A 141903-nucleotide genomic window follows, 5' to 3' on the forward strand; every position below is an offset into this window, starting at 1 on the left:
TCTCCGGCAATCCACAAATAGACCACAAAATCCCAGAGGTGCGTTGGCAGCCGTTGAGGCCAGCCCATAACCCTCCGATTCCGAGTGGGACCTGCGGTAACCAAAGGGTCCTGTGGCTCCTTCTCCACCTCCTGCCCGTCCAGCGCTCTGACGAGAGGCTGATATGGTGCCAGGCAGTCACGGTGGAGAACCACTGTGCGGCATCGGCTCGGCATCTGTACCTTGTACACCACCTTGAGAGTCAGGGTTGGCCAAAACAGGGGCAGTTCTGGGACTTGAAAACGTAGCCTCAAGTGTGTCGTCCCATGCCAATGGCTGCCCTTTGTGAGTCAGCCGGTGTAGGGGACTGGCGATGGTTGCAAAATCCTTCACAAACCGTCGATAGTAGGAGGCCAGACCGAGGAAGCCCTGCAGTTCCCTGATGTCCTGTGGTACCGGCCAGTCCTTCACCGTGGCCACCTTTGATGGATCAGTTGCTACCCCGTCAGCCCAACAACATGGCCCAGAAATATAGTTTCCCCCCTCAGGAGGTGGAGACGGCAGATGGCCAGGAAAACCTCTTGGAGGCTTTTCAGTACACCACCAAAGTCCACTGCATGGGCCAGCAGGTCATCTAAGTACATCACGTACCGCCTGCGGGGAATGAACTTCAAAACCCACTCCATCAACCGCTCAAAAGTGGCCAGTGCGTTGCAAAGCCCAAACGGCATCCACCCAAACTGGTAGAGTCCCTGGCAAATGCTGAATGCGGTCTTGGGTGTTGCCTCGGGTGCCAGCTCCACCTGCCAGTAGCCAATACATAACTCCGAAGAGCTGAACCAGCTAGAGCCCAAAATGTAGTCCAGGTCATCATCAATGCAGGGCATGAGTCCTTTTTGGTGACAGCGTTCAGTCGCCTATAGTCCACGCAAAACCGCCAAGAACTGTTCTTTTTTCGGACGGGGACCACTGGAGCCCGGGGCTGTTGGACGGATTGAAGATCCAAGCCACCAATATTTCTTGGAGCTTTGCTTCAGCCAACTGCCGCTTAGCAAAGGCCAGGCGATGAGATTCAAGATTCAAGAGATTCAAGAGGTTTATTCATCACATACATATACATACTTTCACACAAATATGCAGTGAAATGCCTTTACAACACACCCGGAGATTATACACAATTGTTACTAAACCCAGCATAATAGCGAACCTTATTCCTACCTGGCAACTAACTGAAACTGACCGATTCCTAAAACGTAATGCAGTTAGTGAATAGAATAATATAAATTAAATTAAATAAGACTCAAAAAGATAATACAAAGCGGGGGTACAAAATAGAAGGGAATAAAGTTATGTATGTGGGATAGACTATTTATATATACAGATAGTAGTAAAATATTTACAGTATAGTAAACAACAGTATGACACAGCAATACAGTAACACCGAACAGAACAGCAATACAGCACAGTATGCAGTGACCCAGAAAAGTGATACAGTATGCAGTACAGTATGCTATATACAGTACAGTAAGAGAGTGGGAGTGACTCAGTGCTTTTTGTTCGGACCCATGGTGAGTTCAGCATTGACAGTCCTTATGGCTTGCGGGAAGAAACTCTGTCTCAGTCTCTCTGTCCTCGCTTTCCCGACCGCAGCAGCTAGAACAGTCTGTTGTTGGGGTGGTGTGGATCCTTTGATCCTGTGGGGTCTGCTACTACACCTCCTGGTGTATAAGTCTTGAAGGGAGGGGAGGGTAGGACACAACAGTTTCTCATATCCCGTTGGAATGTAATCCTCGCTCGAAGGTCATCCATCTTGTTCTCCAGGGACTGGACTTTAGCAAGAATGATGCTTGGCAGAGGTGAACGGGAAGGTTGCATCCTCTTTATGACCCGAATGCCGTCTTGTGTAGCACGGTGCCTTGGAACAGCGGCTCTATTATTGATGTTGCTGTTGAGAACGCTGGTACATAAAATCTCCGGGGGCCACCCTGGGTCTGCAGATAAAAAGTCCCAAAGTTGATCTTCCAGGGAAATTTTAATATCAACAAGTGCATCACGGCCGTAGGAGATCACTGCGATAAGGTTTTTTTAAGGGCTTCCTGTGTTGACCTTGGGCCGTACGAAATTGGTCTGCATACAGTTCCTGTCATTAGCCTCAGAAATATCCATTTACTGGTCTAGTAACAGCTTTAGGCGTTGGCACTGGCTGGAGTGGAACCCCTCACAGCTGCCGTGCCACAACTCACCGACGGCTGTTGAGTCTCTGCCAAAGGCTATTGTGGGGGAGCAGGCGAGACAGGCGTTGATGGGTGGCCCTGGTGGAAGATTGACCTGGCGGGTTGCAGACCATGGTGAAGGGCGTTGCTGGTCCGCTGACTGACTGGCTGTGGAAAGCTGGGCTGGCTGGATGGGGACTATGATGACTGGTGGTGTTAGTAGGTCCAGTGGTGGGTCTGTCTCAAACACCACCGCCCGAACGGGGGTTGTATTCTTTGTTTGCGGCCCGGTGACACCCCTGGGGAGGTAGCCTGGTAAGCCAGCTGTGTTGTGGAGAATCATTTTTAATTTCTTTATCAAAAAGGCAGCAGTCGAGGTAGATTGAGTTACAGCTAAACTTAATTACAGAGTAACAAGCCGAGTTGTTTCTGCAGAACTCCCTTTTCAGTTTATTCAAACACAATACATTGAATATTTTTCTTTTTTTTTTTTTAAACCTGTGCTGTCAGCATGCTATGCATACAACACAGAGTATTTGTATGCTATTGCATCTAGGACAGAGTTAGTGTGCAAGTGTAGTTCAACTTCTCAACCTGCAATGCAACTATTTACCAATTCTTAAGTCATCAAGAACTGCTGCAATAACTCTGTCCTGTTGACGACGATATAGAATCTTTTTTCTAACTCCTCCTGCATTCCTTTCTCTAGGTGATTGATAGGGGGGGGGCTTCTAGGGGGCCCCTTTCCTGACTGCCTTCCACATCTGCTTTTAATTGTGGCACACTCAATGCAAAAACATGTTTACTTATCTGGTTGATTGTCCTTAAATATAAGGTTAAATTTATACTACAGCTGAAGGTCAGCAAAGATATGGTAGGCCTGGACTGTGATGGTCTGGAAGGCCGATCTGTCGGACAAGCATTTGGAAGAGGTGAGGCGGGCAGGGTGTGGGTCCCTCTCACTCTCTTCCTCTGACACGAGGAAAGCGAGCGGTAGCTTCGCCGAAGGGTCAGGATCTCTGTGCCAAGTTGGATGGTGGCACTTGACACGTCAATCTTGGCCCGCCCGCGAGTGATTAGGTCCAGCCCCAGGATGCAGGGGTCCTGGATCTCCGCCAGCCAGAACTCCTGCCGGATCTCGCAGCTTCCAACGGCCACCTGGAGGGGCTTTCCCCCCTTAATCAGGGCCTGTTTTCCGGGGACGGTCCTTTTTCCCGGATGGTGGTCGGTGTCCAACTGGGGAGGTGTAAGCCAACAGTCTCTGGAAGAACCATTGGCCGGATAAAGGAGATGGTGGCTCAGTGTCCACTAGAGCACAACAGCTGTGCTCACTGAGATAACGGTCCAGATATGATCCTTGCATCTGGCCCACCCACCCAACCTTGAATGGTCCATTCTGGAGGGGAGTAAATGTTCCTCCGAGCTCCCTCCTCTGGGCCACCCACGTCTAATCTGCCAACATCCCTCCATGGTTGTAGCGGGGTGCCGGTGCCGAGCAACTGCGAGTCACGTGGCCCATCTCCCCACAGTGGAAGTGTGTGGGGATGCAGTGTGCATTACAATAACACGGTCAAACAAATGGAAGCTAACAAAAATGCATCATCGCATATTCGCATTGAACAGTCTAATCCAATTAGATTGCAAAAATTCTGAGTCGAGTACAGCAAATAATTAAGAATACTCGGACACACACAGAATGCAGAAACTCCTTCAGGATGGGGTACAGGACCCTCCATCGGTCGTTGATCTCCCAGGGGAATTGATCGTTCATACCCAGCCTGGTTCCTTTCAGTTCCCATCCTTTGCTTTTAACCAGCTCCTTGTCCTTGAAGTGTTCAAATTTAGCAATGATGAAGCAGGGACGGTTCTCCACGGTCCCAGTCGGTGAACCCGGTGGAAGGTGGTCTGCTTCAAGGTGTCAGTGGGGAGTTTCAGGGCGGCGTGGAGGAAGTCTTTCACCATTTTTTTGAGGTCTCGTGTTGCCCTCGGGGATCCCGAGCACAGATTAAGTTTTCCCGCATACTTCTGGATTGGATATCCAGGATAGTTGCTTTCATTATTTTTGTCTTTTTGCATCTTGGCGACCGTGCGGCGCAGGAAATCAAGGCTGGCTTTAATCTCGATGTCTTGGAGAAGCGGACCAAGCATGTCCAGCTTCTCGTTAATCTCTATCACGACACTAACCTCTACAGCGCTGGGGATTTGATCTGCTTCAGTAGCTGAATCTGCCTTCTTCCTCTTTGCCGGGATGCTACGGTCCTGGTCCTCCTCCCATCACGTACTCGTTATAATAATAATCGATATAATCCTCAAGGTACTTTGCGTAGTGGGTTTTCTTTCTTTTTTTTCTTGCAATTCTCTTTATTGGTCTGAGTTGGAACAGACTGTCAGTGTTTTAGTTTGTGCAGCTGGGCGCCGCCATGGCTGGATCTGTACTCACGTCCGTGTTTCTCACGAGATCACAGCACGCTCCTCCTCCTTCGATCCCACTTCTGACAGCAATGTGGCGAGAAAGGGTTAAAAGGTTTCAATGAAGACAGCGAGGCTTTGTGTTTCAGTACAACAGACACAATTTATTAACAAAGCAACCCCCCACACACACACACACATACACAACAATAAAGGAAGGGGGGTCGTAAATACGGAGATCCTTTTCAGTCCCTCTGCACAGGTGTCAGAACACTGGCCCTGTTGCGGTCTGGGATCTTTGTGGGCATGCCACGGGACACCACGATATATTATTTTTCATGTGTGGCCTCCCACTGATATACGTATCTTATGTACCATTGTAGAGTCAAATGAAAAAGTTAAAAAAAAAAGAAAAAAAGAATAAAAGTAGAAATTGTTAATCCTGAGATGTGTGCATTGCATAAATACTTTCAGTGATCAGCCCTTCACCCAATAACCAATAAAAATTTCCAAAATTATAACTGGCCATTACGTCCAGAAAGAAACTGTTCAAGAATCTCATCAATGACATCACAATTGTAATTGATTTGACCCAGGTCCAAAGCAGGAACATGAGACACCAGAAGGCGACCCACATTTTGCCGCAGCTCCAACAAACTAGGAAGGTTCAGGAGAGACAGCGATAAACAATTAAAATTGCTTCAGTATTAGGTTAACATATTTGAATCAAACAGAAATATGTACATTCATAAGGGAAGGGCAAATATCTGAAGTGGCCATACCTTCTGAATGTTTCTTCATGTGAAGTCACCGTTCCTTCTGCCTCCTCCGGCTCTTTTTTGACACTGGAATTCGCAGTCTGAGAGGTGGAATCGGCAGCCTTCAACTGCTCCACGATTAACTTGAGCTGTTCACATTGAGCAGACATGGTGTCCCTGTCTCCCTCCAACTGAAACACCTGATGCAAAAACAGACAGTGTGTCAACATGCATGAATGTGTGTGAGTGTGTGTACAAGCAAGCGAGGGGGAAGAGACTAAGATCCAACCAGTATTCTGTAAGGACACATACTCTTCATGGTACTGAGATATCAGATACCTCAGATATTGTCTATATACACGAGAGATACATTTTAACAATAAAAGTTAATAATACATATCAATAATAAAGTTAAAAATTATGAATAGTATTACAAATAATTCATAATTTATCTTTTAAAGTGTAAGTAGCGTCAGAGGAACGCACACATCAGATACAAAGGGACTTTTAAAAATTGCAAACCCATCGATGGGTTTGACTGTTCTAATAATCCGATCATTGTCTGGACCAATAATCGGTCAACCTCTATGAGATAACACAAAGATACCATTGAAGGCGTTTCAATTTTTCCATTTTCTTAATAAATATGGTTGCCTTAACTCCCTCACCTGTAAACGCAATACACTGCTCTCCTTGTTGCTTTGCTCCAATAGCTGCATTAAGGCATCCAATTTTCCCCCGTCCTGTTGGGGAGAGCTGGGTTTGGGATTGGTCAGCATTGCTTCCAATAAAGCCTTTTTCTCCTCTGCCAACTCATCTATTCTTTGTCTGGCTTGATCATAAAGACTTTGGTAGTCCTCTCCTAGTTCCTCTGTTTGGCTCGATTGCGGAGTGCACTCTTTCTTCCCCAAATTGTCCAAACTTCCAGACAGTCCCTGCGTTCTGGTCTCCATGTCTTTTAGGCTTAACGTCAGATGATGGACCTGCTCTTTGTAGTGGTCTCTCTCCTCGGATGCAGCCTGCAGCCGCTCCAGGAGATGATCTTGCTGTTCCCGCGCCTTGCTCCCACTGATTTGCTGCTCCGTCACAGATTCTCCAACTTTTTGGTCCCTTGTGTCACTCATACTCCCCTCCTCCATCACTTCATCTTTCACTCTGGGCGTTTTGGTCTGGGTGGCGGTGCTGGTCTGCTCTGGAGGGGGTAGCGCGAAGGGACCTGTCCCTATCGCCGGGGTCTCTGTGCCGCAGCTTCCCACAGCACTCATTTCCAAGGCGGTATCTGACGCGGTATAGTTACGCTCTCTCGCAAAACTGAGCTCTTGAGATTCAGGCTCTAACTTGACTTTGGCCGGGTCAGTGGGCTTGGGAGTACTGACGGCCTCCATGACGCAAATCTCGTCATCGGTTGTGTCATTGTCGTCATGACTCTCATAAAACTTGAGAACTAGGCTCGTGTCCACTGTTGACGCCGCCGTGTCTGGGGTACTACTCTTGGGCTCATTTAGTCTTGATCTTTTGGACACACTGTCTGGAGTCTCGGCCAACAACCTCTTCATCCCACTGCGTACAAATTCAGAGAGTCAAGTGACTAGATAGTGTCAAACTGAGGTGTTTTCAACAAACTGATCCTTTGAAACAACATCAAAAAGAAAGTTAAGGACAGAGAGAGAGAGAGAGAGAGAGAGAGAGAGAGAGAGAGAGAGAGAGAGAGAGAGAAAGTTATACCTTGGTGGTGTTGCTTCAGAGTACACATTAGCTATTACTGGAAGACTGCTGCTACAGGAGGGGGTGCATGCTGTAGAAACAGACATTTTGTCATTTACAGACAAAACCCCCACAGAAAAACCTGAAAATATCGCACTCCAAAATTGGACAAGAGAACCACATCTTACGATCTTGTGAGAGATTTGAGGAGCCAAGAAGAGAAGCTTCATCCCTTGCAGCACCCACCACTGACATCCCAATGCTTGACCTGCTCTTATGGGTGTAAGGAGTAGATGGCGAGTGGACAGCTGGCTGGAAGCTCTATGGACATGACGTTAGGAACAAACAGAGACGTTAACAAAAATCACTGTGGGCGACTTATTTTATTATTTCTGTTCATTATCTGATTATTATCACTGTCCATTCCTTGTTGTAACGTTCCTCTGATTTTTTCCTAATATTATTTATTTAATAAAAAAAACCCCGAAAAATATGGTCTGTCAACTGAATTGACAGCACCAGTTCATTACAATGAGAGGATATTATCATGTATCGCACTCACCAATCCAGGCAGCTTCTTTTTCATTTTCTTAGCCTCAGCAGAACGCCGCTTTGCCAGCCGCTTTGCCTGCCGCTTTTCCTCTTCCTTGCGCTGTATGAATAAAGTGGAAATGCCACCTGTAAGTCAGCCACATATTCCAATCTGTTGGAAATCCTGATCCAATGGATACTAATTTCCATTTGTATTTAACTAGAAGACTTGATATTGGTTTTCTTCGCAACTATTTTCAAGGTATTCTCTCCGACCAGTTTAACCATCATGACAAACATCTTGGCAAATATTTTATTGTCAGCATACTTGATTATACAACACAAGTGCAAACGCATGGAAAACTATTGCTTTTAACACACACAAAAGCATAAAGTATAATCAGCAGCAGCACTGACAGAAATAACAGCATTCTTTACCATCCTTTTTTCTATTTCTTGTTTCCGTTTGTCCTCCCTCTCCCTGTAAGAAAAGACAACAGGGATATCATTAATTTCCATTATCTATTTTGACTGTAATATTACAGGTAAGTTAGCTGGATCACCTTCAATATGGACAGAAATTATATTTTCAGGTTTAATTGCGAATCCACTTGAAGACTCAAGTGGATTGAGTCACATTGACGCAATAAGCCTCGGAATGAATTTAAAGTTATAATCTGTGAGATTATTTTGTTAAAAATGCTATACAGTAGTACCTTGATTTACGAGTGCACTAACATACGAGTTTTCCCAGTTACGAGCCGTCGTTCCGTCGATTTTTTTGTATTGATTTGCGAGAAAAAATGTGAGTTATGAGCAGCGAGCTTCAGGTGCGCCGCCGCTAGTTGGCGTGGCGAGCGAATCCGGCCAGCATCCCGCGTCTCACTCGTTCTCGTCACGTGGTTAGCTGACCGTGGAAGCATCTCTTTTGTGTTTTGTGCTCGCGTTTTGTTTCCTTCTGAGAGAAGAAGAAGCGGATGATGTCGATTGAATTAAAGCATGAAATCATAGAAAAAAAAAAAAAGTTGATTTCTTAAATTCTCTTTCATTATGTTTTTATACAATAATTGTTATTTATAAATAAAATTTGTTATTAAAAAACACGTAACAAAAGAAATTGGGGTGGTTTTTTGGGGGCTGGAACAGATTAATGGCATTTCAAATAATTTCAATGGGGAAATTTGATTTGCTATACGAGCGGATTGAATTACGAGCTCTGTCACATATTTCGAGAAAAAAAAGTGAGCGCCTGGGAGTGAAGACGATGGTAAACACGGATGTTGAAAAAACAAAAACAAAATACGTTGCAGTTTAGAATGGAATTCACCCAACAGGAGATGATTTTTGTGGATTTCCACTTCAAATAATCCATGAGGCTTACTTTTGGGATTTAATATTGCTAAAAATGGCACCAACTGTTTTTTGTAGGTCTTCTTGTTAGTAGGCTGTTCAGAGTCCGAGTCCTCTAGCTCCTCTCTTATCGCGCAGCTCCTGGAAGGGACGAGTCCATAAAGAATACAAATGTCACACACGCACAAACTATCCTCCTCCTTACTGGTGTGTGTTTCCTCCAGGATTTGTTTCATAGTTTCATTCGTGTTTCACAAAATACCAATTTTATCACCGTTACAGGATATTTTCAAAACTGTTCCCGGTTGTATTAGATGTATTACACGAGGGGTGTAATTTTAGTAGTCACTTCTGCTTCCTTCCTTCACTTCTGAGGATTTTTACAATTTTTGATGGTTTTCGGACACCTGGACACATTAAATGGTTGTAGGCTGTTCGTAATGGGACAGCCAGCAGTCTCTATTCATTGTGTTGTGATAACAAGGGAGTCATGAATCGAGTGATCTTAAATGAAATTAGAATGGACACTTTCACTTATAATAATCTCTACTGGCAAGTATATGAAAAAAGGTTAAACCAAAAGCACAGAGAAACATAATTCTACTTGGTATCCATCCTCTTCTTTCTGTGCTCATTTTGCTTGTAATCTCTCACGTCTGTTAATATTTCACCTGTAGGTGAGTCAGTCCGTTAAGTTCAGTCCTATAAATCACAGCTTTGCATCTATTGTTTTTCGATGGTATTATGAGAGGTGATGAATAGAGTTCTCAATATCTTACTTTTGACCCTCAGCACGACATGTTTTTCCAATTTCGGTTTACACTCTGACTCTCATGTAATTAATTAAGCATGAGGGAACAGTGCACACTCAAACACTCAATGAGAACTTGCTGAATTCCGCTGCCGATGAACGTTAAATTTGTCAGAAGCATGTGGGACTCCAATCCAAGGCAGTAAATGCACCAATCTCTGCAGTGATTTCTGTTGCCCTCTTTGAATCAGGGCTATAGAAAAGGCTGTCTAAATAATGCGGTGAGTTTTTGTTGCATGTGTGTTCTTGTCTGTTTTTGCCGGGTTCCGCCAGTTAATGTTTACATTGACAGCATTGAGAATATGTAACATAAGTCACTCACATTACACCCCTAATGTATAACAATAACATATTATGCCTTGTGTGAGCTGTATGACAGAAATGTAGTTATTTATTTACCTGAAGGAAGGGTTAGGATTCATATTGCAGAACCAGTGTGGAATCTTTTCACAGTCCATCCCATCAGGGACTTTCCTCCATTTCAAACAGTCGTCACACTGAACCCAGTTTTGATCTGGCTTCTTCCTGAGGATACCAACACAAAGACAAAGGGGATGTTTTGCTACCATTATGGGAATGAAAAGCGCAGAGAGAAAACAACACAGAAATAATACATGCAGGACAATGGAAACTGTGATGGACTAACTCTATATCCTCAAGCCTTGCTCCCACTGATTTGCTGCTCCGTCACAGATTCTCCAACTTTTTGGTCCCTTGTGTCACTCATACTCCCCTCCTCCATCACTTCATCTTTCACTCTGGGCGTTTTGGTCTGGGTGGCGGTGCTGGTCTGCTCTGGAGGGGGTAGCGCGAAGGGACCTGTCCCTATCGCCGGGGTCTCTGTGCCGCAGCTTCCCACAGCACTCATTTCCAAGGCGGTATCTGACGCGGTATAGTTACGCTCTCTCGCAAAACTGAGCTCTTGAGATTCAGGCTCTAACTTGACTTTGGCCGGGTCAGTGGGCTTGGGAGTACTGACGGCCTCCATGACGCAAATCTCGTCATCGGTTGTGTCATTGTCGTCATGACTCTCATAAAACTTGAGAACTAGGCTCGTGTCCACTGTTGACGCCGCCGTGTCTGGGGTACTACTCTTGGGCTCATTTAGTCTTGATCTTTTGGACACACTGTCTGGAGTCTCGGCCAACAACCTCTTCATCCCACTGCGTACAAATTCAGAGAGTCAAGTGACTAGATAGTGTCAAACTGAGGTGTTTTCAACAAACTGATCCTTTGAAACAACATCAAAAAGAAAGTTAAGGACAGAGAGAGAGAGAGAGAGAGAGAGAGAGAGAGAGAGAGAGAGAGAGAGAGAGAGAGAGAAGTTATACCTTGGTGGTGTTGCTTCAGAGTACACATTAGCTATTACTGGAAGACTGCTGCTACAGGAGGGGGTGCATGCTGTAGAAACAGACATTTTGTCATTTACAGACAAAACCCCCACAGAAAAACCTGAAAATATCGCACTCCAAAATTGGACAAGAGAACCACATCTTACGATCTTGTGAGAGATTTGAGGAGCCAAGAAGAGAAGCTTCATCCCTTGCAGCACCCACCACTGACATCCCAATGCTTGACCTGCTCTTATGGGTGTAAGGAGTAGATGGCGAGTGGACAGCTGGCTGGAAGCTCTATGGACATGACGTTAGGAACAAACAGAGACGTTAACAAAAATCACTGTGGGCGACTTATTTTATTATTTCTGTTCATTATCTGATTATTATCACTGTCCATTCCTTGTTGTAACGTTCCTCTGATTTTTTCCTAATATTATTTATTTAATAAAAAAAACCCCGAAAAATATGGTCTGTCAACTGAATTGACAGCACCAGTTCATTACAATGAGAGGATATTATCATGTATCGCACTCACCAATCCAGGCAGCTTCTTTTTCATTTTCTTAGCCTCAGCAGAACGCCGCTTTGCCAGCCGCTTTGCCTGCCGCTTTTCCTCTTCCTTGCGCTGTATGAATAAAGTGGAAATGCCACCTGTAAGTCAGCCACATATTCCAATCTGTTGGAAATCCTGATCCAATGGATACTAATTTCCATTTGTATTTAACTAGAAGACTTGATATTGGTTTTCTTCGCAACTATTTTCAAGGTATTCTCTCCGACCAGTTTAACCATCATGACAAACATCTTGGCAAATATTTTATTGTCAGCATACTTGATTATACAACACAAGTGCAAACGCATGGAAAACTATTGCTTTTAACACACACAAAAGCATAAAGTATAATCAGCAGCAGCACTGACAGAAATAACAGCATTCTTTACCATCCTTTTTTCTATTTCTTGTTTCCGTTTGTCCTCCCTCTCCCTGTAAGAAAAGACAACAGGGATATCATTAATTTCCATTATCTATTTTGACTGTAATATTACAGGTAAGTTAGCTGGATCACCTTCAATATGGACAGAAATTATATTTTCAGGTTTAATTGCGAATCCACTTGAAGACTCAAGTGGATTGAGTCACATTGACGCAATAAGCCTCGGAATGAATTTAAAGTTATAATCTGTGAGATTATTTTGTTAAAAATGCTATACAGTAGTACCTTGATTTACGAGTGCACTAACATACGAGTTTTCCCAGTTACGAGCCGTCGTTCCGTCGATTTTTTTGTATTGATTTGCGAGAAAAAATGTGAGTTATGAGCAGCGAGCTTCAGGTGCGCCGCCGCTAGTTGGCGTGGCGAGCGAATCCGGCCAGCATCCCGCGTCTCACTCGTTCTCGTCACGTGGTTAGCTGACCGTGGAAGCATCTCTTTTGTGTTTTGTGCTCGCGTTTTGTTTCCTTCTGAGAGAAGAAGAAGCGGATGATGTCGATTGAATTAAAGCATGAAATCATAGAAAAAAAAAAAAAAGTTGATTTCTTAAATTCTCTTTCATTATGTTTTTATACAATAATTGTTATTTATAAATAAAATTTGTTATTAAAAAACACGTAACAAAAGAAATTGGGGTGGTTTTTTGGGGGCTGGAACAGATTAATGGCATTTCAAATAATTTCAATGGGGAAATTTGATTTGCTATACGAGCGGATTGAATTACGAGCTCTGTCACATATTTCGAGAAAAGTAAGTGAGCGCCTGGGAGTGAAGACGATGGTAAACACGGATGTTGAAAAAACAAAAACAAAATACGTTGCAGTTTAGAATGGAATTCACCCAACAGGAGATGATTTTTGTGGATTTCCACTTCAAATAATCCATGAGGCTTACTTTTGGGATTTAATATTGCTAAAAATGGCACCAACTGTTTTTTGTAGGTCTTCTTGTTAGTAGGCTGTTCAGAGTCCGAGTCCTCTAGCTCCTCTCTTATCGCGCAGCTCCTGGAAGGGACGAGTCCATAAAGAATACAAATGTCACACACGCACAAACTATCCTCCTCCTTACTGGTGTGTGTTTCCTCCAGGATTTGTTTCATAGTTTCATTCGTGTTTCACAAAATACCAATTTTATCACCGTTACAGGATATTTTCAAAACTGTTCCCGGTTGTATTAGATGTATTACACGAGGGGTGTAATTTTAGTAGTCACTTCTGCTTCCTTCCTTCACTTCTGAGGATTTTTACAATTTTTGATGGTTTTCGGACACCTGGACACATTAAATGGTTGTAGGCTGTTCGTAATGGGACAGCCAGCAGTCTCTATTCATTGTGTTGTGATAACAAGGGAGTCATGAATCGAGTGATCTTAAATGAAATTAGAATGGACACTTTCACTTATAATAATCTCTACTGGCAAGTATATGAAAAAAGGTTAAACCAAAAGCACAGAGAAACATAATTCTACTTGGTATCCATCCTCTTCTTTCTGTGCTCATTTTGCTTGTAATCTCTCACGTCTGTTAATATTTCACCTGTAGGTGAGTCAGTCCGTTAAGTTCAGTCCTATAAATCACAGCTTTGCATCTATTGTTTTTCGATGGTATTATGAGAGGTGATGAATAGAGTTCTCAATATCTTACTTTTGACCCTCAGCACGACATGTTTTTCCAATTTCGGTTTACACTCTGACTCTCATGTAATTAATTAAGCATGAGGGAACAGTGCACACTCAAACACTCAATGAGAACTTGCTGAATTCCGCTGCCGATGAACGTTAAATTTGTCAGAAGCATGTGGGACTCCAATCCAAGGCAGTAAATGCACCAATCTCTGCAGTGATTTCTGTTGCCCTCTTTGAATCAGGGCTATAGAAAAGGCTGTCTAAATAATGCGGTGAGTTTTTGTTGCATGTGTGTTCTTGTCTGTTTTTGCCGGGTTCCGCCAGTTAATGTTTACATTGACAGCATTGAGAATATGTAACATAAGTCACTCACATTACACCCCTAATGTATAACAATAACATATTATGCCTTGTGTGAGCTGTATGACAGAAATGTAGTTATTTATTTACCTGAAGGAAGGGTTAGGATTCATATTGCAGAGCCAGTGTGGAATCTCTTCACACTCCATCCCATCAGGGACTTTCCTCCATTTCAAACAGTCGTCACACTGAACCCAGTTTTGATCTGGCTTCTTCCTGAGGATACCAACACAAAGACAAAGGGGATGTTTTGCTACCATTATGGGAATGAAAAGCGCAGAGAGAAAACAACACAGAAATAATACATGCAGGACAATGGAAACTGTGATGGACTAACTCTATATCCTCCACTGGTGCGCTGTTTTTATTCTTGTGGGCGATTTCCTTCCAGTAGTCCTCCAGCTTAATTGCCAAATTGTTGATAGTTTTCCTGGACCGAAAAAAAACAAGTGTTTTTTTCTTGTCAATAATGACAGAAGCAGGTAAAGACTCTTGTCTAGTAATTTCAATATAAATTTTAGAAAAAAAAAAAAAATCATAATCACGATTGTTGCCCAAACCTGTATTTGTCAGTGTTGTCAAAATCCTGCTTGTTGTGGGTAGGTTCCAGAAAATCACACTCTATGACCCCAATGACCCCAACACCTTTGGTGTTGGTGGCCTGTAGGAAGCAAAGTCACATGATTGCTAAGTAAAAAAAAAGGCTTCAAAAGACATTCTACCACTGTATAAAATCATAAACTCACCCTTAGTTGACAGCCCACGCGTTCATAGGATTTGATGAGGCGGTTTTTGTGATACATCATAATGCCGTACTGGTCTTTGCTATTTGTGTTGTATCCAAAAGTGATTGTGATACATTTTTTCTACAGCAAGACTTAAGGTAGACTACAAGTACAATCTGAAGCAGGCGTGTAGATATTCTCTTTCTGTGCAATTCCAGAAGTATATATAAAATACAAGGTTTCAACAAGAGCTACAGTATGTGAAAAGGATACTATGAAAGTGGGCTTGTAATTGTCCTTGGCAATCAAGGCAAGGTTTTTGGAGATGAGCTGCATCTTCACCACTTCCCCACGAATGTTGATCTTCATTCTGGGCTTCAGGTAGAGAATCCTGCAGTATGCCTAGGTCGATTAAAAACATGCTTGTTCAGATTTCTGAAATCTTAATATGAATTCAGAGCTTATGTTATGGCTATATTGTATCAAGATCAGGAAATACATGACCAATATTTTTCTACAAACTATGTGTGGGGTGGGGTTGGTGTGGTTTGAGCAGCCGCAGCCACACCTGACCTGGATCTAGGTGATTGGGATCAGCGTGGCTGCATGCCTGTTGCTCGTTGGTTTATCTAATGAGCAACAGGTTAAAACCTCCATCCCCGCACTCACTCAGGAGAGGAGCCTGTGTCAAGACATGTTCTATCTGCTCCTGGGTTAATTCCAGCGAACCCACTCTCTACATTAAACTGGTGTTAACAACCCCCGTCGTCTGTGTCTCTGTGCCGGAGGGCCCTGAACACGCCACTTGGGTGGTATGCGAAACTGCCACACTATGCCTCTCTTCTCTTTCTTGTATTGTAGTCATATGTAAGACCCATTTGGTTTTATTTTAAAATGAATGAGTAGAAATGAATAACATGAATAAAAAATAAATGTTCAATGGCCTTGGAATTTGTTTTTTCCAACAGTGGTATGGGTGGCGTTGTCAGGGGATCTGGTGGTATGAATAAATTCCACTGAAGACTTTCTCAGACAATTTTTCATGTCAGCTAAATCAAAGACCATTCTTTTTTACATGTGCAATAAACTTAAGAATCATATTTTGATTGAATATAAACAATATTAAGCAAAATTAAATCTCTTTTTTGGGGAAAGTTAACCAAATTTTAGTTAGTGCCGAACCCATAACATTTCTAGGAGTCTATCAACACAACTTAACACTGACAATGTCATCTAGTAACTTTTTATTCCTTATTGTGTTGTCACTTTTTGGTCTAAGTTGTATTTATATATTAATTGATAGAAAATAATTAACCAATGTATAAATAGATTATACAAGTACTTCACAGCCATAATTTGAAGCGGCAATGACAGCTTATGGTGTCTTCGTCACTACGTACACGTAAAGAATAGTCACTCTCAGGAATGGACGATGTTTGTCTCTCTGGGCGTTTGTATTCCTTGGTAATTCCTTCGTGGACATCAGATGGGATGCGGATATCATAAAGGTCCTGTTGAAAATCTAATTCCGTTGTCCCTTCAGATGTCCTATTCAAAAATAATTTGGGAAAAATGCAGTGATACAAGTTATTTATTGGTCCGGTTCTTGCAATAGCCTAATACAGTACACAGCATCCTTCATTTCACTATCAGTGTCTTTATATTTTTCACTTCAGCGAAGCAATATAAATAAAGACAGTTGATCTATTATATATGAAAAAGAACAAAAATGCGTAGTATTTGTTAATGATAACAAATTATAATAACTTCTAATGCATAATGGGTAGGGGATAATCAAGAGTTTACATTTTGTTGCATTAGTCTGGTAATAAGACTCCAAGAAAAGGTTATTTATCAAAAAAATAAATAAAAAGTGTGTGTATATATATATATATATATATATATATATATATATATATATATATATATATATATATATATGTATATATATTTATTTATTTATTTATATGCATATAAGCCTGGTATTTAAATTTAATTTAGAATGATTGAATTAAATGTATTTTTAATACAACACAGACAGTTAATACTATTATATAATTATAGAACGCAGAATCGCAATTGTGGCGCCGCCCATTGCGGTCCCCTGCGCGAGCGTTTCCGTGTCGATTACGCACATTTGAGTATTTTTAGAGCTTATTGTGCATTATCTCCCGGGGTGTTGCATTGACGTTTCACTGCATATACGTATATGTATGAACGTATGTATACTTATGTGACAAATAAACCTCTTGAATCTCGGTGAGTATAACTTCAAAAATTATCAAATAAAACACAGACCTACGGAGGTTCCAGATGATGATTCGCGTCCCCGTGGTTGACCGAGAACAAGAGGAGGTGATGGCTCTGATCTCAGTGAGCAGCTCTGCCTGAGTCTTGAAGGGGGAGTGGCGGAGGATGTCCCGCAGACTGGCTCTGTGCTTCTCCGCCACACAGAGTTCACCAGCAGGTCAAGGATGACTAGAAGAACCAGTGTTCTATCCGTGTTTCAGTAAATTCACATGATGTGCGCTCTTTTGATGAACTGGGGATATGTTTTATCTTTAATCTATATGGAATGCATAAGAGCTGCACAAGAATTGCGGCCTGAAAATGAGCTTGGAACCCTGCTTCATGGCCCCAGCAGTGGCTTGCTCTCGAGATCATGGTAGTGTTCAGATCTTTAGAGACCGCTATTGATATCTATACTTTTTTTTATAACCCAAAAAACTGGTTTTGAATAAAAACATCCCTGCCGAGCCTTAAAAAAATATTTGAACAAAAGCCAAATCACAAGACAAATTTACTCACTTGATGTCAAGGTGGACATTTGTTGTTTTTCCAATGAGACAGTGACAGGAAGCTCTGTCTCAACGTGCTGGAATACCACACAGGGCATCTATACACGACTTATTTTAATTGAATCACATGATAATACACTAATACATGTAACGGAGTTTAGCGACTTAACCAAAAGGAAAGACGCATGGGGAAGGAATGGTGCTGAACGTAATATACCGGGGATTTTTTTTTCTTCCCTCCAAGTATATCTGAAGAACAGTCAGCACGGTCGGAGTTGGGACAGCTTACTGTATGAACCGTCCAAAATCACCATGGCGACGCTGAAATGATGTGTTTCAACTGTCAAAATGTGAATGTGCTGACAAGGAAAAACCTTTGAAACTCTCATCTTCTATTATAAGTGTAAATTTCAAACCATGCTGCATTACATTTACATTTCTCTGGTATAATCTATGTTGTAAAAGCCATCCTGTAAAAATGTTATGTTAGGATATGAATAACAAAACTGGTGGGAATTACAAGTTTTCAATGACCATGTTTTTTTCAAGGACTTTTCGAGCACTTCCGCACAAAAGGGGCTATTTTCCAGGTATTCCAGTACATTTCTGAAGACAAAATTCAAGCACTTCAAGCACCTCAAGGACCTGGTAAGAACCACGTACATTGTATGGCTGGTCCTGTGAACAGCACAGACCTTTGCCCATTCCCATGCTGATAAGTATGAAACACAAAATATTTCAAGAAATTTTTCCAACTGCTTATGCACAGAAATTTGTCACTGAATGACGCGAGCCATAGGCAATAATACACTTTACAACATGACTTGACTTATACTGTTGAGGGCTTCAAATTCAACTCAGGGCTGTTGCAAAGGATATGCTCATGTGTTGTTGATTCCTCAAAGCTGATAATGGGCACAATTATCTGCTTGGCTGCAATCGCTTTCAGGTAATTTTGGGACAGCATGCCGACACACAAGCTGCTCTTTGACTTGGAGAACACAATGGCATCTTTGCCGAGGCGCATGGAGCCAGACTTGAAACCATTGCCATACATTCCAATTGGATATTTCCCATTTACAGGTACCTTTTCGCTATATCCAAAACTTGAAGGGAAATGAGAAAATAGGTTCATGAAGATATTAGAAATGCATGGCGACAACATCGTTATCAAATCCAGGGCTATGATTCATTAAGAGAAGAGTTAAATTAGCAATGAATGGAGGGAGCATGTTTACCTGAGCATCTTGTGCATCCCTTCATAACTGAGACCATTTCCGTTGTCCATGAACATGAGGCATTCTTTGTCTTTGATCTGCATCTTATCGATCCACATTTGTTTTGCACTGACATCGGGGTCGTAGGCATTGTCTAGGGAACAAATAAAGGATAAAAATCAGAAAAAAAAAATGCAAAATAATTAACCCCTTTGTATACCATAATTATTATTACTACACACTGCATTCATAATAAATACACACATTTTAATCATATAATCATGACTCATGGGTGTTGTCCCATGCGCCACATAGCTTTTTTGGACGAATTCCAACAGTACATAGGTTTACCAAAAACATGCTTCAAAACATTTTAGTGGGCACACTCATAAGGCACTCACTCCACCTTTCACAAGTATTTAGTTGGCGATCCTGTTTCACATCTCGGCAATGACTTCAGTGGAAATTTATAAAAGCCTTTCAAGTGAATGTGAAACTAACAATAATAAGCGATCAACGCACAACTGTGTCAGATGACTCACCGATGAGTTCCGCAATAGCGCTGAATGGCCAGGTGTGGCTGGTAGAATTGGTATGGAGGAACTTGGGACAAAGCTGCAAGCAGGTCAAACATTACAAAACACGTTTAAAAGTACACATGCCACTAGAAGAAGGCACAAGCATAATTGGGCGTTGCCGTGTCGACGCCGTGGCAATATTCCCCTGAAAGACAGGGGGCGCTGTACACAAACCACCAGGGGGGGAAAAACAGTAAAATTAAAATAGAAAGTATGAATGTATGTATATTTATTGTAGGCCCTGCAGGGTGTAGTTGTGAACGTGTGCAAATTCTCAGTGTAAACACTACGAAGAAGTCCCGAGGTATTAAAATAGTCTCCTTCCATGAATTCAACGGCATCTGGTGGTTTTTGTGGTCACGCATGGATGGACGGTGCAGATTGAACCAGCCTCTTCGCACAACCTCCCTGAATCCTTCACAACGTCATTTAGGGCGCGCGCACTAAACGTCACACCGGCGACTATAAAGGAGTCTTTGGTCAGGTACCAAGCTGTAACCACCTATATTGTGCCAAGGTGACTGTTTCGCTGACGTTATTAAGTGGGCGCCGTGACATTCCCACATCTAATGGTTATAATGTGAAATATACTTCCAAAAGACTATATGTTCATAGAGATCTATGTGGAATACATATTCTATAAAGAACATAACCTTTCCTGGTGATCACTGAAGAAATCTCTTATTACTCGCTCTACCCATGTATCCCAAAATTACCTGTTTCGCTTCACTACACTATAATGAAGGCAAAATTCCCCCCCCCATAAAAACACATATAATCAATGAATCCATGAATTTGACTGTGTTGGATGGATTACACTACAGTACAAGCCGTGGTGGAAAAACTTCTGTAAAAGAAGAAATAACTTGATAAAAAACGACTCCGTTAAAAGTGAAAGTAACTTATTGGAATACTGCTCGAGTAAAAGTCCTAAAGTAGATTGCATTAAATGTACTTAAGTCGCAAAAGCAAAAGTAAATGCTGTGGAGGAAAAAGCCTGACTTTTTTCCTTTTTGCTGTGAGCTCTGTTCTGCTCAGATTTTACTAAGGTTGCCAATATTTCCGTATTTTTCACGAAGCACAAGCATAAGAGGCACTTCCTTCGTAACGACACGGACACAGTTCACGACTTTAAAGTCTTCAGGACAACTGTAATTGGCTCAAAGCCTTACCTTGATATGCTCTCTATTTTCTGCTGTCCCCTTTTTGCTGCTGGAACAATGTAAATTTCCCCGGTGTGGGACTGATAAAGATTTATCTTATCTTATCTTAAAACGGGATTTTGATTACTCTGACACAAAAGAAGGCTGGATAAGCAAATAAATAGGGCTTCTCCGCGACTATAAGATATGAGATGAAAGGGATGTAAGACCGGTCGGTTTTGCGAAGCCCACTCCGAGTTTGTTTTTTGTGTTTGTTTTTCCGATACGCAATAAAACTTGTACGCATCAGATTTTGTTCTGTTCCAGTGATTTCTTCCAAATTTTGAAGGTCAGGATAAGATCAGAGACCCGGGCCGAGACCCCAGCCTGAATCTTTTGGACCACGATGTTTCGCACTACATGACTGATCGGTGACCACAAGACCTTTCACCAGGAGGAATCCCCGACCAGTCTGGTTTTGTCGCGAAAACACACGTGAGAAGGGACACCGAATATGATGCGATACCGCACGCGGGACAGGATCATTTATTTTTTCATACGTTTCTTGGCACGCACCAGGAGAGAGGAGGGGAGTTCTGCATCGTCGCTCTGCGGGAAGGAAGCCCGTCGGCTCTACCCTGACTTTCTGACGTGTGACTTTGCCCTGATGTCGTGATGTGTGACTCTTTTTAAATTATTTTATATTTGTCATATTTAGGTTGTTTAGGTGGTGTACCATGATTGTAAAATAGCTCATATTTGCATTACAAAATGATATCAGAGGAATTTCAAGTCCCTACTAAGCACTTGTCTCATTGGCTAATATTTATATTAGTATATCTGTCATTAATCTCATTATCTATTTTAAGTATCAATTTCCAACCATGCTGGAGTCAAATTAAATTTATTACATTTTCTTGGCAGAATCTGTCCTCAAAACGATTCTGGAAATGATGTGTTAACGCGAGGAAAAAAATGTACTGATCACTTGTTTGTTTTTAAACGATTTTCGTTAACTGATTTAGGCAACATTTAATAATTTCTGATTTGAAATTTCAACAGCAGCCTTTGTATTTCTTTTGTGGTCGGCAAAAAGACCGTTTCTGTACTTGTTCAGGCAAATAGACTTTTTTCAAATTTCCCAGAGAAGACATGTGAGGAGTGATTGCCTCTGCAGAGCTGTAATTTAATAATCAAAACTCTGTATTTAGCATTTTATTCAGCGTAATGCACATTGCATGGAATGAAATAAAGTGATTACTGATGTATCAAATATGATCCATTTTGGCTGTTCTGTACGGTTGTGTCGTCTGTCGTTGGGGTAGTGTCTTCTGTTAATGCGTTGCGTTTTTCGTAATTTGCTTGTGTTTTGTCTATCAGCATGTGTTTTAAGTTGCAGTGCGCTGAGCTCTCAGGGCCATCGTAATTCTGGCTTTAAGTGTCAGTCTTTAACTCTGCATTAACAGGGTGAATACATAATTTCCAAATTACCGTCCTTCCCAATACATAACCATCTCTAACCAGACATTTTTCGAAATAATAAGCAGTCCCTCCCACCTTAGCGCGGGTGTAGACGTCATTTGCGGCGCGCTCCCCAACAACGTCAACGGCAAATTGGAGGAACATAGGCATAACTCAAATACAGTGAATGTCGGTCTCATTACAAAGAGCCAGAAAAAGTAAGTGTCAAATGTGGTATTTTTCTAACAAAATCATCTAACTGATTATCACTTTAAAAGACCGACTGGTATAAAAGAGATGCCTGTGGTAGGAGAAATAGAAGGGCAGCTGTCAGCGCGTCTTTAAGGTCGGCTACCTCAGGAACAGAGACAAACTTGCTGATAAGGACATGAATTTCTGAGCGCCATAACAAATAACACCCACCGTACTCAACGGGACTCCACGATCCGTCGGTGTTGCTGCCGCTGCCATCGCTGCCCGCGACAGTGAAACGAAACCTTCAAACCGCAAAGTAGGCTCGACCGTAGAGACGTGGGTACTGCGTGTGCGTTTTGACGTGCGTCTGCGTGGTCGCCATATTGGAGCGGTGAAGCTCCGCTGGTAAAAACAAATGCAATGTGTATTGGGCGATGCAGACCGAACTACAAAATCGACTAACACGCCTGATTTACAACCGATTCCCATGACATTGGGTTTATTATACACGTAAGAAATCGAACATGATACTGATTACTTATTGGGATTAAATAGGCAACAAGTGTAAATATGTAGAATTTCTGATTTTGTGAGTGTCTCCAAAAATGTGTTATCATATTATAAAGCCGCCTGGTTGCTTGTTATTGTATTGATAATTAAACAAGCAAGGCTATAAATACTATATATATGGGCTGTCAACCGATTAAGATATTTAATAGCATGATTGTCCATAGGTTATTACAAATGAATCGCACATTTTTAAGCTGTTCAAAATACCCTGAAATATTTTGTGTTTAATACTTATCAACATGGGAATGGGCAAATATCCTTTCTTTATGCAAATGTATGTTTCTTGGAAACCAATCAACAACCCAAAACAATGATAAATATTGACCAGAAACCTCCAAACGTAATGCATTCAGCATAAAGAGATCATAACATGGCAAACTCAAGCCCAACAAATATCCGTCAAACACCAAAACGTCGGGGTTGTCAACACCCACGACCAAATTGTCCGGGTTTTCCCCCCCACAGTTAAAATAATACTACTATACTTGTCTCCCGCGCTTACATAGACGTTTATCATGTTCTGTCCCACTCGTTTCCTAAACCCATCCAACAACATAAACAATGCACCACGCGTATGACTTCGATCGAGCAACGAGCCCGCGAGCCGCCCCTGTGACGCGTGTGGCTCTGTCTGACACGATCTGTCCGTCAAAGCCTTCCGTTTCCCCCGGGATTCTCCCTGGTCTTACGCCCAGCTGCTCGAACCAGAGGAAAGGGGGCGGAGGCTCCACTCCGCATTGTATTTGTTTACCAGCGGATCTTGACCGCCCCAAAACGGCGGACCCGCAGACGCAAAGCGGCGACGCGGCAGCGCCCAATCAGGTCTCCGCGGTTCTGTATCCACGGTTCAGAAGCGCGCAACCGTCATGGCGAACGAGTTCCTCGACCGCCTCGCCTGCAATCTAGAAGAAGAAGAAGAAGAATCCTTGAACTATCACACAACGCGCCCAATCTCAAATACCGTCAATGTTCTAATAATGTTGTGCTGATATGCTTTCCGCAGCTTTCGAACACATTTGCCCCACCGAACAGAGGCAATGGAACACATTTAGCTCAAAAGTGGGTGCACCGAGTTGGCGACGCCCGTTTCATCAATACCTCATTTATCAGTTTCGTTTTCCTAGAATAATCACGTCACAATCACGCGTCTGTTTCGCGCGTACAAGGAAGTATCGGGTGGAAGTCAAATGATAAACAGTGAAACTTAACCGTCATTTAAGTTACGAGGTGTCGTCACCGTTGGAGAATGTACAATAATGACTATTTTGATCACAGATTCGCTGCTATAGTATAGCGATGTATGGAGATTTGAACTCCATCATATCTAATGATACAAATCTTCTCATATTGAAGCGACAGACCCGTATCAAACAGGGTGCTTGTGAAAACTTAAAAAACAAACAAAACAAAACAAAAACAAAACAAACAAACAAAAAAAAAAAAACAATGGGCTGAAAGTCGCTAAAATTGTCTCAGGACACTTTATTTAATTTGATCTTACATGAATCAAACCTCAACACAGTCATTCTAAGTTCCCACATTAAATTACTTTCAAATTAAACTAACATTCATCAATGCGAGACATGGTGAAAGCATATCCACGGACAACTAAGAGTACCATCAAAATTCATTGTAAAATGGCATGCAGGAATTGTATGTATTCGCTATAATTTAAAAACAAATTTCCAGTGTGGAGAAATCACATTTAGTACGAGGAAGGTCAAACATTTCTTTCCCAATTACAGAGCATCAGGAAAAAACAGAATGTGTCTCGCTAACTTGTAGGTGTGCAATTCCATTTTGGGAGTAAGGAAGGAGCCATGTAAAATACATTTTGGGAAGCTATAAGGAGACATGAGCAATCAGTATGTTTTTTCATTGTTATAATGTCAGGAATTTGGCTTATTAATGCTAGTGTTGACCGTAAATTGCGTCACAACAATTGGTACTAGAAGGCATCCGATTTAAATATTTGACTATTAATTACCATCTCATTTTCTTCCCAGTGGTGAAAATAATTACCTTGACCCAAAGAAGAAAAAAAAAAAAAGTAAGAAAAATAAATATACTGTATATGTCCCAATGAAATGTGAAGAGCATACAACCAGAGAAGCAACCATTTAAAAGGATTTTCACTTTAACTTTCCCTAATATTTCTCTCAAAGAAAAAAACAACATTACTCAAACGATACCGCTGCATGTTCCGACGGACCTTCGAATACAGAGTCAGATCGAGAGCACATCGGAGGTAAAATGGAGAAACGTAAAGACTAGACCAGGTAAGACGTGACGACAGCTCTTAAAACATTTCCATTTTCTTCCTTGTTTCACAGGGTGTAAAAGCTCAATTTAAAAAGACCCTTCAAGATCGAAGTTCTAACTCTCCATGGAATCTAGGAATTCCTCTTCTGTGATGTGCTCCAGCCTCCTCAGGACTCTATTGCCGCTGGCGGCGGGGTATTCCGTCAGCGGGGGCGCCGGGAGGCCCGGATGGGGGCTGTGGAAGGAGGGACCTTGGAAGGAGCAGCAAATGATGCGTAGGAAGGGCGCCAGATGGGTGATGGATGTCAGGGAGCGTTGGGTGAGGATGGGGAACTCCAGCGAGTCCGTAGACGACTCCTCGCTCAGCCCATTAACTGCCTGAATCATCACGGGAGCAGCCAAAGAGACAAATCAGACTTTCAAGTGTATTTAAGTTGGCTCACATTGTAGTCATTATGGTTCCCCCACTCCTAGACATACCCCGTATCTCTGCTGTATTCCTTCCAGTATTCTGACCACATGCGGTTTGCACTCCTGCTCTCCCTCTAAAAGTGCGTTGTCTGGGCCGGAGTAGCGGTTGACGTCCACCTCTGGAACAAAGGCCCAACGATACCTGCGCAAAGACAATTCAATCAGAAATGCTGAAGCGCAGCGTCAGTATAATGACCAAGACCTTAGCCCTGGAGGGGTCTTACATCTGGAACAGAGGCATCTTTTCTGGAGGGAAAGCCAGGGACATGTCCAGGAACTTGCAGGCAGACAGGTACATGTCCAACTCCTGCTGGGGGATGTGCAGTGGGCAATTCCTGTCCAGGGCTCCACGCACCACTTTGGCAAGCCTTCGTAGAACAAATAAAAGGACAGTATCAACGTTTATTCGGAAGAAAAAAAAAGAGGGGCTGATTCGCCAAAGGATCGCGGCTTTTGCAGCCGCTAAACCGGAGCAAATAACCCTGAAAGCAAGGGTCTAATTCACACACGCGCACCTGCAAATGGTGAAATGCACCTCTAACTGCTCTGCCATGCAAATAGTGTCTTGGTGTGCCGGTGCTGTTTGCATGTATTTTTTTAAAATTTTATTTATTTATTTTATCCTATGCTGTCAGCATGCTGGACATACAACAAAGAGTATTAGTATGCCATTGCATCTATGACAGAGTTAGTCTGCAAATGGAGTTCAAGTTCTCAAGCTGCAATGCAACTCTTTCTTCTCTTCTCGTTCTTAAATCCTTTAAAACTGCTGCAAAAACTCTTGTCCTGTGCACAACCTGTGGGATGACAAGTGCACAGCTTTTTGTTACACAGAACCACCATCAAACCCCATCTTCGGTGAAGGCACGGACCCCGGGCCGCGGGCGCCAGGCACGGACCAAAAGCCCGTCCGTGACTTTCCAGTGATCCGTAAATAATATTTTGACATTATTATTATTAGTAGTATTATTATTATTAAAATGACTGTGGCGGCATTGCAAGGTAGCAAGGCCTTGAACGATAGCAGTTTGTGGTGGTTCTCAAAACACACCCCAAAAGCAACTTGACACTTTGAATCATTTATTGTACAAAAAGGCATTATAAACAAACAAAAACGGTTTCATGATTCGCACTAAACTGAAAAAATATCGAAAAAAAAAACAACTAAAAGTTGTAGGGAATAGCGATTAAGTGGTCAAAATTGGCATTTAACCAAAGATGGCATCGAACCTCATAGGACCATGGATAGCTCCGTGGCGGCGGAACGGTGTCTGCGTGATCAGACACCTCATATCTGATTCATGGTGCTACTAGCGGCTGCAATCCATTCTTTGTAAATTCGCCTCAGCGATGTAGTTAAAAATATCACGATTAAACAGTGTTAATTTGGCAGCTTAAATAACTCATAGCATAACTTACTTTGAGACTTCTTTGTCCACTTGCAGGGCTTTTTCGAGACGTGAGAATATTCGGATCTGAGAAACAAGAGTATGAAATGCTGTAGATACTACATGTGTTGTTGGACAAAGCAAGGCAGCGGGATTGTGGCATAGTAGGTCCTACCAGTTCTGTGACCATAATTGGCCAAAGGGAGATTAGGTGCTGCGGTGAGATACGCAGCAGGAGAACACGGAACATCAGAAACATCTGAGCTGAGACGGCTGGGGTCTGGTTGATCCGCAAAGACTCGGTAAGACGCTCTGAGAAGAAAACAGAGCAACTCAGAGGGCTTTAATACGGGTCTTACCAACCTTTTCTTTTTTCCTCAGAGACGCCTTGGATCAAACCAGATTCGATCTGAGAGGCCCCCGCCTCGCACAAAGCACCGCCCTCATACCTTGGATCAGGGGCAGATAGAGATGGTACTGGTCGATCTCTCCGCTGAACATGGCAAAGGCCTGTCGCTTTATCAGCATGGGTTTCTGATCTGCACTAATGAACAGCTTGAGTGAGCTGCTCTGCATGCCTGCAGGACACAAGAGTATAAGCCAGTACAGTATGATCTTTTAACACTTCAATATACTAAAGACATTGCTACAAAAATATTTTCTGGCCATTTGTTTGTATCTCACTGAAGCAATGGAAATCCTAAACCCAGAAGCACAGGTTTTACTCACTCATCAGGTCTTTGAACATGGTCTTCTCATGGGTAAGTAGGTGGTCAATGATGGATCTCCAGCTATGGACAATCCCAGGCAATCGAGAAGGAGTCATTAGACATATTCTTTATTTAAAACATAAAGTACGGTATCATCAGTGTGTGACCGCTAACTAGTAGAGTAAGGCACGTGGCTCTCCTTTTCTTACTGGGGAGCACAGGAGGCATCCATGGTGAAGAAGAGGGGATCCATAAAAAGTTCAAAGGCCTCTTTCCTCCAGGCCCTTTTAGTGTAAGCATACCCACTGAGGCTGCTCAGCAGCTGAGCCCCGGCTCCAAAGCTGGGCAGGTTGTAGGCACTGAAAGATAGAAAGACAATGCCATTCGAGTCAAAATAGTGTTATCGAGCGTACAGAGTCCCGCATAGTGTACATAATGTAACATGAGAGCTACCTGTGGTTCTTCAGGTAAGGGAAAACATAGTACATAAGGCGAGAGATGAGAGGAACCGCCTTTTCCTTCTCATCGCTACGGTACACCATGTCCAAGAGTGGGGCCAGAATCTACGGCAGGAGAAAGTGCCTTTCCATGATATTATCACTTGTAAAAAATGTGCACACACGCAATACAAACAGAATACAAGTAAAACCTACCTCGGCCAAAAGTGCGAGGGCCTGCACACTGTAAGCTGAAGGGGCCGAGGAGGAGACCATAGTGTTGGCCTGAGCCTCGACATCTAAAAAGGGGACAAAAGTTCACAGTTATGGTGATAATTTGCTTCATATTTGATAGTTTTATCACCAGGCAATTCATTATTAATACTCTTGTTACTGTTAGAAATAATAGGTATCGATTAAACATCTTTTCAGATATTGATTTGTCATAGCTTTCATAAAGGCACCGACCCAATGAATGTCTCAGCAGCTTTCAGGAAGTGCACTTAGGTATTTTGAAATCAAAACTGCCACTTTGGGGACCATTACATTATTTTCCTCAAACATGAATAACCTCACAAATAAGTTAGTTCTTAACTTGGAACATCAACAACTCTCCTCAGGATGATTATTCTGTGGGGGTCTTGGGGTTGAACTGGCCAAGACCAATACACAACGAACATGTCTCCAGTCAAGTTAATAAACATCAAATAATGCATCCACTTTTGTCAACAGACTGACAAATCCTCATCCGCGTGGCGCGTGTCTCGTCCGTATTCACCACAAAGATCGCCCTCGGTTTCTGCGTCATCGGGCTCCTCGGTCTCAGGACACACTTGGGGTTGGTTTTTCACCTCCAGGTTGCGGCTGAGCCAGCTGGTCTGCTCCAAAGACGAGCCCGCAACCCCACCCACGGCTTCCAGAATCTTCTGGGTCACCTCCTGCACAACCATGATATAATATAATCAACACCATAACTCCAGTTCCACAGATATTCACTTTTATTTAATTCTACACAAATTGAAGCGAATTGGGTTTTCCGCGTGTTTTCAATCGTACCTGCAGATCTCGAGTGTCCTTTTTATTGTCCAAGTTGGGGAGCCGGTTCACAAAGTCGTTAAGGATGCTGTAAGACATGTTTTTTTTTTGTTTTTGTTTTTTCATCGGTTACAGTAAATCCCCTTCATTAAATCAGAGGTATTTAATTTATTTTTATAAATCAGCAGTTCATAATTCAAAGGCTGAGACAGACCCCAGCAGTAGGAAATGTCCAGGCGGCGCCAGGTTGAGCTGAACCGACTCTCTGAGGAGACTGAGGAGAGGAGCGACGTTTTCCTGCAGCGTCTGAGCAGCTAAACTGCACGCGGGGAAGAGCAACGCGGGTGACATCGGGGAAAAGTAAGCACATGGCATGGCTCAACGTGTCGAGCGAAAGCAGGACGCGGACGGCTTCTGTCGCATGTTCCTACATACCTCTGGATATAGGCGTAGCTGAACTGTAACATGGGAATGTCTACGAGGGTGGACTTCTGGTTGAATGGAGAAAACAGAACAAGAAAGATGATCCAAAAATCAGAAATGATCAGCAGGGGCCAAGGCGTGTGTGTGTGTGTGTGTGTGTGTGTGTGTGTACCTGGTCTCCTTTGATTTGATGTGGCTTCTTCACCACCTCCTTGACCAGGTGCAGTATGGTGTCGGTACGCATGGAGTTGAATGATTTCACCAGATCCACGATGGCCATGCGAGACTCACCGGGCACAGGCAGAACCTGGAAGCAGAAGAGGAGAGAATGACCGGGGGCGACCAGGGGCTGCAGACGATTTCCATGTTTCGGCTTTTCAAACCACTTCACGGCCCTTGCCTTATAAGAAGATATCCTTCACTGTTCTTAGTCACATTAGGTTTATGTGAAGAGATAAGATTCTTCCGCTAGTGAGGGTTGTATCACACTTCCTATCTGTCCACAGCATTTTAATTGAGACGAGAGCCAGGTGCACTTCACTTCATCCCGTTCCCAGTTACTCCCACACACTGCTTCTAAAGAGACAGCCAGAGTAGTAGAAACCCCCTCTGCACTGTGAACGCACCTGAAAGCGCCCAGACTGTACACTGCTTATCATTTCTAAAAAAAAAAAATCTATCATGTTTTGTATTCCTGTATTATTGTAGGGCCGTAGTCAGAACATGACACCCAACCCTTGGCCTATGAATATTTCTGTTCATGCCACAGACTTTCGCCACTTTTCTGGTGACTGGTCACAAGACGATGCTCAGCGGAGGCCTAATCCAAAGAGAAACTTCCGTACCTTGTTCTTGTTCCTCTTCTTGCTCTTCCTGTGACTCCAGACTGCTCCTACTGAGGCCATGATCTGAACGCCGTACTGGCCCGTTAGAGGGATCAGGAAGTCCAGTATGCGCTGTCGCAGGATCTACATGCACATCATGCAACACACACACACACACACACACGCAACTAAACTGAATGTCGGCCTTTCGCGTTGAAGGGGTGAAAACCAGATATGCTGACGGATACTATGATCACAAATAAGGGTTTCATTTTTTTTAAGAGAAGAATGATTTTATTCATCTCACTGGTGCGAATGCACCACACACACCCACACACACACACACAAACACACACACACACACACACACACACACACACACACACACACACGTGGCTGGAGAAACACCCACAATAATCCAAGTTCTTGTAGCACGCACATAGAATTAATACAAATTTGTTGATTAAACCTTTAAGTTTATTTTACATACACTATTTAGAACAGGGGTTCCTATATTGGGGTCTGCAGCTCCCTAGGGGTCTGTGAAGAAATAGCATAGCTGTCTGCGGCAATGTTATTATTTTTTCACCACACACACACACACACACACACCTTTGTGCTTCTGAAGTACACAGAGGTGGAGGTGTGTTTGCAGCTCTGCGCGGAGTCGGAGCTCCTCCTCTGAGTCTCTTCCCGCCTGAGCACGGCCCATAAAAGCGTCATGCTACTGAGCATGTGCGGTAGCTCCTCAATGACAGCATTGCGTGCGTTGCGGACATCAGCAGGATCACAGGCGATTAGCGACTGTACAAATAAAACAGAATACAAAGAAGAAATCACACTTTCAGCAAGAAATTTTAGCCCTTCATTAAACACTATACATGTAAAAGGGCACTGATAGAGTGCATATTTGTATGTTTTCTTACCCTCTTGTGGTCCAGTAGACAGTGGTGTGTGATAGTGGTCAGGCCTTCGAGTAAAGTCATAGGGTAGTCTGGAGCGATGTTCTCTTTCCTGGCATTTATGCTGATAAACAAAACAGCAACAATTAAAAACACCTATACTGTCCTATATGTAAAGATAAGTTTCCCATCACTTTTATAGTGATGAACAACTGCGTTTAGTCAACTTTTCCATGAGGATCAGAAAAATGTAACATTTATGACATAGTTGTAAAACCGTCAAAGGGGTAAAGACTTGGGTGTGCCATTCTTACGCCGCGTAGTGTATACGTGTAAAAGTGCATAAATGTCCAAAGTGTGGAGTGCACTGTTATTGTAAGGGTTGTGATTCCAACCTCTGATTTGCCTTTCCCCCGTCATGCTCATACAGTTTGACCAGCTCGTCCAAGTTCCCGCAGATCTGACTGATGATTGGAGCGACGATGATGCCCAGCGAGCGGCCCAGGTAGGGCAGAGAGGAGCACAGCAGCGACACCCAGTGGGGGTGCATGGCATAGCCGTACTGGGGCTGCAGGGCCCTGGCTGCCGCAGACACAAACATGCCCTGGGCCGTTATAGGCTGGTTCTGCACGTACTGGGCCGCCTTGATGGACTGCTGGAATAAGACTGCCGTCTGCCACTCCTTGGTGAGGGGGGTGCTGACCGCCGAAGTCTCCCGGGCCTCCTCGGGGTGTCCAGACAGCCCTCCTGGCCCTGCTCCAGGGACAGTGCCACTGGGCGACACGTTGTACTCCAGAATTATAAGAGCCTGGATGAGTTTGAGCAGTTCCACTTGTAAGGGATACTGTTCCTGTCCACCTCCTCCGCCCAGATGGACCAGACTCTCCTCTGACAGGCCACCCTGCTCCTCCAGGAGGTCCACGCCCCTCGGAGCGGCCTTGTCCGGCCCCTTCTGACTGATGTACATCGAGGCAGACAGGGTGAGCAGTGTGTACTGCTGAACTTGGTACCCGGAGAGGAGTCTACGGATGGGCTCCAGTCTGGTCCCGTTGCCCTCCTGCCCCTGTGCCACAGAGCCCAGATGGTTCACCATCCGTGTGAGCACCTCCACACTCTTCACCTGCACCTCCCGGTTCCCCTGGAGGTCATGTGGACCCAGGCTGAGGTACGACGGGTAGTGGGAACGCAAAAAGCGTAGGCACAGCGACACCAGGAGCTCAATCAGCACGGATGGGGGCACGGAGGTAGAAGAGGAAGGGGACAGCAGGTGGCCATAGAAGCCCCTCCCATCCTGGGCCTGCTGGTGGCGTTGCAGGAGGTTGGAGACCAGGTTAAGATGGGCTGCAGAGCTGGTGTCCAGACAGGTTGTGGAGAGAGCATCCACTAGAGGGCGCTGACCACTGCTCCGCAGCAGACTATCCAACAGGGCCAGGCCTTGGAGCAGACGATGCCAGCCACCAGCCACAGGATACAGCAGCACGTGGCGGAATAGAGAGTCAATGGCCTCCCTCTTCTCGCGCTCCTGTTTCAAGAGGCGAGATTTTGCCATGGCCTCCAGCTCCAGATCCTCCTCGTCCTCGCTGGACAGCGAATCCGACACCTGTGTGTGCTCAGACTCGACCCTGCGCAGGCCGTTGACAATGGCTCCTTCCTCCACACTGCTGCGGTAAGGGCCGGAGCCTGAGCTGGAGTACTCCATGGACACCTGGGCACCGCTAGTATCGGCCGACTCTGTGTGCTCGCTCTCTGCCTCCTCTGCTTCCTCGCCAATGTCCTCCTCCTCCCCCGTCTCTTCGCTCTCGCTCCTTGACAGCGATATGGCGTCGGACCCTTTGGCCAACTCTGGGTCATTGTCTAGCTCCCTCCAAAGGGATTCTCGATCCACCAGGTTCATATAATTCAAGGTAGCGTCATCTGTTGCCACTGCCTCTCCCAACGTCCCTGAACTCTTGGTGGAACATCGACTTCTGTTGCTTAGAACCTTTAAGTTTCCTTGAGCGTGGGGGGGAAAAAACAGAACATCTTACAAAGATGTTTTTTTCTTTCTCACGATTACGTATTTCTGTAATTGTTTATTAACTACTTACCTGCGGTGAGGTTTTGTTTGATGTTCTGGATAGAGCAGCACTGGGTGGAAGGGTGAAGGAACAGCAGCAGGATGGGCTCCAGAACTCGGACCACGTCGTTGAGGGATAGAGCCCGTACCAGCCAGCACTGAGCAGTGGCGCTGACCGAACCATCAGAGCCTCCCAGGCTGTCCACCACAACACACAGGGACCTGGGGGGCAGTTACACATTTTGATTATTTCAAGGAGGTTATTATTATCATCATTTTAGACAGTGGGAAGGCGTCTCTGAGAAGATTTGAATTTTAGGCAACCATCAGGAGCCATATTCTTTTCCTGATGCATGTGGCAAGCAACAATACTAAACTGAATGTCGGCCTGTCACGTTGGGGGGATGAAAACCAGATAGACCGACAGATACTATGATCACGAATAAGGGTTTCATTTTTTTAAGAAGAATGATTTTATTCGTCTCACAGGTGCGAATGCACTTAACACACAACGAACACGCAGGGAATGGTGACGACCACGAATACACACACACGCAGAGAGTGGTGGCTGGACACACACACACACTCTGCCTTTCTCCCATCCCATCCATCCTTCCTCCAGGGGCAGCCGGGAGCAGTGGGCAGCCCTAACTTCGATGGCGCCCAGGGACCAATTCCAGTTGGGGCCAGGGACAGGACAGGAAAGTGTTCTGCATGTTTTTGATTGGGGTCCGTTTTTGTTTTTTCATATTGGAGGAGACCCATCTGAGCAGGGGAGAGCATGCAAACGCCAACCAGGAAGGCCCCTAAATGAGTTAACCCATCTGAGCAGCGCCCCAGGAGGGAATCCAACCCAGGACCTTCCCGCTGTGAAGCAGCAGTGCAAGCACCGCACCACCGTGCTACCGGTTCTGTGATATTTGCGCTATTTCCTCAGAAAGGTTCAGGCTAAATTATGTATAAGTGTAGCTTCATTTTACATTCTCTACAAACTACAGCAAACGCTTAATCTGGCAATTCTGCCTTGCCATAAAAAACATTTTGGGAGCCGCTGCACTAACCTGTCGAAGGACCGGTTGAGGGACATGGTCCAGTTGTTCTGGATCTCACGGGTCAGGTGCCATAGAACTGAGAATCGGTGAAGCGCCTCCAGCCTCACGGCCTGTGGGAGACAAACACAAGGGTTTTTAGGTTTTTCCTTGTCAGACCTAGGGCTTATTTATTTAGCTTACTGAAGTAGTTAGGTATATTTGCTTGTCCCGGTTGAACGGAAAAAAAAAATGTAAGCATGTCTATTTAAATATGTGACTCCTTTGCCTTTTCGATGTGAACTCACCTTGTCTTTGTGTAATAAGGCCTGGCAGATGATGTCTTCGCAGATGGACGCAGACGGAGCCAGGCAGTGGAGTCGGTAGAAGAGTTCTACACAGGAAATGTGCTGGTCTCTCCATTCAGTGTCCAGTTGGCCCCACAGTACCTGGGCCATCCGCTGGGGTTGTGGTTAACAAAAATTTAAAATAAAAAAACGCAGGAAAGAAAAAGGAACAAAAAATAACACCAACGAAGATGATAAAAAGGTGTTGATGGAGTAAAAAGTATTCAAGGGTCATTCTACTTTCACAATCAGGCTTAATTGACCTAGTATGCTTACAAACATAAAGAAAATTAGATGCTATATTATATATATATATATTAGTGATATAGTAAAATAAGAAAAATGGTTATAATACAGTATGTAGAATGAATGCAATGTGCAAGCAGCAATTTCCAAATAAGAAGATAAAGATAAAATAAAGTGAGTGTGCATGACAACGATAAATAAAAATGTAATATTAACAGTGGGTGAATGGATAGACAGTATGTGAATGAATATACAGTAATGTATGTTTTTTGGAGAAATTATCAGGCTCATACATACTTTACTTAACCAGATTCAGACAAGGAGGTGAACACAAACAGACTAAACTAACTGTGTTCAACGTTTGAAGGGTGCAAGGGGAAATTTGGGAAATAGGCCTTCCGGCATCTGAAAAAGCTGAATTATTGAAGCGATACATATTGCAGGATTATTACTTTTAGACAACGCTACTGAAACTATTGTACACAAAAATGAGAGAACCACAGCATTTCTGAAATGAATGACATAATTTTAACCTGGTAAAAATGAGTGCCTTCCTCTATGGCACTGAGCGTGGCGGGGAAGATGGGCGGCACCGTGACCATCTGCAGCCGCCCACTCAGGGGGTTGGAGTTGGAGCTCTGGTAGCGCTTGTGCTTGTCCTGGATGACGAGTGCCAGCGTCTGGGAATGGTTGATGAGCTCCAGCAGGGAAGCCATCGCAGTGTGCTGAATGCTGTAGTCTCTGCATGAGCAGCACAGAATCATCAAGGACCTCAGCCAAATAGGAAGGCTGTCCACATCACCGCCTGTTAGGAATACAAAAACCCCCCCCGAAAAAAACGATTACAGCAGGTGGACGAGAATGTTTACTACATCTGTGTAATAATCTGTGTTGTGGTGAAATTGCAGACGTTCATTGCGGTGTTCTGCGGACCTGCGTGGTTGAACATGTCGGTGTGGAGGGCCAGACTCTCCTCTTCAGTCAGGTAGACGGGAAAGGTGGTGCACTCCAGCAGCAGGTGGCAGGTCGCAGTGAAGGCCCGGCGGTAGGGCTCTGAGATCTCCGCCCTGCCGCGGGGCATGTAGCCGGCCCCCCAGTCTAGACACCTGACGCGGCCCTTGTTTTTTTTCCTTTCGGAGCCGGTCGCTGAAAGCTGAACCTCGCACGCAGCGTGGGCTTTCGGTTTGTTGGGGGTAAACAGCTCAGCAAGTTTGTCTTTGATGTCCCTTCCGCCCAGGGAACCAAAGGTGGGCTTCTGGTCCAAGGGGAGAGAGGTTTTGTCAGGCTGCGGCCTTTCTTCCGGCTCCGCCACATCCTCCACCTGAACCAGCAGATATCTGAAAGGCGGAAGGCAGGAGAAACATTTAGAGGCTGCCCTGAGAGAATCAGCCTTTCAGCTCGCTTGTCGCAGCTCACCTTGTCGTGATGAAAGCCAGGATGTCCAGCAGATGCTGAGTCATGGTGTCCACGCTGCCTCCCTTCCTCCACACCCCCTCACTGTCTCCGCACATTCTCGTCGTTTCCGGTTCTGGACCTATTCCCGGTAGCAGGTGCTGCTCTGACGGCGAGGCGCTGATGCCCAGTCCGCTGTCTTCAGAGCGGAGATATGAGAGGACGCCTTCCTCCGTTTCAGCCTCTCCTTCCGCATAACCGTCTGGCTCGTGGGTACCGTTTACCTGACTGCTGTCGGGGTCCTTCTCTGTCTCCTTCTCAACGTCCTACAGGAGGGAATATGGAAGATGATATAAAGGCATCATCAAATATCATCCGACAGCTTTTTTCCCCAGGATTAAGCGCCTGACCTGAACCCGCTCTCCTGCCACTTCCTGTGCCTGAGCCAGGACTGTATCCTGTGTGTTTGTCCCCGTCTCCGTCTCCATGTAGGCCACGGGCATCTGGATCTTACTCAGCACCTTGAAGCAGGCCTGCAGGCCATCGGTGAGCTCTGCCAGATCCACTGTGGCCACGTGCGTATGCAGGGCCTGCAACATGGTGCCCAGCATCTCGGGAAGAAACTGGGACTGGATGTCTGCATGGAGCTCCTGTCAGAAGAAACACCCGGCTAAATCCCTTTTACCTGTGTGTCGCGTGTTTGTTGTTCATGTGGCTCAATTACCATTTTCCGACTATTCCCGAATATTGGTCTGATACCTACAACTCATCCATCACAGATTTAGACAATTCATTTGAGGTCAGAATGATATAATTATGAACATATAATCTAGTTTTCGGCATCAAACTTCTGTGTGACAAAAAGAAAAAAATTAAAAAGCAGAAAAAAGTTGCTTTGACATCTGGCTTGTTGGTTATGGATCTTTGCATGCGATATTTCTCTTATCAATACATGCCTATTCATTTGCCTGTTTTCCATAGCATTGATTCTGTTCATTTGTGGAAAATTTGTTTGTTTCAATAATGGAATTGTGTGTGTGCTGTTTACCAGAGGTAAGACATTGAGCAGGAATATGATCAGCGTGGACATCTCTGTGAGAGTGGGAACAGGCTGGCCCGAGTGTTCCGGGTCGTTTTGGCCGCTGTGGATGGAAGCCGGGAGACCGGGTTACCGTTAGAGTGGATGGAAATATGGATGCTAGTGAAAGGAAAGGGGCTACAGGGTTTCCCTGCAATGGCTACGCGTCATACCTGAGTGAGGCACAGAAGCACTGAGTCATGTATTCCCACAGGTACACGCTGTTCATGGAGCTCACCAACATGTTCATGGTCTTAATGATCTCAGAGGCATTCTTATTCTCTTTCACCTTGCTGGTGAAGAAAACATGACAAGACACTTATAAACTCTCTGAGGCCCATTTCACTGAACACATAAGCCTTGTTGGTAACAGAATGTACCCCTCCCTCCCTCCCATCTAACCACCTGGCCAGCTGGCTGCCAGAGAGCCCAGAGCTGGACATGGCTTCCCCGCCCAGCATCTCCCGGCAGTAGCTGTAGAAGGCTCGCACCACCTCCAACAGCAGCCTGCTCAGAACCACAGGACCTGTGGAGAAAAACAGCAGCACACCCCTTTATGACATACAATATTCAGGTAACAAAATAAAGCCTATGGGAGATATTGAATAAGGCAAAGAGACTTCCAGGTAAAAACATTAAAATATCGGAATCAGGTATATAAAAAAAAAAGGGGGGAGAGAATTTGCGTAGACCAGTACTTCACGTCATGTGCTTACAGTATTATGAAAATTCACTATTTACCTATCTCCGGTTTATCCAGTAGGCTGATGATGATGCGGAAGGGCCTGAGGTAAACTACTAGGTTCTCTGGGTCAGTCTCAACGTCCTTTTGCTTCAGGATGTTGATCAGAGCCTGAGGTCAGACCGTCAGATGAGACACACACACACACACACACACACACACACACACACACTAAGCGTAATCCCAGAAAATGACAAAGCACATTGTAGGAATGTGCATTGCACAGTGTAAGAGCTCACATGTCTCAGTTGTATATAACCTTATGTATTATGAATGTGTCATTAATGTGTCACAAATATATTTATCATGTGTGTTTACGCTTGTGGTTTTGGTGTGTGTGTGTGTGTGTGTGTGTGTGTGTGTGTGTGTGTGTGTGTGTGTGTGTGTGTGTGTGTGTGTGTGTGTGTGTGTGTGTGTGTGTGTGTGTGTGTGTGTTTTACCTGGATAAGCAAATCTCTGGAGTAAAGCTTAAAGTACAAGCTTGTGTGTTCTTCCATGTTTGTGGAGAGCTTTTGCTCGGGAATCAACATTTCTTGTTTTCTGTCAGTCCCTAGAAAGAGAGCGCATAATCAATTTATTTTAGGTTGGGAAGACAAGTATAATTTGCTTTTTATACAAATAGAATTACCCGTGATATCCTTGTATTACTTTGGTTTATATAGCGGTAAATTTATGATGAGGCTAGTCCTTACCTAGGAGCCAGGCATAGAGACGCCTGTTGAGGGACATGTCCCTGCGGAGCAGAGTGAGAGCAGCAGCAGAAACCACTGTGACCATGTCCTCACTGCTCATAGGGATGGTGGCCTCCTCTGAGTCCTGCACATGATAGTGCGCGTGATAGTTAAGTTAGAACAAGACAATATGAACTACATATCATATCATGATAGAACATGAGTTATATGATATATGTTTACATACACATGCATATGATACATCTATGATACATGATATATACATAACATAACATGATAGAATTTACAGTTTGACGGTATACAACTGTACTTTGGTTTTCAAATACTTAAGGAGGTGGGTCCGGGATAAAATGTAATTTTTCTTTCCTCAAAATGTTCGTAGTGAGTCCTTATTGATACAGCTGCAATATGCAATTCTTCAATCATTTTATATAAATGAAGAAAACACACACACACACACACACACACACACCAGGCAGTTGGCAAAGGGGAAAAAGTGAAGGACGATCTCCAACATGTTCCTTTGCACCAAGGCGTTGGAGTCTTGCAGGGCGAGGCACACAGATTTCACCTGGAGACACATAGAGAAACAATTATGGAGCAGCAGAGTTCCAGTTTAGCAAGTTCAAGGGTTAATCGTCGCCAAGGGGGACAAAAACTTGGTTCAACTCAAAGTCAGAGCAAACAACAGCACAGTTAACACACACATACACACACATACACACACACACACACACACATACACACACACACACACACACACCACAACAACAACAACAACAAACGCTCACCACAAGTCGATGGTCATAGCCAAGCATTTGCCTTTGCTTGCATGGGGGAGCCATGTGGTCAAAGTGGGTGACAACAAAGAGAGTGGCAGGAAGCCTCACCAGGGGAGTGACCAACACACTGCCCCACAGAGCCCCATAGAATACCTGCTGGCCCACCAGCAGAGAGAGACGCAACAGCAAGGTATCAGTCCTGTAGAGATAAGCGGAAAAGCGGGAGAGGGAGAATGAGCTCAATGCACATTACGAGATTGTGTGAAACATTTTGAAGGAAAGAGAAGGAGCAAAATAGATACCTATCGTAGATCTCCAGTCCCTCTTCCATGCCCGGCAGCAGTCCTGTGATAAAGGCCTGGAGGCTGGGCAGTAAAGCCCTCTGCAGGGGGAGGTAGTAGCGCTCGTACAGTGTCAGCAGGACGGGCTTGACTGCCATGGCAGCGTGGCCCAATAGCGGGAACAACCCAGAGCTAAAACACACACAAACGCACAAAAAGTCATGCACTATATACTTCACCAGCCCTTTACAGTCAGATCAAATACACATTTTGCAGTGTAGAGTGACGCTTTCTTTTTCACCTGTAAATAAAGAGATCCTTCGCCAGCCATTTTGTCCCGATGATCTTGAAAATAACTTCGTATGTCTCCAGGGCCTTAAGGTGCACTCCGCTGGGCAAGGCTGGGTGCAGGCACTGGGCCAGACGCTTCCCGATGATCAGCCTCTTGGGCAGGAGGGAGTAGCGCAAGTTACTCTGCAGGGCCTGATGGAGTGAGGGAAAGAGAGCGAGATAGGAAGAGGAGAGGAAGGTTAAAGGGGAGAACAAACCAGCGCACTGTGACAGCTTACTGGGCACAAACCGAAAACGCTTTGTGTGTACAGGTACCGTACCTTGTTGAGCTTGCCCAGGGACGAGATGAGATCGGCCCATTCGCTAGAGGACTCAAAGCTTCGAAGGGCCTTCTCGATGACCGCCGCGTAACTACGGTAACGGTAGTCATTCTGCAGTTCTAGCTCCTCTGGATCCATGATGCATCAGTGTTGTCCCAGCATGCTCAGCATATTATGTCTACAGGGGGTTGAGACGAGCGTCTTGGTTCAGATTGGAAGTAAGGGGATTGTGGATAAGAGGATTTATCAAACTTACATTCAACAGCTCTTGTGACAGTATTTGTCTTTCTCTGTCTTGATGGCCATCTCCCTGCTCTCTGAGGTCTGTCGCTACCACACTAATTTAGCCAATTATTCCAATTCACTGACACAAACCCATGGGAAGCGGGAACAAATGCTGTCATTCATGGCTTGGTCAGTGCTTGTCTGGCTGACTTGTCCCTCAATCTAAGGGGGCAGGACGCCTTCAAACTCAAACACAGATATTGTGTGGCACACTTTAACCTCTTGGACGAAAACAAGTTTTGGACCAAAAACAAAAACAAAAACAAAAAAAAATGGTGACACATGATCTCGGATTCCATGTTGGAATTGAGAGAGAGAAATAATCATATGATGGGTGTTAAAGCCCTACTTGGTAGAGCTTTGCTGTGTATAAAGGCCATAAAAGCTTGCATGAGAATCAGTAAATGCCTAGATTTTCTGCACATGGCAAAGGCTGTTGTGTGGTGTGCCTCTCTGAACGCGACCAAGCGGAGAGGTGGGCGGGGGAGTGGAAGCCAGGATTAGAGCAACACAGACATCTGGACATCAGGACTCCCCGTGGCTGAGCCGAGAGCAGCTTTATTGCGATGGGCAAGCCTGAAAACACGTGCCGGGGGAACTACTGAACACATTAGACCTCTAGAGCTACAGTGAATTACAGCGACATAAAAATAAGGTAAATCCAGATCACGATGCACTTGGATAAAAGCGGGGCCGGCGAGAATTTATTGAGAGGAGGACGAGAGGCTGACTGTCTGCATGACTATATGTCTGACGCCAAACAAGACAGTCTGTGGTTTACTTACTCATAGCAAAACACACTCCTAGTTATGTTTAAAATACTCTCAAAAATTGTAGTATTTTAACATCGTAGAGGGAAAAAAAAACCAAAAACAACTGTTAATGACGATGCATACGTGCATCTCTGGAAAATGCTCTGATGCTGAAGATGCCAACAGCTGTGGGTGAGGGACTTAAAGTAGGAAAATCTCAGGTTTGTCAATTACCATCACAAACATTTTGCCAAGTGTTTGTATGGTAGTGGTAGGGGTAGGGTGTTTGTTGCAGAAATGTACACTGATATTTGCATCCTGTATGCAAATAAAGGATGGTGTGTGCTTTAAGGGTACACAAACTGTAAACAGTTGGTTAAACAAACCCCTACAGTAGTATAGAACAGTATTTGTCGACCTGACAGCGCCACCAAATGTGATAGGCTCTCTCTCACACACACACACACGCACGCACACGCACGCACACGCACACACACACACACACACACACACACACAGTCCGTTTGGTCTGAGACTGAAACTCTAAGGCACAATGGATTGCAGAGTGCATTATGTAAGTGCATGATCATTGCACACCGGCAGGATGAATCTGTCAGTCTCAGTGTATGGGAGTATATCGACTGTGTGTGTGTGTGTGAGTGTGTGTGTGTGCGCGCGCGCGCGTGCATTCTTGCTAAAATACACGCTCAAATACACGTAAATACACAATCATGTGTTAACAATGCACACGGGACTTTGTCATATAAGCGCACAGAGATGTTGTTCGCGAATCCCCCAAAACGGTAAATTCCCACACACAACGGGACCGTAAACACATCAGCATTAGGACGCATCCGTGACTCACCGGCTGCAAAACAAGCGCCCAAAGACGCACCCGCTGCTCGGCGTTCCGGCTCAAATGTTCAATGGCCAGGTCTTCATCCCTGCGTCCTCTGCGTGCGTAGAGAAGGAGACTGCTACCCAGCCCGAGAGAACTCTCTCCATCCCTGAAGGGAGCGCTTTAAAGCAGCAGGGGAGGAATCCTTCGGCTCAGCTGATGCGGCACTGGGACGGAAGAGACCGCTTCCTGAAAGCGGAGGGGCGGGGGTGTGGATGTTCGTCCCGATAGAATATCATTCCTCGGGGTGAGTGAGTGATACGTGCAACGTTCGCCGCTGTAACTATAGTTTAAAATTAAGTTAGAAATGTGTAGACAACGAAAGGGATGTTTGTTATCGCGTAGGATTCATCGATAGACCGGGCAGTTTGATCAATAACCCCCCCCCCCCCCCCACCACCACCACCCTTCTCGCAGTGGTACAGTCCAGGATGTGCCGTGTTTACAAACCTCTCGCTTCACTGTTGAGTGTTTGGTGCAAAACAGGGAGTGAGCTCAACCATAACCAACAGTTTCTCTTTGGGCCCATTTACATATTGCTCAAAATGTAAAGTACATGCGAAGATGAAGATGAAGATGAAGAAGAAGAAGAAGAAGAAGAAGAAGAAGAGGATGATGATGATGATGATGATGACGATGATGATGATGATGACGACAACGACGACGACGACGACGACGATATGATAATAACAATAATAATAATAATAATACAAACACCTTAGTTATTTATCGTTTTAAATAGGTATTATTTTTTATTTTTATTTTATTATTATCATATGTGATGTGTCTGCATATTTAACAAAGTATCTTGAATCTCATTACACTACCCATATTACACTGCTATTAGTTACTATTATGTCATTGACATGTAGGCCTTGTGTTTATTTATGCATTATTACTTGATTATGCATAATGACTTGTAAAAAAAATTTTTTTTTTCATGTTTGGAATGCATATTATTCATTCAAACACCCAATGCACATGACATCACCTAATATTGCTCAGGCTTGCGTGCTCTGTCAGCTCAGGAGTCAGATCTCCCCCCCCCCCCCAACTGTGGGAATAGAAACGCATCCGACTGGGTCAACTTCGTACTCAATGCTTCAGATTGTAAATCTATGTATCTTCAAAATGTTCCCATCTTTTAATTTACGCCTTCATTTCTCAAGTTCAGGTTTTGTATATGTGTTTGACAAAAAGGAGGCAATATTTTTTCTTTTCAACTGATCCAATCCCGCTGAATCTCCCTCCACACTGTGCAGCACAATTCAATCATTTCTTCTCAATATCATGAGTATTTTGTGTTTTTATAGAGAACCTGCCTCACTATTAGTTTCAGTCGAACGCTAAGTTGTAGATATTGGCAGGACGGTGTGGATGTTTTTATAATTACAAGATGCTACAGGGATCGATTGATGATATATTCCCAATAGAACATTAGGTATTTAAAAAAAAAAAGACTGAATCTTTGACCATATTCTAATGAACTCAAACCAAGAGCTTCAGTTTACAATGTTAAGTTTGAAAAATTGATTTGATTTGGCATACTGTATCAGCCATCACTTGACATTTAGGATTCAGAATAAGGACCTGTCTTCCTTGAAAAGGTCATTTTGGTCCAGGTCTACACAGTCCACTGTCATTGTTTTCTGAGGTCCTGTTTTCCTTGTTTTGAAAAGCATCGATGTAGTGCCTTTTAATGCACGTATCCAATGTCTCTGTACCAACCCGAGACCAAATCAGTCTTTAATTCTGGTTGGCCTACAACAGAATTCAAATCGTGGAGTGAACAGGTTCATCTAGTCTTGAGATCTGTGTAAATACTGGAGCTAGGTTAAACACCTTGTTGGTTTTCAGTGCATAGCTGAAACAAAGAATTAACTTCTCAATTAAACAATTGAAAAAGGAAGATACAACTTGAATGAGTACAAAATACAGCACAATTGGAACTCAGAGTACTTTATACCTGGTATTTATTATTTATATACACTATAGGGATCGTTTTAAATTAAAATTTACAAAAATCAAATTAATATTCAATTTAAATGGTATTAACCTCATACCTGATATTGCCTACATCCTAATTTTTTTTTTAATATTTTATATGCATTTATATGAATATGCTTCTATCAGCACATGAACGATCAGGGAACCAAGTATGTAAGATAGAAGTACTTGCTTTGCGCACACAAAACAGCACTAAACCTCCTGATGGTGCTGCAGTACAGTACAGAAACTCAAATTTCTCAGATTTTGGTTTGCATTGTTAAAAATAGCCATAAAGAAAAAAAAATCAAGATATTAATCTGCATATGCAAGGGAAGCTTCCGAAAAACAAACACACAGTCAATGCATGTTTTTGAATATTTTATTAAGAAGTCTTTAACCGTCTCTGATGATCTTTGTCAGTTTTTGGATCTTGGTCTTCGTGGACATGTCCACATACTTGTCCCCGATGCTTACGATCATCCCTCCCAGGATGGACGTATCCGTCTAATGCACAGGAGAAGAGAGAACATAGCGGTCAAACCCACACTTGCTTATCATACTTACCATGAACAATAAACTTTAAATGCACCCCCTATTTGGGGGTAACTCCGTTACATTGCAATTATCAGACATTTATACAAAATAATTGTGGAACCTAAAAAGGAAACTGGATTTTGCTTAAACACAGTAGTAACAGCAGTAGTTTGGCATTTTCTGTGATGGTCACATTTCCTGCTCCATTGCAGCTTGAGGCAAGGAGCTATGATATAATTGAGGAGAAAGGAAAGTATGGCGGACTCTGGTGTAATTTCAGTTAACAGATATATTATGCTGTGTTCGATTTTGGAGGAAAGCATTGGACGTTTATAATCATTGCAGAGAGAGTGCCCATCTTATCGCTGATGGTCTCATGTTCTTATGGTGGCTGTATAGCTGCATCAGAAAATAAAAACATGGATACAGACAGGCAAATGGAGGCAAACTCTTTAGGAGTTTGCCTCCATTTGCCTGTCTGTATCCATGTTTTTATTTTCTGCTTTTAGGATTGTTTGTGAGATGTTAACTATTGAAATGTACTGACCTTGGTCTCTAATTTGAGTGTCTCTCCCTTTGCCAGGAAGCCGTTAAGTGCAAGCTTTAGATCTGACAGGTTAGCTGCATCCAGGGGCTGAGGGATACAAACGTTCCGGAATTAATTCAATGACAATATACAAATAGCTAACTATTACAAACATGAAAATCAACATGGAAAAATAAACTTAACAGATCCGGTCATGATCACGTTGCTGGTAAAAGGAATATTTGGAAAGAACTTGCAGTAGTAGCAGGAGCAAATTAGGTTGACGCATAATGTGAAATACCTCTATCCTCTAAATTATAAAGGGTGGGTTTGCTTGCTAGAATGTGCTGTGGCTTTGGGCGATATCTTAGTGGACTCATGATATGTAATAAGTACTGATGTGAGAAATAAAGCTTTCAGAAGTATTTTGAAGTAATTGTGCTGGTGTATGTATGTGACAAATAATCTCTTGAACTTGAACTTAAAAAGGATCGCCGTTTCAAAGGGTTCAATACTGTTAAAACAGTGGCGCCTGCTGGCCACCACGGGGTATTACAACTATAGGGAAGGATTTGAGACCTTGTTCCACCCATCACTGTCATCTTTGTTATTGTGTTCAATAAATGTCATGTGGGGAAAAAAAAACAAAAAAAAAAAAAACTGTCAATCTCTACATATCCGAAAATATGTGGCGATATATTTGACTAGATAAATGGCCTACAGGGATGTTTAGTTCTTTCATCCATGTGAGACATGCAGACAGACAAAGAAGAGATGCACAAGTTATTGTGTAATTCTTCAAGTGCTTGTGCAACTTATCTTTGACTGTGTTGCAATAGTGAAATTGTTGGAAACATGCTTGCACAGCTGGGCGTAGGCTATTGTAAATAACATAATCGACGTCGGTAGCAAAAAAGTACCTGTGTTCATGGTAATCGTGTCATTTTTCGGCGATACTTGGCTTTGAGAGGTTAACACTGTCTAGTGGTCTGCTATGAGCGGAAGTAACACCGCCAAGTAGTGAGTTAGATTTGAGCTCATTTTCATCCGTAGGCCAGAAGCTCTTCATGTAGAGGAGCATCCCTCCAATAAACATCACTGTAAATAATAATTACGATTCTTTACCTCAGCAGTGGTGACCGAGCAGATGACCTCTCCCCGGTGAGCACTCATCATCTTGCCAAATGCAGCGATGACATCAGGGGTCAACGTCAGACGGCCGTTCTGTGACAGTACATCTGAGGGAGACATTTTAGAATGAGGAAAGGCGCACAGAGAATGTTCTCGATGTGACATTTCTAGAAGCAAAATGAAATCAATTCCATATTTCGAGACATATCTGGTATATGCATCGTAATAGCTGTCCCATGGTAAAAAGATGGATGTAAATGTTTTGAGGCAGGACAAGAAACAAAAACAGACTTACAGTATATCGGACATTTCACGAGATGCACAAAAATGAAACATTTTAAAGCTGAATCAGGAAATACTAACTACTAAACAGCTATACCAGGTATCATTTATTTTTGCCAAATGATTTCATCGCTATAAATAAAATGTGTTTTTAAATCAGTCTGTCCTTTGTGTGCATAAACATGTCTTTCGAGGTGTAAAGACGGCCAGTTGCTGGTGGTGTTTGAGCACTTCATCGACAAGTGTAGCAAAACACAGCCACTTTATCGCCTGTGTTTACACTTGAGCGCAGATAAAGTTACTGGCAGCAAGGGAATGGATTCAGGGAGGAACTCACTGATAAGGTTTATGGTGATGGGGGAGAGTTTGGCTCTGCTCAGGACATCAGTGAAGGTCTTCTGCTTGAGGCTGCGTTTGACATGAGGGTTCATCACGATGCTGGACAGCTTGGGGTCTTTGATCAGAGTCTTGAAGGGAAGGGAGAACATTACATTTACATTTACATTTACATGAAGGCAGAGGTTTACAGAAGGCAGAGGTTTAATAGAAGGGAGGAAAACAACAACACATTTGCATAACTGGATTGTGCGCAATGTTGAAATAGTTCTTACGAAACATTACAATGGAAGTGGTTGTTGTTCTGATGATGTCTTTGCTCTGCATGGTCGATCGTTAAGTTGCTTAGTTGTTTGAGAAACCCCTGAACTGTCTTATCACACACTTTATCTGTAAAAACAGGATGTGCCTTAACATTCTCTGCCTCCCCATATTTTGGTTAGCTGCCTACTCGTGTCCCTTCAAATTCCAGTATTTATCCAGGCCCGTGGTCCTCGAGGAAGTGCTTCCTTAAGCAAAGTTGTTTTCTCACCGGTGGAAGTTAAACGTCGTACAGGGTTCGAAATGCATTTTCCTTTTGCAAAAATGCCTGGATGCGTTGCCACCCAAGCCATAGGTGGAAGATTCTACACCACCGTCTAACCCTACAAGCTTTACACAAATATTTGCAGATGTCTGATTTAATCAATTTCATCTGAAATACAAACAAATTCAATTAATACATTCATTATTTGATTTAATTTTTAAAATAAAAAAAAAATTAAAATCCCAAACCAGGGACAGTCAGGCCCTGCAGAGGGCGGTGCATTCAGCAGAATGTACAACTGGAACTACCCTCCCCTCCCTGCAGGACTTATACACCAGGAGGTGTAGTAGCGCCTAGGCAGTCACACAGCGAGGACAGCGAGACTGAGAAAGAGTTTCTTCACGCAAGCCATAAGGACTGTCAACGCTGAACTCACCAGGGGTCCGAACAAACAGCACTGAGACACTCACACAGGCCCCACTGCCTTACTGTACTGTGCTGCATACTGTATCACTGTTGGGTTACGTCATACTGCCCTGTATTGCTGTTCTGTGTTACTGTGTTGTACTGTTGTATATTGTACTGTATATCTTCATTCACAATTTATTCACATATGTGTATATACACAAATAGCCTATCCTAAATACGTAGCTCTGTTCCCTTCACTTCACTTCTCTTTTGTACCCCCACTCTGTATTACATTTGAGTCTTATTTTATTTAATTTATATTATTCTATTCGCTAACTGCATTTTATTTCAGGAATCAGTTAGTTTCAGTTAGTTAGCTAGGTAGGAATTAGGTTTGCTATTGTGTTCGGTTTAGTCACTATTGTGCATAATCTCCGGGTGCGTTGCAAAGACATTTCACTGCATATATGTATGAACGTATGTATGTGACAAATAAACCTCTTGAATCTTGAAATTTACTGGGTGCATGGGAAATTGCTGTAAAAGGTGCAGTAGATTTTTTTTTTTTTTTTTAAAGACCAACATTTTGAAAATAATCTTTAATTATAACAAATACGCATTGTGTAGTAGTTGTATAAAATGTATACAAATAGCATCACTACATCATTCCAAAAGTTGTAATTATGACTACTTCTAATTATTTATGTAGTGACCACTAACTCTGTGGCCACTGCACGCAATGATAATCAGGAACTTGTTTGCAGGAACGAAACACTTCCTGCAATAAAACAACTTTCTGGACTGAAATTGCGGCCCCATTATACACTTAACTATTCCGATATATATAGAAATAATTTTGGATAATAATATATGCTCATTTATTAAAGTACTTTATTTAATATTTTGGCTTTCCAAAGGCTGTACATGAAATCCTACTCTTAACTTCTTACTGCTTGTGTGTTTTTACAGTTATAATTCACTCACAGACACTTGGGTCAGCTCCCTCTCCACCTGATCCAACTTTTTCTGTTTGCTCGCAGCAGAGAAGAGGGCTGTGGCATAGCGGCCTTCCACACCATAGACCTGGATAGGAGGCTGGAATAAATGATAATTAAATAGTACAAATTAAAAAAAAAAAAAAAACAGGAAACCTTGAACAAGGAACACAGTTTATAGCAATGGTGTGAATACATGTAGATTGCTATTGATGGATTCCACTGAGAACATGTACTTGACAGATACTTCACTTCATTAAGGGCCAAGGCCTACAGCAAACAGATAATGAATCGACTGTAAGACTAAGTAATCTTACCCCAAATATATCAGTAAAGGCACTCAAGACAAATGATCACCTCCACAGCTATGGCCGGTACCCTACGCTAGGGGGTCGAATGTTTTACCTTGACAAGCTTGGAGGCTGGCCGGGTGACCGACGAGCTGAAGTGACGCACCTGGAAAACATTTCACATCAATCAACATGGCCCACAGCGAACCATCTCAATCTTCTGAATGTAATCAGGCCTTTTCTGAGCTTTTCCAATCAGCTATTTCTTCCCTATTCTCAAAAGGGAACGGATCACCTTTCCTTTTGATTATGTCAGTATAAGATAAGAAGAAAACAGAATGGAAGAGAGATATATATATATATTTATAGATAGATAGAAGAGCTGCTTAAATACATTTAAAAGTCAGTTGTTTAACAATAAGGCGGCTGTGGGAGTGCAATTGATTAACAGAAATCGCATTGCTAAAGTAACATTGATATCAATTTGACGCTATTTTGGGGTTGACTATTGGTAGTTTCATAAGATACCCACACACAACAATTATCGGAGAAACAATCATTAGCAATACACATTATAACGAAGCAGGTACAGGCTTGATTCGAGTGATTAGCTATTATTATTATTATTATTATTATTATTGTTGATGATCAGTGACAGACCACGAAGTTCAGTATCACGCCACTGTATGCAGCCTCAAAGGCACAATCGCAGACGAGAAATAGTCTGACGTCGAGATTCTGACGACATAGCGCGCAGCCCTTGTCCCCAGGGCTGCAGAAGCCAACGCCATCGCATTGCGGACGTGCACCGAATCTCAAGTATTCGGGGCGACGGTGCGGGGTGACAGACAGCGCCCGTTCAGAGGCACGGGTAATGTGAACGACCACTCAGCTGCCGAAGCCAAAACGGTCAATAAACTGCAGTGTTTGGTGTCAGGTCCACGGGGGACAATCCCATGAACACAAATCACGAGTGACCTGGCCACGACACGTTGGTAGGGGAAGGATCCCGACAGACGGTTAACGCACATGTCAAAGCGAAAACAAACGCACGCATTTGAATTGAGCTGAGAGCGAGCGACCCCATACTTTCAATCCCAGCCGCAGCGCCGCCATCTTCTTCGACGCGCCAGCGTGTAAGGTCAGGGGGGGTCAACGCGTCGCACAAGCACTACGTCACGCGGAAGCCGCGCACACTGGGATATGGCGTTGTCTTTTTTTTCTTTTTTTTTTTTTTTTAAAAGCGGCATTTCCAAGTTCAAGTTCAAGAGATTATTTGTCACCTACATATACACACGGTCGTACGTGTATGCAGTGAAATGTCGTGACACTCGGTGATTACGCGCGATAAGCTCTACAAGCTGTAAAAAATACGAAAAATGCTAAAATGTGCGTAATCGACACGAGGGGCCCGCGCAGCCGGCCGCACAATCCGTGCACAATCGCGATTCTGGGTTTCTGTTCCGTAACTATACAACAGAGTTGAGTGTTTGTGTAAGTGAAACTTACCTTAACTCACCTCCAGTACTTACCTCACGGAGTAGCGCATTCGTCACCTCAATTTCCGCTTTTAAACACAGAATTAGAGACCGCTCTCAATATGAATACTCGATATGAATGGTTTTTTTTTTAGTACTGTGGCTGTTTTCTTTCTCCATTACCCTGCAATCATTCAAGATTCGAGATTCAAGATTCAAGAGATTATTTGTCACATACATATACATGCGGCCATCCATATATGCAGTGAAATGCCATGACACCCAGTCATTACGCACAATAAGCTCTAAAAATACTAAAAATACTAAAAAAAAATACTACCGACACGAGGTGCTCGCGCAGGGGGCGGCGCCACAACCGCAATTCTGGGTCCTATAATTATATATCAAACTTGTTATTTTTATTATTCTTAATAGTATATTTATATTGGCATGGTAGCAGCACTAGTGGTAGTAGTAGTAGTAGTAACAGTGTAATTTACCACTTATTCTCAAGCGATTTTATTTCTTAATATTTTAGATATTAATAGAATGTAATAACTTCATCATACACACACACGCACACATGCACACACACACACACACACACACACAGGAGTATTTATTATGCACTCCATTGATGTTTATATGTTAATTGTAGATATGCATCCCTCCTTGAGTTGAAAGTCCCTTTCCTTCATGCAGCAGGATTAGTGCCGCTGCTGAAAACTCCAGCGAGAACCAGCTACAAACCTCAACTGGTCATGAGTTGGGTTTATCTGGTCAGCCAGCTTGGTATGTCTGGTATGTCGCTGGTTTAGAGGTGAGCAGCCAAGGTTGGTAGAGCTGGTATAACTGGTCAGTTGAAAGCAGACCGGCACTGGCCTTCTGGGGAACTGTACCGAGGCCGATGGTTTCAGACCAACGTGGCCACGCTGGTGTACCTGGTCACACGGTTTCGGGTCTGAGACGATAGCTGGTGGTGATGGAAGAAGAGTACTTGATAGCGCTTAAGTGCATTTTTTTGGTTGTCGCTCTCGACACAAACCTGGTCAAACATGCCATTCTGCTGGTGCAACAATTCCCTGAAGCTTCCGTCTTGTAGCCCCTTTCACCTACATTTTTTTGTTTTTGTTTCGTTCAATAAGGTAACGGAGAGGCACGGGGACGCGCAGCGGAGTCGCTTATAGGAAGCGCCGGCCCTACACACACACGCACGCGCACACGCACACCCCTGAAAGCCAATGATACGCAGCGAGCGAGTGGGTGTGTCGATGACCACGCCCACTTCTATGGTGGGATCCGTGCATGCTCTTTTCTGCAAGATTAGAGATTATGGGATTATGGGACACAGACACCACACCGGTACTCTCGGGCGCTGCGATTTTTAGTTTCATGCAGTTTCTTCACGGATAGTTGGTATTAATTCCTCTCCCTTTCGAAATAATTGCTTGTTGAGTTACTCAGGTGGAGGGTGTTCCTAATTACTTTTCGTTTTTTTTATATTTCTGTATTTCTATAACTTGTTCTCGTTTTTTTATATTTTGTTCATTTGTCTGCGTTGCCATTTCAGGACAAAGGAGGGCAAGTGTTGAGATTATACTGTTTGTTTCATTCCATTTCAAATGTGTGACCTGGCATAGACTCCAGCCAGTATTTTAACACCGTGTACAAGGTCATTTCCATTATCTCTTTAGACGTGCGTCAAAACCAGTCTAGTCCATCAGAAACATCCAATTGTTTGTTTGACCTCCTTCCGCGTTTTGCATATCACCCCTTAGTCATTAAAGATAATTAGACATTTTCTTGACACACCCTGGTCTCCAGCTCTGTACTCCAGCCAGTTGCCAATCATGTGACGATTAAAGATTCTTAAAAGTTGTCCGTCCTCTTCCAGATACTCCTCGGTCCTAACCACTTCAGCCGAATGGAAAAAAGATTCAAGATTTATTTTCATACCCTCACACACATATGCAGTGAGATGTCATCGCAGCGCACAGCGGCGCTCAATCGCGATTCTGGGTTCTATAATCATACGCCAGCCTAATAGAGAAAGATCCGAGCACTCGTTCTTTTAAAATATTTGTTTGTTGAGTTCCTCTGATGGGGGACGGTTCTAATTCTACCGCGGGCCCTGTGACATAGGAAGGGATCAACAGTCTGCTCGGCTCGTTTCAGAACATGTCTTCTGAGCTAGAACGCTCACAACAAACGGACTGGGTTGTCTTGTCTCCCAGTTTGTGTGCTGGTGTTAGGAGGCCCATCAGAGGGCTAAGGGGGTGTGCACAAGCACTGGAAACGGGAGTTTTGAATAATAGTTAGCTGGTAACTGGTGAGAATCTGAGATGGTAACTGGTAATATAAACTGGTAACTGGTAATATCAGCTGGTAACTGGTAATATAAACTGGAAACTGGTAATATCAGCTGGTAACTGGTAATATAAGCTGGTAACTTGTAATATTAACTGGTAACTGGTAATATGAACTGGTAACTGGTGAGAATCTGAGATGGTAACAGATAATATAAACTGGGAACTGGTAATATAAACTGGTAACTGCTGATAACCTGAGATGGTACCTAGTAATATAAACTGGTAAGTGGTGAGAACCTGGAATGGTAACTGGTAATATAAATTGGTAACTGGTGAGAATCTGAGATGGAAACTGGTAATATAAGCTGGTAACTGGTGAGAATCTGAGATGGTAACTTGTAATTTAAACTGGTAACTGGTAATATTACATAGTAACTGGTAATGTAAACTCGTTACTGGTGAGAACCTGAGATTGTAACTGGTAATATAAACTGGTAACTGGTGAGAATCTGAGATGGTAAGTGGTAAAATAAACTGGCAAATGGTAATATAAACTGGTAACTGGTGATAACCTGAGATGGTACCTAGTAATATAAACTGGTAAGTGGTGAGAACCTGGAATGGTAACTGGTAATATAAATTGGTAACTGGTGAGAATCTGAGATGGAAACTGGTAATATAAGCTGGTAACTGGTGGGAATCTGAGATGGTAACTTGTAATATAAACTGGTAACTGGTAATATTACATAGTAACTGGTAATGTAAACTCGTTACTGGTGAGAACCTGAGATTGTAACTGGTAATATAAACTGGTAACTGGTGATAACCTGAGATGGTATCTGGTAATATGAACTGGTAACTGGTGAGAATCTGAGATGGTAATTGGTAATATAAGCAGGTAACTGGTAATATAGGCTGGTAACTGGTGAGAAAAATGAGATGGTCACTGGTAATATGAACTGGTAACTGGTGAGAATCTGAGATGGTAATTGGTAATATAAGCAGGTAACTGGTAATATAGGCAAGTAACTGGTGAGAACATGAGATGGTATCTGGTAATATGAACTGGTAACTGGTGAGAATCTGAGATGGTAATTGGTAATATAAGCAGGTAACTGGTAATATAGGCTGGTAACTGGTGAGAACCTGAGATGGTATCTGGTAATATGAACTGGTAACTGGTGAGAATCTGAGATGGTAATTGGTAATATAAGCAGGTAACTGGTAATATAGGCTGGTAACTGGTGAGAAAAATGAGATGGTCACTGGTAATATGAACTGGTAACTGGTGAGAATCTGAGATGGTAATTGGTAATATAAGCAGGTAACTGGTAATATAGGCTGGTAACTGCTGAGAACATGAGATGGTATCTGGTAATATGAACTGGTAACTGGTGAGAATCTGAGATGGTAATTGGTAATATAAGCAGGTAACTGGTAATATAGGCCGGTAACTGGTGAGAACCTGAGATGGTATCTGGTTATATGAACTGGTAACTGTTGAGAATCTGAGATGGTTATTGGTAATATAAGCAGGAAACTGGTAATATAGGCTGGTAACTGGTGAGAAAAATGAGATGGTCACTGGTAATATGAACTGGTAACTGGTGAGAATCTGAGATGGTAATTAGTAATATAAGCAGGTAACTGGTAATATAGGCTGGTAACTGGTGAGAACCTGAGATGGTATCTGGTAATATGAACTGGTAACTGGTGAGAATCTGAGGTGGTAACTGGTAATATAAGCAGGCAACTGGTGAGAATCTGAGTTGCTAACTAGTAACATAGGCTGGTAACTGTTGAGAACCTGAGATGGTCACTGGTAATATGAACTGGTAACTGGTGAGAATCTTGGATGGTAACTGGTGATATAAGCCCGTCACTGAAACTCATCTGAATTGTATTGTTTGGGATAGGTTATAATAAGGTTAAACAGATTCATTTGGGTTATAGGTTAGCTACAACAACGCTGTTATTATTATCATCACAACACTACAATACGCATAATAACAACAATAATAATCATAATCATAACAACAACATTAGATTTGGCTGAGTAATTTGCGGAGGGTGTGTCGTATCCCTAAACATCACGGAGGGACGAACGGCTCGAACTGCTCGGGGACGAGCGGCGGGTGGGTGGGCGGGAGGGAGGGAGGGTGAGGCGTGTGCGTATAAGGAAGAGTCCCGTCGTCGCGGGTCCGCGATTACTCCGTAGTTGTCCGGTGCTTTACCTGCGGCTCCGGTAACCCTGAACATCACCACACATCAGCGTTCCCCGTTCTGCGGAGCCGGTCTCCAGGAGCAAACCCACACTCCCCTGGGTGCGGAGTGATCTCCGCTAGCGGCTAGCCGCCCGGCCCGACGCGTGCCGTCTCCGGCTGGGTACAGGAGCTGGTGAGTGTCTTCAGCGGTGGGACTGTCATGGGAGTGCTGTGTGTGTGCGTTTTTTTTTTTTTTTGTTTGTTTTGAAGCTAAAGTGATTATTAGCGTTTCGTTGTAACCGTATCCATCCTCAACGTTCGACACTTATTTCGGAGACGCTCGTTTTAGGACTACTACCGAGACGGGGTGGCGCTCTCCATAGGAGGGGAGGGGGTTGGGGTTCGTGAGGAAATGGCACAAAGTTATGCACCGCTATGACCAATATTACCGTTATGACCAGTATTACTATTATTATCGTCGTTGTTATTATTATTATTATTGCCCCCTCGTGTAACTGCGTCCTGTCGCGGTCCGTGACGTCATCGCTACCGTGAACGGCAGTTCTAAGGCGCCTCCGGACGCCACGTGCCCGGCCACCAGCTGTCCGTGACGCGATCTGAACGATATCTAAGGTAAGACGAGCCTTGATCAGCAAAAAGGTGACGGCAGAAAACACTGAGCAGGTGTCGATAAGGAGTCGTGGTCACTAAAGTAAGTAAGAACCAAGCTGAGCACTATAAACAATATCAAATATGCAGGAAAAATACATAACCAAGTAGAAACGGCATAAATAGGGTTCAGCGTGTCCGTGATGTCACACATGTGCATGGTGGCTACTCAGTGAACTATTGATTTGAAGGCTTTGCAACGGTGTCAAGTCAAGTCACACTTTATTTATAAAGCGCATTTCATACCAGGGCAAGCTTCCTATTTCATCTCTACCGGGGGGCCGCACCTACTCGTTGACCCCTTTTTGCGATCCAATAAAAGGGATTAGCCGAGGAAGCATCCCCCGTAGCTTATTTGAGGCCCTGCCATATTTGAAACGTTTAATACAAACGCTCATGTTAGCTGTATGATATGGACGTTGTTTCAGTGGGATACTGTAGGTAGTTTCTGGACAGAGAGAGGGTCCGTTTAACGATTGCTACATGGAACATCTGACCTTGGGGGGGGGATCCGCAAACTCATCAGTACTCTCCTTACCTGCTTCTTACCTAGTATAATGCAGAAGCAATGCAGTACTTAATCATATAGATTGTTTAAATTCAGATAATTTGTCTTCCTGCATTAAATTGTGTTTGTGCAGCAATTAAAAAAAAATAAATATTAATGTTTGCCAATGGATGAAATGATCAGCGTGTCATGGCCTTTTGGCACTGGTCAAAATGACACCCTTGCTGTAGGCTCCAGCATTAGACATTAGATAAGATCATGTTTATTTTCATTAAGTGTGATTAGATCCTATCTAATAAAATCAATAACAAGCAATAAAGAAAAACTTTGGATTCACCTGCCAGTAAATCTAATTTACTTATAAGTGAATCCAAAGTTTGTCTTTGTTGTCCAATAATAATTGTTTAATAATTATGTGATGTGTATCCTTTTTTTCCTCTTTTGATTCCCGATGAGCTTTTTGGTTTCTTACATCATGTTATTGTGCATACTTTTAAGTCCTTGCAGGGCTTTCATTCTTTTGTCATGGGAAGACGTTTAAAAGCTTTAAAGGAAAAGCTATTGCGGACTAAACCCCAAAATTGGCATTGGGGGGAAATATTACAGTTGTACAAAGATAAAGTCACTTTGGAATCTTGTTTTAATGTTTATATTGGCGAAGGAGTAGGACCATGTCTCATTTAATCTATTGCTAATGAAGTGGTTTTCTTTCTTTGCACATGAACATATTTTGGAAGAAAACCAAAATAAAATTATATTGAACGTGTGCTTTATATTTTTATTCTTTTATTTCGGTGAAATTATTTTGACATTTAGTAATGAGCACAACATTTGTGTTGGTGGATGTTTCCCACTCAAATGAAAGCTCTAGTAAGGTTTATTTTTCTTTGTCTTTGCTGTCTTGCAGGAACGTTAACTCAAGGTTTTCTCAACCAAAGCCCTGCAGCATCCTCCCAAATCTAGAAGACATCAGTGCTGGTCCATTATTCCGCCTGAAGCAAACCCTCGTGAATTTGGCCTGTCGGTGAATCAACAGCTTCCACTCAGGCAGCAATCCAAAAGAGAGCCTTGCAATTGCTCTGTTTTAAAAAACAAACACAAATCACTGACTCTTTGCAGTTCTTGTTGACAAGAAATTACATTATTTTTGAATTTTTTTCGAAAGTTGGAGTAATCTGTAAAAATGGCCCCTGGACTGGAGATAGCCGACATTGCTGTTGTAGCACTTTATTTTGTCCTGGTAATTTCAATTGGGTTATTTGCCGCGTGGAAGGCCAATCGTAGCACGGTAAATGGCTACTTCCTGGCCGGACGCTCAATGACTTGGATGGTGATTGGCGCATCGCTTTTTGTCAGCAACATTGGAAGTGAACATTTCATTGGCCTTGCTGGGTCAGGAGCTGCCAGTGGCTTTGCTGTGGGAGCTTGGGAGTTCAATGCGCTTCTTCTCCTGCAGCTCCTTGGCTGGGTGTTTATCCCCGTGTACATCCACTCAGGGGTCTATACTATGCCTGAGTACCTCTCTAAGCGCTACGGAGGCAACAGGCTGAAGGTTTACTTTGCTGCCTTGTCTTTGTTGCTCTACATATTTACCAAGCTCTCTGTAGACCTGTTCGCTGGAGCTCTCTTCATTCAGGAGTCGCTGGGGTGGAACATTTATCTTTCCATTATCTTGCTCATTGCAACGACCGCTCTCCTTACGGTCACTGGTGGACTGGTGGCGGTAATGTACACTGATGTACTTCAGGCAGTATTGATGATTAGTGGAGCCCTCACCTTAACAATTATCAGCATGGTCAAGGTTGGTGGTTTGGAAGGTGTAAGGACTAAATACATGCAGGCGATTCCCAATATTTCTGCCATTGTTGCCAGCGGAAATTTCTCCTACTCTCCTTCCTGCCGTGTTGAACCAAAGCCCAGCTCTCTGCATCTTCTTCGGGGACCTATGGATGAAGACATCCCATGGCCAGGCTTCCTTCTCGGCCAAACCCCAGCCTCAATCTGGTACTGGTGTGCAGACCAGGTCATTGTGCAAAGGGTGCTCGCGGCAAAGAACATCACTCATGCCAAGGGCGCCACACTCTTGGCTGGATTACTCAAAGTCCTGCCCATGTTCCTCATTGTCATTCCAGGTATGATTTCCCGCATCCTGTTTGCAGATGAGATCGCCTGCATTGGGCCAGAGCACTGCATGTCTGTTTGCGGTTCCAAGGCTGGCTGTTCTAATATCGCTTACCCACGTTTGGTAATGTCCGTGATGCCCATTGGACTAAGAGGTCTAATGATGGCAGTAATGATCGCCGCTCTGATGAGTGATCTTGACTCAATTTTCAACAGCGCAAGCACCATCTTCACCCTGGACATCTACCAGACTGCTCGACGGGGTGCATCGCAGCGTGAGCTGCTGTTTGTAGGAAAGTTGTTTGCGGTGTTTATGGTGGCAATTAGTATTGCTTGGGTTCCCCTCATTATTGAAATGCAAGGCGGACAAACGTATCTTTACATTCAAGAGGTGGCCGGCTACCTTACTCCACCAATCGCAGCGCTCTTTCTGCTGGGTGTGTTCTGGAAGCGCTCCAATGAAAAAGGTGCATTTTGGGGTGGGATGACTGGCTTCACACTGGGTACCCTGCGTCTGATTCTGGCATTTGTCTACCGACAGCCTCAGTGTGACAAGCCAGATGATAGACCTGCCTTCATTACGCATGTACACTACATGTATGTGGCTGCCGGGCTCTTCTGGCTTTCGGGACTGGTCAACGTGGCCGTCAGTCTCTGTACACAACCACCAGACGAGGAGCAGGTTTGCACTACAACAATATGGGACCTGCGTAACGTTCAAAACATTCCCCATAAAGACAGAGAGGAAGCCTATAGGCTCAGGGAGAAGGACCAGTGTGAAAGTAGTGGAGGACTCGATAAAGATTTGCCCACGGAAGTTCAAAACAAGAAATGCCTGGATGGGGCGGACCTCCAGCTCCTAGTCCCAACCACTGACCATGACCCAGCGACACCCAGTACAGAAGCGACCCCAGCCACAACCCCCTCGGAATGTGAGAAGGACGAAATAGTCCGAGCAGAAGACTGCAGCAGTGGGAATGGGAAGAGTGGTGGATGCCTCCGTTTGCTAGACTGTTTTTGTGGTTACAAAGAGGGAGCGCAGAAGACTCAACCAAAAACATTGCAAGAGGATGAGAGATTGATTGCAGAGATGCTGTACGAACCTCCCAGAGTTAAGGTGTTTCTCAACCTTGGCCTGCTTTTTGTCTGTTCACTGGGCATCTTCATGTTTGTTTATTTCTCGTTATAGTTGAACTAAGCAATGAACAAAAAGGCCGATGGGAGTTGGTTCTGTGGGTGTAAGTTTGCCAAAGGGGACGGGTGGAGCTGATTAAAAAAAAAAAAGCACATTTTTGAGATTTGACAAGCTCTGTCTGTAATATTTATAGTTGGTTATTGTAGCTCTCTCACAGCTGTTTAAAGGTTATTCTATTTTTTTTAAATGATTGAAAAGTTTCCCTTCCATTTCTTAATCCTAATCCTTTGGCTAAATAGTTTGAGGCACTAGTCTAACAATTTTTGTACCCTGTTTATTGTTAATTCTCCATTACGAATATCTACTGGTATTTCTACAATTGTTATACTCTTAAGTGAATTCAATATTATGCCTTACTTTGACATTGTTCAGTTTGTTGAACTAAAAACGGTTTCTGTGATGTTTTTTATTACCATTCATACCACAGCTAGGTGCCATATTGTTAATGTTTGTGGAGATTACGTTATATTGGAAATTTCTCTTGTTGAGCATTTTCACATAAACTTCCATTTAATTTCCGTACTTGTGAATTATTGCAGCAAGTTAACAGAACTGAGTGAAAAAGATGGGTCTCCTATTTTCAAGGTGTGTTATCTAATATCTGATGGAGAGGGCATGCAGATTGAACATTCATATATGGGACCATTGAAATGTTTCAAAACAACCCAAGATTCAAGATAAACTTTATTGTCCCTTTATTTATTGTCCCTCATACAGATAGACTAGCTTACTGGAAATAAGTTACATAAATAATGTTTGATTTAAGTCTGTACTTCTGTTTCTATAACATCCAGTCAGTATAAGAAACCATTCTGACATTGTATTGGTATCTTTAATATAGGTTTATTTTCCATTCACAGAGAAGACATTTCCAGAATATCTTCTTTATCTCTTTTATTGGCTGTAAGTGATCTTATTGATTGCCATAGTGTTTATTATATGAATTTCAATTTCATCTGTTTTTTTATTCTTGACAAAAATCAACAGGACTTTTTCATCCATTTCATAACCAACAGATTATGCTTTGTATGCACCATTATTAACGGCTATAAAAGTCACATTATCATTACTCATTAAAGCATATTGGGAAACATATCTGGTTACATCATCTTAAATGTTAATGTGTTTAGTTTCATTATTATGTAAAACTGTTTCACAGGGTTCACTAACATCAGACGGTGAAGTGTTCTTTGACTTTTTTCTGTGGGTTATTTTTTTTTTTTTTTTTTGTGTGCTGATTTGTCAGTTCAACTTGAAGTATATATTTTATAAGCCTTCCTGCCAAATTGGTCTTGGTGTATGATGATGATAAAGAAAAACATTAAAAAAACCATTACATTTTGTGTCTTCAAAAGTTTGTTTATTGAACACCACCTGTTTGGAACACTTATGCATGTGTATACTTTACTCCTTAAGACTACTGATAATGCATTCTAGCATTTTACATTAGGCCACATACAGAGTGCATCTCAAATTCCCCTGTGTAACCCTTAGCCTCGGACCAACAGTGCTGTGAGCAGTTCGACCCATTCCACACAGAAAAACTCCATATGTGTTAAGTACAACATTAAAGGCTGGGGTCTTATTTGGATAACTTTTAATGTGCTACAACCCCCGTGCACTTTGCAGTTGCTTTTGGCAAGTACTTAGAAGTCCAATGTGTGAAATGACCAGATTTAAATGTGTAAGTGATGCATAAACGCTCTGGCTGAAGCAGGTGAATAATTAACCATGTAATTTACAATATGTACCTCACCTGGCGTCTCAACCTTAATCCAATTGTCAAAAGGAGACCCGCTTTTCCCCATTAAGAGTTCCTAATTTCCTAAACAAGTGTTTAGGAAAATGTAAGATTTCCCAAGACATTTGAATTGCGCAGTTTAACAAAATGTCAAGGATTCAAGCCCTTATTATGGCTGTTGAACGGACTCAACTCGGGTCACAGAGACCTGAAGCTCCGCCCCCCACGCTGGCTCACTGTTCGCTGTTTGTCGAAAGTTCATTAATATTGCTGGTTTTGTTTGTCCAAATTGCACCAAATTCGACACTGCGTGTCCGTGGGTCCCAAGCAATACACCCGCCAAATGTGAAGTGGATCAGATGGACGGTCGTCGAGATAATCAACATCTCCCCCAACCCCTCTCTTACCCCTTGCCGTCTCATGCCGTGACGTGCACCCTCGGCCGAACCTGTGAACGGTGATAGGCCCGGTGTGCTGTTCCAAAACAATACACGATCTTCCAAATGACTTACTGTATGCCAAAGGGTTTTCTTTGGCATACAGTGGGGTACTGGGGTACTGCTGTGTAACTGCAGGCAACCTGCCCTTATTTCGCTCATTTGTAGTTCACTTATTGTCATTGGGAATTTGTCGTTTTGTCGTCCAACCAAATCCCTCCCTAAATCATGCAGCTCTAACCAAAGGAATGCGGTAATGGCATCAAGTGGCTGCCTTTTCTGTTATGATCATCAATTACCTTAATGATAAATATAATTAATGCAGACAACGGATATCCCACAGAGGGATTAGAAAGTATGCAAATAAATACAATTACTCCAGTAGGTACAACAAATACCGTTACTCCAGCAGGTACCTTCCACCTTAACAATCTCAAGCCTCAATGATTTTGTACATACTTCAGGTTGGTATTTAACGTCCCCAGGTAGTGCGACCCCTCTTTGCAGAAAGGACAACGGGACACTTTCTCTCTCTCTCGCTTTTGGTTCTTGCCTGCACCCTCCGAACATTTATCCCGAACTGACATGCTTTCTTTTGTCTTCCAACAACCCCCACTCGTCTCAAAAAGCTCCCGTTCCCAAGAGGATACTAATAATACTGTCCTTGTGGAAAAGTACTGGCATTCAAGCCTGCTTGTTCATTGTCTGTTGTGGACTGTGAGAGCAAGGACAATATTGTGCAACCAACGTTTCAGATGCCCTCACAACTTTGGCCCAATAATACTGTACCGTTGCATGTGTCGAGTTGCATTTTCAGTATCATCAATAACTATGTAAATACATTGTTTTTCAAATATAAATTGCTCCTTCCTATACTTGTTTACAAAGCAGACTTCAGCATTTGACACAAAACTGACCTGTTCAAATATTGCATATTCAAAAAAGGGATTTCTGTTGAAATTGGCTGACATAAATTTTGCCTATCTTGCCACGTCCTTCCAGCACAGTCACAACTTTTTAATGGTCGCCATGGAAATGATCTCTAGAGGGAAGGGTGGAATCCACTCGAGTCGGAGGGGCAGAGGCGGCAACAGAAGTACCAATCACATCACAGCTGGGTCAGATGGGGGCAATGTCAAAATAAATGATTTGCTTTTGTCAAGCGTCGTGTGTGTGTGTGTGTGTGTGTGTGTGTGTGTGTGTGTGTGTTTGTGTGTGTGTGTGCAATGATGAGTGTGTTATACTTCTGTTTTTGAGTCAGATGTGTGTGGAGAAGGAGGTGGTGTAAGACAAATGGTGATGTCGATTGGGAGGTAGGTCTCCGATCCCAGCTGACAGACTGGGCAGAGTGGTGTTTGGTTCCTCGGGGTCTACAACCAAACAGCTTTCCAGACCAAAGCACCTTCATAAGTAGGATGAGTTTATCATGACAGTGAATCTGGCCCATCGCTCACGTCACCCTGATATGATGTGTAGTGGAATGTGACTAAAATATCATTTTTATAGCGCTCCTATTAACTGCACTTTTTTTATTATGTGATGAATAGTATTCAAGTGACAGGACCAATTTAGCAGAAAGATCACTGGTGTGATCTCTGCAAAAACAACTCATTGGTTGCACCAGATCCGCTGTAAAAGCAGCATTTTAATATTTTAAGAAAAGCCTGTACGACATTTACTGACAACAGTAAGCGCTCTGTCGGATAATCATCCAATCAAAAAGCATAAACACATAACTGAAATGTCTGTTCATTGGGGTGTCGGAACGGAAGCAGCCATGCAGGGAATGTGGTGTGACTTCGTTTTAATATACAGTAAACACAGTCAATGCATTCCATTCATTCCTCGCACATGACCCTGGAAAAACTATGGCGGCGTGCCTGAGATTCTGCAGTTCATGGCATTAATCCATGGAATGGGACTTGAACGGCCAAGGGAAATACTTCCCTCGCTTAGGCATAACAGTGTGGAATATGCTCGGGCCATGAGGCTTGATGAGGCGGAAGGTCTGACTTAGTGCAGCCTTTCCCCTCCACGCTGTGTTGAATCAACTTTCCAGGGACTATGACATTCCATATCTTTTACATATTAACAGTGTGGCTCCGCCCTTAAGTGTCATGTGTAAACAGTTGACAGAGGCGCCGTCGATTATGGAAGCGAAAGGGCAATGTTGTGAAACGTGAGTCAGAGCGAGAAGCAACTTGTCATAAGCTGTCGAGATGGCCTCGAAACAACTCTCGCCCAATCTCCTGTCGCACTACGGCCCGGCAATTTTACGGTTTCTAGCACAAAAGGGTGGGTGAAGGTGTGCTTAAAAGTGAGAAGGCCGGGTAGAATCTGAGATGTAAACATGGTGTTCCCTGTGCCGGCTGCTCCGCAGTGCGTGCGGTTCGACCTTGATCTGCAGAGAATGTTACTGATCAACACCTGGCCAAGAGAGAGAGAGGGGATTCAGCTTCACGCTTCTTTCCTGCTTGCGGGCTTCCGCCACAGCTTCTGGACCCTCTCTGCTGTGCTGCACCGGCCTGCCGTGGATGCCACCAGCCACGGTCACATCAGTCATGGTGTCGCGGTCCCCGAGGGTTTTGCTGTACCTTAGCGCTTATCCCGATTCATTTTTATCATCATCATCCTGGTCCTTTTTTGCACAATACTCAAAAAAGAATAGACAAGCCAGATCATTTATGCAAAGCCTGAAAATCAACAGTGTGGAACTAAATTCTGTTCATATAAGCACTTTATTTATTCATTTATTTATTTTACTTGCGATTATTGACTAAAACATTGGAAACGGAATTACTAGAAAGAAATACCTCTAATGTTGCAGTGACTTTATAAAACATATATTAATTTTTGGTGAAAAAGTAAGAGAGGCGAGATTTAAATGGTTTGGACACTGTGAGAGAAAATTGCATTTGATCAACTATTTTAAATGAGGACAAAGGCCTCTACCTCAAGAGGGGGGTTTTAAAACATTTGTCTCTGTTTCCCCAGGAACCCCCCCAGAGTTCATGTAAAGAGAAATGTTTTTGCTCCCTCCAATGTCAATTCTAACATGAAAGAACAGAGCACATTTGGCCCTGTTTACCTTCTATGGAGATGCAGAAACTCAACAGAGGAGCCTAGAGGTGCATTGTCTTGATCAAAAAATAAGATCAGACTGGTCTGAACACTGCTTTGGAGCAGTACTGAACCTTTCTCTTTATTCTGCAGGATAAATAATCTTGAATATTCTCAGTTTTGTTTTCTTGTAGCGGGCAGATGAACCTCACCGATCATTGCGGAAGAAATTCTTCCACAACACGTGTGTAGGAGAGATGAGAGCTAATTGGGAGAAGGATGCTGAGGATGGAGCTGCCAGGCAAGAGGAAAAAGAGGAAGGCCAAAGAGAAGGTTTATGGATGTGGTGAGGGAGGACATGCAGGCGGTCGGTGTAAGGGAGGAAGATGCGCAGAACAGAAGGTGTTGGAGGCAGATGATCCGCTGTCGCGACCCTTAACGGGAGCAGCCCAAAGAGGAAGAAGATATATAAAATATACCTACATACTTTCTTGGATATGTACTATACTTCTCTTCTTTCGGCTGCTCCTGTTAGGGGTCACCTTACACCACCCGCCTGCATGTCCTCCCTCACCACATCCATGAACCTTCTCTTTGGCCTTCCTCTTTTCCTCTTGCCTGGCAGCTCCATCCTCAGCATCCTTCTCCCAATGTAACGCTCATCTCTCCTACACACGTGTCCAAAGCATCTCAGTCTGGCCTCTCTCACTTTTCCACCAAACTGTCCAACCTGAGCTGTCCCTCTAATGTACTCATTCTTAATCCTGTCCATCCCTGTCACTCCCAATGAAAATCTCAAACATCCTCAACTCTGCCACCTCCAGTTCAGCCACCTGCCTTTTTGTCAGCGCCACCGCCTCTAAACCGTACAACATAGCTGGTCTCACTACCGTCCTGTAGACCTTCCCCTTCACTCTTGCTGGAACCCTTCTGTCGAATGTAAATGATTTGGTCATTTCAACATCCCATAATTAATTAACAAACGTCCATGTATAGAAAACAGAAATCCGGTTTCTGTAGTTGCTGAGTATTACACAATATTTAATAGAATCGTAGATATTAAACCTGGACTCCAGAAATTGGAACTGCCTGAGGTTGGCTGAGGTTAATGTGAAAAATATGACAGACAGCGAGAGAACATGAGGAACACATTTAACTTGAAGCTTGCCTCATCGCTGAATTTAAGAGAAGTTTGGGTCTTTTGCCCAAGGGAAATAATACTTGCTGTCTTGTGCAATACAGACTCACGCCATATTTTGATCAGTATTCCCTTTTCCAACTAGAGACTTCGCAAAGGCCCATTGCCTTATTTGACATGTTTATCTTCACTTCTTTGGTTTGATGCTCCCTTTTTGCAGCCGTTGCCTCTACAGCTCCTTTGAAGGCCTGTGTGTGTGTGTGTGTGTGTGTGTGTGTGTGTGTGTGTTTTAACGGAAAATGCAATATGTGGATTGATCTGCAGAAACAAGCATGTACCTGCATGCAGTTCAAAACGATCCCAAATTCCATACACAAGCCGTGTGGGAATCTTCCCCAACCTCCAGGATTGACATAACATGACGTCATAGCTGTCTTTCACGTGTTTCTTGTTTTCATACAGCTCTATAACACATTCGTTGAACACAATATAAAACATTTAGCACAGCATTTTACTGCCATCTAGCGGTTAAACTTGTAAAACACATATTTATAATAATAATTATAATAATAATAATAATAATAATAATAATGAAGAATTTTTTTTTTGTTTTGGCCTTGAAATAAATGATCTTCTTGTGTGATGCATTTCCACGTTTCATTTCCACCAGTGTTGAGATACATGTGGGTAGCACCATGTATCTGAGCGTTGTAATGACAAATATTCTTTTTTCAGTGCCGCATGTGTGAACGATGTAAACAATACTGGAGTGTTTTTTTTAATTTACGCACTGTATTTCATATATTTATACTTATACTTGCCAGTTGCGTGTGCATGTGCATAAACCAGGAACAGAGTGACCTCCATTATACTGTACTCCCCTTTCTTTATCTCAGTTTTCCTTGTAACCTTTTCCAAGATCAAGTTCCACACACACACACACACACACACACACACACACACACACACAAAAGATAAAGTATTACTGGAATACAGGCGGTAGTCTTCTCTCTGAAGAGAAGGAGTCATGCTGGTTTAACCATCCTGGGTAAGATTTGTGTTGCTTTCGATCACAGGAACCACCGAAACCTGACCAAACAGAGGTAAGTAAACAAGGAATTAAAACAATTCAAACAAACAAAATGTGTGTGTGTGTGTGTGTGTGTGTGTGTGTTTAATCGTTCCTGCTTTGCAGCATGCCTGCCTGGTCCAACCTGACCCTCCACCTGGAGGACTCCCTGACCGGGGCCCTGGGGCGCTACCTGGACGCCTGGGCCCGCAACGCGTCGGCGGCGGCCGCGGCCCTGGACCGCACCCTGGCCGAGGAGAACTTCCGGAACGTGGTGTGGTACCTGGCGGTGATGATCGGCATGTTCGCCTTCATCGTCGTGGCCATCCTGGTGAGCACCGTGAAGTCCAAGAGGAGGGAGCACTCCAACGACCCCTACCACAAGTACATCGAGGAGGACTGGACGGCGCAGGTCCGCCAGAGCTGCGTCATAGACAACTCCTCCGCCAGCTGACTGCGCTCATGACGCCATCGCCGAAGTCACCGCTCGACTGGAAAAGCTACCACAGACACATTCAATCAAAATATATTAAATAAAGGGGGATAATATTGGAATGTGTTTTATTTTGATTATGATGATGATGATGATTATTATTATGATTATTATGATTATTATTATTATTATTATTATTATTATTATTATTATTATTATTATATGTAAACATACAAAAATGATTTAAAATATAAAGAAAATAAACACAAAATCTGAATGTGTACTATTTGCTGATGGCGAATCGTGCCAGTCCGAGCCCTTCACCGACCTCTTGTGGCAGCAGTACACATTACATGCCATTCCATTCTGCACACAAAAATCCCACCCTTTTGAATGACGACTACAAAAAAATAATTTACTATCTAATAATACGGTATAGTATAGTATGATACAATACTGATTTAAAGCAAAGGCGAGACAACTATTTTTGGAATGAAGTTGCACAAAAAGGTGAGTCAGAAATACTCATGATAATAAAAAAAACAATTTGGATGCAATTGTTTTCCTTGCTTCAGAGCTTCCGCAGCACTGATTATTGTTTAATTACCGTCGTGTTTATCCCGAGGCAATTATGCGGTGTTGCCAGGTCCGCGTTTTTTTTTTCCACGGGTTGAATTTGTTGTCCGCTGGTTGGGTGGACCTACTTTGCATGCACATGACATGAATAATATGTATTCAGGAAAATGACTAAATAAAAACGGGCCTGGGATGGCGGTTTTGATTGGCCACTACGCTGGTTTTGTCACACAGACCTGGCAGGCCTGCAATTACGACTCGGAAAGACCAACAGGAATCTTGATTCATGAAGGATTCACCTGAAGAGGGAAGGGGATGCAGAACCTCACCCCATGGATCCACCCCAGGGAGAGCGAAAGAGATATGGAGGGATGAAAGGAGGGCTAATGGGTGGCATAAAAATAGAGGTGCAGCTGCTGCTCTGTGTATATAATGGGTATATTAATGAACCCATTATTTCACGTTGGGAGGCCCGACCGAGTGCAGCGTCTCATCAACTTCCACCTTTCTAACAAAATGCATACACTTCATGTACGACACACACATTTATATTCTGTCATGTCGTCATAATATGAGATCAAGTGGATAGAACCCAAGTGTTATTTGCAGTTTAATTTTCTCAATTGTGGTTTAAAGTGTCTTTTTTTTTTTTTTTTTTTAATCCGTCTATGAGAATAATACTAAAATATAATTCTCATAGTATTCATTTTTGACGATGAGAGATGAGCAAATACAGTAGTGCGGTGGGCAGTGTGAGGGCTATTCCAGACGCACTGACAATGAGGGATCCAGTTACTGTGTCCACCTAAATACAAACTCCAAAGCAAGGGTTCGGTAACAGACGCGGCATTTACTATGCACGCGCACGCACGCACGCACGCACGCACGCACGCACGCACGCACGCACGCACGCACACCACACACACACACACACACACACACACACACACACACACACACACACACACATTCACTCACAGGCCAGCATTGATCCTGTGGGTTCCAAAATGTTACCCACACACACAAACACGCACGCACGCACGCACGCACGCACACACACACACAGACACACACACACACACACACACACTCACTCACAGTCCAGCATTGATCCTGTGGGATCCAAAATGTTTCCCACACACACACACACACACACACACACACACACACACACACACACTCACACACACACATATACAGTATATATATAATCTGACAGGCCCAACATACTTACCAATGACAAGAACATTATTATAACAAATTGCATTTGGATTGGATTCTTCTACAACAGGCAGGAGCTAATTTTACTTCCAAACAGTCTCAAATCTCTTATACAGATATGACCAGAGGGGGGGGGGGGGGAGAAACCCTCGGGAATCCCTGCTCATTTCTTTTGAATATTATACTTGTTATTCTCATTATTATACTCTATACGATAAAATGCCACCAGACTCAGAGAGCTGTGGGTAGAGCGTCACTTCTAATTTCCTCTGTGCACAGGGATTCCACTTGCCCTTTGCGCACCTGTCGGCGGATTGTCCCGTGACCTGTCCCTTAAAATACATTTCCATTTTCCACTTTAGCACCAAACCCTTTGCACTTTGCCCACTGTCCCCGCAGACTTGCACGCCCTAAAAAAAACACAACACCCCTAATCTCCAGGGCTCAACTTCCCCACAAAATCACCGATGAGAAACTTCACAAAGTTCGCGTTCGCGGAGGCCCCTGTTGCGCGATCAGCTCCTCTCTCGTCCCCCCCCCCTCTCTCTCTCTCTCTCTTCCTGCTCACCTCTTTATTTTTAGCCTCCAAACAACTGGTCTCCTAAAAATGGGCCTGTTCTGGATGGGTAGAGCGAGAGGGGCGCCGCTATGTACGGCATCCGGCCCCGAGTCCTCCGCAGGCCGGACTCGCTTCTCTTTCCCCTTTTGTCTACGCTGGAGAGAGAGGGGGCGAGCGACCGGGAGACCAGGCTGCAGGAGGGAACGCTCAGCACGAGTCGGACTTTCAAGGGAAAGCTTGGCAAGTCTGAGGGTCTCCTTTTGGGGGGCCAGATTTAACCCCTTTTTTTTTTGCAGCCTTACAGACCATTTAGCTGCGTCGGTTTCATCATTTGTGAGTAAACACATTTTCATAGGTTATTTTTTTTCGGGAGGTGTGTGGTAGTCTTGGACCATGCACTCCTTGTGGCTGTTCCTACTACCTTGCTTGAGCCTCGTGCAGTTGGCGCCGGCCGAGAAAGGACTGGAGTTCCCGCACTATGACGGCAAGGACCGTGTCCTGGACATCAACGACAGGAACTACAAGAAGGCTCTGAAGAAGCACAGTATGCTGTGCCTGCTCTACCACGAGCCCATTCCCGACAATAAGGAACTCCAAAAGCAACACCAGATGACGGAGCTGGTGCTGGAGGTACTGTAAGACCAGCGCACTGCGTAGTGAGAGAGAGAGAGAGAGAGAGAGAGAGAGAGAGAGATTTACGATTAGAAACGTGCAAAAGAAGAACATTACACAGACAAAAGAGAACAAATCATCGTATGAGAGGGAGGAATGGAAGATAAGGGTGAGGAGGCGTGATAAAGCAGATGGCGACTCCAGTGGTGGAAACTCACAGCGTGGGGGTTGGAGGGTCACCACTGCCCATTCCTCAGGCCGATATGATTTACTGTGCAGTAGGCGGACCTTGGTGGCCAAATGGACCGAGAGCCTTTCCCTAGAGAGGTCATTACCTCCAGAGGCTACGTTTGCTTTCGCACCCCCTGCCCCTTTAAGAACCAAGACTGACATTCGGATCAGACATTAGCAGCGATGTAGCCCGATGCACCCGTATATACCCGTAGGCAGGGTACTGTGTGCGTGTGGCTGTACTGAAGGTCAGCCTGTGTGTGTGTGTGTGTGTGTGAGTGTGTGTGTGTGAATGCGTGTGTGTGTGTGTGTGTGTGTGTGTGTGTGTGTGTGTGTGTGTGTGTGTGTGTGTGTGTGTGTGTGCGTGTGTGTGTGTGCGTGTGTGTGTGTGTGTGTGTGTGTTTAAGAGCGCTTTCACAAGTATGTGAGCGTATACATTCACGCGTCCATTACAGCCTAGTGAGGAGCAGAGCTGTCAGTAAAGGTTATTTCTACCAGGCCATCTCAGTCTGATACAAACCTTTATCGTCCTCTGTATAGCTCTCCACTCTTGGCCTGAACAGAACTTCATAGCGTCATTGAGATAATAGTCAGGAAGTTTGCAACCGCCGTCGGACAAAATATACAACCTCCCCTTGGTGGATATTGTGTCTTCCCCGACAGCTGGATATGAGTCCACTGGAACAGAGGGCTTGTTTGATTTACTTTCCGATCTGTCAAAGGTAACTTGAGCCCGGTCTTGAGGTCCTGATAATAGCCGCAGTTAGATCGCAAGGCACAGGTGGAGCCCGATGGTTGGGTTGGTGCTCTGGGTGCTCAACATCAGAAAGATAAAGACATGAGATGTAAATCTACTGTACGTTGTGGCAAGCAGCATTTTGACCGAATGTCGAATGCAAACTGCACACATGGTAAGACTTTAGTTTTTTTTTGCATTTGTATTTGCAGTCGTTTGGGTTAAGTCTGAGGAGCAACGCGGAGAACTAGTTCTTGTATCAAAGAGACCCTTTTTCTGATTTACTTTAAAAGGGATTTTTGGAGACATTTTCCACAAGGCAGTAACATGGTAGAACATCCCATCTGATGTTGGTTCACTTCCTCGCCTCTAGCGCAAACATAACATTTTCCATTTACAGCGTATTGATAAAACGAGTCCCTCTTTTATACGCCATCCGTGTACTGATTCATGTCGAAGGTCTACATGAAAGCGTCTCACCTGATTCCTAACTCGTCATCATGTTCTGCTTGGATTTGGAGCGAGGCAGTTTGGGAGGTTACGCAACTGTGTTTCTGCAACCCCGGGCTGCTTTATTCTTGGGTTGTTATCGTGCCAATATCGTCCCAAAAAATGATCCCCGGCTTATCCCAGCCCTCAGGCTCCCTGGCAAACGTATCTACGCGTTATGCATGTGCACGAACGGGTGTGCCAATAAACCTCCTTGAGATGTGAGGAATATAAGTTATACCAATGCTACTTCCACCAATTTAGACTTGGAGCCAGAGTTTTCAGCCATGAAGAAGCAAAGACCATATTCCACACTGAATTCCTGGGTATTCATTAATAAGCTGCTCTGCTGGAGATAATGAAACAAATTCCTAAAATAACTGACAATAGCTGTGCCTTGCATTCTTTGTTCATTTTTGCCATAATGACTTGATTTCCTTTGGATAACAATGCCTCTCATGATTACACCTCTCATGACCGGTTGTTTGTTTCCCTGCTTGCTGAAGTTGGCAGCTCAGGTCATGGAGGACAAAGACATCGGATTTGGAATGGTGGACTCCAACAAGGACGCCAAGGTGGCTAAGAGACTGGGTGGGTATCGCGCCGCTTTCAGTGGAGAGCAACATTATCCACGCCGGGTTTCTCAGCTTTGCTCAGCTGACCTGCATTTTTTGAGGCTCGAAAAAAAAGGAGGACGCTTGCGTGCCTGTGTGTGTGTGTGTGTGTGTGTGTGTGTGTGTGTGTGTGTGTCTTTTACCGTGTGGACGTCTATGTCACTGTCCACAGGGCTGGACGAGGAGGGCAGCGTGTACGTGTTCAAGGAGGATCGAGTGATCGAGTTCGACGGCCTTCTCTCCGCCAACACGCTGGTGGAGTTCCTGCTGGACGTAAGAGAAAGCTCAATCCGGGGGCGAAGCCACGGGCGCGTCGGCGACTGAAACGCCGTCACAGCGCTGTCCTCACCGACTGCATGTACTGCACGTGTCTAGGTGCTGGAGGAGCCGGTGGAGGTGATAGACAACGCCCTGGAGCTGAGAGCCTTCGACAGGATGGAAGAAGACATCCGGCTCATCGGCTACTTCAAGAGCCAAGAATCTGAACGTGAGTGTTCCCATAAATGGCCCATGAGTGTCTTCGCGTTGCGCGCGGCAGATAATCCTTTTATGCAACCTCATCTAGATGGGCCTAATATTGGATCTCTACGGCGGTATTTTAAGTCCATGTTATGTTTGGAGCCTGAGATCCACCCTTTATATTTGACGAATTATTCTTTTCTTTCCACGTTCAAGATGTGTCCAAAACCTCTGCCTCGACCGCACAGTTTAATCACCAAAATCTCCGTGGATTTACAGATCCATTTTTAACACAACCCGGCATACACAGCTGCCGTTGCTCCGTCTTCTTCTTCTTTTTTTTTTTTTTTTTTTTTTTTCCCCGTCACACGCAGCTGTGAGAACGCTAGTGTGGAGCGCGGTGTGGATGCGATGATGGCAGACGTGCGTGGCTGCTCCGTCACCTCTGACCGTTTGCTTGGCGGCGGTCAAAGTTCGGCTATTTCCGTCCACCCTGATGCGTCACGTCTCTCCGGAGGAAGCGAACGGATGTGATGAAAAAAATGAGATAATGCATCGACCAGGGGGGTTGGGGCCACGACAACTCCGCTGTTGAGAAGCAGTGGCGCACGATCCGGCCAACTTTTATCTCCAAAAAAAACCCCAAAAAAACCCTGCCCTGCCTCTCCTGTCTTTGCCGTTCTCTAGACTTCCACGCCTTCAAGGAAGCGGCCGAGCAGTTTCAGCCCTACATCAGATTCTTTGCCACCTTTGAGAAACCTGTGAGTGACGCGTTCCTTCATTTGCAAAATGGATCCACCCCGCGGCGTGGACTGTGGAGTGAACCTTCCGGGTGTTTCAGGTGGCCAAAGAGCTCACACTGAAAATGAACGAGGTGGACTTCTACGAGCCCTTCATGGAGGAGCCGGTCACCATCCCAGGGAAGCCGCACACGGAGGAGGAGCTGGTGGATTTCATAACTCAACACAGGAGGTAGAGCCGGACGGTGAACTTCGCTTTTACTTCGAGGCCCGCGGTGTAAACATCACGAGCATAAGTGATTCTGACGCAATTCTTCATTTCCTTTTTTCTTTCTTTTTGTACCGTCAGACCAACACTGAGGAAACTACGCGCCGAGGACATGTTTGAGACATGGGTGAGTCAGGAATCCTTTTTTTCTCCCATGTAGTGGGGGGAAAAAAAAAGAGCATGTAGTGATTAAATCACATTAGATCACAATCTGCAAAGGATGTGTAAAGTAGACATTTGACATTAAATTCCTTTTCTAAGGAGGATGATATCGAAGGCATCCACATCGTGGCTTTTGCAGAAGAAGAGGATCCCGGTGAGAGCGTGGACATTGCTATGGGTCTTTCTTTAGTAAAATATGACGAGATCCCTGAGCATCTGGCTGTAGGAAGGTCTCCTAGACATAACACCTTTGCAGGACTCTTTCGGTTCAATTATCCTGTCGTGAGTGTGACGTTGATCCTCCCGCAGACGGTTTTGAGTTCCTGGAGATCCTGAAGGAGGTTGCCAGGGACAACACCCAACTCCCGGACCTCAGCATCGTCTGGATTGACCCCGACGACTTCCCGCTGGTGCGTGGCGACGCCCCGGGCCGCCTCCGCTTGCGGACGGACGGAAGGACACGGATGGGGAGTTTTTTCAGGTCTGCGTCGGTCCTAACGTGCTACTCTTTGTGACCCTCCCTCAGCTCATCCCCTACTGGGAGAAGACCTTCAAGGTGGACCTGTTCCGGCCTCAGATCGGAGTGGTCAACGTTACCGATGTGAGTTTGGAGGCGGCCCCGGGTTCGGGTGAGTTCAAAGTTCCGAGCCGGAGTGAGGGGACGTGACGGCGCTGCTCTGTTGCCCAGGCCGACAGCGTGTGGATGGAGATGGACGATGAGGAAGACCTTCCGACCGCGCAGGAGCTGGAGGACTGGATAGAAGACGTGCTGTCCGGAAAAGTGAACACAGAGGACGACGACGACGACGACGACGACGACGACGACGACACCGATGATGAAGATGAGGATGATGGTAATGACGATGATGACGACGACGAAGAAGATGACGACGACGACGACGACGACGATGATGACGACGATGAATAATGCCGAGGCCGCGCATCGTGAATCTGTGACATCTTCGAGGAGAAGATGTTTTGAGCAACAACAGAACAGTTCAAATACAGTTTTATATTGAAATTGTATATTAATAATAACGTTATTTGAAGCACTGATGTGGGAAATCTGACAAAGGAATGTTTTCAAAAGGCTATAACCTGGGTTTTATGGTGAAGAATAAAAAAAAATATATAAAAAAAAATAAAGGTGGTGGAGGTGTCTGGATCGTTCTGGATTCTGGTTTACCTACATTACCGGTAAATGGAGCCATTTTCAGAGAGGGCAAATTGAGTCAAATTAAATAACTACAAATGAACGTCAAGATACGGTGAAGACTCAAGTCTTTAAACCAAATGTATATTGAAATAAACGGCGTAGCCCGAATGAGATATAGCAAGTCAACTGATTCTTTAATCGTTTTATCCTAAACTAAACAGTTTTGCGCTTGATCATCTGGTTGCTTACAATTCAGCCCTTGCCTCCAGCATCATGAAGCCAAAGCGGTATTTGTTAGCGCACCCTTTTCTTTGACACACTAATCCCGTGCCTTGAGGTTTATTTTTCCTGGTTTTTCTTTTTTTTTTTTCTCTAGATACTAGAGCATGTGTTGCGAATCGTTTGTAGCTACGCGCCTTTTTCCACCCGGGCACCACTGAAAAGATTCCTCGAGATTCCTCGACAGCATTCAAGTCCAAGCATTTTCTTGCCCCTTCCTCGAGCACCTTTTTCGCCGCTCTCGGCTTGTCGTGAAAAAAAGGCGCGAGCGCTCGGCGCGTGGCTTCGGAGTCGTCCGCGCTCCCGCGTGGAGGGAGGGGATCGTTTGACCAGACGCCACGTCTCCCCCGTGCTGCAAAAACGCGCATCGCTTCAGGGTCGGCCGGCGCGAGACAACACAGTCGCCGGGTGTCTCTTGAAAAGGTCGATACAAATATTTATTTTTTTTATACAAACTTGGGTTTTTGACACAACTGTTGAGAATTCACAAGTTCAACTTTAAAAAAAGGAAGGCGTAGGACTCTTAACTACTCAGTTTGCACAATATTTACAAAGGGAATGTTTTGTGTTGTCTTCTCACTTTAAAAAAACACGCTTGCATACCACCCCCCCCCACCCCCCCTCAACACACACACACACCGGCTTGAAAAGTTCAAATGTAATATATGTTGAGCACATCTTTAAATATGTGTAACTGAGGCACATGTGTAGTCAAGAGGACATGTACTGCGTCCGAAATGGCTTTACTAGCAATACCATGTTCCGAAACCAGAGTATGCATAAAATACAGTAGTGTGTGAAAAGTACCAGGGTGATCTACTACTTCCAGTGAAATATAACTGTATGCAAACACTGCATGCTATTATGGCAAGTATAGTATGAACTCGTAGTACGCGGTACGGCATTTCAGACGCAGGGCTTGTACTGTTTAACACTATAAAACACATACCATCAACACTATCAAATCTTAAACAAATGTGTCGGTAACAATAATAACACTCGTGTAAATATGGATTTACAACGTGATAGTCTCACTAAAAAGAGAGCATTTAGAAATATGTTGGAATAGATTATTCTTAAAGATAATATTCTTCTGTGTCGCGATCTTAACACAAAGTACTTCCTTACATTTACAGTTCCTGGACATGTGGATAGGGGGCGGCAGAGCCACACCTGGCGCCGCACAGACAACACCGCCACAAGGAGATCCGGACACTAGACATGAGCCATCTACATAAATCAAGATCGTCAAGGTGAAGTAAAAAAGGTTCAATTGCAACCCTTCTCCTCGCAGACGGACGCCAGCGCGATGCAAACTACGACATATCTTTTCGTGAGAGGTATTGTGCCTGAAAGACGGGTCAAGTTCACCTAAAGCCTCGATGAAATAAAAAGGCAGCAGGGAGTAACATTAAATCATCTCTTTTATCTCACGGCCTTGAGAAGATGGAAACTCCCGGGAGGAGACGCGTTCCGCTCGGCCGAGGGCAAATATGCCGCTCTGACGTGCGATGCAACAACGCAGCCTTTCATGGGGAGTTAAGACGAAAACGCGGCGCCTGCGTTCGCTCATTAGGACGTCGAAGTGGAAAAAACAGGGAGGATGATTAGGCCGGAAAAAAAAAAAAGGGGGGGGGAAAGATCCAATCGAATCGCATCGATCGATCAGACAATCAGAAATCCTTCTCAGCTCACTCCCGCCTTTCTGATCTTATCCTGATGAATATGAGTTTGGCGTGCACTTCCTACGGTAACAAAGGCAACCCTGGATACAGAGTTCATGCGCAGTCTCTCGCGTTTTGGCCTCCACCTGTCCGCCGATGCAGGTTCAGTCTCCCAGTTATAAAGAAGTGAAGTTGTTGACATAAATGGAGGAAGTACATAGTAAAAAAAAAAAAAAAAAGATTCAAGCCATACACTAATGCTGCTATAAAATGTATATAGGGCTTATGTATGTACACATATAAATACTATACACATATTCACAATACATGATGTCTAAATAATGTTGTTGATCGCTGTGAGAGGGGTTTAGTCTTTGGACAGTCTGGGGGAGGAAGGAAAGGTCTTGTTGATATCAGAAGCCGCGCCAGGGAAAATGCTACAGTTGCCGTAGCAACGCTATTAACAAAGCAGAGACAGCTCGAGATAGAACCTGTGTACGGTGCGCCTGGCACACACACCCACCCACACACACACACCCGCCCACACACACACACACACACACCCACACACACCCACACACACACACACACGTGTTTAGGCCGATGTAACCCACACAACCGTGTCTGTATCCTAAATCATCAGCACCCACCCGTTAACACCCACGCAGGCACGTACTGGCACATGGGGAAGGAAGGAAGAACAGGAATTTGTCAGGGTCGTCCGTAGTGCATAGAGGAGTTTGCGAACTGTGAGGACAGAGAGAGCCGAGGTTGTTTGCTTTTACTCTGCTACGCTGCTTTCATCCGTGCTGTTCATTTCATTCATCTGGGGAAAGAAATACAACATCATTCCATCATTCGGTCCATTTATCCATCGTTTGTTTTTTGTCCGAAGGGATTCCACATCAACACTGTATTGTACGTGAGCAAATAATTTAAGAAACAGGTCTAAAACACAGGTACAGAAAAAGTACAAAAGAAACGCTTATTTGTCGTTTTTTCTTTTTTTTTGTTGTTGTTTTTTTTTTTTGCTTCGAGGTTGGCTAATCATTTATGTACAAAAAAAAGGGTTATTTCAAAGTTTGAAGGTTGAGTGAGTCCCGTCGTGGACAATCCAGCGTCCTGCCTAAACAGACGTCTCGGACTGCAGCAGCAGCGTGAACTTGTGGGATTTGGGGTCGACGAACTCCTCGCTCATCTGGATGAAGGGGATCCCTTTGACAGTCACCGCCAGGCTGAAGTCCAGGCAGCGGAGCAGGATGTCCGCGCCCTCCTTCAGGCCGCTGGTGACCGACGCCTCGCTGACCAGCGTCCACTGGTCGGCCATCCAGCGCTCGGGGCCGTACTGCAGGGTGGGGCCCGGGGCCAAGTACGCCTCCAGGAAGGCCTGAGGGCAGAGACAAAAAAAGGAAAACTTTGGCAAAGCTCAAATTATGGCTCTGACACTACAACCGGAAGCTACGCTGCCGTTATTGGAACTGGGCTTTGAACAAAGCGAATAAGTCGCGTGTAGAGAATAATGATGATAACATTAACTTTGGGTGTCACCCTATCCAGTGTCAGTTATGTCTCTCATTCATTGGAAATGGTAAATATCCAGCTAAGCAAACTACTCTCTGACATATTTTGAAACGTGACGTCCAGACACATGCACTACGTTGGGGTTCCGACCGTCAGATACGTTTTCTCATTTAGTGTAACGGTAGATTAAAGGGAGGCACGGTACAAGGATAAAGAGACGATCCCAGGGTTATGTGTAAAAAGTAATATCTGCTTCCTGTGGCCGCATTAAAGGGGAGATTTCACGAAAGTGATCAATAAATCCACTTATAACAAGCGTCGTAGCCCGTCGGACCTGCCCTCACCTTGGGGCTCATGTTGTTGACGAGGCAGAATGCCAGGTGCTTCTGGATGCTCTCCATGCTGTGGCAGTGCTGCCTCCTGGTGGCGCGGAGGTACTTCTGCAGCGCGCGCGCCATGGAGGGGAAGATGGCCAGGGCCGCCTCGCGCACGTCCATGATGTCCGACGGCGAGGCGCGCTCGTCCTCCTTCTTCATGCGGCGGACGTGCGTGAAGGCCTCCTCCACGGCCACCACCAGCCTGGCGACGCAGCGTGAACACACACACACACACACACACACACACACACACACACACACACACACACACACACACACACACACACACACACACACACACACACACACACACGCACGTGCATGCTAAATACACCTTCAGTATATGTATTTGCCTATCATTTTATCCTTCCAATCTTTTCATCCAGCTTCATGCTGTCATTCAATTTATTTATAGCAGATTTTATTTTGATACATTCTACACATTCAAAACATTCACTAACAACTTACTAGGTACTGAAAAAAGTTTTAAAATAGTAGAATTAAACAGTTAGCACAATGCCAACATATCCACAATTTTATGCTTTTACTCCTCTGTCTGTCTGTCTATCTATCTATCTATCTATCTATCTATCTATCTATCTATCTATCTATCTATCTATCTATCTATCTATCTATCTATCTATCTATCTATCTATCCATCCATCCATCTATCTATCTATCTATCTATCTATCTATCTATCTATCTATCTATCTATCTATCTATCTATCTATCTATCTATCTATCTATCTATCTATCTATCTATCTATCTATCTATCTATCTATCTATCTATCTATCTATCTATCTATCCATCTATCTATCTACCTGTATCTATTAATCTGTCTTTCTCACCTGGCCCTGCGCTTACGGATCCTCCTCTCGTGGTCGGCCTCTTCGTAGTACAGCTCGTTGTGGGTGCTGTCCCGTCGTTTGGCTGCAGCGGCCACCATCGCCCGGGACTGGTTTCCATTGGGAGGCTGCGCCCCCGCTGTGTTTCCAGGGGCGGAACCTGAGGGAAGCACAGACGGGAATGGAACTCTGGGTCCGACCGACCGCTGGGTCAACAAATTTAGCGACGATCAATGGTCTGTTTAGGTTTGGATATGTTTAGTGTCATTTTGATGAATTCTTGTGGTAAAACCTTATAATATTTTAGTAAAACCTTAGTAGTGGAGTGTAGTATAGCCTCTTTTCCCAGATGACTGTAGCCATCGGTGAAGCAGCACAATATATATACTACACCTATTAAAGGTGTGGGGAGGGTGCTCTAAGTCGGTCTTGATCATAGATCTCCGACACGCTGCCATCTAATCTCGGAGCTGTCACAGTCCAACAGTTTGAGGAAAACAGAGACACTCTCCACTCAGCACCGCCGCCAGTTCTGAGGAATTCTAACAGTTAGATCTTTTGATTGGGTGGTTGGGGATAAAATATTCAGCATTTTACATTTCAAAGGCCGTAGTTGCATCTGGTGTGTGTGAATTTATTCATTTGTGCGGCAAAACCGTAAACGCCAACAGAGCTGGTGTGGTTGTGCGTTTGGATGTTCGAGGCGTATCAGTCTGGAGGACTAAACTTTGGTTTCATATTCATGAAGGCAGGTAGGGCTTTAATTATCACCCCTGCAGGTCAGGTACATCCTTAAATAATTAACAGTTAAATCTGCATATGTAAAGTGAGTGAGAGTGGAAGAGTGATAAGAGAGGAGTGGAATGCAACGTGCACCGAAAACCCCCCCCAAAAAAACAAAACATCACTGGGAAATGATTAAAATACTGTGGGATCCCTATGGATGACATCATTTGAGATGCAAAACAGCACCCGGCAAATAACAACACACCGTGCACAGTGATATATATGGACGAAGGCACTGTTCTCCTCTGGAATATATTTTTACATTTTGCAGAGAGAGAGAGAGAGAGAGAGAGAGAGAGAGAGAGAGAGAGAGAGAGAGAGAGAGAGAGAGAGAGAGAAGGGCAGTGACAGGGAGAGAGAAAGAGGAAGACTAAGTGAATGAGCAGGGTGGAGGGGGTTGGGTGGAGCAGGCAAAAGCATGAAAGAAAGTGGGAGAAAAAGAAACGAGAGCAAGGCAGAGACGGGGTAGGCAAGGAGGAGGCAGAAACGTGCGTGTGTGTGTGTGTGTGAGACGGAGAGAGAAAGAGAGAGAGCGAGAGCGAGAGAGAGAGAGAAAGTGGTGAGCTTCGCTGTGATGAATTATTGAAGGGTTGAAATTCCACGGCCCCCCAGAGGCTTTTCCTCCATACTTTGATAGAGGAGGAGGAGGTAGAGGAGGGGGCTGGGGGAGGTGCTGTAACGACACCATCTCCCAGACTGCACTGCTCCCTAACCCCGTGACCACCACTCGGATAAAAGATAATGAGGCTGGACGGTGTGTGTGTGTGTGTGTGTGTGTGTGTGTGTGTGTGTGTGTGTGTGTGTGTGTGTGTGTGTGTGTGTGTGTGTGTAAACCGCCACCCCCACCGGATGTGTACGGTGAGCTAACGCAGCATCTTCTGAGCACGGTGCAGCAACAACACCATTCATCAATGTGTGTACATGTGTGTACGTGTATACATGGGTGTGTATGTGAGTGAGCGTGCATCAGTGCACTCGCCGAGGATGCAAACACATACATCAGCTGCCCCCACCCGGTGGGGGCGGCTGGCGGGCGGTGAGGGGGAGTGAATTGGACCGTGGTATTGGTCGTTTCCCGTGACAAAGTGCTCGTGCAGAGTGACGGCAGTCACTTTGAGCTCCACTTACTGTCCAAAAGGTACGTTCTGAGTCTATTTTTAAAAGCTGCGTATGAAAGCAGGAGAAGGATGAAATAATTCAATAACACAGCACGGTAAAAGTAAAAAAGGCACAGCAGTAAATGGAAGCGGGGCACCGTGAGGGAGGCCAATAGAAACAATTTCAATGTGTTTTTAAGAACACAAGACTAGGGGCTGTCACAATTATTATATACAGTATTACATAGCTCGTTCCCCAATTCTATATGTTTTCTTTAGAATGTGAAGGGAATTTAAAGCAGAGAAATGTTAGAGCACACACGACGTGAATGAATTCTGTGTGTTTCCGTCGGGTGCGTTTGGGAAAATGAGCTGAATTTTTAGATCCTGATGTTCGACGTCAATGAATTTGAGAGGCATGAGAGGGTGAACGAAAAAAGGACGATTAAGCTGTTTATCGCAAATTATTTGTCTGGCAATTAAGCGTCGACTAAAACGATCGTTAAATGAGGGGGGTGGGGGGGGGCTAACCGTCCACGTTGTAGACCTTTAAACCCGCCATCTGCTTGGCGGTCCGGTGCTTGGAGGCCGAGAGGAGAGCCGGGTTGTGGAGAGGAAAATCCCTGTAGTAGAACTCCAGGATGGACAGAGCGGCTCTCTGGATGCTGCGACGGAGAGAGAGAGAGCGCGAGAGAGAGAGAGAGAGAGAGAGAGAGAGAGAGAGAGAGAGAGAGAGAGAGGCGGAGCAAGAGAGTGGAAGAGGGAGAAGCGGAATGAAAGAGAAGTCGAGCAGACAAAGCGAGAGAGACGCATCAAGAGAAAGAGATGACAGAGGCAGATAAGGGAAGAAAAAGGGGGAAATGAGCAGACGTACATTTTATTGTCGGGGCTAATTCGATTTCTGCGTTTAATTGAGTTGAATCCTTTCCAACTGTCTGCTTTGCACTGCCCCTCTGAATCCCCGCACCCCGACCCTCTTTCACACTGATCGATTATTCCCCAATAGGAACAGGGTGGGGCGGGGGTTATTTCTACACCTTTCCAGATCTCTCTCCAATTCATTCCCACATCAGACCAACAAGATGTTGTACAACTGACCCAATATTCCTTTTTTTTTTTTAATCATAGTTCGTAAACAATTTCTGGTATTTACAACTGGAAAACATCATTAACCAGATTTAAAAAAAGAAAAATACAGTGTAGACGAAGTGTTTCAGCGTCATGGGGTCTGTCTGTCTGTCTGTCTGTCTGGGTCTCACTCCCACCCCTCCCTCCCTCTCCCCCTCCCTCCCCCGATACTCTGAGAATAGCGCACCCCGAGCGAACGGGACTGGGCGTCCAAATGACGAGTAACTCAATTACACTCGTCATTCTTGCCCTCTGGACATGGGCCTCGAATTACACGCATACTTCAGCCGGTCCGAATGTGATGTCGGTGATAAAGTGTCACTGTGTGTGTAGATATACGTGTGCGTGTGTGTGTGTGTGTGTGTTGCGTGTGTGCGTTTTAACACATGCTGCTCCAGTGTCGCACCAATTCCCATGTCGTCATTCCCTAAAACTTAAAAGGCCCCTATTGTTATGTTTCCGTGATCCTCAACTACGTCGCTACAAACTGTCCAAGGGAAAGTGAATAAAAAATGTTTAAAATTTGAGCTCCCAAGGGGCCAGAAGTAGTGACCTTTTTTTTGGTCATCATTGTTAGGTGTGTACAGCTGCTCGGTGAAAATGTGTGTCAGAATACGAATCCGGGAACGAACGAAAAAGGGGCTTGCACATTCACTCAGGGTAGCTGAAAACCTCCACCCCTAAACAGTACACAACTCACACAGTCAGCGTTACATGCACTTGAATAAGCCGATCGTAATCGGGTGAAGGCAATATTTGGACTATCGATCTTAATCCAATTATGCTTGAAATCGTAGGAACAATCCAATTAACAGACCTGGATTTCTCCTTGTGGTGTGGGGATGGTGTGGTTTGAGCAGCCACACCTGTCCTGGGTCTATGCAAATGGGGTCCAGCATCAGAGTGGCTACAAGTTATTGCGGCATGTAACCAACTAAACCCAGGACATAACCGGCGTATCCAAAACCCAGCGATTCGCGCCGCACATAATTTGACCCGGAAAGAGTTGTTTCCGCAGATAAACAATGGACACCATGGCGAGCACTTTTGGACGGAAAGTGATCACAATCACAAAATGTATTGCGCTCATGATATGACAGCGCAAACACACCCATAAAGTTTTGCTGCTGCATGCAATTTGCCATTGTATTGCGTCTCGTTGCAATTATCCATGTGGCAAAGTAAATGATCTTTGCATCCGGGGCGGGGCTCTCCACTGGAGAGTCAGCCACTGCTCTACACTTGCCTGTTTTACGAATTATCAGTCTTCGTATAAAACTTTCAATAATTGTCGGACAGTAGTTATTTTGATTTGAAGTGTTTAATGGAAATGTAAAATTGTATGGAAATACTTGGAGGGACTGTGCCGGTGCTAAGCACCAAATCCTGACTGGGGGATTTGAAAATAATGGAAATTGTCCATTATAACACATTTCAATACGTGCAAATAGCACCGGCGCACCGAGACGCTATTTGCGTGGCAGCCCAGTTAGAGGTGCATTTCACCGTTTGTGGGCGCTTTGTGAAGTAGACGCTTGCTTTTTGTCCGCACAGGCTTAGCGGCCGCAAAAGCCGCGCAATCCTTCTTCTCCTCCGCCCCTGAGTGATTACCTGAGCTGTCCCATATTGTAGTGGCGCGTTTCTCCGTCGGTGGAGCGTATGACGCACACGCTATAGCAGGGCTGCAGCTGCCGCAGCTCCAGCAGCACCACGGCCAGGTAGTGCACGAACAGCAGGGAGTCCACCAGCGACACTGAGAACTGGGCGATGCCGTGGTAGTCCTCGTCCTGCGCAACACAACACGAAGAGGTGGGTCGGAGATCTGAATTCTGCATTGGAATTGCCCTGTGTGCGTTGTTGTTGGTTTGTGAGCGGCAATATCAATGAGTGTCGCTATCAAATGAATCATTTTGAACATGAAGGAAGGATGAAATGGTATTTTCCTCGCTCCAGTGTTTCAACGTTTACAATAATGGGACATAAACACAACAGAGGCTTTATGTAGGGCTGTCACAAATTTTAGTTATTGATTGTCATACGATTGCGATTAACATTTTATGCCACTATCATCGTATAAGCCTATATAAATGTCTATCCACTCATCATATTTAACGTCGGAACATAAAAACATGGGCAGAGAGTTAATTTGTTTCAACCCAACTGATGGAAATGCACCTAATTAACATTTTAATTGTTGCAACATTTCTAACAATGGCTTATGAAACGTATGAAAGTGGAATTCAAATATTTTACAAAATTACGGCGATTACATAATAACTGCCCGCTCTTATGTGTACACAAATTCATGCAGATCAAGCATTTTTGCCATCACAGTTTTGTTTATGGCTCAATATGCCGTAACCTGTCTTCACCTGTGCGTCCAGTATGCGGACCCCGTAGAAGAGCCAGTAGGACATGGTGAGCAGGAGCGTGAGCGTCGTCAGGAATGCTCGGTACACACACACGCGGGGCAGGCCGGCGGGGGCGGGGCGCAGGAACAGCGCCCACACAGCCAGCAGGAGGATGAGGAGTTTGAAGGAGATGGAGAGGAAGAGGCCCTCGCAGGCGGTACCGCAGGCCTGCAGCCTGTCGGGCCACAGCATGGCCGGGAGCACCAGAAAGGCCAGCGGCGTGGCCAGCACCAGAAGGCCCATGCACAGGCCCAGCACCAGGGGGAGGTAGCGACGACATTGCCGGACACGGTCCTCCGGGCTCTTCCTCAGGCCGACCACCTCCTCTTGGGATAGACTGAGCTCAGAGGTGCCCGTCACCGCCGTGGTGGTTTCCCCCCAGTTATCATCCTGACGAGAGGGCGGGTAGAGAGGGAATTACTGCTGGAGCTTCCTTTGGATGTATTGGGTTGCACCTGTCTGCGTCTGTGCCTTGTCAGCATTATGCTGCATACCATTGAAGTCTGAACTCTGCAAAATCTCCCCACTCCGAGAAAATCGCAGCGGAACGGCTATTTAAGGCGGAATTCCATGTCGGAATTTCGGGGCAGATTGCTCGGGGCCTGAGTTTTGAGGATAGCAGACTTGATGTCATAGCAACATGCTGGGACACACCGCTGACAATGAACAAAGTTTTGCATGGGTTTTTATTTGAAAACACACACTTCGACCTAAACTACCAATGGAAGACATATTGTATAGTATGGAAGTGGGGACTCCCGACTTGTAATCACAGAGTACCAACTCTAAATCGAATGCAGCATTAGTGCAGCATCTCAATGGTGGAGTAAAATAAGGATGGGGATGGAACATGGACCATTTTTATATTATACATCATTTTTTTCCTCATAGAAAGAACAATTTGAAATATTCAAAACATCACATACTACATACTGAAATAAGACAATAAATAAAGAGAGATGTAGGCAAAGTAAGATTAACACGTTATTAATCCCCAGGGGGAAATTTGAGACGCAAAAATATAGAATAATATATTCCTTATTCAAATTTTTTTCCTTATCTGTCCACAAAGAAAGAGTGACAGAGGAGACAGAACAATGACTCAAGATTTGGTGCATCGTGCACACATTAAACCCATAAGTAAACCCATACTATTTCTGAGAGGTTTTTAGACTTTCTTGGGAGTTCCGCCTCATTAAGATACACCAGAGTACACAGTGATCCGATAGGGTACGACAGATCGGGTCGCACACTGATGTCCAGGTACAATGTATGTATACAGTACAAAAACACACACACACACACACACACACACACACACACACACACACACACACACACACACACACACACACATATGACACACATTGACTCACAACAGAAGCTGTTCCTTTGCAGACCCATCATCACAAATTAGAGTCAAATTCATGTCGTCCTCCGCCAGCACGATGATTTTCAGCCTAAATCATGCCATGAAAAGCCACCCAGAGAGACCGCATTAAAGTCGAGTCTCCTCGGGAGAAGCGTTCTTCTTTCTCTGCCTGTCTGTCACTCATATGTCTAATTAAATACTTGTTTCCTCGCCGAATGTGTCGCTGTGTCCCCTCTTCCCAACACACACACACACACACACACACACACACACACACACACACACACACACACACACACACACACACACACACACACACACACACTCTCACACACACACATTAAGACAAATTCCAGTTAGCAGAGCAGTCACTGCAGAGAGAATGAGAGATAATGAGCTATACAGATAAGACTCAAATGCCTATCTGCGGAAACATACCCAAATGCGCGCGCGTGCACACGCACGTGCGCACGCACACACACACACATACACCACACTTTCAGGTTTTTTTCATGAGACTATGAGAACAGAAAGGTAAGATGAGGATAGAGGATGGATGCAGACTATTTATATCAGTTGACTTTACCATAGCTGTGTGGGTGTGTGTGTGTGTACTCTGTATATTGTTCTGACAAAGACTTGGGGTAATTACATGGAAAGTGTTAGTAGAAAAAACCTATATCAATGTGGTTTTTTGCAAAAACACACCTACTCATACACACTCGCATTTGCGTTGCAGCAGTGATCCAGTGAAAGGGAAAGTCGTTGATTTTTTTTTGGGAGTGCTCAGTGAGCTGATGCTGGCAGGCTTAAGTTCCCTCCAGTCAGTCTGACACCGTATAACCACACCAACCCGGTTAAACACAGCTGACAAAAAAACACAGTTTTCCAAGACAAGACTGCGGTTGATTGGGCCACAGTTGCAAATGACTCCCTCCTTTTCAAATGTTGCCTCATTAATTTAGTTGTTTATCATTAGGTTTAGTGTGTATTGTCATATTTTATTGTGTATAGTTAACTGTTGTGTACAGTTTTTGTGTACAGTTAAAAGTTTTATTGTATTTTCCACTTTTTCCCATATATTTCAATTTCCTCCTTTTATTTTTTATTCCATTGCTTTATTATTATTGCCTATTATTATTATTATTATTATTATTATTATTATTATTATTATTATTATTATTATTATCATAATCATCATTATTATTATTATTATTATTATTATTATTATTATTATTATTATCATGTGTTGTGGTGTGTGTGCTGTTTGACAAGACTTAGAGTGAGACTTCTTCAAAAAAATCACAGATCTCACAAATCTAGAGCAGCAGCATTGCCACTGTACTAATTATTAAGCCCTTCGTTAGTCTCGTGCTTCATTAGTTCCGCCGTGCCGAGGGAGAGGTCGGCAGCAAGAGCCAGAAGAGGAATAAGAAGCAAAAGGAAGAGGAGCGAGCGAGAAAGAGAAGAGAGGGGGATGGGTATGAGGGGCGTCAGATGAGAAGAAAGCAGAGGAGGAGGGAAAAAAAAAGCGTCAGGCAAGAATTCAGGAGAAAGTAATGTGTGTGACGATGAGGTCGGCTGCCGAAATGTCATCATCAGAATCTTCTTCCCTTCCCGCCTCGTCTCCTCTACCTCCCTGTTCCTGGTCTGCGGCTGAAGCAACTGTACCGACGACTTTCTTTCTCCTGTTTTTAAATTAGGAATATGAGCAGAGCCGTGTCGGGCCAACAAAAACGCTTTAGTATCACACTGAAAAATGACCAAGAAACATGTTCTTTAACACTAATTATATTTAACGTAAGAAGACCGTGCGCACTCGGAATGTGAAAATGTAAAGTAACTCTGGAGGCCGTAGCCTGCTTTATTGATGGAGCAGTTTGGGCAGTGAAGTATCAGTTAAAGCGATAACAGGGTTCATTCTGGCATTACAATATGAAGTACTTTTTTATGCACTATTTTTTCATTTTCAAGGACTTCAAGCAAAATAAATACAATATTATATATACATCTACAATGTGATCCTTAATTATTCAAATATAATATGGCCTTAGTCTCATTGTCTATTATTTTAATTAGTAGATCTATATGCTGTATCTATATATCTATTATTATCTATCTCATTGTCATCTACTATCATAAGTGTTTATTTCCAACCATGCTGGATTAAATTTACATTTCCCTGAAATAATCAATGTCGTAAAAGCGATGCTGGAAACATTTTATTATGTTACGATTTGAATAACAAAACCAGGGGGAATATCACAGGTTTACAATGGTCCTGTTTCAAGCACTTCAAACACCTCAAGGACCTGGTGAGAACCCTTTAAATAAGCCCAGTAATGGTGGTAACCGCTGATCAGGAGCGTGTGCATGTTTCTCTTTTGGTGTAAAAATATATCTCAACAAACATGTACATTCTTCCATTTCATGAAACTTAAAGGGGAGCGGTTATGCTTTTCCTTAATTCCTGTCACATATATAATGTTCCAATGCTGAATGTTCATATTAGACGTGGCCAAGCTTACGTCCGCTCGTCACGGATTTCATTATATGGTCGTCTGCTCCATCCGATCCGCTGTGCGTTTCTCGAAACAAAACCAATAAAAACAGAGGGTTTTTATTGTAGATGTACTTATTGATTTTATTTTATTTTATTTTATTTTCCGGCGTTTACATGAAACAAAAAAATTCTGCGTCCGAGCGTCCCGGTGCGTCGTCCGTGTCTCCCACAAGCTGGAGAACAGCGACGAAACTCAGAACTAATTTTTAAATAAGGCCTTGTATTTCTAACGTGAGTGAAGATTCAGCACATGGATTGCTTATTTCTCACCTCAAATTTGTTCAGAAACAGATTTTTGTGTATAGTGCTAGAGAATAAATAAAGCCCGGAGTAAAGCTCAAACCCCATTGGCTCACAGAACGCAGATCCAACTTGTGCTCAAACCCAGGGGGGTCTAACCAGGGGCTGGGCTGCTCATTCACAATTAAAGCTACACACACTGAAACAGCCCGTTTTGGAACAGTCCTGGTTTCGAGGCATGTCACAATGGCTCGAATGCAAAAGTGTTATTTTCAGCAAAAAGCTTCGACAACATGTGTTGGGCACCTCTGCGACCAATTTTAACACGCATAATAGCTTATTATGATCTATTATATAATAGCACGCATTTACAGCATAATAGGTCCCCTTGAATAATATCTTAATTAACCTTCCACGGTGACACCTCGGTGAGAGAGAAGAGTGTAAAGGTGTAATATTGACCCACTCCATTAACACCGACTTAATCAGAGGTAAATGCTCGGCGAATGGGGAGTGATGTCTACATTGAAGGGAGTGAGAGAGGGAGAGAAAGAGAGAGAGTGAGAGACAACCAGACAGAATAAACAAATTAGGCAAGTGTTAAAGGAGAAAGGGCTGAATGGGCCGCGCTTGGCAGCGTTCACGTCTGGCACAGGGTGAATATGGATTATGGCGAGGCGTGTCACAGCGTCACCAAGCTCAGCGACGAACAAGAGACTTGACAGGCTTAGCTCCACGCGCCCGCGCGCGCGCACACACACAGACACAGACACAGACACAGACACAGACACACACACACACACACACACACACACACACACACACACACACACACACACACACACACACACACACACACACACACACACACACAGGGTAAGCCTGCCAACCGAAAAACCCAATGACTAAGACCCATGGGCCTTGGTGGAGGTTAAAATTACCTTTATACGTGTGTATAATTGTGTGTGTGGGACGGTAAATGTAACCGTAAGTATTTGCGTGCTTTGAATAATAAAACACCAAAAACATATTTAATTTAAATCGCCTTTGCGGCGCCCTTCCTTTCTTTCTCTGTTTCTCTGCTTTCTAGGCGACATTATGTCATATTGTGTGTTTGTGTCTGCGTATGTGTGTACTTCATGTGTATGTATGAATCTGTCGTTTTTATTTTTTTATTCCTTTGTTTATCTGTACTGACTAAGAAGATCCAGAAACTGGAGACCCAGAAACTGTGAACCCTAAAGGCTCCAGGAAACTGAAGCTTCAGCCTGCCGGCACAAAGTCACTGTGTCTCGGTTTCAGCAACGGAGTGCACGGGAAACATGAACAGTCTCACAGTTACAGTACATGGTTGGCAACCTCTCTGTGAGTCACACACATACACACACACACGCACATACACACGCACACACACACACACGCACGCACACACACACACACACACACACACACACACACACACACACACACACACACACATGAACGCACGCACACACAGGCATGCGCACACACACACATACACACATGCACGCACGGACACACACACACACACACACACATATATATGAAGTGGCATAAATGAATGCATGTACATCTAGTGTGTGGCCATGAGCATACAGTATACACTCCCACAGACAAATACACACTATATATGCTTATGCCACAGACATGCGTGTAAACACAGAAGATTATCCATATCAGCTTTCCTCAGAGTGGTGTTTGGCTGCATGCTAGGGCTAATCTCAGTCTACGAGAATTCCTCTGCACCAGAGCCTATTAGCGTTAGCGCTGCCCTCTCAGAGAACCCGTCTTAAAAGAGCGCTTGCCGGGAATGGAACTGGCGGTGGCGGCACCGGTGGTTGTGCCATTTTGACATATTTGTCTGGGGGGCTAATGTAGGATGACTGCAGATTATCTTACACCGCAGACAATGGAAGCCGGCTACAAGCTGACAATCACATGACAGCATGGAATGTTGCAGCCCCGACCAGAGGGGGGTTCCGGAGGGAGGGGGGGGGGGGGGGGGGGACGGGTGGGATCTGCTGGACTGATCTAAGTGCCTGGAAGGCCGTGCGAAGCCCAAGCCTGTGCAAAATCCCCCGGTGAATCGGCGGGTGAGAGAGAGAGAGAGATGTTGAAGGGCCTTCGGAAGGGCTCAAGCTCACTGACAACTTTCAGACTCCCCAGAAATTCCCAGGACGAGAGGAGCGGCCAAAAAGTTTCATTTACTGCGGTCAACCGAGTCGTAGTTGGCGAAAGGCGAAATTCCGCGTGTAATTAAGCTACTCTCTTTATCCAGAGTGAGGTTTTCGCAGGCTCTGTGCAAAGAGACAATAGTCCATTGTACTTCCCTCTCTTACTCAATCTAAACAAAATGATTGAACGTATACTTATCTCTGAGAACAACTGTTATGATCCAGCTTTATACATATATAGAAAGATAGACAGATAGTTGGATAGATAGACAGCCTTTTCAATAGTTGTGCTGATAATTGAATCTGATTCCTCTAAGCCCATAATATCCAGATGTTTGACCATTAGGAGCCGCCCACCTTCCAAATTACCAATTTAGACCCTGGATGTACTGTCGTGATGTACTGTGTACTGGACGCGTGCAAAGCTGTGTACGGCCGCACACACACACACACACACACACACACACACACACACACACACACACTCACACACACACACACACACAAAGATGCTTCATACTTCATCCCTGCCAAAATGCTCTTACCGCGATGCAATTCAAGTAGGTCAGGAAGTCTATGAAGGCAGCCCCGAGGCGGAACGCTCTCTCTACAGAACAATATCTATCACCGGCCGCCTTCTCCACTCCTCCCTCTCCGCTCGGCCGCCGCGCACCTCTCGCCCTTTCCTCTCCCCTCTTTCTAACCGCTCCTGCTGCCTGTGTACCGATCCTTCCCCGTCTCTCCCTTCTCCGACGCATTTAAGCGTTTGTTCATCCTCCCGCCCGTGATCTTCACCCATCCCCCCGAAAGCCCCCGTCATCGAAGTTTAATATCCGCCGGACGGAGCCCCCTCCCGGTGTCAGGGCTGCAATATCATCGCTACGAGTTGGCCCGTCTCTACCAAAGATCTCTTTGTTTTTTTTTGTTTGTTTGCTTGACAAGCGCTCGCTCCAGGTCCTCTTATTTCTGTGTGGCCGTTTAAACAAAAAAAGGTGTTTGCTTTTCGCTTCCTGCATCGGATCCGGGGAGAGCTAACGTTGTGCTCTCAATTCAGGGGAGAGTCATGGGCTCGTCACAGGTACACACCCAATTACACGAAAGGCATACGTACGCACAGACACGTACGCACACACACACACACGCACACACACACACACACACACACACACCGGAGTGCAACACCGGTACGCAGGCCTACGAGAGGGACGCTAAGCTCGTGACCCATTTGTGCCCTTGCTGTGATTACGGAGCGGGCACTATAGCGATTAACCGCCAGCTGTGTGAGATGGAGTTAAAGGGGGGTCATCTCGCTGTGAGCATGCAGATGGTTTCCCTGATTGATTAAAAAAAAAAAACTCCTCCTCGCAGAGCGGGAGAGAGGTGCACGTTCATAACATTCAGGTCACGTCTCTTAAAAACTGCTTTCGTGGGACGGCGCCGTTTTTCGAAGTCGCGGCCTATCTCCACCGACAAACATGGGTACCTGGGCGTCCTCTCCGTGTTCCGGCGTGGGCGGGGCGGGTTCCCCCGGCAGGGGTTCCCCGTTCTGGACCGGAGAGTTCTGGGAGGGCGTGTCGGGGGGGTTGATGACGACGGAGCGCTCCGAGCGACTGCTGTCCTTACTGCTGCTGGCCTTGTGCCGCTCCCTGCTCCGCTCGCTTGTGCAGGGCAGACGCATGCACACACACACACACACACACACACACCACACACACACACACACACATACACATACACGTGCGCGCGCACAGAGGCACGCTCGTACGCACACACACGCACACACACACACACACACACACACACACACACACACACACACACACATTTCGACGGATGTTAGAGGACAGAGACAGATAAATTAAGGACACAAGGCCATACAAAAACTTGTAAACATAAATACATAGGCACACACGCTCGAGACATAAATAACCACTAAAATGACATAACACATCAAGCCAACACCGTCAAAATTTGCGGTCTCAGCCGTCTCAGCACACTATAGGGGAGGAACTACACCGGGCGAGTTGCCGCAGCATACGGGCAGGGCGCGGCGTGCCGTAAGTGCACACTTCCTATTAAATCCATGTTAATCCACTGTGGGAACTACACTGGCCACGTCAGCCGCGCGGGGTCCGCGTGGAGTTGGCGCAGCTTTTTTTCAATTTTGTTGGGCGAGAGGTCCTTTTTTTAAAGCTACAGGAGCCTTTTCCATAGAAACAGGAGATAAAACGACATAGACATGTTTTTGTTGAGAGTGCAATCGATTTGAATGTGTTTTATATGAGACTACATTGTACCGCAGACCTAGAGCTGCTGTCAGATTTACTTATTGATCAAGCCCCGTTTCAAATACAACGAGCAAACATTTACGTCATGCAGTAGAGAATGTCCCACTGACCAATTTCAACAATTACAGTTGTAGCTCACATTTCAAATATATTAAAATTCATTTAAAAATTTACGGCAGACTGCGATAAAACATTTTTTTTATACGTTTTAACTGTAGAACTGCAAGACTTTGCTGCGCTTGTGTCTGCAGAGGACATATAGTATTGTGAGACGGTCTTAACCAGATCAAAACGTTGTGATGTCATTTCGAAAAACCACTTTTACCGCAATAACGGATAAAAGCCTTGGTGGTATTTCAGACAAAAAGTTCCCACTAAACTGTTAATATTTAAATTGCTGTTGTTTTCATTATTCCTCCTCTCTCTACAACAACATGGACGGGTCTGGGAGGGTTCACCACGTAAAGACACGCGCCCGTACGCTGCGCCACCGGGCCCGGTGTAGTTTGGGCGTCTGGTTTGCATATTAAAGCAGCCGGGTCAAGGCAACGGGAAGCAGCGGAGAGAGCGGAAGACATCTACTTTATCCTAATCACCTTATACATACTGTAACAGGCCGGGTGAATCGGCGGGAGCCACTCAACTGTGACGGCCCTAATCCCTAAGCTTTGTCCATCAGTCTCCGCCGCTTGATCACTTACGCTCTCTCCCTCTTTCAATTTCTCACTTCATTCGTTTGTTTTCCCCCAGCAAACAACATGTGGCAGTGCTATCAGCGCGGATATAAAGTGTGGCACTCTGATGGCCATGAATGCATGCCGTCAAAGAAAAAAAAACAAAGTGGCGGGTGGCTGGAAACACCGTGGGAAGACACGGTGGCAGGCGGCAGACTGTAGACAAACACAGACAGATATGCAGACGGAGAACATACCCGTGTCTGTTGGATCTCCCGGACCGGCTGGAGTGAAAGGAGTAGCCCGAGTGGGTGGACTCGGTGTCCATTTCGGAAAGGGCCGCCTCAGACCCGGCGACCGGCCGTGGGAATGAGGAGACGCACGGTGCGTGCAGAAGAGAGAGGGGAGAGCGCTGGCAGCTCTGCTCAGGAAGACTGGAGGAGGAGGAGGAGGGGTTGCTATAGAGACGGGTCCGTAGAAGACCTCGGGAATCTGCGACGACTGACAACGAACGCGGAGAGCTGCTTTAAGGGCCTCATTGACCTGGAAGCGAGAGCGAGAGAGAGAGAGAGAGAGAGAGAGAGAGCGATCAAAGCTTAAAATGAAAGGTATCTAAGTGACTAACACATAAATGTACAGTAGAACTAGCTGCCTGGTGCTGCTATGCCAATTCTAACTTTGATGACACGTTTGTGACTGTAAAGTTGTGTGTTTTTCACGGAGATACAGAAAGCTCAAACCGACACTTTTTTCAGCGGTCACGATCGTGACGTTTTTGTTGCTGATTAATCGTCACACAAATGACTGCGATTAACAAATTGATGCCTTTTTTTGTTTCACTTTATGACACTGTCATAGTACAAGCCTATAACAATGTCATAAGACAACTCCACCTTGTGAAGAAGAAGAAGCCATTAATCGATACTCAATATTGGAGCATAAATATTCAGGTGGAAATATCCATGCGGTTATTTGACAGATGGAAATGTCTAATCCAATTTTGTATCCAATTGTGGAATCTAACGATTGTATAAAATGTTATATAATTGCGATCTGATGACTATGGAACATATGTGTCTATTGAAACTGAACAATACGTCAGTCTTCACCGTCCTTTCAAATTTCTGACCGGTGAAAAGTGGGCGTGGCCGCAGCCAGGCGATCAAGGAAGCAGTCGTCACAACCCGGAGTATGAAACATGGAGACTCTCTGGGAGGGTTGGCAGGCGTAATGGGATGCCAGTCCATTGCACACATACATGCAATTTAGGGTTTCCAGTTAGACCAGAGGTGGAAGGAAACCAGACTACCGGCAGGAGAGGAATGGAAATTAGGAAGCAAATATACAGTCGTCCAAAATGACATCCAAACAAGATAAAGCAGATCGACGTATTGCTCAATTCTGTTCACCTCATAAGTGTAAACAGCGTTTTATGAAGCAATGTGAAACTCTGGTTAGAAATAAAATAACATCCCTCCCCCCCCATTTTTTGCAATCTTGAGGATGTACTCTTGCCATTTAGAAACCCTCTCTCTCTCTGCATTCACTAATAGAGGGGAGACCAAACCAATTTCCCCCTTGGTCACTAAAGTGGGCAGCATGCCTCATGCAGATGTCTTCGGGCCCGGCCGTGCGTGACGTCTCATTTAGTTCTCAATCTACAGTCTGTCTGTCCCCCTGCCAGTTGTCCTGACAACCGCCTACCAATCACTCATCACCAGCCGGGTCTCAATTCGCACACCAAGACTATGCTAATTTGACAAATTCTCAGGCCATGTTTAGAGACAGTTCATTATCTCTTTCACCAATGGGGCATATAAACACCAAAATGGCCCACTCAGCATTTAAATGAAAATGAATAGGAATCCAGGCAGATCCGTGCTGTTGGAATGCTGACTGGATAGATGCTTTCCACGATTATGATACACAAATGGTGTAACAAATATATTATTTGTTTATCACTGAGATGTAAATATGAGGATAACTGCAGGAGTGCTTACTTCCGATAAAATAATATGACACTGCTGTTTGGGTTATCTAATAATGTCATCATCTACATCTTGGCTTTTATGCTGACCTTGTGCTCAGGAATGCTGTTGAAATCTACTATACTGCACATCAAGACATAAATCTGTATTTTTTTCAAGATGCTCCTCCGCTGAGGCATGACCCATGCTATTTACAGGCGGGGAACATAACGTTGAACACTAGAGCAATATGTATGCAGCGGTTGAATAAATAATAGACCAGAACATAACTAGAACACACCACTCATGGCATCAAAGCTGATGTCAGTGCATCAAATTTTTAACACCAGACACAGGAAGAGTCATCTCTCATCTCTAACCCACATCTGGAGCGTCCACTGTTGCCTTGGCAACACCAGAGGCAGGAGGCCCGTTCTCGTCGCAACAATCAATCACCCCTGCTGGAAGTAAATGTGTGCAGCACATGCGCCTGAGAGAGAGAGTGAGAAGGGAGGCGGAGAGGGAGAAAATGGGGTGCCACAGAGAGCAAACAATGGCCTCTCATCGCCCCAGAGCCCGGTGAGACGAATAACCCTCTGGTCTGATTAAAATCAGTGAGCATCGGTTGACTCCGCTGAGAGATGATCTCCAGATGAGTAGCGGAGGTGGTGCTGTATGTGGGCCACGCTGACCCCTTCAGAGTGGCCACTCACCCACGAGGGGGGCGAGCTCGAGGAGACAGCGAACCAGGCCATGCGGAAAATCACAGCCACGGGGCAAGAAAAACTATCGGTTACAAACCAAGGGATAAGCATGAATAAAGCATGCTGAAATAACAACGCACTCCAGGGGCGGGCGTGGGGCGATGCCTTCCCCCGAGTTCTACAGAGAGCCAGCCATCCCCAAAGTGGGTTGCCCTCTGTTAGATGCGCTGTATAGATAATGTGTAGGCTCCTGTGAACCATAATTATTGCATTTCTGCACGTTGTTCTGCTTGGGTGCACCGCCGGGATATGCATGGGAGCAGAAAGTGACACTAATGTAAAACAAACACTCATTAATGCGTTTGTCTAGTGGAAAGAAGAAGGTTCTGGCACAGTCGGAGCTAATCATGAGAGGTCAGACCCTGTTAGAGAGGCAGAGTGCTGTGACGTTAAACAAAAAAAAAGTTTTGTTCTAATATAAATAAAAGAAAATTAAAAGATGAGGGAAAGTCAAAGATCACATTATTTTAAAGGAATAGCTCAATATCAATAATTTTATGATATTTTTGGGGGATGTCTATTGGTGTTTTCATAAAATATACCAGAAATATTTGAGAAACATTGGTTATTAATGCGGATATTATGACCAAGCAAGTACAGTAGAGGCATTGATTAGAACAACTACAGCAGTCTATCCCAGATGATATCCAGTCCCATCTTTAGATCAATTTAATATGTTCAAGGTCAAGCTCAAGTTCAAGAGATTATTGGATATAATACCCAAAAAATAAAATAAATGAATGCATTACTTTAAGGGTCACATGGCTTTATGGTAGAAATGAGTGCAATCGGTATGTATGTTTTTCACTTTAGGTCTCATTCTTATACGTATATTATCTGTAAATTTAATAATTTGGGATTGTTGTGAACATGTGTTTGGCCCGACAAAAACCTTATTTTTCGGTCATTGGAAATCAACCCGAGTGCTTGGCTTTAGGATCTTGCACATCGATCCAGTATTGAGAGAACGGCGCCATCGCGACGACATTTTTTTCGACCCCATTGACTCACAACGAACAAAAAGAGAAGGCTTAGATGAAAGGAAAAACACCAGAGTTTTCTTTTAGGATTAAACACCCGCAAAGGGGCAGGGAATAAGACAACGTTAAAACCCACACACCAATCTGCTCCCAGGGTCCAGATTGGTGTGATGGGTCCTCCACAATGGATGGAGGCCGTGTTACTACCGCGTCTGCAGACTCCCCCAACACTCATTAGCCCTCGTGCCTCCCATTCTTTCTGTGTGTCCTGGCCTGGTGGCGCAGTGCCACGCTGAGCCAGATGCTGCAGCTGGCACCGCGCTTCAGCTGTTTGTTCACCAGTCTTAAAGCACTCTACCCCCAAGACACCATCTCCTTTATTTAACACATGCATTACCTGAATAGAGCACACATATAAAACACATTGCATAGACAGCAAAGCAAAGGGAAATGACAGATTGCAGATGCTCATACACATGCATAGAACACACACGCAAGCACGCACACACACACGCACGCACGCACGCACGCACGCACGCACGCACGCACGCACGCACGCACGCACGCACGCACACACACACACACACACACACACACACAGAACAGAAGAGTAAGCCAGATAGTCTGAAATCAAATAAAGAGTAATAGAGTACATGCCAGTGTAATTTATAATGATAGAAATCTGGAATCCCGCCATGCACTACAGATAACTCTGTGGAACAGCTGTTGATTATCACAACATAGTGACATGAATTGGTACAAACACACACACACAGATACTCTCAGACACACACAAATACACACACACACACACACATCATGGCAACGTTACAAAGCTTTGTTGCAAATCCTACAGTATACTATAGGTATGCATGAAGCGTTTACTTTTTTTTTTTATATGAATCTATCGACTGTCATTAGAGCTTTGGGTGGCTTGTGGCTTTTTATTATGTATGTGACTGTGTTTGAGCTGGCTCCGAGCCTGGTAACAGTGACCGGGTCACCGCTTAAGCAAGGATCCAACAACAGCACAGTTGTCCACACACTCACCCTGCTGTCCTCAAACGCTCCACCACACCCACATGCACCGGTTAGACACGCACCCCGAAAACCGTGGGAGCGCAGTGGAGCGACTACATTGACATCACACACACAGACACACAGACACACACACACACACACACACACACACACACACACACACACACACACACACACAGGCAACCAGTCCAGGATGAAAGTTGAGAGCTGAGAAGGGATTGTCTAGAATACAAACTATCGCTCCTGAGCCGATGTGAGCCAAAAGAAAAGCCAGGTGAGAGGAGGGAGGGGAGAGGAGGTGCTTAGAAGAAGGGTTCTCCCTCAGAGTGTCAAAGGAGGAAACACAGCCGCATCCAAAAAAGACGGGCTCTCTTTGAAATGTAACAGCGTCGTAGCTCTGTGAATACGCTCCTGGTTACCAAGGCTGTCCTGGGAGCCAGCACTTCAACTTGGCTTTAAACGTCTGATGCTTCAAGGGCCGTGCATCTTCTACAGAGACACATGATAAATACACGTTGCAGCGTGTGTCCTTGTTAACACAAAATGGTCATTGTGAAATATTTCCAACGCTCACGTTGCAGCAGAGGGTGCAGCCTCACTGGAGGGGGGGTGCTCGACCTATCAACTGCAATTAATAATTAATGGCGCTGGGAGATGTACAATTTCACTGCACCATCCTGTGTGTGAGAGAAACCTGACACTAAATACCTGACTGCAAGTCGATGGAGACGCGTGAAGTTGTTCAAACCAAGCCCATGGACGCCCGCAGGCTGGCGGGACGGGCCGTCCAAAAGAGCAGGGGATTGAAAACTGAAACGCATTAAAAGGAAAAAAAATAATAATAAATTTAAAAAAAGGGGGGTTCGGGGTTCCAAGCAGAGGCTGGTGAACTGAAAGGCCGTTACATTTAACGGCACCGGCTGAGTGAGGCGGACAAAGAGGTGTCCCCGCTCCGTGACAGCGGCGCAAAAGACGTCGTTTCGATCCCCACCCTGAGCACCGCGGGGCCGGGCGACGGAGCCGCACGACGCGCGCTCTCCGCCGGCTCCTTCCCAGCGGTTATCCCGCATGGTGACGGGCGCGCCGCAACACAATACGGCGCCATCTGCTCGGAAGGTTGCGTAGACTTCAGGTGTCGGGAAACAATTTTCGCCAGCCCCACCATAATAATAATAATAATACTGACGATAATAACCCCAATAATAATACAATTATGATTATTATTATTAATAATCATAATTCCTGTCTCGTGCGAGCTGGAGGCGCAGACCCACCGGCGTGACGACAGCAACGCACAGCGGATTAAACGACGCCGGGAGGGGAATTAAAAGGTACTACCGGACGAACACCTACCGTTCAGACGGCACGGCGTCCTCTCCGCCCCGCGCTCCAGCCCGAATAACCGCGAGGCCCGGGAAGCCAGCTGATCGGGGGCGGCGGCGCGGGGGCTGCGCTTCGCCCTTTCAGACCCTAGAGGGCGCGCCCGCGCCCGCAGAGCGAACCACGTGTTCGAGGGGAGCGACTGAGCAGCGCAACAGGAGCAAACGGCGGAGGATTAAAAACAAACAAAAAAAAAAGAGACCCACAGAAAACAGTCTGTACAAGGTAATAAGAGAAGGTACATTACTTATCATTTATTATCGCATTGGATTAGACAACAAAGAAATACAACGTCGGATTATGTTTTGATAGCGCAGGCCTATGCAACTTTATAAAACACCTGCTCATCGTGTTATCGTTTGAGGTCAGTAAGGATTCCATGTGTTTCGGCTTGGCACCAGATCAATCCCTGTGACTAGGGTTTTTTTTTTTTACAGACTACACACAGTTGTAGAGTCGGCCCCCGGGAACAGAACGTGACGGTTAATCCCCCTGTGCTGGTATTTAGGGGGGCCACACGCAGACGCCCGGCCCAGCCAAACATCCCCGCACACTTGTCCCCACGCTTAAGGAGAGCACCTCCGGCAGCGCTTTCATAACTCTCCATCAACCCGGTTACCAGCTCCAAATGGCTCAGTAGGCAGCACGTTGCGACTACCACGAGTACCAGAGTATTTCACTGAGGGTATCAAGTGGGCGCCCTCTGTTACTGGTGTTTCATTGAACTCGGCTGATTGTGTTTTATAAAACACCACATAATTTAGATCCGTGCTCTATTGAAAGGGCTCTGTACGAGAACATTGGAATCCATCCCATAAACAGGCAAAGTGTTCAGTTAACAATTATCAACAACAACTATTACGGTGAACTATCAACATTTCATAGCGTGCTGTCATCATGGATGTTTTGTTTTATCATAACCTTTACATTTATCACCATCCGGGCGCGTCCACGTATGCTGCCCACTGCTCCTGGCTGTGCCCCCAGAGGAAGGACAAGCCAGGATGGGTTAAAAGCAGAGGAGCCATTTCACCGGCCACCATCAAGCATGTGCATGTGTGTGTGTGTGCAAGCATGTGTTGTGGAGTGTCGTGTGACAAATAAAGACTGTTTCTTCTTCTTCTTCTTCTTTCACCTCAACATCAACCAAGCCCAACAGAGGGCAGCATCGTCTTTACCCTAAAATCCCTCGTCCCCTTTGAAGAGAGATACAGTGTACAGCAAGTGTAGAGTAATCTCAAAGCTTTAAATGCAATTCAGCAACGTTGAGGAAAAATGATAAATGCATCGCGTGGAGTCCATGTTTTGACTTTTAGTTCCATGGGTTCATTCCGCATTTCAAAAATTGAAATGGGGAATCTGTCTCTCTCACTCTCTCTCTCTCGCTCTCTCTCTCTCACACACACACACACACACACACACACACACACACACACACACACAGACACACACAGACACACACACACACACACACAGACACACACACACACACACACACACATACACACACACACACACACACATGTGCTCTTGGTACGTGGACAAAGGGCTGCAGTACTCTCGCGCTGGAGTGGACAAGGACAACAACCGCTTCCCCTGAGGCCACATTACACACGAGACAGACACATAAAGGCACAAGAGCAAGGCAAACACGACCGAAATGTAGGAGAAGACAAGCTGAGGTACGAGGAGCTGGCTGAGGAAGCGTTTCTTTGATATCTTCAGAGGAGGCGCAGTACCATTTCAGGGATTTTGATAATCCTATATATCCTCGCATTGTGTTTTACAACAGTATTTCTTTCATTAATATGCTCATACTATTAGCACTTTACGGTCATTATCTCGGATTAAGGATAAAATCATTTTCATCTCCACGCTGTAGATGTAATTAATGAAATTACTGTGGGTGTAATCAGTTTCAAAATCAAAAAAGGACTGAATATGGTCTGTTAATTACTTTATTGGATGAATAGGCTCAATTTTTTATGTCCAGCTAATTTGGTGTGTGGAGTGTGCTTGCATCTGTGTGTGACTGCCTTTGCAGACGTGTGTTTGTGTGTGTGTGTTGTATGAGGGTGTGAGTGTGTGTGTGTGTGTGTGTTGGTGGTGCTTGCCTGTGTCCCCAGGGAGGTAGCAGATGGATGTAATGTGGTTTCCTCAGTTCGTCTGGAAAAACACCTGCCCCGATCTATAGGGAAGGTGTCTGATCATTGTGGTTCTGCCCACAGACAGAGGCAATTTGCTTTCTGAAATGTCCTCAAAAATCCTAATGATTTTGTGACCAAAATCAAAAATAAAAGCAACTGTCACGTTCTTGCAGTGCTGGAAAATCCAGATTCAGAAATGTAAAATTCTACTCCATGATTTTGAGTCAACCATGTTGATTTTCTAATTAGCATAAAACCAAAGGTCCAACTAATGTCTGAAATTGGCTGCGTCAGTGCACGGCTGGAGCAAAATCATTAGAACCTTTATTTTCTGGACCTGGAATTATCCACGTCTGCCACACAGGTGTAGTTAAAGCTATAGGTATGTCTATTTATTGTTGTGGAGAAGACACAATGAGGAAACAATAAAAAGAACCAAAACAAGGAATATATTGAGATCAGACATGCAACATTTTTCTTAAATAGACCCACACCTAAAAAAAAAAAATTAAATTACATATACTGAAAATATACACTAAATTACATTATTACCAAAGAGTACATCAGTCTTTTTTTCATATCTTAATGTCTTCACTGGAAACAGGTTTGAACTTGTAAGCCTGAAGCTTGAAGTTCCAGTTGAGTTTCAGCCTCCAAACTGTCCAAACAGTGCAGTTGAAGGCTATTAAACATCCTAAACATCCAGCACATGGTTGAGATAGGAGATGTAACAAATCGCTAAACGCAGAATTTCTATTTTGGACAACTTCTTATCGGGAGGGAGCGTCGGCAGTAGCCTTCTCAGGTCTGCAAAGGCCACATTGAACGCCTCAACACGGACCCTCTCCCTCGTGGCATGCGCAGATCGATATTTAGTGGTGGACCGTCTCCGTCGCCTCTTCTCCTCCCTGCTGAGAGGAGCCACCGCCAGGGAGTTGCTGTCGGCGTCCACGGGTCGACATCCCCCCTCCAGAACCAACACTGGTTCTGTGTCCGGTTGACCCCAGGGCAGGTCAGGGTCAGCTTGGTCTGGACTGAGCATCATCCTCTCAGCCGTCTCTGTGACTTCTCAATTTCTAAAGAAAAATGACAGAAATTAGATGCAAGCAAATCATTTTGGCAGTACCTCGGAGTTCACACCTCAGTGTGATCCGATTCTGAACTTTGTCGAAAAACTATTGTCCTTCAGTCATATAGAATTCTAGATTGCTATTTCTGTCCGTCTAATTGAACACTGAGCATGTGTACAGTATGTACAGTATATCTGAGAACAGGCCCCCCTTCAAAAGAGGCCTCAATGGGACTTGACTTGTATAAATGACATAAATAATAATAATAATAATAATAATAATAATAATAATAATACTTATTATTATAAATATAATAATTATAATAAAAATAATAATGTAAAGTTGTGTAGGCTACATTACACTTATTTAAATTATTCTAACGACAGTTTCATCCCCTTTTTTTCATTGAGGAACAATTGTTTACATTTGTCAGCCGCGCTCAGACCCACTGTACCATGATGTGAGGACAAGTGGTATCAGCAGAGTCACATTTGAATTGCTTTTAAAATAGTAATTTAAAGTAGTGTGCATGAGCGCAGGCGTTGAAATGCACAAGAGTAATGGGTGGTTAGAAGTAGAGGCTTTGAAAGTACAAGAAATTAAACCTTATTGACCAAAGACTGTTTTAACTGATTTAACTGATTCAAATGTTTTAAGTGTTTTAACTAGTTTAGCTGTTTTAACTCCTTTAACAGTTTTAGATTGAACTGAATTCACTGTTTAAACTGCTTTAACTGATTTAACTGCTTTAACTGTTTTAACTGTTTTAACCGATTTAACTGTTGTAACTGCTTTAACTGTTTAAACTGTTTTAACTGCTTTAGCTGATTTACCTGATTTCACAGTTTTAACTGCTTTAGCTGATTTACCTGATTTAACTTTTAACTGCTTTAACTGATTGAACTGATTTAACTGTTTTAACTGCTTTAACTGCTTTAACTGATTAAACTGATTTAACTGTTTTAACTGATTTAACTGTTTTTGCCGTTTTCACTGTTTTAACTGTTTAACTGATTTAACTGTTTTAACTGTTTTTGCCGTTTTCACTGTTTTAACTGTTTAACTGATTTAACTGTTTTAACTGTTTTAACTGATGTAACTGTTATAACTGTTTGAACTGCTTGAACTGCTTTAACTCATTTAACTGTTTTAACTGCTTGAACTCCTTTAACTGATTTAACCGATTCAACCGTTTTATTTGATTCAACTGTTTTAACTGCTTGAATTGTTTAAACTGATTTAACTGTTTAAAATGATTCAACTGTTTCCCCTGTTTCAACTGTTTCAACTGGTTTGACCGATTTAAATGGTTGAACTGTCTGAACGTTCAACGCGCACCGGCGCTGTCCATGGTACTGAAACGAAGTCATTATTGCGCTTCAGAGCCAAACCGTGATCTTGTAACCAAGTCTCCGATGGCGCAGACCGAAATAAAACCCCTAAAGAAACGCCGTGTTGATGCGGGGGAAAAAAAAGACAAGCGTCAGAAGACAACTCACCGGATCGTTACGGTTCAAAAGGTATGGTCGCGTCGCGTGTGGGGGAAGCGTCATTCTCGGTCCTCCCAAATATCTCAAAGTTCCCGTGGTTTGTGTCCCGGGAGTCGAGCCAAGCGCACGGCCAGTCCTCCGCGCGTCTCGTCAGCTCCGCGTCACACGGTGCTTCCTCTTCGCCTCCTCCAACGCCGGTTCACTCGTCGCCCTCTCCTCTCACCTTCCTCCCCAACTTGTTCGCTCGGATCCAAGACAAACCGGGCAACGCCCCTAGTGAGTGCGGAGTGACGACATCCAGCACCAAGGAGAGTTTCCGAAGCTTTTAAGGGGTTTTATTCCCATATTCCCAGTCATGGGAAGTGCTTTTAATTTATTTATTTTTTAACTTTTTTTATTTTTTACTGTAGGCCATTTCAAGTGGTAATCCGTAAGTTGATTTTGTTCAAAGGAAATTCCTATATTTGCTATTAATCTCACATCGTCTCATATATATAATTGCCAGTTGTATAGATATGAGATTGGAGTATGAATGCAGTCCTCTATATGGTGGTTCCATTGTTGATGGCTGTCCCCGCCTTTCCCGGCAATAAGGCAAGAATTTATAGTAATTGAAACGGGTTATATAAAAAAGGCAATTCTCAGACTTTCAGGGTAATCCACCCAACACAGACATTCTTATAGATTTCCACTTTAAGTACGTTAGCAAGCCAAAGCAAGAGGAACCAATCCACTGAAGCAAACCGATCACAAAGCCCTGGGTTGCAACCCAGGGCTTTGTGATCGGACTGTCAGGGCACTGGTTATGACTGCAAGTATTTTTAGTTTCAATACCTTGAATGCATTTAAGAGCAAATAATTCTATACTTAAATTGAAATGGCAATGTGGTGCTCTCACTTTTACAAGAGTAATGTTGTGTCATGGTCCGTGGTACTTAGGTAAAAGGTCTCTGTACTTCTTCCACCACTGCATATTTCATCATAAAGGTTGAGCTCAAACAGCGAGACGTGAAGCGAGACCAACAAACAGTACTGTATGGTTTTATGGAACCAGCAGCATGTCTGCAGGCTGAAGCTCTGCCAGTGGAGGACCTGGTGATGAGACAGGATTTAATGTTTTAAAGCCCGGTGGGATGAGTGATGACAGGGGTGGGAGTGGGGAAGGGGGGCAGTAAACCACAGGACGCGGCGGCGGATTTTGTCACCTCATACGCTGTAAAATGTCAGTCGGGGACCTGCTCTTCTTTCTCCATCACTTTAACCGTGTTCACAGATTGACTGAAGGTGTTTCTAAAGATAGGGGGCCAAAGAAGAGGTAGTCAATAACATCAATTTTGGGGATCAGGGAAAGTGAAACTGTTGTATGGTACATTTTCTATCTGTATATATCTTATATATTTTGCATACATTTTCACCACAACCTATAGACTATATTAATACTGTAATAAAGGAACTCAGTGACAAAGGCTCAGAAATAATTGTATAATTACATTTAAAATAACAAAATAACATTTTCTTTTGACTTAATTATAGATGGAAATCAGGGCTTCACAACTAGATACCGTGAAAAGGCACGTAACAAGCTAACTCTGAAAAGGATTGAAAACAGTGGCCGTGAGACATCCACATATGGTCTTTTTGTGTGTATCCCTATTCCAGGGGGAATAAAGTAGTTCCATGGGAATAGTTAGGGCCTGGTGACGGCCACTCTGTCAAAATGAAGCAAGCTGTCGGTCTTAGTCAACGCTGAGGACCGGGGTTGTGTTCAGGTTTGTGTAGTGAGAATGACAAAATGCTGTACTGTTAATTTACATGTTTTATGTTCAATTTCGGTATAGAAGGACACTGTTCTTTTGGATACTCCAGAGGAATATATACGTTTACACAGGGTGCTCACAGTTTATTCAACAGAATGCTGCATCTTGTTAAATTTTAAATAGAAATTGCACTATGTAATTGTCCGTGTTTTGGCTGAGTATGACAGAATTCCTCAGACAAAATACATCTTCTTTTGAGAGGTAATATCACAATGACAGAAAGCATCGATCAAATGTATTGATTTAGACCGGGTGACATATTGTCAGTCCTTTGAGCAGCTTAATTGCCCCAATTGCCTAATCAATGGTGATCAATTTTGTCAATCTAATTCAACGCCATTTCTTTGTCCATCTCAACATTTCTTTGTCTTCAGTACAATATTTAATGGGAAATATAAAACCTGTACAACCCTAGTGAATTTGGTTTTACACCCCCCCCCCGATCTCTCATCCTTCCTCTTTTGTCCTCATCTCCCCCTTCTCTTCACCAAGTCTCTTGGGTGCAGCCCTTTCCTGCTTCAGCCCCGACGCCATCTGCCACAGGGAAGGACGGTGCCCGAACCTCACATTTTGCCCCTCCTCTCTACTTGTGTGCGTGGATCTTTGAGCAGGTTTACCACGGACACACTTAAACACACAGACACTTACGTCCGTCGGTGCAAAACTAAGCCTACGCTGAGACCCGCAACAGTCAAATGTATTTATCATGAATTTATGATGTACAGTACAGTCAAAGCATGTGCCTTTTTGACATTTCAACATACAAACGGTGTGTGCGTGTGAGCCTGTGTGTGTGTGTGTGTGTGTGTGTGTGTTGGTGTGTGTTTGTGCTCAAGGCTCTTTCCCCGTGAGCCTTGACAATTTGCTATTGAACCTTGGAAGGTGTGATATTTGCCGCACCTCTCCTACCGTCTCCTCTACATCCGCAAGATGGAATTTAATGTTTTACTCATGCCTAATTTACACCCTACCACACATCTGCGTAGGTATATTGAGAAAGAGCCGCGCCTATAGGTTCGCGCACACTGCCGAGAATGGTAAAAACACACATTCCTCTTTTTTTCATTCCATCATTTTTGTTCCCCCCTCGTTCTCACCTCCCTCAACTATTTTTCTGTTTCTGGTTACCATCTGCTGTCATCTTTTGTTTCTTCTGATTTGGAGTCAGATGACAGCTAATCGATCAGCTTTGTAACCATGGCGACGGGGGGTGAGGAGAGAAGTAGCGCACAAAGGAGGGAAGGACGGATGACGTATTGCTGTGTAGCTTGGTAATCTTGTGGAGTTAAGAACTTTGACATCACAGATTTTTTTCATACATACTGTAAGGCCAATTCAAAGTGCTTTCCATAAGACACGAAAGTAATCAAAACGCAGAGATAAAACGGTAAAAGTAGTCTTTGAAACAGGCTGATTATTAACTGAAAGGCATAATAACTAAACTTTAGTTCTCTGTGTTTTGTGTTTTTTCTCTCAGTTTAGTTAGTAGACTGGTTCCCAGATGACCTAAGAGCTCTGCCTACTAACCTGCAGTGCATCAGTTGATCACCAGGCACATTACATTACATTACATTGCATTTAGCAGACGCTTTTATCCAAAGCGACTTACAATCATCAAACACCGACGGACGCAGCCATCAGGAGCAATGAGGGGTTAAGTGTCTTGCTCAAGGACACTACAGAATGCTAGCAGGAGGAGCCTGGGATCGGGCCAGCAACCTTTAGATTACTAAACGACCAACTCTACCTCCTGAGCTACCATCCCCATAAACGATGGAGGCACGATATCAGCCGCGGTTTTCCAGCCACTCATCACCAGATTGTTGTTAGAACTGGCATGGTAGTCTCAACCTTGCTGCTGTGTATCATTCGTAGTCAGAGTAATTCTCAATGTTGGATTCCCGACACTTAGTACAATATTTCCTTGTTGTCCCAGGTAGCGACTCTCCAGTTCTCTGCCTGCCTGTCCTGCTTGCCTGCCCGCCTGATCTTCCCCGCCCGCCTGTTCTGCTGGCCTGACCTTCCATGCCCGCCTGTCTGCCCGATCTACCTACCTACCTGCCTGCCCGACCTTGGGCTTGGGTTCACTCGCCTCAGCATGAAGAAATAAATAAAAACATGAGGAAAGAAATATTATAACTATTTTTTAAAGGAAACAGGAAGGAAGAGGGCCGAAGTGTACATGTTTCTAGCGCAATACAATAATTGTATTTATGAAGGTCACTCAACGAATGAACCAGTCGGCATGTGTTTATCTCAATAATTAAATAAGACCCGTAAATGTATGATGTTTCCGTGTTTCAGGTGGCAATAGACCACCTGACAGTCGCTTGGTCCACAACCTCACGGCGGGAGAAGTGAAGCTTTTATGAAAAGTCTATATTTACGTGCCAATCGACATGAAAGCCATCACGCAACTCTAATTAGAACAGGGAAAGCCTGTATTTTGGCTTCTACATGTAAATTCCCCGGCCAGACAGTAATTGAAAAACAAGCATGAGAAAACAGAAGGCAGGAAAACAAAACCTTGACAAACGCATAATTGGTTCAGAGGAGCATGAACGAGGAGGCGGAGGAGATGGATTTGCTCTGGGCAAAGACTATACGCCCGAGAACAACGCTGTGTTTTCCTTCCCAGAGAGCTGCTTCATAATCTCAACTCAGACTGATCAGCCACCTCCAATTTGTGGTGTGTTTTAAGTGCCTTAATGCTGCTTCAATTTAGTCAATACATTTAGACAGGCATTACCATAGACACCTGTCTCTGTGTTGACGTGGGATTTGGAGAAAAATGCCCAGGACAAATAATGCACGCAACATGGTCCTAAGGCAACGGAAAGAAACAATTTTAAGAATTAGGAACCAACACACACAAGCTCACGCCCTCACATAAAAACGCACATGCGCGCTTTGCATAAATAAATATGCAGAGACAAAGAGAAGGACAGACAAACAGGGGATACACAAACACACACACACACACACACACGCTAGGCCTTGTCAGTTGACGGCCTTCTATCGGATTTGTACTCAAATGTGTTTTTTTTACTGTCCCTGAGGTTCTCCAAGGTTCCTGCTGTAGCTACTTCCAGTTCGATTCACAGTCTGAGCACTAAAAACTTATTTTGGAGATGAAGGACATCAAATGTGTGCATACACACCTTTGTATGCTATATGTGTTTTTGGTGTTTGTGCTTCTGTGTGTCTGTGCTCTGTGGGCTTTCAAGGTGAAGGTGAAATGTTTGCTGTGTTTCTGACACATTAAGAAGCAGCCTCTTCTTACCTCCCTTGATGCCGCAAGAATTTTGGGAAACTTCAAATCGGAGTTTTATTTCAGTACTGTTTTCCCCAAAGATTTGCCTATTGCAAGAACTATGCACCTCCTGGTTTTGGATAAAACATGTTGCTGCTGCAGATAATGTTTTATCACAGCGGGTGACTCCATGTTCAGCGACTGAGACTGAAAATCTAATATTGTGAGATCTTAGAGAGAAAGCCTTGGCATTAGACACCTCCCATAGTTAATAATATATTTGGATCATGTTGGCACTTTGGACCTAGATGGAGGTTGGCAAATGTGAAGATGAAAGAGCAGTGAAGTTATAGTTTCTCATTGTAGCGAAATGTGTCAATAAGAACATCCCAAAACAGTTCAGGAAGCGTCCCAGTTATCCAACCATAAGTTAATATACTATACTATACTATAGTATATTTCATAGTTAGAGCCACTGGTATAGACTTTAAATATTTACTATCTCAATTTAGCTTTGAAGCAAACCAGCCATTTTTATGTGTGCATTTTATGTGTGCATTATATGTGCATTTTATATGTGTGTTTTGTACAATCGGGAGGATCCCAATTGTATTAAATAATACATATAAAATAATACAATAGTATGATTCATGTGTAAATGGACATTTCCCCCCATCCATTCTGAAGCTTTGTCACCACTTTTCTCTCTAATTTGTTGTGGGAGATTTGAGAAGCAACACCAAGCTAGTTTCGCTGGCTCACAGTTTGAGATAATCGCCTGTTGTGCCGTAGGTATCTTCACTGCCTTGAGAAGATAAATACAATATGTGGGTAAAAGCTCTGATTAGCAATGTCCCACAGCAAAGATCAGGCCTCAGGATTCTAAGTCAATTTGCTGGACTGTAGAATTTACATCACACCTCATATTTATCACGCAATTCTGCACACCACACACCTTAATGTAGTATGACCAATGATGACCAGTAAGAACTGAATGTGTTATGTTATAGTTGTACAGTAGAGTAAGTTATACAGTTATGCTTGTATTTTCGGACCACTTCAGACGGTAGAGGTCATCATTAGTTGATTCAAGAACTTTCAATTTATTACGACTTCGCAAGGGACTTTGTCATTTGCGTGCCGGCCACGGAGCAGCGCAGAGGCCGCGCCAAAGTTATCCCAGTAAATCCTGCACTGTTTATCTGTGGCCATTACCTTGATTAGATCAGTAACATGAATCTGTTTAAGGTTGCAGTTTGAATGCTTCACAGTGGCCGCTGCTGTGCCAATGCACCGCCACAATTGACGACTCTCCATCTGGGCAACGATAACTCACCGCTTCCTCCTCAACCTCCTCCGGTCTCGAGAATGAACCGGTAAAGAACAGAATACGAGCCAAGCTCTCGTTTTCAGGGTGCTGAGGATTTGTCTCCACCTAGTGGTAGTATGCAGGAAGTGGAAATAAACCTACATTTGTCCTTATGGAAATAGTTCTCGATTAATGACACTGGTACTCCCTTAACACAAACAGGGGTTGCGTGCGCGCACACACACACACACACACACACACACACACACACACACACGCACACGCACACGGACAAATACAATATACACTGTAAAATAATAATGCACTTTATGCAATTTAGAAAGGCACTTCATGTCCTTGTTTCCAGTGTACATGAACTTCCATAACTGGCCACACAGTAGCGCTGTTGACTCTCCATCACAAGACGTGCCTCTGTTGACCTGCGCGTGTTTTCGTACGGACTGTGAACGCTGGAGCAGACTACGTCTTTGTGGATGTGACGTGCACATGCTCTCTGGATCCTTGGAACTGGTGCTGAAAATGAAGCCCATCGATCAGCCTCGGGGCAAACTCAGCACACAGCGAACACATGTAGGAGAAAGAAAGAAAGAAAAACATACCTGGGAGCAGAGGAAAAGACACACTATCCAAACAGGCTGAGCTCATGCAGCACAATACATCACAAACCATGAAAACACACCTCCAAGTACAACACACACACACACACACGCCGGCACGCACGCACACACACACACACACACACACACACACACACACACACACAGGCAGTCAATATCTCCCTCAAATGCGCCATTAAACGCCCTCCTGGTGTTTTTTTTTCATCTCTCTTTTGTTGCAGCGATGACGTGTTGCCATTTTGTTCACTTTATCGTTTTTATTGTTTCGTTTTGTAACTATTGTTCTGTCAGGGGTTTTTTTTTTTGTCCTTCGTTCGTTTTTGTATTTCACTTGTGGTGATAGTGATTGTGACGATCAGTTGCGACTGAAAACATGATAAAATATAATCTCTGAATGTATTAGTTCATTTGAAGCTTTTTAAGTAGAATATCTCCTAATTGTCATTGTACAAGCAGGACACAACAGAATTTGTCCTCTGCATTTGACCCATCGTAAAACCCAGGAGCAGTGGTCAGCCGCAGTGCAGCACCCGGGGCCCAAGTCCAGCTCTTTTGCTGGTGCCTTTCTCAGGGGCACCAACAGGAGTTTTAACCCCTATCGTCTTTTGATGGTGGGAGGAAACCCACACAAACACAGGGAGAACATGGAAACTCCACACAGACAGGACCTGGGACGGCCAGGACCCAGGACCTTCTCGCTGTGAGGCAACAGCGCTAACCACTGCGCCACTTTGAAAATGAGTGGAGATCATTGTGATTTTGCATTTTCTTTTTCTTTGCTTGACAAAGAAGGGCCCCTATGAAGGTCAGGCCCCTAAACCAGTAACAGGTTAAAATGAATGCAGTTGAAAAGCCCCTGACTTACACACTCCAGAAATAATAATTGTAAATCCAAGCCAGCCAGACGTCTGTCTAGAAGTCCTTAAAAGTCAAATTACTGCCGTTGAGCACTCTGAGAGCCACAGAGAGAGCCTTCTGTGAATGGGCTGTCGAACCGCGTCCATATGTCTCACTACACACACGTGTATGTCTCACGCTGCGTTGGTGCCCCTGCGCTAATACATAGCAGTTGTTCGCTAGTCCCCCTCCCGTCACCCGTCTGCCCTTTCTCCCCTCGTCCCCCCTGTCTCCCCCGTTACCCCCCCCCCCCCATCTCCCCTGTCCCCTCAGTCCCCCCTGTCCCCCCATCGCCGCCCTCGTCTCCCCCGTCTCCCCCGTCCCCTGTTCTTGGTCCCAGATGTTGCCAGCTCATGCACTCCTTTGATGCCCGTTGCCTTTGGTCAGAGCCCCCCCCCCCCCCCCCCACACCCCATTTTTTATGTGACAGTATGCACGGGGGTGGTGGTGGGGCCCAACCGCAGGAAGTTGTTTCTTGGAGGAAAGTAAATTTTAAGGGAAACAGAACTGAAAGAGCAGCAGCGGTGGAGTGAAGCACTGAGCCGACTGACCACAAGTGCTTTATGTGGCTACTTGACATCACGTGCTGCACGCATTCATCCAGCGCACACACACACACACACACACACACACACACACACACACACACACACACACACACACACACACACACACACACACGCACACAGACCCTAGCATCTAGTGTAAGAGTATAAAAAATGTAATGATCTTCTCAGTGCATAGACACATACAAAGAATTTGACTCTTCTAGTTTTTGGATTTGGGAACAGCATATATTTTAGTATATACTGTATAAGTATATAGCCGGTACATACCTGGATGAGATATGCACATTCAAGTGATGCACATGGATATGACCGATATATTCAGATGCACAATCTGAACAGTAAACATATAAGAGTGTTGGTTGAAGGATTCTGTATATTACAGTATGTATCATGTTTGTCATATTTATACTCTCCAATGTTGAACGGGGTGTGTATGTATGTATGAAAATATGTACCGTCTAGAATAGTATTAAAGCAGTCCAGACAACATGAAGCGGAGCTGTGTGTGTGTGTATGTGTGTGTGTGTGTGTGTGTGTGTGTGTGTGTGTGAATATCTGTTTTGCGACTCAGTGTCTTTGCTATCCAACATGTTTCATTTGATTACTGATTATTTGAGTTCATTACAATGATTTGTTCATTTTTCCCTTTTTTTTCTATATTTCACTGCTCAGTGTTTTCATCAGTGTTGTATTGTGTCTAGTGACTTTATGGCCCTGATTACTGATTGGGAGGCAGCTGTGAGGGTGGAAGACGTATAAACATGGCCGCTTGCCTATACCTTTGCAGTAGCCGTTCTGAGCAGTCATATAGTTTATTGTAACTTTTATTTTTTTTTTGTCCATTACTTGGTGTAGACAGCGGTCTACAGAATGGGTAGGTGTTTTGGTCCTGTGTGTTTGGTTCACATATATGATATGTTTGACTGTTTTCCTTGTGCTTTAAGTTCCTTAGGTCTAATCCTTTTTATTTGCTTTTGCAGCAGCTAAGAAAGTTCTGGTTGTCTACGCCCACCAGAGCCCTGGGTCTTTCAACGCTGCTGCGAAAGACGCTGCTGTGGAAGTCCTGACTGCTCAGGGCTGCACCATAGAGGTGTCTGACCTGTACGTCATGAAGTTTAAAGCCGCCGCTACCGCTGAAGACATCACCGGTATGAACTTGAACTGCAATGGGGGCGAATCAAAGGATTGAGTGTGAATATTATTGGACTGTCCTCTCTCTCCAGGTGAGGTGAAGGACCCTGAGCACTTCCGCTATGCAGAGGAGACCAAACTAGCATGGGAGGAGGGAAAGCTGTCTGCGGATATCAAGGAGGAGCACCGTAAACTCACAGAGGCCGACCTTGTCATATTTCAAGTATGTTAGTCAGTGACTCTGTTTTTGGCCTTGACATTTCCAGTCATGTAATCTTTAACCACTTTTCCAGTTCCCCATGTACTGGTTCACCGTTCCTGCCATCCTGAAGGGCTGGATCGATCGGGTGCTCACGCTTGGCTTCGCCTACACACAGGAGAAGAGATACAGCCAGGGAATATTCAAGGTGCTGTTGCGGTAGGAGAAGCCATAGGCACCTTGCGGAATGTTACGTTTGTGTTCTGCCTTTCAGGCCAAGAAGACTATTCTGTCATTCACCACTGGATCCCAGGAGTCCATGTTTAGTGCCGATGGGATCAATGGAGATATGAATGTTACACTCTGGCCACTGCAGGTATGCATTTCTTTTTGACCACTTGCTCACCTATTGGTCCTTTTTGAGTAGTCAGGTCAGAAATTGATATGTTTGGTTTCACACTGCACGAAGAGACCAGAGGGAGTTGTTTTTTTGTTTTGTTTTTTTTGTGTGGTGCTGGAAATGTACCTGCAAAAGATTTTCCTTCATTGGTCCAAAATGTAAACAAACCTTTTGTCAAGCGTATATAGAACTCAGACCATGGTGCCACAGTGATGCTTGTGGCAGTCATCTTGCTTTGGGCTTCCTACAACCACATTTGGAAACTGATGTCAGTACACATGTAGGCAGTACGACTGTGACCAAATTCCTGCCAGCAATAACGCATGTCTGGTTCACTTCCTGCAATTGGGCCGTTGTCATCTTGCCACACTAGGCTTTGTTTGGAAGCGGCCCAAGACCACCTCCTGCAAATTGTCGCGGACGGCTATTTTGGTCTGCAACTGTGCAGTTACTGTACTATGTTCACGCCTGACCCTAGCAAACTGCACCAGGGGTCATGTCAAACTGACTACACACTGCATATTTGAAGGTGCTCTAAAATTAAAGATGTGATCGCTCAGCTCTTTTGGCTCGACCCAAAGGCATCTGTCCTCTTCCAGAATGGAATCCTGCACTACTGCGGCTTCCAAGTCCTTGCTCCTCAGATCTTCTGGGCTCCTTCACATGTTCCATCTGAAGCCCGGAGCTCCATGCTGGAGGCGTGGCGTGCACGGCTGCAGGGTCTGCTGGGAGAAGCTCCGCTCTCCTTCACCCCATCCGACTCCTTTGACGGGGACAAGGGATTCCAACTGAAACCAGAGGTCCAGGAGCAACACGCAGGCAAAGAGTTCGGTCCCACAGTGGGAACCCACCTGGGCTTGCGCATCCCACCCAACAGCCAGATCAAAGCTGGCGTTTAGCATTCTTGCTTCTGTCATGTCTGTTTTAATGAAGCTGTTACAATAAATGGTTAATTCTACAATGTTTTTTCTTTTTGAGCCTTAATTTCATAATCTGGAACTACACCACATGTGTTCTAGTAGTTACATGGGGCTCTGTCGAAGAACATTCTACAGTGCCAGAAATTTGTTTTCATGTAAAATATGCCAACAGTTCATGGGTAACATGTTTTTCTTAAATTGCACAATGCTGTTGTGGCCTTTAGCACTACAACACATTTAAAGAGTACCTTGTTTTGGAAGTAAAGCATTGAGTAGAGTCACATGGGTGACAATGACAACTTTGTCTGACATGCTGATAGTCTCATGAGGCCTAATTCACTGTCATAGATCATACAGTGGCGCATGCTATATGGTTGTGCAGGACCCCTATATCACAGTGTTGGTTGTGTGCAATAGGTAAGTTTACATCTTGAATGTGACGGCTTTACTATAGGAACATTAAGGGGTGGAAGAGTGTCACTCCCTTCTTTATAAACTGAGCGTTGCATCTCAGACAGTCTGGGTGGGATTTGCATATTTAATTTTGCAGAACCCAGATGTGTTCTCTTGACGTAAGATTCTGTTTTCCTTCATGCCTTGTTTAATAAAAAAAAAAAAATGCTTTGGGAAGTGAACATAACACAGATTTGTAAGGCTCCTAAATGCAAATCGGTACAGTTTGTCACGCGATCAAAGGAATAGGGGCAAAGCCGGGTACTTTTTTGCTTTCTCTCCTGTCACGTGAGGGGAAAATCCTGCAGATCCGAATACTTCAGAGTTAACTTATGTAGAGTTTCTATACACTGCTGTGGAACAAAACATCTAATTATAAAAGAAGGAATCACTGGATGTCCTTCAATTATCTCAACCCTTCATCCGATCTACTACACACTTGGCAGTTGTATTGCCGGGGACCCAAGCAAACACGCGACCTGTGATGTTGGTGAACAGCGAGCCGCTCCGCTTTGTGCAGCAGCGGGGCAGGGCTTCAGGACTCTGACACTGTCACATATGTCCACACTCATAAAGGAAGGAATCTGTCCGTCTGTCTGTCTGTCCTTTGATTATCTCAAATGGGCATGCACTGCCTCTGCGACTGAGTCACGTCCGCAGTGCAGCCCGGCGCGAAAACAGGCATGTTTTGAAAGGGCATGCACTAGTTGATTTATAGGCAAGAACGCATAAGGTGGCATTGCACATTTTTGGATTGATTGATATTTAGGCTTTGTCAGTTCAGATTTGACCACAGGGAAAATGTCCTGACAGCTCGGTAGATTCATGGTTGTTTTTAAATGCGATTGGTGGCAAAGCGGTGTCAGTCATACAAGGCACAGGTGTAGCAACACGCCCACCTCCAATCAGACTAATTGCTGACTGATAGGCGGGCGTTTCATTTGCCGGGATTGGCAGAGGCGATCAGTGTATAAAACCTGCGGGCTCTGCAGTATCTGGTACCAACCTCCTCATCAAGAACTACTGGTGCAGAATGGGTGAGGTTTCTGTCTGTGCAGCTAACATTGCATGGTTGTGTTCAGGCTTTAGTAAAATCTACTCTTGGGTGATGTGATTAAAATACAAAATCTGCTGTCATTTAAATTGCTCTTGCTGTATTGTTTTAGCAGCAGCTGCAGCAGCTAAGAAAGTTCTGGTTGTCTACGCCCACCAGAGCCCTGGGTCTTTCAACGCTGCTGTGAAAGACGCTGCTGTGGAGGTGCTGACTGCTCAGGGCTGCACCGTAGAGGTGTCTGACCTGTACGTCATGAAGTTTAAAGCCGCCGCTACCGCTGAAGACATCACCGGTATGAACTTGAACTGCAATGGGGGCGAGTCAAAGGATTGAGTGTAAATATTATTGGACTGTCCTCTCTCTCCAGGTGAGGTGAAGGACCCTGAGCACTTCCGCTATGCAGAGGAGACCAAACTAGCATGGGAGGAGGGAAAGCTGTCTGCGGATATCAAGGAGGAGCACCGTAAACTCACAGAGGCCGACCTTGTCATATTTCAAGTATGTTAGTCAGTGACTCTGTTTTTGGCCTTGACATTTCCAGTCATGTAATCTTTAACCACTTTTCCAGTTCCCCATGTACTGGTTCACCGTTCCTGCCATCCTGAAGGGCTGGATCGATCGGGTGCTCACGCTTGGCTTCGCCTACACGCAGGAGAAGAGATACAGCCAGGGAATATTCAAGGTGCTGTTGCAGTAGAAGAAGCCATAGGCACCTTGCGTAATATTAAGGTTTGTTCTACCTAATTTTTAGGATAAAAAGACTATGCTGTCATTCACCACTGGATCCCAGGAGTCAATGTTTAGTGCCGACGGAATCAATGGAGATATGAATGTTACACTTTGGCCACTGCAGGTATGCATTTCTCCATAATTCACCATGTAATCTCTCGGTTAATTTGATCAACCCAATGTCCGGTCTTGTCCGCCTCCCCAGAATGGAATCCTGCACTACTGTGGCTTCCAAGTCCTTGCTCCTCAGATCTTCTGGGCTCCTTCACATGTTCCATCTGAAGCCCGGAGCTCCATGCTGGAGGCGTGGCGTGCACGGCTGCAGGGTCTGCTGGGAGAAGCTCCGCTCTCCTTCACCCCATCCGACTCCTTTGACGGGGACAAGGGATTCCAACTGAAACCAGAGGTCCAGGAGCAACACGCAGGCAAAGAGTTCGGTCCCACAGTGGGAACCCACCTGGGCTTGCGCATCCCACCCAACAGCCAGATCAAAGCTGGCGTTTAGCATTCTTGCTTCTGTCATGTCTGTTTTAATGAAGCTGTTACAATAAATGGTTAATTCTACAATGTTTTTTCTTTTTGAGCCTTAATTTCATAATCTGGAACTACACCACATGTGTTCTAGTAGTTACATGGGGCTCTGTCGAAGAACATTCTACAGTGCCAGAAATTTGTTTTCATGTAAAATATGCCAACAGTTCATGGGTAACATGTTTTTCTTAAATTGCACAATGCTGTTGTGGCCTTTAGCACTACAACACATTTAAAGAGTACCTTGTTTTGGAAGTAAAGCATTGAGTAGAGTCACATGGGTGACAATGACAACTTTGTCTGACATGCTGATAGTCTCATGAGGCCTAATTCACTGTCATAGATCATACAGTGGCGCATGCTATATGGTTGTGCAGGACCCCTATATCACAGTGTTGGTTGTGTGCAATAGGTAAGTTTACATCTTGAATGTGACGGCTTTACTATAGGAACATTAAGGGCTGGAATAGTGTCACTCCCTTATTTATAAACTGAGCGTTACATCTCAGACAGTCTGGGTGGGATTTGCATATTTAATTTTGCAGAACCCAGATGTGTTCTCTTGACGTAAGATTCTGTTTTCCTTCATGCCTTGTTTAATAAAAAAAAAAATGCTTTGGGAAGTGAACATAACACAGATTTGTAAGGCTCTTAAATGCAAATCGGTACAGTTTGTCACGCGATCAAAGGAATAGGGGCAAAGCCGGGTACTTTTTTGCTTTCTCTCCTGTCACGTGAGGGGAAAATCCTGCAGATCCGAATACTTCAGAGTTAACTTATGTAGAGTTTCTATACACTGCTGTGGAACAAAACATCTAATTATAAAAGAAGGAATCACTGGATGTCCTTCAATTATCTCAACCGTTCATCCGATCTACTACACACTTGGCAGTTGTATTGCCGGGGACCCAAGCAAACACGCGACCTGTGATGTTGGTGAACAGCGAGCCGCTCCGCTTTGTGCAGCAGCGGGGCAGGGCTTCAGGACTCTGACACTGTCACATATGTCCACACTCATAAAGGAAGGAATCTGTCCGTCTGTCTGTCTGTCCTTTGATTATCTCAAATGGGCATGCACTGCCTCTGCGACTGAGTCACGTCCGCAGTGCAGCCCGGCGCGAAAACAGGCATGTTTTGAAAGGGCATGCACTAGTTGATTTATAGGCAAGAACGCATAAGGTGGCATTGCACATTTTTGGATTGATTGATATTTAGGCTTTGTCAGTTCAGATTTGACCACAGGGAAAATGTCCTGACAGCTCGGTAGATTCATGGTTGTTTTTAAATGCGATTGGTGGCAAAGCGGTGTCAGTCATACAAGGCACAGGTGTAGCAACACGCCCACCTCCAATCAGACTAATTGCTGACTGATAGGCGGGCGTTTCATTTGCCGGGATTGGCAGAGGCGATCAGTGTATAAAACCTGCGGGCTCTGCAGTATCTGGTACCAACCTCCTCATCAAGAACTACTGGTGCAGAATGGGTGAGGTTTCTGTCTGTGCAGCTAACATTGCATGGTTGTGTTCAGGCTTTAGTAAAATCTGCTCTTGGGTGATGTGATTAAAATACAAAATCTGCTGTCATTTAAATTGCTCTTGCTGTATTGTTTTAGCAGCAGCTGCAGCAGCTAAGAAGGTTCTGGTTGTCTACGCCCACCAGAGCCCTGGGTCTTTCAACGCTGCTGCGAAAGACGCTGCTGTGGAGGTGCTGACTGCTCAGGGCTGCACCGTAGAGGTGTCTGACCTGTACGTCATGAAGTTTAAAGCCGCCGCTACCGCTGAAGACATCACCGGTATGAACTTGAACTGCAATGGGGGCGAGTCAAAGGATTGAGTGTGAATATTATTGGACTGTCCTCTCTCTCCAGGTGAGGTGAAGGACCCTGAGCTCTTCCGCTATGCAGAGGAGACCAAACTAGCATGGGAGGAGGGAAAGCTGTCTGCGGATATCAAGGAGGAGCACCGTAAACTCACAGAGGCCGACCTTGTCATATTTCAAGTATGTTAGTCAGTGACTCTGTTTTTGGCCTTGACATTTCCAGTCATGTAATCTTTAACCACTTTTCCAGTTCCCCATGTACTGGTTCACCGTTCCTGCCATCCTGAAGGGCTGGATCGATCGGGTGCTCACGCTTGGCTTCGCCTACACACAGGAGAAGCGATACAGCCAGGGAATATTCAAGGTGCTGTTGCAGTAGAAGAAGCCATAGGCACCTTGCGTAATATTAAGGTTTGTTCTACCTAATTTTTAGGATAAAAAGACTATGCTGTCATTCACCACTGGATCCCAGGAGTCAATGTTTAGTGCCGACGGAATCAATGGAGATATGAATGTTACACTTTGGCCACTGCAGGTATGCATTTCTCCATAATTCACCATGCAATCTCTCGGTTAATTTGATCAACCAATGTCTGGTCTTGTCCGCCTCCCCAGAATGGAATCCTGCACTACTGTGGCTTCCAAGTCCTTGCTCCTCAGATCTTCTGGGCTCCTTCACATGTTCCATCTGAAGCCCGGAGCTCCATGCTGGAGGCGTGGCGTGCACGACTGCAGGGTCTGCTGGGAGAAGCTCCGCTCTCCTTCACCCCATCCGACTCCTTTGACGGGGACAAGGGATTCCAACTGAAACCAGAGGTCCAGGAGAAACACGCAGGCAAAGAGTTCGGTCCCACAGTGGGAACCCACCTGGGCTTGCGCATCCCACCCAACAGCCAGATCAAAGCTGGAGTTTAGGACTCTAGTTCTAAAGACTATGTAGTCCTGCATCTAATAAATCTTTCACTTTGCATACTCCTGATGCTTCTTGGTATGTTTATAATTGCGCTGGATATTAATTTGAAATTATTTCATATCTGCTAGGCTTTGTTTTATTTATTTTTTCCCCTCAGGGTCATTGTGTTCTTGAATTCTCCAGGCTGTCTGGCAGCTCTTATGCCACTTATATTGACCTGCGGTGACCTCAATCAAGTCACCCTTTGCATGTGTCAGCCTGACTAGGCATCTTAAGTAGTCTTGTACTTTCCCAGAGAAGGTGCTTTTGTTTGTCTATGGGAGGCTTTTTCCAAGTAGTCGGAGAGGAAGTTGCCTTGCATTTCAAACTACACAGCTGAGGTCTCCATATTTTGATTTCATTGTGAGGGGGGTTTGAGACAAACAGACTGAACTTCAGCATTAATGTGCCTCATGAATGATGGCTGGTGACCAGCTGACTGACCACCTGACTATAGTTGACAGCAGTATACTGAGTGGCTCCTGTGAATAGTTTCTAGGTGCTACTTTTGATCACCCTGGATTGTACAGGAAACTTGACTTATTTTCCTTGTGTCCAATTCTACACCAGAAGAGATCTTGAACATAGACAGACAAGGCTGTTCTAGAACCGCTACCGCATAGAATTGGGGGGGCATAATGTTTGTCTTGTTCAATCCCAGTCTCTAATCTCTTGTCCATCCTGCTCTCCCATTGTCCATCCCAGTTCTCCCACACTCGCTGGTGGGACGACCATTCTCCACCAGCTCAATGGGAGGAAGTGGGCACCCTCTTCCCAGGCATGGAACAGGGCTGTCCGGAAACACAGATTTGCTCCACTTGGAGCAAGAATACTCATCTGAGGAAAATATTCAAATTAAATCTTGGAAATTGACTTTATAAAGTCAGGAAAATTCTCATCTTCACCCCAATGGTGTGGGAGCTTCAGTCTGGAAGTCTTCTCACTTAATTTTAACTTTTGCTCAATTATTAAGTTTTACTTTATTTCTGAAATACTTTTTTGCAAATGTCTCTTGCCTCATCTCTTGTCTGAATATACTTTCATACATGTATATTTCTACATGCTGTGACCTTATAAATTATATTAACCTTATTAAACTAACCTAACCCTATCATGGACAATGTTTGAAACTGAAACTTGTAAAATTTGAAACCATCTAAAGTATTAAGTCTTGACTCAGATGTTTTTTTGCAAGTTTGACAAAACACGAATAAAAAGGAAATAGAAAAGTCCAAAATTGAATGTCAGCTTGGACGGTGCTTTGACAGCGTATTAAAAGAATATTATATAATATAAGGACAATCTGTGTAGCACCTTTCATACAAAATGTGCAACTCAAAGTGCTTTACAGACATTTAGGAAATAATAATTGATAGTCATTGATTATTTAAAGTGAATAGTAGATTTGTGGAGAAAAACACAAACAAACAAAAACAAATGAACAATAGAAACTAAGAAAAAATAAATAAATAACATGAAATGGTGAGAAGGACAGTCATATTCTTCCATATGCTTCCTTCCCACTTTTCTTGTGGAGCACTGTGGGGACATTTAAAAAACCGGCAGCAGAGGAACTAAGGGCTGGGTTCTGGGACATTGAATGACAAGATCTTGGAAATATAGGGAGGTGCTACTCCATTGAGAGCTTTATAACGTAGAAGGACATCGAATTCAATTCTTAAAGACACTGGGAACCAATGCAGGAGTTAATATGTTTTTTCTTTCTGGTTTGTTGGTGGCAGAGTTCTGAATAAATTGTAATCTGTAAATGGATTCTTTTCGGAAGACCCTTAAAAAGAGCATTACAATAATCCAGTCTACTTGGAATAAAAGCATGAATACATTTCTCAGCATACTGTTGCCTTAAGGAAAGCCTTAACTTTGGCAATATTGTTCAGGTGAAAGAAATGCGCCTTGGTAACCATTTTAAACTTAAATCAGAATCCAGAATTACGCCAAGGCTTTTCCCTTCTGGTTTTGTCTGAGTAGTCAGAATTCCCAACCAGTTAAAGAAAAGCGTCTCTTTTTTGGCTTTGGTCCAGCCACAAGTATTTCTGTCTTCTCCTCGTTTCATTCTAAGAAGTTGTTGCTCATCCGTAGATTTATTTCACACAAACAGGGAAGAGAACATAGAGTATGAGAGGGTGACTCGGCTTGGCAGAGATGTAGTTGAGTGTGATCTGCATAACTATGGAAATGTACATTATGCTGACTGATGACATAACCAAGGGGGGGTATGTATAATGAAAAATCAAGGGGACAGCTCCCTTGTGCTACGCATGATTATTATAAGACGGACAAAAACATCATGTCCCCCAGTCATTTATGTTCGGAACCAGTTTTGAGCACATTTCGATAGACCCAATTTTCAAGGCGATTTATTAAAAAGGGGAGATCAATAGCGTCGAACGCTGCACTCAGATCTATTAGCGCCGATGCCAACAAGTGTCAGTTGTTATTCTAAGTCCTGAGGCCATCACTATTTTCACTAGAGCCGTTTCTGTGTTAAGATTACATCTGAAACCTGACTGTAACTTCTCTATAATACTGTTTTTCATTGAGGAAAGTATTCGGCTGATAGAAAACTACTTCCTCAAGTAGATTGCTCACGACGGGTAAATTGGACGTAGGCTTATTGTTACTAAGGGGGTTGTTATCCAAATGAAGTTTCTTCAATAATGGTCTCACGACAGTCTTGAAGGCTTGCGGGAATATTCCAGTCTCTAGGGAGGTATTATTTATTTTCAGCAGAGAAAAAAAGTCCCTGTGTTTCTGGCATGGGGTTAATAACGGGTCACACGTAAAAGAAACTGACCAACGATAAAGACGAGAGATGGAAAATACAGGATGAGGAATGAGAAGTAGTCCGGCGAGGACTGAGGGAGATTGATATCTCTGTCGGGCTGGGGGGCTGGGGGTGCGGTACGTTGAAAATTCAATAAATTTTGCCGAGCATACATACACGTATTGTCTACCTTGTGTAAACGTACTGTACTGGGGGAAGGTCCGGCCCAGGACACGTCTGCTCTATTACAATTGACAACAGGAAAAGTATGCAATCAACCAGCACTGCAGTATTGCTTTTCCATTTCCCCTCTTCTGTTTAACCCACCGGAGGGAGGGATTACCCCGTCTCCATTGTGTTTTTTCCCGAACCGCTTATGTGTGTCCCCAGACGTTATAGTCCTGTGGAATTCGGTTGCACTGACATTAAAGTGAAAGCCTCCTCCACATCAATCGCATACTGTACTGTGGCGATCCCCGGTTTCGGAATTAAGCGACCGATTGTCCTGCGTATTACGGAAACGCTTGTTTCAGCTTAAACCACTCTGTCATGATTCCACACACATAAATATGTATCTGGGAGTTCTTTGTTAGTCACTTCAATTCGGATAATTGCACGCTACCGGTGAGGCCACTGTAGCAGAAGACACGCCAGACACCAGACACGAGTCTACAATCTGCCAGGTTTACGGCCCTCGTGCATGATGGGAGACACTTTTACAGACTCTTTCTCTTTTCTCTCTTGCTCACGCATTCACGATAAAAGCTGTGCATGCAGCGGCGCGTGTCTTTGCGTGTGTGTGTTTATTCACCTAAGTGCATGTGCTTGTGTTTGCATGCTTTTTGCTTTATTCTCTGGAATGTCAGTTGCGCTCGGAGCCTTTTGAGATTTTGGGCGTTGTTTTTAATACAACTGCGGCAGCCGGGGAGGGGGAAAAAAAGAGGCTCCAGAGCGGCGAAAGACAAGCTTTTTGGGATGAAAAAGAGAAAACAAGAGAGAAAATGGAACAACAAACACAGAGCCCCTTCCTCCTCTTCTTCTTCCTGCTGCTCCGGACGACTCGTCTTTCATCCCTTCACCCCCGTCCCCTTCACCTCCATCCTTCCTTTGTGTTTATCCCCCCATTTGACTGGTATGAATTTAAGGGAAACTATTTGCATCGGCTGTGCTTTCTTTTCACGCATAGATGTCTTGCCCGACCGAGATTACATTTTTGAAGGGGCTTTTTTAAAATATAAATCAAACCATGCGTTGATATGCAAACCCATGACAGCTGGGTTGCCAGTCATTCAGCCCAGGCAACCCTGTACTTTGCAGCCCAAAGACACGGCAGGGCCGCCTTGACAGCTTTAATGAATGGACGACTTCTGGTTCGGACGAATAAAGTGCCTGGTACCGGGAGGCTGACATGAGACAGCGAGGCTGTTTCGTATTTGGAGGCAGAGGTTTGCGTACGACTCGGAGGCTCTGGGAGGGCTCGGCGGTTCGGGGCGTCAGAGTGAGCTCAGAGTGACAGGGTTAAGACTGCAGTCAGCCATTACAACTCCTCTCAGAATCCCTTCGTAATGAGAAGCAGATCTCCACTATATGCACTGTGGCCCCTGGATTGATGGCAGAAACAGACACACGGGGAGAACCGTATGCTCTCTTCTGCTCCCACTTCGGATACATTGCACTTCCGGCAAAGCTTCTTTCCGTGCTGTCTGAGATTCAATCTTCTTCCTCTCTAATTCCCCTCCCCCATGCATCAATGCATACATCAAAAGGTACAAATGGCTGTAGTGTTTTCGTCTCTGAGTAATAGATGTAACTGCGGCCTGGAGTTTGTAGATGAGGCTAAAGTATAGGGAAGAAGAGAGATGAATGGGAGCGTAAGCGCTTCGTGTCCCTCACAAAGGGGCTCCAGGCGCACAGTGCTCCACTCCAGATGCTCATCGGGTTGCCACATCCTGGCCGTAATCCCCCCGCAGCGCCGTTTTCGCGTTCGTGTGTATGAGATCGACGGGTAGACCGCGAATGGGAACCACCTGGGACACAGAAAAACAGCCAGAGGTAACTTTCCATGGCATGCTGCCCTGGCAATTCAGATCAATCATTGTATTCTGCCATAAAATCCAGTTTGGTAGCACGATATTTACAATTTAAAAGCCATTTGCTCCTTTTTACAGTGGAACCGGGATGAGGCCAGTCAGCGCCTCATTCTGCAAGCAAACTGCACAGCTCATTTACTGTGGGCTGTTTGAATGGTGTAGATTTAAAATTGTGTCCAATTAAGCCTGTAGTGTGTGGTCTGGTTTCAGCGCCCATGTTTTTTTTCCGGAAGAACGAGACATTTGTTTGCATTTTGGAGTCTTACTTTGTCCATATTAAGCTTTTTTTGTATACAGCCGATCGTATTTACAGGTTTTAAACTTGGGTCGTACGGTGAACTTGATTGACATTTTCCAGCAATACAACAGCCAGAGGTTTCAAAGTAGCAATAGACATCGCCACGGGCTATTCCAAATTGCATTGCATTCCAGCGCTGGTGACAGACCATTTTTCATCTACTGTTTGACAGCACAATGGAGGCATGGGACGTCAGACACCTTATCACCGAAGTCTCCAGCATAGAATAGCAGCATTTTCCAAAACAAACGTCAGGGTCGTCATGAAGGCCAGGATAAGATTACTTGATTAGAGCCGCAGGCCTTGGAAAGGGGTGGCGGGTAACAAGTAAGGTGGACAACTTGTAAAGTAAAAAAGATAGTTTTTCACTTATCCATTCTGGATATCCCTTCCCCGTGGACCTGTCCTTGGCCGTTGCCTAATAATACCTTCTATGGCCTTGCTTACATTAATACGCACAGTTTCTGCGTACGTTTGTGTGTCCGAAGGACGGAGGGAGAGAGAGAGAGGTCGGGGAGAGGGAGAGAGAGCATGCCTGTATAGGTGAAACCAATTTGTCATGTGCTTGTGAAGGCAGAGTGTGCTTTTTTTTTGCCCACTATGCGCAGATGACAAATGGGCTTGAAAACAGCAAGAGCGAGCGTATGAGCCGGGCCAATTCAAAACAGTAATTCATAAAGCTGCTGAGGAACCCAATGAGGTCAGAAAGGCAAGGGGGGGGAGAAAGAGAGAGAGAGAGAGAGAGAAAAAGAAAGGAATAGCAGACAAGCCAGTTCCAAGCGGTCAACCTCAAAACAAAACGGTGTCTCCCACCTGCATTCCGGCTCGACAAAGCTTCTCCTTCAGACTCCCCTCCTAAAGCATAGTTGACATTTTAGACACTTCTTGGGTTTCGCCTGTGGTCCATTCAGGCGCTGATGTGAGGACAGCTCTGCCGCTGCGTGGAATGCTTTGACAGAGACGTGCACTCTGGCTGCTGAGCGTGCACCTGCATGACCTATACCTACGCAGACATAAAGGATCACCTCATTATAGTCAAGTATGTGGAATATCAGCAATTAGTTTCAGCACGAGATGCGAAAATACCAAATGGCCCCGCTGGGGCTGGAACTATTTAACTCGACAGTCTTTCTTTGTTCCACAGCCCTGAGCGTCTCCTCCTGCATGTTGAGCTCCTTCAGACCTTTTTCTTGTCCCCCTTCGGACCCTCCGAACAACCCCACTCCTCCCCCATACCCACCCATATTATTAAAAACATTGGCCATTATTCATTCACTCATGTCGTCTTTCTGTCTGTGTGTGAAAACAGGTTCATGGTAAGGGGTGGTAATGAGGGGGCGGAGGACGAGGGGGTATGGAGTGTGTGTGTGTGTGTGTGTGTGTGTGTGTGTGTGTGTGTGTGCGTGCGTGCGTGCGTGGGTGCGTGCGTGCGTATGTGTGTGTGTGTGGCAGGCTAAAACGAGAGTAGCCTGTTTAATAGTTACGGTGAGGTTGAGAGGGGGGCCCTAAATGGAGATTTGCACCAAAATACAACTTCCCTCCCCTCCTTTCCCCTTCTCCGCCCTCCCCAGGGTGACACAAAACAATGGTAAGGGTGGTAATGAGGGATACCTCCCTTCAACTTTCTCTTTCTGTTTTTCTCATCTATTCCCCCTCCCCAATCAATCTCTCCCTCCCCTCCCCCATTTCCCTCTCGCCGCCATCCCGCACTTCCCCATCTCCCAATCTCTGGATCTTTATGTTTGTCCGATGTGTAAAGCATGTGTACGCGTGATGACCAACGCCTCGTGTAACATGAGAACGGGGGAAGAGCGGGCCACCCATCTTTTGAAAGAACGGCCCACGGGGACATCCTGTGGTGTGCTCTTTGGAAAGCGGGGACAGCGGCCTCAGAGGTCATTAAATAGAGTTAAGATCCACGGCACTCAGAAGGAATATACCATTTAAACGACTTCATTAAAGCCTGGGTGTAAGTGCATTAAAAGTATATCAGGGGGGAAACAGCCTTCATCAAGGGGAAGTGTCTCGCATGGGTCCCCAGCAGTATGCTTATGTACTTCTAACGCAGTTTCCATATTTTAATCAACTTCAATCAGGTTCTTCTTTGAAACATGTACTTGTGTTTGATCTGCGTCCAAACAAAACTTTCGAACATATTGGTTTATAGAAGCATAACCAAATCCCCTTTACCTGGAACTTCCAAACCGGGCCTTAAATTTTTTTTTTCTACTTTGTTAGTCTTTAATGCTAGAACACGATTTCTTATTACTACTTGTTGCGGCGCTTTCTGCTCCTTCCATTCACTTTGTAATGCACAACAGAAAGCAATTTCTGGGACTGGCTCTGGAACACACACACACACACACACACACACACACACACACACACACACGCTTGCCTCCCCTACTGTTTTCAGAGGAACCTCTCTGTCCAGCCTCCGTGTGAACACAGGCTGTGGAACAGAGGTTGGCAGCGGCTTGAAGGGCTGCGGATGCTTATCAACCCAGCCTTAACCCCTCCCCTGATGCTCCTGATAGGGAAGACAATGGCTATGCGTGCGTAGTGAGAGTTCCCTTTGAAACAAATCTCACAACTTTGTTTTTTGTTTTTGTTTTTTTACACGATCAGTCGCCCCTATTCAATCCCTGAACACGCCGCGCATCATTCGCGATACGCTTCGGTACGGTAGAACCTTTGGAAATCACTGCCGCCTTTGTTACCCTAATTGACTGCTCAGGGACGGGACTTCTCTCATTGGTCTGTCCAAATGAAAGATGCCTTTTGTTTCAAGGGTTTCAGGGAGAAGCTTAAGCTCGTTCTCAGGTTACTGGTTGAGTTATGTGCGCGGCACTCCGCTTTCTCCGGTTCTAAGTTTGATCCCACTTTCCCACTCAAACCTGAGCGAAAACCAAGATTTTAGGTACAAATGTGTGACCTGAGAAAAGGGAGCTTGGACTACTTCAAAGTGGACGTGGTTAAAAATGGGCTCCCGAATACAGGGCCTTCAATATGTTAATGACACCACAAAGACAACAAGCATACCAATCCAATGCACCTGACTTTGTTGATTCCGTTTTGTGGACAAGCTGTCCGTATGATCATGCATGAAAAACTTGCCTTACTCAGGAAAATACCTTTGGGTAGCAAGACAGTTCCAGCCTAGTACTGAGTCCAGGGAGTTCATGTGATGCTCTCTGGAGGGTTCACTCCAAAACCAAAATTAATTTCATTTATTCATTCATTCATTTTTGCATTTATTTGGGTTCAGGAGTCAGTTCATTTGTCAGACTTCAACTCAATGCTAAAACCGTTTCTTTGGGTATTTTTTTCAGGTTGTCCGTTATCGAGAGCGGCCGTTTCCTTTGTTTCCTTTGTGAATTAGGATGTTTGAGACGAACGCAGTTGAGGTTTGTTGGTGGGTGTGGAGCGCTGTGGTCGCGGTTCCTCAGACACTAAATGTCTGGAAGTCTAGTTTCAGATTTAGACAACTGAGACCCGGGGAAATCGCATGGGTGTGTCAAATAAAGTCTGGTATTATAAAGCAGCATACTCCCCATATCCTGTCAATGCAATATTAAAATTAGTGTGTACGTTCACTGTTTTCGGTTAGATCAGCAAGAATTCTCAGTTATTAAATGGAGTTTTATTTGATGTTTGTAGAATGTAGTTTGTAGTGGGACATTACAATTATATTCTACTCTTACTGTTTATCTGTAATCCTTTGAGGCTCATTTGGCTTCATAAGTGCCTGTGCAATTAAGTCAATGATTTATTTATTTTTTTTGAGGAAAAATACAATATTAGAAAGTTGGCATTACTTCGAGACATTATAATTTATTATTATTATTATTATAAGAAGTAATAATAATAATAATAATAATAATAATAATAATAATAATAATAAATTATAATGTCTCGAAGTAATACCAACTTTCTAAAATTATATTTTTCCTAAAAAAACCCAAATATTATAATAATAATAATAATAATAATTATTATTATTATTATTATTATTATTATACCATTTTTTGCCATTCAAAGCCTGCAATGTAGGGTTACTGTAGGGTTAGTTGATGACGTTGCATTTGCAACGAACCCCAGGTTGTTTTGGGGACCAACAGATCCCTGCCGACGTCATCAGCCGTTGTATGACGTCACGGAGAGCCCCGTACGTATTGCGATGACTCAGGCTTTGTCCTGCCTCCCGGGCGCTGCTTGCTCGACAGTACAGCGGTAGCAAGTGCAGAGGGAGGTTACAGCAGAGGATGCAGGGCACGCGCACGCACGCACGCACGCACGCAACGCACGCAACGCACGCACGCACGCACGCACGCACGCACGAACGCAACGCAACTGAGAAAGTATCTACACCCACAAGCGTCTGCTTCCATTCTTCGCGGAGGGGAGACGTTTGAAGGACGAGGTCTGCGCTCCATACAAACAAGTAAGATGATCGGAGGAGTTTAAAGGGGTTTCGATGGGAGAATTCTTTAACGCACTTTAATCATCCCCGTTGGTGCAGCAGCTGATAAGAGGATAACTCAAAGGAGATCCCATTTCTATCAAAGTTGCAGAGTAAAGCCTGTTATTATTATTTAAAATACTGCTCAGGTAGTTTGTGGATAGCCTCGGGGTTTCGGAGAGCTTATATGCTTAATGCATGATTATTGCATGTGGAGTTTCAATTTCCATTATGGATGAGTTGCTGATGCCTTCCTGCATCCCAGAAAGTTGCATTCAAAGTTGCATTGCATCCCAATATTCTCTCCTTAAAAAAAAAAAAAAAATTACTACAAACCCAATCCGGGCTGATTAGGAATATTTTATAAATCGAGATAAATCATGCAGCCAAACTAAGTCGATTTTAATTGTATGGAGCAGCATTTTTTTTTTTTTTTTTTAATCCACTGAAATTGCCTCTTTGCAAGGGACCAGGACACACCAGGAACCTGCGTTTAATCTCTTCAACTCTCTCTTCAAAAGCCATAAGAAAGTAATTAATCAATCTGAACATTTATTGTCTCCCCTGCCGGTTCTTCTGCGCATAATTAACACATGAAACGCTTTTCAGCTTTTGACTTATACTATAAGGGCTTTAACATGTTGTTTTAACTGCCGACTTGCGTTGACGTGTAGGCGCGCACGCACACGCACACGCACACACACACACACACACAAAACACACACTTAAACACATATCTATCCATCTACACACAATTATAAATACATTCAAATAAATATGTATATATATTTTGTGCGTGCGCGTGCATGCGTGCGTACGTATGTTAGAGTGTGTGTGTGTGTGTGTGTGTGTGTGTGTGTGTGTGTGTGTGTGTGTGTGTGTGTGTGATATATACAATGGCCCATGTGCATTGACCTTATCTGAGAGCGTGTGAATGGGTTAATTGGTTTGAAGCTTGTGGAGGCTACCTGGCACCTCCAGGTGTTTTCCATATAATGGAAGGGGACTAGTCTTAGGGGGTTATCTGGCCAAACAGAATCCGGCCGTTGGAAAGAAATAACGAAAGGACGCAAGAAAGAAAAAAAGAAAGAAACTCTGGCACCACTCCCGGCAGATGCCGAGGGCAGACATAACACACCACCGCGGCAGGGGACACAAGTCTGATACAGACACCAGAGTTTCGCTCACTCAAGAGATAAAAAAATTCTTACATAGAATCCTACCACATAGATCACATCCAAATCATGTGCGTACACAGCACACGCATGCCCAGTCTCCTCCTCCTCCTCCTCCTCCTCCTCCTCCTCCTCCCCCGCAGACAGAAAGAGAGACAGACAGCTGTTTTAAGCTGTCAGGTTTTCCCGGCCCCCCGCCCGCCGTGCGACCTGGCGGTCGGCGACCTTCGCCTCGGCCTCGGCCGCGGGTTTTCGGGCCACGCCGCGCGGCGCTGAGCCTCCCGCCGCCGTGTCCGTTCATCTCCCCGCCGGGGTTGTGTACACGTCAGAGAGGAGAAATTTCGGAGGGGGGGTTAAGCCGCTCCGTGTACCGGCGGTGACATCCGACCTTTCGCCTCTGAACCGCGCTGAGGGGTTCGCCGGTCGGAGGAGCCGATAGAGACAGACAGATGAACGGGGATTGTGCTTTTAAATCATTACAGTACTTCTCTGCTGCATTCCCTCGATTTCCAATCATTTGCGTGAGTGAGTGAGTGAATGTGTGTGTGTGTGTGTGTGTGTGTGTGTGTGCGTGTTATTAGTTTCAGATGTTATAAAATGACGTATTTAAGGATACGGGGAGGGGTTCCTTTGATGCTCTTGGTGCTGAAAGCTCCTCTCTCGCCCTCTTCTTGTCTCTCTTTTTTTTTTCAAAAGAGAATAAATGGACATGGGTTTTCTTCTCCGTCTCTTTATTTCAAATGAGCAGACGGATGGAAAACATTCTTTAAAAAACGGCATCGGGTTTCCCATCCCTATCTCGTAACGCCCAGAACGCTCTCGAAATACACTCTGTTTGGGTTTCTCGATTCCCACTTCCTCGTGTCCAATCCGCTCTCCGTGCTTTTTTGGCTAGTGTAAACATTTCTGTTGCTGCAGAATGACTGCAGTTTAAATATAAAAAAAAACACACTCTTATAGGCAAACACACACACACACACAACACACAAAAAATTCTGTATGTATTTATAGTTAACCACTTTAAGATTTTGAAACAACTAGTGGGAAGCCGCATGTGACTTTATGCTTTATTATGTAATGACAATTAAATTCCTGACTGCATCCCATCTTATCCTTGTCAAAGCTTAATTTTATTTGAAAGCAATTTGCAACTCGAGTAGAAAGACGCTCTGATATCCGCAGAAAAGCAAAACAACAACATAAAAACAGACGGGAGTATTTAGCAGTTGATTTCCATGCCCTATGTCTTAACACAAACAGTGTGAGAACTGTCAAACCGATGTTTACTGGTGTCGCGTTCCCACAGGGACTTTTCCGCAGACGGCAGCGTCTGAACTTCTTCCAGCTCTGAGATGAGTCTGAGCTCCAGTGAGATGGAGTACCTCTGGGAGTCCTTGGGGGATCTCAACTTGAGCGACCCCTTCAGTAACATATCGAGCGTGGACACGGAGGTCTGCGCCACGGCCTTCAACCGGAGTGCCCTGCTCTACTCCATGTGCGTCCTCTACATATTCATCTTTGTCGTGGGTCTGGCCGCCAACGCCCTGGTCCTCTGGGTCAACGTGCGGGCGCAGAGGGACTCCGCCCCTCGCCACGAGACGCACACCTACATCGCCCACCTGGCCGTCGCCGATCTGTGTGTCTGCCTGACGCTGCCTGTGTGGGTAAGCTCCCTGGCGCAGCACGGCCACTGGCCGTTCGGCCAGCTGGCGTGCAAACTCACCCACCTGCTGTTCTCCGTCAACCTCTTCGGCAGCATCTTCTTCCTGGCGTGCATGAGCGTGGACCGCTACCTGAGCGTGACGCGGCCCGCCGGCGGCCAGGGCGGCTCGCGCAGGAAGCTGATCCGCAGGGCGGCGTGCGTCGGGGTGTGGCTCCTGGCTCTGGTGGCCTCGCTGCCGGACACCTACTTCCTGCAGGCCGTGAGGGCGTCGCACGGGGACGCCGTGCTGTGCAGACCCCTGTACCCCGACGAGAACCCCCGCGAGTGGATGGTGGGGGTGCAGCTGAGCTTCATCCTGCTGGGCTTCGTCCTGCCCTTCCCCTTGATCGCTGTGTTTTACACCCTGCTGGCCAGAGCCATCGCCCCGTCCTCCTCCTCTTCCTCCTCCTCCTCCTCCTCCTCCTCCTCCTCTTCTTCGCCCCCCGCGGTGGAGCAGGAGCGCTGCGTGAGCCGCAAGGTGATCCTGGCCTACATCGTGGTGTTCCTGGGCTGCTGGGGGCCGTACCATGCCGTCCTGCTGGCCGACGCTCTCTCCCAGCTGGGCCTGGTGCCGCTGACCTGTGGCCTGGAGAACGTGCTCTACGTGGCGCTGCACCTCACCCAGTGCCTGTCGCTGCTGCACTGCTGCTTCAACCCCATCCTCTACAACTTCCTCAACAGGAACTACCGCTACGACCTCATGAAGGCCTTCATCTTCAAGTACTCGACCAGGACGGGGCTGGCGCGCCTCATCGAGGTCCCGCACACATCCGAGACCGAGTACTCGGCCGTCGCTCTTGACAACCCGCCGCTGATCTGAATCGGATTAGTAGTCTCATTAACTTTTTTTTTTTTTTTTTTTTTTTTTTTTTGCGACACTGTCTGTAAGCCTTAAGGACTGTAAACGTTAAATGGTCAAAATCTATCCGGCATAATCGTTAATCTAGTTCTTAGAGATTCTGGTGCCCGAACAAATCGAAACACGACGCCAGGTCTGACCAGCATTTCCTGAAGATCTGAACAACGTCTTTCAGCGTCACACTTAAAGTAAACCTGAAGACTGCCTGAAATGATAACGACTGATCGAATCATAAAAAAATAAAAAAATAGCACTTAGATGTAATTAACTAGTGAATCACCCCTTTCTGTCTGCGGTGATGTATTTGTCATTGTAATGGCTGTTGTCAGCGATTAACAGTTACGTACTTGTAAAGCCAAAATGGTGGCTGTAAATATGCACAGTACACTTGCTCTCTATAGCAGACCGATCACTGAATATATTATTATTTCGATGGTGATTGTACTGCACAATGTGTCTTTCTATCTCCATTACAAAGTCTGAAGGATGTTGACATAAATACCAATGCTATTGGAAAAACCTATATTTTTTATTCCTTTTGTATCGAATCCTATTTATATATTATATTTCTTAAATCATTTTTTGTCGTGCTGTGATTAATTGGCTTGAAATATTTGACGTCTAGATTCCTCCAGTTTTGTGCATCCTCATCCCTGAACCACCTCCGTTGCAGTCCTGCTGTTCCAATCGCTCGACCTCACATCACACGAAAGGAATCTCCCAGATTCAAGTTGCAGTAGCCTTATTAATTGAACGAAAGATATTTTCTATGCACTCGTTTGGGAAAAAAAAAAAGTTTTGTAGCTTCATGTTGTGTTCCAAAGTCATTAACTATTATTTGCATTGTTTTGTGTTTATGTTTGTGGTCCGGGCATTTCCACACGTGCTTTTTTTTAGTCTGAGGATTAAACTTTTTTTTTTACCGTACTCTCCTTTATGACTACTAGCACCCAGAGACGTACCCAAATACGACGATGAATTGAAGTCGAAGTGTGGCAAACTAGAAGACGTGGAAAAGAGACCATGTGTCCATGTGGTGGAAATCCTGCTGCATCAGCACAGTGAGCAAAGCGTTTATGGGTAATAACGTCCCACAGCTTTTCTGTCATGTAGGTATCAGCTGTGATGTGCACCATGTGTTTATTAATGACTAAATAGCAAGAACACAACTCAGACTGTGTGTGTGTGTGTGTGTGTGTGTGTGTGTGTGTGTGCCTGTGTCTGTATGTTTGTGTATGATTGCGTGTTTGTGTGTGCACGAGTGCCTGTGTGGAATTGACGTGTCGTAAACATCGGTACTGTAGATACAGTTCACTTCACTGTAGAAAGCATATTTCTTCCCTGTGTTGACGTCAAACAGATGGTGTCATCCTATTGGTTACACATGTATTCTTTTATACCCAAAAAATAAAAAAAAGCTTCGCAATGAGATTAGAAAAGAATGAAGACGCAAACATGTGTCAACAAGAACAGAGGCATTCCGGGGCTTTTGTAATGTTTAACATATGTTTTGTTATACTGTAGATGAAACACAAAAATAAAAATGGTGTGCCATGCTGATTTCTATGGTCCTTCACGGTTCACGGTTCATTTTCACGGTTGTAGTACACAATTTCTTATCAGACAAAAATCAAAAAGATAAAAAAAGATAGATAGATAGATAGATAGATAGATAGATAGATAGACAGACAGACAGACAGACAGACAGACAGATTGACAGGTAGATAGATAGGTAGATAGATAGGGAGACACAGATAGACAGACAGACAGACAGACAGACAGATATATAGATGGACAGACAGACAGACAGATATATAGATGGACAGACAGACAGACAGACAGACAGATAGATAGATAGATAGATAGATAGATAGATAGACAGATAGATAGATAGGTAGATAGATAGGCAGACACAGATAGACAGACAGACAGACAGACAGACAGATATATAGATGGACAGACAGACAGACAGATATATAGATGGACAGACAGACAGACAGACAGACAGATAGATAGATAGATAGATAGATAGATAGATAGACAGATAGATAGATAGGTAGATAGATAGGCAGACACAGATAGACAGACAGACAGACAGACCAACAGACAGACAGATATATAGACAGACAGACAGATATATATATAGATAGATGGACAGACAGACAGAAAGGATGTTTTCCAACTGGGCTGGCAAAGCAGTGTCGCAATATGATGGTATGTGTGATAACAGGTGAAATTATGATACACACAAACACACACACACACACACACACACACACACACACAGACAAATAAAAACACACACACCTGTTGCATGCAACACTATGGTCGGGTCATACCGCTGGCAAAAGGGGCTGCAGTGCATTTCAAACGGAGCTGGGCTTCATCCAGCTGCAGGGGCCGGAGCGACGACCGGCGACAAGGAGAGTTGAGCAGGTTTCAACTTTACGCAAATGAGCAGAGCTGGGCTCCGGGCGACAACCAGTGGGAGGGAAGATATGCTCCCAACGGCGCTGATCCTGAGAAAATGGACGCCTGGACTGTGTACTGTTCGTGATAGGGCTATTTCTTTCCATGAACAAAGTCGCTTCAGCTATCGATAAAATCAGGAACACGACATTGTATGTTTCTTCAATAAGGACATTGTTTATTATAAGGGACGGCTGGCAGGACTAGTTACGTAGTTTTTTCAAGAGGTCATTTATTTTGCTAAGTACACAGCTACCATTTTAATTTTTAAAAAAGTACACACGGCACCATCAATTTATATAATGTATATTAAAAATGGAAAGGGAGAGGTGTGACCCCACCACCAGGATCACATTTCAGAGACAAGTAGAGTGTTTTGGAAAGTTGGCAGGGAAACGAACGACAGCATTTACAACTCATTTTCCCAACGACCTGCTGTGTATCTTTTAAATAATCAAAAGGAAAAAGCACCAGAAAAGGTGTATGAGCTCTCAGCGTCGTCTCAGAGAAGGACCTCACGCTGACCGGGTCCGGCTGCAGCTGCTTCCCCGTGTTGCACTTGGCTCGCCCTCGCCCGCTCGCTGTGATGTTCTCCGCGTCCCTTTTGCAATTTGTCAGCTTTGATTTCCCCCCCCCCCCCCCCAGAAAAAAAACACTTTCTGCGCGAGCGGGTGAAACGCGAAGATGGCCGCTCCGTTGGGAGCGCGACTCCGGGCAGCCGTTAAAACTGGTTTCCTTTGTGACGCGGTTTCCCTCACTCTGCTTTCTGTTCTTGCTGTTATCATGGACACACACAGCTCATTAAACTTGGCGGGACCGGGGGAAAGGTAAATGGAAAGTCAGTCGTAAATCTCCATATTACTTATTTATTCATCGTTTTTCCCTTATACTATAATAAATATTTTATATATATAAGTAATTGTTAGATATACTGTCAGTTATTGGAAAAAAAAAAGGTGCACGCTCTATCCGATGCACCTCTAGGGATCAATAAAGTAATTCTAAACTACATCACAATCTAAGTAACCGTACCGGTCGCTCTATATTTTACAGCGTTGTTTGGAGAGTGGAGCAGGAGATGGTATTTGTAAGTATCAGTGTACTTAAACACTCTGAGATCCTCTTCGGTGCTGCCTCCTCTCAGGGCTGGTTTGTGTTTGAGCTGTGTCATACGGTGGACGGGGCGGCCTCTCACTTTGATTTAAGACTCACAGATAATGGGCCAGAAGCACAACCGGTGAAGGGAGTGTTCCATTATGGTACAATAACGGTGCCCTCACCCTGCGTGGTGGCGAAATAACATTTATGAATGATGGAAGGAGAGGAGTCGCGGGGGTAGACAATAAATCCACGGGCGGTCCCTCCATACGGCGTAGTTAGGCAATTGCCTGGAGCCTCGTGCGCTGGGGGCCCCCCTGTTTTCCTCTGTCACTCCGGCGTTCGACCCTGCCGTATCGTTCACATCCCATAAGTAGAATAATTAGAAATGGAAAACAAGGCCTGTGCGGCTGGAGTCTCGGCTTTCAGTTAAACAGTACAAGCTGCGGCGGAACATCTTCATCCCCACGTCCGCCATCTCGGAGCTGCACGGCTTTCTCTCGGAAGAGCTCCGAGCGCCGTCATTCCGGGAGTCCTGGGGGGGAGGGGGGCTCCACCGCAGACCCACCGCAGACCCACCGCAGCGGGGTGTGTTTGTCGTCGCGATTCCGGCTGCCGGGGCGGAGAGGGGAGTCGAACCGGTCACCCGTCGGACATCCGCGGACTAGCACTGGACGTGCATGATCATAACGCTGCATAACGCCAGGCCACCGGGTCGCCGTCGCGCTCGGCTCCGGGCGCCTTTCGCCGTGCGGCGGTGTCGCCGGGGTTTCCAAGGGCTGACCCTGCACTGAACCCTCGAGTCCTCCGGCGTGAGGGTTTTCATCGCGCGACTTTCTCTCTCTTGAGTCTTCACGAGCAATCTCCTCCGCGAAAGCGGCAACGGCAGACCATAGTGCGTGTCTTTGAGCCGACTCGACGACTGATCTTGTCTCCTCCATTCCTCTGATTTACGGAGCAACGGCGGGGACTTGGAGGGAAGAATGCGGAGCTGGGAGTTGCAACACCGAAAGGCGGCGTCTCGGCCCATCACGCCGCTGAGTCCTGCCGGCCCGGGCTCCCCTGAGATGAAGAATTTCATTCTCATTTGAGTTGTTTTATGTCAGGGTATTGGTAGTTAATTACTTCATTTAAGGGTCTTTTCTCTTCTCGCGCCACTGATAGATGGACAGATTTATATTTTTTTAATTTGTGATTCCGTCACTAATGAGTGAAGGAATTTGCCCATTACCTCTCTATATCGTATGGTATATACCAAAACCGTTAGAAAGTGGAAAATGTCTCTGAAACATGTACAATAACTTCAATAAATACAATTAACACTAATTAAATTAACACTTCAGGGTTTCCTCATTATCCTGAGATAGTCGTCATAATGTACATTTAATGGAGATGACAGGATGGAATATGTGTTCCATCCTGAACAGAGAGTCCTCAATCGGAACAAAACGAGCAGATGACTCCGAAGAGACTCCCGAGCCATTCCAGGCGCGTGCAGAGGCGTGCAGAGAGGCAGGTGCTCCCAAAAAAAAAACAACAAAAAACAAAAAAAAACAAAACAAGAAAAGGCACGTGGGACAACCAGAAAATGAAAATTCAATCCCGATCAAGGCCGAGGCTCGCTCGGCTCCGATTCGGGGATGGCTTCCATATGATGTTTTATGGCCCGACGACGAGTCCTGAATTATTAATGAGGGACACAATGCGAGCAGCAGCTGCCCGCGCTCCCGGGGAGTCTTTCGGCGTGAACACACCGTCGGGGATAAGGGTGGTTTAGCGCCGCGCAAAACACCTCCGCTCCGCTCCGAGAGGCGAGGGGGGCGCCGGCGCTCCGGCAGATGTTGGACAGATGTCCGAGTTGAGGGGGAGAGGGAGAGAGAGAGAGAGAGAGAGAGAGAGAGAGAGAGAGAGAAACGAGAGGAGGAAGCGCATCCAACCTGCGTTGGGATCAAACGGCGCCCATCACAGTGGCGAGGTCCCCGGAGCCGGGAGTTACTTAACCTCGCGTCTGACCTCGCAGGCAGCGCGGATAACGCCCCCCCCCCCCCCCGCGCGGTGAGGGCCGCGGCGCGCGCGGGGCCGCGGCGCAGATGAAAGGGGGCGCTGATTTGCCGCTTGTCTGAGCTCATATTTTCTTCGGCGCCCTCGCCAAGTGAAACGCCCTCCCCTTTTTTTTTGAGCGCCGTTTGATGTCGAGGCGGGATGATGAAGACTTTTCCCCGATGCCAAACCCGTCGTCATAGCCACGAACTATGCAGCGTACTTCTGCAAGGCCAATCCCACCAATCATACGCAGGAAGGAAGGGCAGGGTTGTACCTCTAAAGGTACCGTGCTGCACTCTATTTCTGAGCGTACCATCCAAGAGCGAATGTTTTGATGGAAAACCGACTGAAAATAACAAGAGACAAGAAGGTC

The 141903-nt window shown here is 44.7% G+C and overlaps 12 protein-coding genes across 15 annotated transcripts; 6 read left to right on the forward strand and 6 right to left on the reverse strand.

Annotated features, from left to right (window-relative positions):
• Window positions 1-4788: 4788 nt before the first annotated feature.
• On the reverse strand, window positions 4789-22425 carry morc3a (MORC family CW-type zinc finger 3a). Its single transcript, XM_080018836.1, has 26 exons — window positions 22412-22425; window positions 19350-19422; window positions 18829-18961; window positions 18426-18696; window positions 17091-17230; window positions 16193-16340; window positions 15066-15194; window positions 14814-14933; window positions 14628-14728; window positions 14405-14497; window positions 14158-14283; window positions 13014-13088; window positions 12035-12077; window positions 11628-11717; window positions 11254-11386; window positions 11087-11156; window positions 10428-10918; window positions 10155-10317; window positions 9011-9085; window positions 8033-8075; window positions 7626-7715; window positions 7252-7384; window positions 7085-7154; window positions 6028-6919; window positions 5384-5559; window positions 4789-5258 (listed from the first exon to the last, which is right to left on the reverse strand). The coding sequence occupies exons 3-26, from the start codon at window positions 18924-18926 to the stop codon at window positions 5117-5119; spliced, it is 3912 nt and encodes a 1303-aa protein (XP_079874962.1). The 5' UTR covers window positions 18927-18961; window positions 19350-19422; window positions 22412-22425; the 3' UTR covers window positions 4789-5116.
• Window positions 22426-24215: 1790 nt separating this feature from the next.
• dop1b (DOP1 leucine zipper like protein B) lies at window positions 24216-37833 on the reverse strand. Its single transcript, XM_080019575.1, has 29 exons — window positions 37758-37833; window positions 37526-37645; window positions 37323-37416; window positions 36685-36924; window positions 36299-36600; window positions 35816-36219; window positions 35416-35687; window positions 34598-34750; window positions 34323-34423; window positions 33293-33483; window positions 31601-33197; window positions 31230-31329; window positions 30916-31107; window positions 30325-30447; window positions 29652-29786; window positions 29492-29547; window positions 29271-29375; window positions 29078-29144; window positions 28800-28959; window positions 28238-28320; window positions 28038-28147; window positions 27794-27943; window positions 27604-27665; window positions 27324-27452; window positions 27050-27186; window positions 26906-26961; window positions 25711-25854; window positions 25496-25628; window positions 24216-25393 (listed from the first exon to the last, which is right to left on the reverse strand). The coding sequence occupies exons 1-29, from the start codon at window positions 37811-37813 to the stop codon at window positions 25130-25132; spliced, it is 5736 nt and encodes a 1911-aa protein (XP_079875701.1). The 5' UTR covers window positions 37814-37833; the 3' UTR covers window positions 24216-25129.
• Window positions 37834-38775: 942 nt separating this feature from the next.
• LOC307243867 (protein DOP1B-like) lies at window positions 38776-42490 on the reverse strand (the record flags this gene model as incomplete). The annotated part of the gene is made up of 7 exons (XM_080018837.1): window positions 42363-42490; window positions 40461-40638; window positions 40151-40332; window positions 39871-40041; window positions 39578-39767; window positions 39259-39357; window positions 38776-38910 (listed from the first exon to the last, which is right to left on the reverse strand). Exons 2-7 carry the CDS (start codon window positions 40596-40598, stop codon window positions 38776-38778), a joined length of 915 nt encoding a protein of 304 aa, XP_079874963.1. The 5' UTR covers window positions 40599-40638; window positions 42363-42490.
• A 2259-nt stretch (window positions 42491-44749) lies between these two features.
• Window positions 44750-50564, reverse strand: atp5po (ATP synthase peripheral stalk subunit OSCP). 2 transcript variants are annotated; one of them, XM_080019445.1, is made up of 7 exons: window positions 50502-50564; window positions 49528-49578; window positions 49112-49222; window positions 47195-47324; window positions 46570-46682; window positions 45466-45552; window positions 44750-44888 (listed from the first exon to the last, which is right to left on the reverse strand). In XM_080019445.1, exons 1-7 carry the CDS (start codon window positions 50526-50528, stop codon window positions 44778-44780), a joined length of 630 nt encoding a protein of 209 aa, XP_079875571.1. In that variant the 5' UTR covers window positions 50529-50564; the 3' UTR covers window positions 44750-44777. The 2 variants fall into 2 exon arrangements, with proteins under 2 accessions (XP_079875571.1, XP_079875570.1); XM_080019444.1 differs by having other exon boundaries at window positions 50466-50533.
• A 4819-nt stretch (window positions 50565-55383) lies between these two features.
• On the forward strand, window positions 55384-67814 carry slc5a3b (solute carrier family 5 member 3b). Of its 3 annotated transcripts, XM_080019424.1 has the most exons (4): window positions 55384-55596; window positions 57488-58712; window positions 67349-67375; window positions 67468-67496. In XM_080019424.1, exons 2-3 carry the CDS (start codon window positions 57764-57766, stop codon window positions 67363-67365), a joined length of 966 nt encoding a protein of 321 aa, XP_079875550.1. In that variant the 5' UTR covers window positions 55384-55596; window positions 57488-57763; the 3' UTR covers window positions 67366-67375; window positions 67468-67496. The 3 variants fall into 3 exon arrangements, with proteins under 3 accessions (XP_079875550.1, XP_079875549.1, XP_079875551.1); XM_080019425.1 differs by lacking the exon at window positions 55384-55596 and having other exon boundaries at window positions 58398-58712; window positions 67468-67814; XM_080019423.1 differs by lacking the exons at window positions 67349-67375; window positions 67468-67496 and having other exon boundaries at window positions 57488-61234.
• Window positions 67815-70254: 2440 nt separating this feature from the next.
• On the forward strand, window positions 70255-75778 carry LOC307244287 (calsequestrin-2-like). Its single transcript, XM_080019426.1, has 11 exons — window positions 70255-70760; window positions 72705-72789; window positions 72985-73085; window positions 73188-73299; window positions 73959-74032; window positions 74113-74243; window positions 74361-74406; window positions 74541-74595; window positions 74751-74851; window positions 74968-75042; window positions 75130-75778. Exons 1-11 carry the CDS (start codon window positions 70524-70526, stop codon window positions 75367-75369), a joined length of 1257 nt encoding a protein of 418 aa, XP_079875552.1. The 5' UTR covers window positions 70255-70523; the 3' UTR covers window positions 75370-75778.
• Window positions 75779-78666: 2888 nt separating this feature from the next.
• LOC307244035 (vang-like protein 1) lies at window positions 78667-95368 on the reverse strand (the record flags this gene model as incomplete). Its single annotated transcript, XM_080019016.1, has 9 exons — window positions 78667-78927; window positions 79406-79640; window positions 80290-80446; window positions 82201-82236; window positions 82701-82834; window positions 84909-85084; window positions 85670-86098; window positions 93562-93736; window positions 95298-95368. 9 exons carry the CDS (start codon window positions 95366-95368, stop codon window positions 78667-78669), a joined length of 1674 nt encoding a protein of 557 aa, XP_079875142.1.
• An 8645-nt stretch (window positions 95369-104013) lies between these two features.
• LOC307243868 (helix-loop-helix protein 2-like) lies at window positions 104014-104364 on the reverse strand (the record flags this gene model as incomplete). Its single annotated transcript, XM_080018838.1, has 1 exon — window positions 104014-104364. The coding sequence occupies one exon, from the start codon at window positions 104362-104364 to the stop codon at window positions 104014-104016; it is 351 nt and encodes a 116-aa protein (XP_079874964.1).
• Window positions 104365-115232: 10868 nt separating this feature from the next.
• Window positions 115233-116991, forward strand: LOC307243869 (NAD(P)H dehydrogenase [quinone] 1-like; the record flags this gene model as incomplete). Its single annotated transcript, XM_080018839.1, has 6 exons — window positions 115233-115236; window positions 115343-115510; window positions 115586-115716; window positions 115787-115900; window positions 115967-116068; window positions 116692-116991. The coding sequence occupies 6 exons, from the start codon at window positions 115233-115235 to the stop codon at window positions 116989-116991; spliced, it is 819 nt and encodes a 272-aa protein (XP_079874965.1).
• A 1507-nt stretch (window positions 116992-118498) lies between these two features.
• On the forward strand, window positions 118499-119753 carry LOC307243870 (ribosyldihydronicotinamide dehydrogenase [quinone]-like; the record flags this gene model as incomplete). Its single annotated transcript, XM_080018840.1, has 6 exons — window positions 118499-118502; window positions 118632-118811; window positions 118887-119017; window positions 119088-119201; window positions 119271-119372; window positions 119454-119753. The coding sequence occupies 6 exons, from the start codon at window positions 118499-118501 to the stop codon at window positions 119751-119753; spliced, it is 831 nt and encodes a 276-aa protein (XP_079874966.1).
• Window positions 119754-121258: 1505 nt separating this feature from the next.
• Window positions 121259-122512, forward strand: LOC307243871 (ribosyldihydronicotinamide dehydrogenase [quinone]-like; the record flags this gene model as incomplete). Its single annotated transcript, XM_080018841.1, has 6 exons — window positions 121259-121262; window positions 121392-121571; window positions 121647-121777; window positions 121848-121961; window positions 122031-122132; window positions 122213-122512. 6 exons carry the CDS (start codon window positions 121259-121261, stop codon window positions 122510-122512), a joined length of 831 nt encoding a protein of 276 aa, XP_079874967.1.
• A 9615-nt stretch (window positions 122513-132127) lies between these two features.
• LOC307243761 (atypical chemokine receptor 3-like) lies at window positions 132128-136029 on the forward strand. Its single transcript, XM_080018699.1, has 2 exons — window positions 132128-132166; window positions 134666-136029. The coding sequence occupies exon 2, from the start codon at window positions 134712-134714 to the stop codon at window positions 135879-135881; it is 1170 nt and encodes a 389-aa protein (XP_079874825.1). The 5' UTR covers window positions 132128-132166; window positions 134666-134711; the 3' UTR covers window positions 135882-136029.
• The last annotated feature ends 5874 nt before the right edge of the window (window positions 136030-141903 follow it).

Source organism: Zeus faber (assembly GCF_960531495.2).
Source record: "Zeus faber genome assembly, chromosome: 18".
NCBI classification, from domain to species: Eukaryota; Metazoa; Chordata; class Actinopteri; order Zeiformes; family Zeidae; genus Zeus; species Zeus faber.

Coding starts and splice junctions, on each gene's coding strand:
- slc5a3b (XM_080019423.1), top strand. CDS start 57,764: ATGGCCCCTGGACTGGAGATAGCCGACATTGCTGTTGTAGCACTTTAT.
- morc3a (XM_080018836.1), bottom strand. CDS start 18,926: ATGTGGATCGATAAGATGCAGATCAAAGACAAAGAATGCCTCATGTTC. Junction 17,231..18,425: donor TGAATTTGAAGCCCTCAACA/GTATAAGTCAAG, acceptor GTGGCGGAGAAG/CACAGAGCCAGTCTGCGGGA. Junction 16,341..17,090: donor ATCATCTGGAACCTCCGTAG/GTCTGTGTTTTA, acceptor ATTTTTGAATAG/GACATCTGAAGGGACAACGG.
- LOC307244287 (XM_080019426.1), top strand. CDS start 70,524: ATGCACTCCTTGTGGCTGTTCCTACTACCTTGCTTGAGCCTCGTGCAG. Junction 70,761..72,704: donor TGACGGAGCTGGTGCTGGAG/GTACTGTAAGAC, acceptor TGCTTGCTGAAG/TTGGCAGCTCAGGTCATGGA. Junction 74,407..74,540: donor AGGACATGTTTGAGACATGG/GTGAGTCAGGAA, acceptor TCCTTTTCTAAG/GAGGATGATATCGAAGGCAT.
- atp5po (XM_080019444.1), bottom strand. CDS start 50,528: ATGGCGGCGCTGCGGCTGGGATTGAAAGTATGGGGTCGCTCGCTCTCA. Junction 47,325..49,111: donor GGGAGCTGACCCAAGTGTCT/GTGAGTGAATTA, acceptor CTTCCCTTCAAG/ACTCTGATCAAAGACCCCAA. Junction 44,889..45,465: donor CACTCAAATTAGAGACCAAG/GTCAGTACATTT, acceptor CCTGTGCATTAG/ACGGATACGTCCATCCTGGG.
- dop1b (XM_080019575.1), bottom strand. CDS start 37,813: ATGCTGGGCGGGGAAGCCATGTCCAGCTCTGGGCTCTCTGGCAGCCAG. Junction 35,688..35,815: donor CGACATGTTCAACCACGCAG/GTCCGCAGAACA, acceptor TATTCCTAACAG/GCGGTGATGTGGACAGCCTT. Junction 25,629..25,710: donor AAGATGCCTCTGTTCCAGAT/GTAAGACCCCTC, acceptor GTCTTTGCGCAG/GTATCGTTGGGCCTTTGTTC.
- LOC307243761 (XM_080018699.1), top strand. CDS start 134,712: ATGAGTCTGAGCTCCAGTGAGATGGAGTACCTCTGGGAGTCCTTGGGG.